At 49.0% G+C, this 111323-nt stretch overlaps 32 protein-coding genes across 32 annotated transcripts in view; 18 read left to right on the top strand and 14 right to left on the bottom strand.

Annotated features, from left to right (window-relative positions):
• Positions 1-3589: 3589 nt before the first annotated feature.
• Positions 3590-4877, bottom strand: N7506_005603 (uncharacterized protein; the record flags this gene model as incomplete). The annotated part of the gene is made up of 6 exons (XM_056954896.1): positions 3590-3762; positions 3844-3967; positions 4019-4321; positions 4369-4425; positions 4472-4706; positions 4756-4877. The coding sequence occupies 6 exons, from the start codon at positions 4875-4877 to the stop codon at positions 3590-3592; spliced, it is 1014 nt and encodes a 337-aa protein (XP_056811873.1).
• Positions 4878-7427: 2550 nt separating this feature from the next.
• Positions 7428-7876, top strand: N7506_005602 (uncharacterized protein; the record flags this gene model as incomplete). The annotated part of the gene is made up of 2 exons (XM_056954895.1): positions 7428-7444; positions 7489-7876. 2 exons carry the CDS (start codon positions 7428-7430, stop codon positions 7874-7876), a joined length of 405 nt encoding a protein of 134 aa, XP_056811872.1.
• A 637-nt stretch (positions 7877-8513) lies between these two features.
• N7506_005601 (uncharacterized protein) lies at positions 8514-10220 on the bottom strand (the record flags this gene model as incomplete). Its single annotated transcript, XM_056954894.1, has 1 exon — positions 8514-10220. The coding sequence occupies one exon, from the start codon at positions 10218-10220 to the stop codon at positions 8514-8516; it is 1707 nt and encodes a 568-aa protein (XP_056811871.1).
• Positions 10221-11745: 1525 nt separating this feature from the next.
• Positions 11746-14835, bottom strand: N7506_005600 (uncharacterized protein; the record flags this gene model as incomplete). The annotated part of the gene is made up of 3 exons (XM_056954893.1): positions 11746-14389; positions 14443-14593; positions 14661-14835. 3 exons carry the CDS (start codon positions 14833-14835, stop codon positions 11746-11748), a joined length of 2970 nt encoding a protein of 989 aa, XP_056811870.1.
• Positions 14836-17973: 3138 nt separating this feature from the next.
• Positions 17974-19902, bottom strand: N7506_005599 (caspase; the record flags this gene model as incomplete). The annotated part of the gene is made up of 1 exon (XM_056954892.1): positions 17974-19902. One exon carries the CDS (start codon positions 19900-19902, stop codon positions 17974-17976), a length of 1929 nt encoding a protein of 642 aa, XP_056811869.1.
• Positions 19903-20953: 1051 nt separating this feature from the next.
• Positions 20954-21709, top strand: N7506_005598 (uncharacterized protein; the record flags this gene model as incomplete). Its single annotated transcript, XM_056954891.1, has 3 exons — positions 20954-21356; positions 21394-21629; positions 21680-21709. 3 exons carry the CDS (start codon positions 20954-20956, stop codon positions 21707-21709), a joined length of 669 nt encoding a protein of 222 aa, XP_056811868.1.
• A 1345-nt stretch (positions 21710-23054) lies between these two features.
• Positions 23055-26555, top strand: N7506_005597 (TPR Domain containing protein; the record flags this gene model as incomplete). Its single annotated transcript, XM_056954890.1, has 1 exon — positions 23055-26555. One exon carries the CDS (start codon positions 23055-23057, stop codon positions 26553-26555), a length of 3501 nt encoding a protein of 1166 aa, XP_056811867.1.
• Positions 26556-27459: 904 nt separating this feature from the next.
• Positions 27460-28358, bottom strand: N7506_005596 (uncharacterized protein; the record flags this gene model as incomplete). The annotated part of the gene is made up of 2 exons (XM_056954889.1): positions 27460-27494; positions 27743-28358. The coding sequence occupies 2 exons, from the start codon at positions 28356-28358 to the stop codon at positions 27460-27462; spliced, it is 651 nt and encodes a 216-aa protein (XP_056811866.1).
• Positions 28359-31454: 3096 nt separating this feature from the next.
• On the top strand, positions 31455-32623 carry N7506_005595 (uncharacterized protein; the record flags this gene model as incomplete). Its single annotated transcript, XM_056954888.1, has 3 exons — positions 31455-31489; positions 31539-31819; positions 31875-32623. The coding sequence occupies 3 exons, from the start codon at positions 31455-31457 to the stop codon at positions 32621-32623; spliced, it is 1065 nt and encodes a 354-aa protein (XP_056811865.1).
• Positions 32624-33187: 564 nt separating this feature from the next.
• On the bottom strand, positions 33188-34973 carry N7506_005594 (Kelch repeat-containing protein; the record flags this gene model as incomplete). Its single annotated transcript, XM_056954887.1, has 6 exons — positions 33188-33368; positions 33419-33511; positions 33598-33816; positions 34403-34642; positions 34699-34864; positions 34922-34973. 6 exons carry the CDS (start codon positions 34971-34973, stop codon positions 33188-33190), a joined length of 951 nt encoding a protein of 316 aa, XP_056811864.1.
• A 659-nt stretch (positions 34974-35632) lies between these two features.
• On the bottom strand, positions 35633-38334 carry N7506_005593 (uncharacterized protein; the record flags this gene model as incomplete). Its single annotated transcript, XM_056954886.1, has 11 exons — positions 35633-35671; positions 35805-35893; positions 36080-36686; positions 36751-36919; positions 36982-37188; positions 37279-37336; positions 37393-37431; positions 37484-37544; positions 37597-37762; positions 37829-38121; positions 38308-38334. The coding sequence occupies 11 exons, from the start codon at positions 38332-38334 to the stop codon at positions 35633-35635; spliced, it is 1755 nt and encodes a 584-aa protein (XP_056811863.1).
• A 3919-nt stretch (positions 38335-42253) lies between these two features.
• Positions 42254-42755, top strand: N7506_005592 (uncharacterized protein; the record flags this gene model as incomplete). The annotated part of the gene is made up of 2 exons (XM_056954885.1): positions 42254-42568; positions 42621-42755. 2 exons carry the CDS (start codon positions 42254-42256, stop codon positions 42753-42755), a joined length of 450 nt encoding a protein of 149 aa, XP_056811862.1.
• A 2345-nt stretch (positions 42756-45100) lies between these two features.
• N7506_005591 (uncharacterized protein) lies at positions 45101-45304 on the top strand (the record flags this gene model as incomplete). Its single annotated transcript, XM_056954884.1, has 1 exon — positions 45101-45304. The coding sequence occupies one exon, from the start codon at positions 45101-45103 to the stop codon at positions 45302-45304; it is 204 nt and encodes a 67-aa protein (XP_056811861.1).
• Positions 45305-45325: 21 nt separating this feature from the next.
• Positions 45326-45973, top strand: N7506_005590 (ankyrin repeat domain-containing protein; the record flags this gene model as incomplete). Its single annotated transcript, XM_056954883.1, has 1 exon — positions 45326-45973. The coding sequence occupies one exon, from the start codon at positions 45326-45328 to the stop codon at positions 45971-45973; it is 648 nt and encodes a 215-aa protein (XP_056811860.1).
• A 921-nt stretch (positions 45974-46894) lies between these two features.
• N7506_005589 (uncharacterized protein) lies at positions 46895-49473 on the bottom strand (the record flags this gene model as incomplete). The annotated part of the gene is made up of 2 exons (XM_056954882.1): positions 46895-48535; positions 48592-49473. 2 exons carry the CDS (start codon positions 49471-49473, stop codon positions 46895-46897), a joined length of 2523 nt encoding a protein of 840 aa, XP_056811859.1.
• Positions 49474-51549: 2076 nt separating this feature from the next.
• Positions 51550-53403, bottom strand: N7506_005588 (uncharacterized protein; the record flags this gene model as incomplete). The annotated part of the gene is made up of 6 exons (XM_056954881.1): positions 51550-51959; positions 52016-52244; positions 52299-52589; positions 52642-52701; positions 52761-52986; positions 53048-53403. The coding sequence occupies 6 exons, from the start codon at positions 53401-53403 to the stop codon at positions 51550-51552; spliced, it is 1572 nt and encodes a 523-aa protein (XP_056811858.1).
• A 1356-nt stretch (positions 53404-54759) lies between these two features.
• On the top strand, positions 54760-56382 carry N7506_005587 (uncharacterized protein; the record flags this gene model as incomplete). The annotated part of the gene is made up of 1 exon (XM_056954880.1): positions 54760-56382. The coding sequence occupies one exon, from the start codon at positions 54760-54762 to the stop codon at positions 56380-56382; it is 1623 nt and encodes a 540-aa protein (XP_056811857.1).
• Positions 56383-56807: 425 nt separating this feature from the next.
• Positions 56808-57803, top strand: N7506_005586 (uncharacterized protein; the record flags this gene model as incomplete). Its single annotated transcript, XM_056954879.1, has 1 exon — positions 56808-57803. One exon carries the CDS (start codon positions 56808-56810, stop codon positions 57801-57803), a length of 996 nt encoding a protein of 331 aa, XP_056811856.1.
• A 1069-nt stretch (positions 57804-58872) lies between these two features.
• On the top strand, positions 58873-60880 carry N7506_005585 (uncharacterized protein; the record flags this gene model as incomplete). Its single annotated transcript, XM_056954878.1, is given in 8 exon segments — positions 58873-59225; positions 59287-59512; positions 59581-59631; positions 59684-59974; positions 60031-60259; positions 60336-60495; positions 60552-60845; positions 60859-60880. 8 exon segments carry the CDS (start codon positions 58873-58875, stop codon positions 60878-60880), a joined length of 1626 nt encoding a protein of 541 aa, XP_056811855.1.
• Positions 60881-64938: 4058 nt separating this feature from the next.
• N7506_005584 (uncharacterized protein) lies at positions 64939-65564 on the bottom strand (the record flags this gene model as incomplete). Its single annotated transcript, XM_056954877.1, has 2 exons — positions 64939-65235; positions 65301-65564. The coding sequence occupies 2 exons, from the start codon at positions 65562-65564 to the stop codon at positions 64939-64941; spliced, it is 561 nt and encodes a 186-aa protein (XP_056811854.1).
• Positions 65565-67395: 1831 nt separating this feature from the next.
• N7506_005583 (uncharacterized protein) lies at positions 67396-73186 on the bottom strand (the record flags this gene model as incomplete). Its single annotated transcript, XM_056954876.1, has 4 exons — positions 67396-69114; positions 69143-71797; positions 71867-72249; positions 72313-73186. The coding sequence occupies 4 exons, from the start codon at positions 73184-73186 to the stop codon at positions 67396-67398; spliced, it is 5631 nt and encodes a 1876-aa protein (XP_056811853.1).
• A 729-nt stretch (positions 73187-73915) lies between these two features.
• Positions 73916-77754, top strand: N7506_005582 (uncharacterized protein; the record flags this gene model as incomplete). Its single annotated transcript, XM_056954875.1, has 4 exons — positions 73916-74772; positions 74926-75203; positions 75330-76496; positions 76655-77754. The coding sequence occupies 4 exons, from the start codon at positions 73916-73918 to the stop codon at positions 77752-77754; spliced, it is 3402 nt and encodes a 1133-aa protein (XP_056811852.1).
• Positions 77755-78645: 891 nt separating this feature from the next.
• On the top strand, positions 78646-79583 carry N7506_005581 (uncharacterized protein; the record flags this gene model as incomplete). The annotated part of the gene is made up of 7 exons (XM_056954874.1): positions 78646-78781; positions 78831-78850; positions 78912-79042; positions 79116-79152; positions 79213-79306; positions 79364-79383; positions 79443-79583. The coding sequence occupies 7 exons, from the start codon at positions 78646-78648 to the stop codon at positions 79581-79583; spliced, it is 579 nt and encodes a 192-aa protein (XP_056811851.1).
• Positions 79584-80279: 696 nt separating this feature from the next.
• Positions 80280-80918, bottom strand: N7506_005580 (uncharacterized protein; the record flags this gene model as incomplete). Its single annotated transcript, XM_056954873.1, has 1 exon — positions 80280-80918. The coding sequence occupies one exon, from the start codon at positions 80916-80918 to the stop codon at positions 80280-80282; it is 639 nt and encodes a 212-aa protein (XP_056811850.1).
• Positions 80919-81679: 761 nt separating this feature from the next.
• Positions 81680-82684, bottom strand: N7506_005579 (uncharacterized protein; the record flags this gene model as incomplete). Its single annotated transcript, XM_056954872.1, has 5 exons — positions 81680-81833; positions 81879-82197; positions 82263-82418; positions 82466-82579; positions 82630-82684. 5 exons carry the CDS (start codon positions 82682-82684, stop codon positions 81680-81682), a joined length of 798 nt encoding a protein of 265 aa, XP_056811849.1.
• A 1092-nt stretch (positions 82685-83776) lies between these two features.
• N7506_005578 (uncharacterized protein) lies at positions 83777-84952 on the top strand (the record flags this gene model as incomplete). The annotated part of the gene is made up of 1 exon (XM_056954871.1): positions 83777-84952. One exon carries the CDS (start codon positions 83777-83779, stop codon positions 84950-84952), a length of 1176 nt encoding a protein of 391 aa, XP_056811848.1.
• A 3938-nt stretch (positions 84953-88890) lies between these two features.
• On the top strand, positions 88891-89352 carry N7506_005577 (uncharacterized protein; the record flags this gene model as incomplete). The annotated part of the gene is made up of 1 exon (XM_056954870.1): positions 88891-89352. One exon carries the CDS (start codon positions 88891-88893, stop codon positions 89350-89352), a length of 462 nt encoding a protein of 153 aa, XP_056811847.1.
• Positions 89353-92448: 3096 nt separating this feature from the next.
• On the top strand, positions 92449-93984 carry N7506_005576 (uncharacterized protein; the record flags this gene model as incomplete). The annotated part of the gene is made up of 1 exon (XM_056954869.1): positions 92449-93984. The coding sequence occupies one exon, from the start codon at positions 92449-92451 to the stop codon at positions 93982-93984; it is 1536 nt and encodes a 511-aa protein (XP_056811846.1).
• Positions 93985-96103: 2119 nt separating this feature from the next.
• Positions 96104-96646, top strand: N7506_005575 (uncharacterized protein; the record flags this gene model as incomplete). Its single annotated transcript, XM_056954868.1, has 1 exon — positions 96104-96646. One exon carries the CDS (start codon positions 96104-96106, stop codon positions 96644-96646), a length of 543 nt encoding a protein of 180 aa, XP_056811845.1.
• Positions 96647-97832: 1186 nt separating this feature from the next.
• On the top strand, positions 97833-98637 carry N7506_005574 (uncharacterized protein; the record flags this gene model as incomplete). Its single annotated transcript, XM_056954867.1, is given in 2 exon segments — positions 97833-98574; positions 98594-98637. The coding sequence occupies 2 exon segments, from the start codon at positions 97833-97835 to the stop codon at positions 98635-98637; spliced, it is 786 nt and encodes a 261-aa protein (XP_056811844.1).
• Positions 98638-99828: 1191 nt separating this feature from the next.
• N7506_005573 (uncharacterized protein) lies at positions 99829-106100 on the top strand (the record flags this gene model as incomplete). The annotated part of the gene is made up of 6 exons (XM_056954866.1): positions 99829-100204; positions 100265-100414; positions 100469-100557; positions 100612-101842; positions 102210-103238; positions 103303-106100. 6 exons carry the CDS (start codon positions 99829-99831, stop codon positions 106098-106100), a joined length of 5673 nt encoding a protein of 1890 aa, XP_056811843.1.
• A 3485-nt stretch (positions 106101-109585) lies between these two features.
• N7506_005572 (uncharacterized protein) overlaps positions 109586-111323 on the bottom strand; it is a gene marked incomplete at both ends in the record, with an annotated part of 5043 nt that continues 3305 nt past the window's right edge. Inside the window, one exon of the mRNA XM_056954865.1 lies at positions 109586-111323. This exon is cut by the window's right edge and continues 419 nt beyond it. Within this exon, the coding sequence (XP_056811842.1) occupies positions 109586-111323 (1738 nt within the window).

Raw genomic sequence — 111323 nt, 5'->3', positions numbered from 1 at the left:
CTCCAGTGGCTGGATATCCCATCATACTTGCAAGGGAGGATAGTTACGGCCCTGGTAATTGCCATTATCATTACAGTCAGCTTTCATGCTCGATCATGGGTGGAAGTGCAGAAGCGAGCTGGATGCTTGGCAGTCACACATCTTGTTCCCCTTGACTCCGGACTTAGCTTCAAAACCGAATCACGCCGCTACCTAGTCGCTTCAGTGAGTTAACCCATTGGTCAAACATTGCTTCAACTTCAGTGACGGCAGATTTATGCCTAAGCGCGTAACGGCATGATCTATTTAAAGCCAAAATAGCTAGCGCGGATGGTTTACGTCAATCGGCGACATAGGGGCGGGATTATTTTTCTCAAACAAAAATCGGGGAAAAGGGCGGTAAATGGCGCTCGATTAAATCGCTCATAATCCGTGCAAAGCGAACATTGTTGCCTGGTGCGTGCAAGGATATTGTCGCACCGATAAATGTGCAATAACTAGATGGCAGTTCTAGAAAGAGATAAACTCGAGGCAAAGATAACTCATGGAAGTCATAACACGTGCCCGCCCCAAATAACACACCGTGGTCCCACCGGACTGTCGATCAATTGGCCCACCACAATTCTGTGGTTGTCTCTGACTTGAATACATAGTGTCAGAACGTGGTCGTTACAGTACGGACTAGTACAGACATATCCAATGAAGTTCTTGAGAGTGTGATTTCTATATACCATGGAAGTATAGAATAAACTGGGGATGAGCTTAGTAAAGTCGTTGGGAGCCTTACGAGCGTCAGTGGGATACTGAATATTCCTCGGGCGCACCAGTAAAATGCCGACCCTCTTTTGTTGACGAGAGACTTTTTGAGCAACATCGCCTTGCTCTCTGCCTCCGGGCTCCTATCAAATTTCATTAGGCAATTAAACTTTTCAACTTATAGAGGGACCCGTGGTTTTCGCAAGCGGTCTTGATATGTATCAAGATGAGTCCAAAGCAACCCGTCTGCAAGCTCCTTGGTCTGCCTCTCGAGCTACTCCTATTGATATGCGAATATTTAAATGAGACTGAAATATATCGATTCTCTCGGGTTGATCGCCACATATACGAGAAACTTGATGGTGAATGGTTTTTTGATCGTTCTGCACCAAGACCAGCCAATTCTGCTCTGTTGTTCGCTGCAGAACACAACCATATAAGAGCAGTCAGAAAAGCCATTTTAGAGGGCGCGAACGTCAACACAACTGACTCTACCGGCAGCTATACTCCCTTGATTGTTGCTACCGGATGTGATCATATGGCCATCGTCAGGTGCCTCCTGGGCCAGCCGGGCATCAAAATCAACGCTTCAGACAGGAGCGGCCAAACAGCTCTTCATTGCGCCTCTCGGTGGGGGCATACGAAGATCTTCAGTTGCCTCCTAGAACAGCCCGGCATCGACGTCAATGCTTTGGAAAAAATCGGCGACCAAACAGCTCTCCAGTTGGCTCCTCTGTACGAACATGCAGAGATGATTGGGATCTTGAGGGCAGTCCCCGATTTTCCAGCCAACTGTAGGAAACTACTATGATGCAGCCGTCACCTCATGGCTTCGGCAATGAGAATAAACATTGTGCTGTCGCATCACCTTTCTTCTCTTCCCTGGAGTCTTGGAATTACACAGCTGAGGGCGCATGTTTTGAGCTATGACTCACGACAAATCTCAGAGGAGCATATCTGACAGAACTCTCTTCCCTTAGCTACATCGCAATTCAGAGTCTAACTTGCTATCGATCTTCTGAGCAGAATATACATATTATTAAGAGCCCGTAAAGGGAGTGTGAGAAATGCAGAGGTTGGAGATTGCATACACAGTAGAACGGAACATTCGCTATGCACCCACGCAAACACATGTGCAATACCTATACCCTGCCGACAGCGATGGCGAGAAATCATCTGAATCGTCTATTGAAGAGCGTTGAATAGGGTCAGGTTGAATCATTTCTTTGCACATAGAGCGAATTTTTTTGTCGTGCCAACCGAGACCATCAAGTTCCTGCTCAATCCATGAATGAACTTGGTGGATATTGTTCGCATAAGATAATATTCCATCGGAGGGGCATGGGCGCTTCAAGATAGATTTTAGGGTTTCAAACTTGTCGGAGTAGTCCAAAGCGACGATCATCTCCAAGAAGACAGCGCCTAAAGAGAACACATCTGTCTCTTTTGATATGCCTTTGTCCCTCAGTTCAGGAGCGCAATACTCGTACACTGGGTTCCACTGGCTGCGACCTTTAACCATCTCCCCAAGTCCTCTTTGCGACAAGCCAAAATCTGTCAACAAGACTTGTCCTCCTTTGATCAATATGTTCTCCGGTTTGATGGATCCGTGTAGAATATGCGAAGCATGGAGACAACAGACAGCGTCTGACAAACAGCCGAACCACCGTATATCGGGGCATGCCTTAGGCTGGAGGAAACGACGAAGGTTACTATCTGCGCGATCCATGACGATTGCGAATCTGATTTCATCCGCGCGTTGATTTTGATCATCAAAGTATACTTCGATCAGTTGGATGACATGATGATGCCGAGCTCGCTGGATCATAAATGCCTCTTGCACTAGCATTCGTTTCTCGTTGATTCGCCACAATTCTGCCCACTCGCCGAGTGGAGCACGTTTTAGGATTGTTTTTCGAGCAAGTTTGTGGAGGTGGTCGCTTGATCTTACTACCTTTTCGACTGAGCCGGTAACTGGCGATACTCCGTCTGGTACAAACGGTATTTGGCTATCAAAATTGTATTCGGCGGGCTCAAGATAGAACATAATGTAGACTCCGCGGTCAGCAGACACTTCATAATAGGACTTTTTATCGGGGTCATGGCAGAATATTTATATGTCCTCTGACGCGCTTGCCAGCCCGCTGATACACAAGAGATGTAAAGCAGCCATCTGCGCACTTGCTTACTAAAACAACATTGATCTGCAAGCTTTTAGCCTTTGCTCTGTTTAAAGAGATGTTGGCGATATCCGAAACAGACCCGGCGGTAAATACTGTATGCTTATTTGCTACCACTGCGGGTACTGGTATCCGAGCCCAGGTGATCAAAATCAAGATCATGAAATAATTACGGTATGAAAACAATGACTGACTTGGCCCTGTCTATCGGTTCCGAGACTTAGTATACAGTAGTACTAGAATAAATCAATGAGACAATTGCACAGTACTTGAGATGCATATTTTAAAATAATTCTGATAGCAGATTAAAAGGGCTCATTGGAGCTGATTCAGCAATTCCTGCCTTGGGAATCAGGAAGAAGTTGCTCAAGGTCTGCGTTGCCAATTCCTGTCTTACCGAGATTACACCTTTGGACATAATGTGGCCTGTTGGGATTACAAGGCTTGTTTTAATCATGGCCCACAGTCCGCCAAAGCGCTTGGATTCGAATTGCCCAGGTGGGTGGTCATCAGATTCTATATTCTCAATTCTTGATTGAGATGTCTGAAAAAAAAAAAAAAAAAAAAAAAAACTTTATCAAGAGCCAGTTGGCTGATAGAACACCGATCTCGGTACAGTCAGAAAGGGCAAGGAAGGCAGTAAGCAGGCTAAGCGAATACACCGGTCGGACTAATTATTTGTAAGGCGGGGGTTGCTGGTCTGGCGTGTCTTTCGAGGGCATTGACCAGGGGCTATCGAAATGCTGATGCCCCCTCGCCACGAAATATTGGCCTTCCACGATTTTCTGCGAGCCTCCGCCGATCAAATTATATTGACGACTGCTCTCGCCGTATTGGTTGGCAACGCCTAGATGCCCAGCCGATGGTCGATTCGTGTGGCATCTCTTGTCTGCATCCATATCTCTACTCCATCGACGCAGCTGCTTACAAATAGCCACAAATCCAGGGTCCTCGACGTTGGTGAACTTGGTCATATCAACATGGCCGTGAATTTCGATTAGGGTATGGTCCGGGGTGTGGTCAGCCGTGATGGCCGAGGGTTTGGTCGCGACCTAAGCGCGGTCGTTAGTATTTGGAACAAATCCAGGTTTTACCTGACATACTAAATTGGGTGATTCCTCGTATAAATAAAGAACCTCGACCTGTGGCTGTATTTCTGAGCTGTGCTCGTTGACCAGGTTAAAAAAGCGGTCTTGAATGTCGCTAATCACCTCGAAATCGCGTCTGAGGTTGTTGTCATGTTCGGAATTCGTCTGCTCGATAAGGCTCGTGGATAAAAACATCGCCTCGGCCCAACTCGCTCGTCCAACCTCATGGTTCGGCGTGTCAAGGAAGATAACACCGCGGGTGGAGCGGAAAACATTGTTAAAATAACGCTCCGGATGATGCCTCGAGGAGTTTAAGGCCTGCCATCGACATTAGCGCAGCCTACATAATCATGACGGCACCATACCATGTCGCAGACCAGTCCGCCGAAGCCAGAGCATACAAAAATGATCGGTCGCTCATCCTGCACGTGTCAACACACCACAACATCGCAGTATTGGCTACCATACCGTCTGGTCAACTCGATACGACGAAAGAGATTCTAGCAGACTCCTCGCATGATTGGCGATAAGCTCCTGCAACATTACATCTCGCCCGTGATCCCCATACGCGTCGTATCCAAATGTAAGTATGCAGATTGTCGGAAATATGAGTGGGTGGAGGGTTTTAGGCCAGGGATCGGTGGCATCTCTGGCAGTCCACGTTGCATCGCGATCTTCGTTCAAGCCGTGGACGAATACGATGCTGGAAGAGAAATCAGAGGTGTTATTTTGTAAATTAGGACGGTACATACTCGACTGTGCCGTCAACGGGACCGCAAAGCTGTTTGATGCCGGAAGGGAAGGCCTTCTTCACTGGGTGTTCAGGTGTATCACGCTGACCTTTCGCCAGAACCCGTCGCCCTAGGGATCGCATCCAGGAAAGGCACATGGTATAACCGTCCTTTTTTTCTTCTTTGCTATCAAAATCCCGTGCAATGTCTTTTTTACCAGTTTGAAGACTGGAACAGCATGTCAATACTGTCAGGTGAGGGATATGGCGTACGGCTGGGTTGTCCCTCGGCCGCCCAGAAGGCGGTCAAATTACCTATAAGACTAAGCGCCGGCCCCCACATGCTCAATTGTTGGCCCACCAGCGTATTGTTTCTCTTGAATCTTGTCACGAACCACAGCGCCTAAGAAGTGGGCCCTTCATATGAGATCCTCTCACGTCGTCCGTACCATGATTCGCTAATATCCACTCAACCTCTTACTTTTCATTGGTCATAATCGTGTTATAAACATCGGGGCCCCTAAGGTCTGGTCTTAGGTTCTTCGAAGGAGTTGCGTGACCCACTCACTCAATGTACCCCATATCACGGCGGCTGGATGCATCACATTATTGGTTCGAAAATACATTCTCATACCGACACTGCATCTATCCATAAAGGGCGTACGTATTATCAAACACTCTGATGATATCGCATTATGACAGCCAACCACTAAGCGCTCGGATCATCCTGGTCTTGGGGGCATATAAACCAGTTTATCTTACTCTATGTATAGCCTTCTATGCAGGAGCGCTATCAGGCCAGGCTGCATCAAGAAAAGAGCTACTAGCGTCCATCCTTTCATGTGTGCCTACTCCCAGAGATAGAATCGCATGACATTGTGAATAAAGCAAAACTGAGGGCATTTTTCCACACGGTTTTCTTTCTCTCAACTCTTTTCGATCCGCCGGATTTCCTTCACACTTGTCTTTCCCTACCACGTATCAGTCCAGCCATTTTGTCAATTGCGTCGGCCGCTTACGAACCCTCTGGATATCAAAGAGTACGATCAAACTCAAATTGGGGCACTTGATTCCAGCAAGCCTCTGTGGGTTTTGCTTGTATATTCACTTCCTCTCTGCCTTCCTTGCCTTATTTCACCACCTCTACCGCAACAATGGGCGGCTTTGGTTCTTCGCAAAATGCAGCAGCAACTTCTGACGTTGAAGTGCGGGGAAAGGTGGCATATTGGGACGACCGCATTGTTAAGAAATGCGAGTCTGAATTTCATGACATGTTGGCCAAGCGTTGTCATGGAGGTTACTCTGTCAAAGTTGGTAGAATATCACGCTCTCGTCGTTGGGAGTATTCGATTATTTTGTTGAATGCGCCGAGTGACGCTAAGGCGTTTGTCGTGAAATATTGTTGCAGTTTGTCGGGTCACGGGGTTTCTGTGACTTACCTGGGTAAGTTGAAGCAGTTCTGAGGCACTTATGGCTCCAGCGTCTGAAGATTTCTTCACCGAGCAACATAAACGGTTACTGATATCATTCAGGTTCTGTAAGGCTTGACGTTCTCCTTTTAACGAATTATTATTGAGCTTCCGATAGGACGCATGAACTGTTTCAGACAGAGACCTCGCAAGTGCCACAGGCCCTAGAGATTGAAACCCGTCGAAAAATTCTGTATTGGTGTCGAACGGTTCATTCCAATTTCTGAAAGCATTGGCACAGAAGGTGGCAAAACGAGACTTCAGCAACTTCAAGTTTTGCAGAATGACTCCAGTGGGCCCATTCTTTTGGAGAAAATGACCCAAGGAACACAAGGTTATATCGTATTCGCCATTCATATGACCGAGTACACGAAGTGTACTTTCCTAGTCTAGCACAGAGAATAATTTATGCTACGCCCTGTCTTCATCTGCATTGTAGAGCCATACATGGCTTCCTTATTGGAGATTGCAAGTATTCAGGATGGAAGAGAGTGACCACCGGGACGTGGTTGTGGTAAAACAATGTGGAAAGAGATAGCAGAAATGGTCTTCTGTCTTGTCTCTTGAAGTGGTGTCTGGAAGTTTCAAAGATGAATAGCAAGTCAATGGTAAATAGTATTAAGCAGAGAGTTGGAGATGTAGGCTTACAGTGCTAAGTTGAAGTGTAGATTGTGACTCTACCACAGAAAAGTAAATGTCAGTGGTATTTTACCACTAAGCCCATTTTGGACAGGACCCAAAATAGAAGCTTTTTAAGAAGCAAACCCATGTGGAAGCAAGCTCATGTATGTAACAGGCGGACTGAGGTATTTAGAGGAACAGCTGTTTAGTGATAATCCATTGTACGAGACCTTAACGATCCATCGATCGTCGACAGTAAAAACAAGGATCGATTTGGTAGTTGGTAAGACACATATCAATACCAGTTTGAATGACCTCAGTGGTTCATTCGGATACTATCGCATACTGTAGTCTTCCAACCGACACCTAATTTATTGCACGAGAAGTACGCATCACTGTGCCACTGGTTTCTGCCAGCGCTATTCCAATTTTAGAAGGGGATACCCTGGCGGTGTGGACCCACTCAAATAAGGGTCACGGCTCGAAAGTGAACTTAGTAAATAAATCAATTTCTTCCGCACTGCATCAAAATCTACCCTGAAAATAGAAGAACAGATCCAACAAATCCGTGAGCATATCAAGAGTCAAATTCCAGATACCATCAATGACTTCCTCCAAACGGTCGAGACAACAGCAATACGAATACTTGGCGACACGCCTAACAGCGCACTCGACGTTGGAGATAAGCTGGGTTCCATACGTCTATTTACGGCAAAGCTCGAGGAATCCGTTCGTGCAACCCGTCCCAACGCTGAAAATTGTTTCCTCGCCGTCAACATACACCCACAGAAGCACTCTTATTTCGTGCTTGATGTCCACAATGTCGACCATGTCTACGAGACTGCGCACACTGACATGACCACGATACCAGTCTATGTTCTTCGCTTGTCGAAGAGGAGAATCAGCATCTTCAGACAAGAAAGGCTAGACGCTACTCTTGCTGTGACCCTAGCAGAAATGCACGATGGACACGGTCAAGACCCTTTGCCTTTGGTTGACGATTACAACCACACCGTCCAATACAAAAACCCCCGCAGCCTTTCGTCTCGATGACTTGACCAAGACGCTCCTGTCTTAGACGGCATACAAATAGTATTTCAGCACTGTCTAAGTATAATGGGTCTTGTTGTCAATATATTTTCATGGGGGTATGGTGATGAGCAAGCAGGATAGTGGTGCCATCTCACCCGAGATCCCTCCATCTTGTCAGAGCTGTGGCGAATCAAATATTGAGGAAACATTTTGGAGACAGATATACATCATCATGTTTAGATTACATTTAGATGCACCAAAAAGGGTGGCGCAATCCCCGTCAACAACTTTCGTCATTTGTATTCCTTAATTAGACATTTGACTAAGGCAATTGAACAACCATACGATCAACTATGGAATCGAAGTATACGAGGATAAGTCGCTTTTCCGATGACTGTCTGTGCTCATCATCAGAATCAACTAGGCCAATCTGGTGGGTAAGCCCCTCTGCTGAATGCACTGCAAGCGCTTCGTCGGGTGTAGGAAGAGGCGTAGTGTAGTAGGTCCGATGGTTTTTGCTTCCACCGTTGAGCCGAAGCCTTCAATACAGTAACTCAGCTGTCTTTTTTGCGAATCAACTTTCACTCTCGCGATCATTCTAGGATGTAAAGTAGCGGATTGTTTATCGAAATCATTTAGTTATTTGTTCCATAATCTCTCAACCTGCCGCTCCCTCTACTGACAGAATGACGTTGAAATGTCTTTCAAGCCTTCCAGTCCACATTTCTTGTGCCGAATGATGCGGGAGCTTGTTATCGTTCGACCCGTGCAAATCGTGGTATACAATTGTATGGGATCCTCCCTCGGGGCTCCTGAATACGCATCGATACCCTGATCCTGCTTGGTGTGTGACGTCGAAGCCTATACGTTTAAGAAATTCCTTCCACTGCCCAAATCGCTTCTGTCCTTTTTCGTTCTGTATCCAATTCCAGAACTCTATATCCTTGGTGGCCGTGATGGCTACTGAGGGCCGAGGACGCGGTTCTCCTGTAGTGGATGAGATGCTGACTGTTCGCACCAATTCTAAGTTTTTCCGTCCGGGTTTCTGTCGGGTTTGCCTTCTTCGCGACTTTTTCGACTTTGTTTGAGTTGGCGTGGTGTTCGTATCTTGTGATCTCCACCCCGGTTCCAAGGCAGTTGGTGCGGACGTGGGTGCGGATGCACTCGGGACAGGGGCCTGGCTGAATATCATACTGACGATAGGGTCGGTCTTGTTCCAGTTGCTCATGCATTCATCAATTCTATTCCAGAACTTGCAGTGGCGGTCTTCCAAGGAAACATTTTCGTCCCTGGCCTCTTTGTTGAACTCATTGCCCTTGCGCTGAATTATTTTCAAAAAACCCTGGATTGGTAATACCCACGGTCGTTCGCGTTCCTGCCACTCCGATATGGCATCGTGGGCCAGAGTGGTATATTTTATATCCAGGTTAAGGATGAGACTCAAGTGTTTGGAAGTCTCCTGCATACAAGCAGCGATAATTGACATGTCGTGGAACGTTTGAGCGACTGGGAATGGGGGCGTTTCCTCAGGTTTGCTACCCGAAAGCTCCTGCTCAATTGTTCTCAAAACTGCATCAAAACCCATCAATCGTATTGTAGGGTCATTCTTCTCCATCAAGTCGTAAAGATAGCGTAATGTCTTATTTTTCGCCTTTCTGCCCAGCCACGCATTGCCCCGCAACGAACAAATAATCTCATTGAGAACAGAGCGAAGGGTAGCATGCATGGATATTGCGCCTGTGATCTGACCATTGTCGCAAGAAAGTTGAAATGTCGACAAATTACCAGAGGACCTCATCTGGCGATCATTCCGACAAACACGGAGTTTTTCACCAATAGTGAGGAACAGATCGATACGTCCAAAGACAGAACGCAAGAACCTCGAAGCGTTCCTGTCCATGTCCGTAAACCGCAGATTCCAATAATCTGCGTCAGTCCGAAGCTGCCAAAGATCGTCCATCGCTTCCTCAGCAGACGATGTCAAAACGTCTGTCAAGTAATCCCAGTCTATATAATCTGGTCTCTTGTATTGTAGCAGCGCAAAGCGACTCAGAAGCGAGTGAGGTTTTTCGCGTTTGTCCCTTCCGGTACTAGTAGTTTGGTCGACAGAAGGCCCTATCTGAGCCGAAAGACACGAGACGAGAAAACAGTAGGTTTTTTTTTGCGCTATGAGTTGATGTAAGCCGATAGCTGGATCGATAAGGTGTGGGTTCTTGAAGACGTCAGGTTCAAATTGTATCCCGTACCGATCCTCGTCGATACCGGCTTCGGAATAAAACGATATTCTTCCCTCAACTTGCATTTGCGTAATCGATTTGATCCAGTATCCAAGCTCAACAAGGCGGGTATCTGTAGATAGGAACATCTTCGGATGTATGGCTGACCGAGTTTGTAACAGATCTGGAAGAACATTTCCCTCAGCCAGGTCCTCCACGTTGAGTAGAGGCGTCAGAAACGGTTCTTTGTCTAAAGGCTCGTTCGGATACAGTAGATTTCGAAAACGGATTCCCCTGTGGACACCAACGCATTGTTTCTCGGCCCGTACCCGAAATTACCCTAATCCGTATTCGGCTAAAACGTAAATAATTATGTCCTAAAATTAGACCAGTTGTCAATTTTAGAACCACATTGTTACGTATTATACTGTATATTACATGAAACCCATATACACTGCTACCTTAATGCCCCTCTATGCCTGACATTCCATCCTTCTGCACCGCCTGTTAAGTAGAATCATTTGCACAATATGGCACCGAACCTACCTGTTTCAAAGTTATATTTTATTCGTGATATGATACAAATTAATTCACTAACAACGTCTCAAATGGCTGATGCAGCTGAGTGTAGCGAAAAGACGATCAAAAATACTCGCAGAAACCTGCGACTATTTGGACAAGTTCATGCCCCCTCAACTCGTATCGGTCGGAGACGAAGCATAACACCACCCATGTTATAAGCTCTCTGCGACCATCTGCTGGAAAACCAGGCCTATACCTCAAAGAGATAGCTATCTTTCTATGGGATGAATTCCGGATGCTAGTGTCAACCTCTAGCTTCCGGAGGGCCCTCGTATCCAAAGGCTGGTCTAAACAGACAGCCCGGCAGAGTGCTAGAGAGCAGAATGCCGAATTACGAGAAATATATCTTTATAACCTCTCCGACTTTGAGTTGTACCACATTGTTTATATTGATGAATCTGGATGCGATAAGCGAATTGGGTTCCGACGGACAGGCTGGTCACAACTCGGTGTAGCACCTCGGCAAGTGTCTCAGTTCCATCGTGACGAGCGCTATCAAAATTTGCCTGCGTATGCCCAAGATGGTATTTTAATTACTCGCGTCTTTCGCGGCTCGACGGATGCCGCTGTGTTCGAAGACTTCATCGAGGAGCTCCTTTGTCATTGTGGACGATGGCCGGAGCCGAAGTCTGTTCTGGTCATGAATAATGCATCGTTTCACCACTCTGAGCGGATTTCACACATGTGCGCTGATGCGGGAGTTAAATTGGTCTATTTGCCTCCGAGTTCGCCGGACCTAAATCCAATGGAAGAGTTTTTTGCTGAACTCAAAGGCTTGATAAAACACAATTGGAGCTACTACGCACAAGATCCAGACCGAGAGTTTGCCTCCTTTCTCGAGCGGTGTATTAATCAGGTTGGGGCAAGAGTGGCTGATGCTAGAGGCCATTTTCGGCATGCAGGTTTGACTAATGAAAAATCGGATGATTGAAATTATGCTTCTAGCAGAACCATTTCACCGAGCCTATAAAGCTGCTTGCTAACTCTGTATCCCGGGTTCACAGTTTTCTGTGCTACAAAAAATTCCATGCCAAATTCAGTAGGATATACCTCCTACGAGGTAAAAGGATCAAAAATACATTTGTCAATTGGTCATATATCGATATCCAAAACCCTACTTTCCCATTCTAGCAAGGTTTTGGCATTAGAAACGGTGCGAGGATGGGCTGAACCTATGACATGTCGCTGCTTCACTATGCAGACCCTCAACATATCAATCGCGTCGATATATCGGCCTGTAGATTCCCAGGTGAAAGCCAGATTGGCCATACTCGATAGCGTAGAGGGATGATCTTCGCCGAGCTTCGTCTTGCGAGTCTCCATCACCTGCACCTCGAGCATCTCAGCTTCCTCCCACCGGCCTTGCTTCCTATACGTCGACGCTAAGTTGGCCATACTCGTTAGCGAAGAGGGATGGTCCTCGCCTAGCTTCCTCTTACGAGCCTCCATCACCTGCACGTCGATCTTTTCCGCCTCCTCCAACCGGCCCTGTTTCCAGAACGTCGACGCCAGGTTGGCCATACTGGATAGCGTAGAGGGATGATTCACGCCGAGCTTACTCTTGCTCATCTCCATCACCTGAATCTGGAGCTGCTCGGCCTCCTCCAACCGGCCCTGGTTCCTATATGTCGACGCCAGGTTGGCCATACTGGATAGCGTAGAGGGATGTTGCGGTCCAAGTTTTGTCTTGCGAGTCTGCATCACCTGTGCCTGCATCTGCTCGGCCTTCTCCCACCGGCCCTGATTTCTATAAGTCGACGCTAAGTTGGCCATTATCGATAGGGACGACGGATGGTCCTCGCCAAGCTTCGTCTTGCGAGTTTTCATTACTTGCACCTCGAGCTGCTCGGCCTCTTTCCACCGGCCATGTTTCCTATACGTTAAGGCCAAGCGGGACATACTCGATAGCGTGTCGGGGTGGTCCTCGCCGAGCTTTAACTTGCGAGCCTCCATTACTTGCATCTGAAGCTGCTCGGCCTTCTCCCACCAGCCTTGGTTCCTATACGTCGACGCTAGGTTGGCCATACTCGACAGCGTGTCAGGATGGTCTTCGCCGAGCTTCATTTTACGACTCTCCATCACCTGTGCGTTGAGATGTCTAGCCTCCTCCCAACGACCCTGTTTGCTATAGGTCGACGCTAGGTTGGCCATACTCGACAGCGTGTCGAGGTGCTCCTCTCCGAGCTTTAACTTGCAAGTGTCCATTACTTGCACCTCTAGCTGCTCGGCCTTCTCCCACCTGCCTTGGTTCCTATACGTCGACGCTAGATTGGCCATACTCGACAACGTGTCCGGATGATCATGACCGAGCTTGGTCTTGCTGGTCTCCATCACCTGCACCTCAAGTTGCTCGGCTTCTTTCCACCGCCCCTCGAGCCGATATGCCGTCGCTAACATTGCAGTGCTTTCCGAGGTCTCGTCTCCTTCTGCGCCAAAAATCTTTGCTCTCTGCTTTCGTGAATTCGATGCCATTTCCCTTGATTCCGCAAACATACCGCTAGCTTGCGCATACCACGCCCCTTTGTAAAGTAGCGTGGCCCATTGCCGTAGAGAGTCTGTCGATTCTGGTCGTTGTGACAACGCTGATTTAACATGTGGAAAGAGCGAGCGGCACCGTACCCAATTTTCATATTCTCCGGTTGGGAATTCGTAACAGAGATTTTTGATGAATTTTTCCTTCCAATGTTCAAGTTGGCCGTGAGTTTCCAGCCAAGTGCGCACGGTCAATTGCACTAGTCGATGCATTGTGAACACTGTGCTGTATACCCCGACCGAAATCAATGAATAGTCTCTCAGCGTGGTAATATCATCTTCAAAAGTCTCATCCGCGTCAAGATCAGACACGCTGCGTTCATCCTCTTCTCCGGAACTATCCTCAATTGTCTCTGCACACAAGTATTTTCTCATTTCTCGGCGTTGCTGAGCTCGGAGGATGCTCTCTGGGATTCCCTGTCGGTCGAAAAAGCTCATCAAAGAGAGCAGATCTGCTGCAGATGACCTTACGCCTCGAATGTGGTCAAAAGATATTTGCCATGTGAGCAGAATAGAGTTCTTAGCCTCCCAGTCTCGGTAATGAAGACCTGCTTCTTTATTGAGCAACCGTACAGCTTCGCCGTCACTTTCCTGGAGTTTCTTCAGGTATTGCGATACTGAGCAACGGGGAGAACGATGCGCTATATAGCTGGCGGCCTGCACGATCGCGAGTGGCATGAATTCAAGCGCTTCAACCAGCTGCACCATGCCCTCGCGCATCCCAGGTATATCCAGCTTCTTCTGTAGCAGATTCAACCCTTCGGCCTTGCTCATTGGTTGCACTTCGATGATATTCTTGTGATCGGCGATATCAAATGCTACTGCTTTATTCCGACTTGTGACAATGAAGGAGCCAGTTGAGTTTTCGAGGAGGTAGTTTAGCAGTGGCTGTGTCGGTGCATTGCTCTGGCCAGTTGCCTGGCTCTCCTGACCAATCGCCGAAGGTTTGCGGAGTAGCACGTCATCGTCGATATTATCTATGATAAGAACCCATTTTCCGATGCTTTCATCACGTAGCCAGTTGCCAACGAGTTGAAATATATTGGCGTTGCGGTCTTGGCGCCCGGGAATTTTGGCTCGATCCGCAAGGTCACGGAAACTTTTCTCGTAGCGGGCCGCGTTACTCGCATGAATCCAGAAAACCCATGTTCCTGGCGAGTGTCGTCGAATCCGGTGACCGTATTCGACGGCGAGTTGTGTTTTCCTACGGATAGTCAGTATTGAAGGGACCGCCCCTGGAGCCCGTATTGCACTCACCCAACGCCCCCGAGACCGACGAGTACTATTCTAGACCCCGGGATCGAGGCTTTATCGTGAATTCGGTCAAGAAGTGCACCACGACTGACAAAATCTGGTTCGTGTGGAAATGGCACGGTCGACAGAGGGTCTGGGCGAGATTCCGGTCGCTCTAGAAACAGGAAGCCGCTTTTAGTCAAACTTACCGAGACCTGTTCCAAGGGCCATTGGAAACTTACCCGGTGGAGAATATATTGGCCCATTGTTGATCCCTATCTGGGTTCCCGAGTTTGCGTTGCCAAACGATATAGAGGTCATAGTCAACACACCATGCACACGATGTTCGGTGTTTCGGGCAAAGGAGTCGACAAATTGTGGGGTCTTATCCTCAGCCTCACTGTCAGGTGACTTCATGGGACCTTAGCGTTGAATGGGTTTAGCATCAAGTCAGCCAAGTATTTTCTTCTCTTCCCTACAAAGTGGGGTTTTCTTAGCAAAACATGGAACCGGTCCGATTGACCGGGCTATCCAAGCAAATGGCCAACGTGTCCGTCTCCTAGCTAGTTAACATCGGGATAACACTCTCCCCTCTCCCTGAACCATCATGGCCCTAGCTGTTGAATGGTCACTCTATCTAGGGCTGTGATAATCAGATCAATGTTATGTGAAACCAGTATGTACAGAGACATACGTCAAGCGAGATCTATCGGACAGCATATGGGGCTGAATCACGATTGTCCCTCCGCTTGGCCCCTGAAAGCACACTGCGGGCCAGGATTGCACTAGAGGCGAGCAGGTGTCAGATTTGCATGAAAGCAAAATTATGCTGGGAGGTGCTGTAGTTTTTTATACGGGCGGCTATGAGTGCCCAAAGCGGTGTGCTATATCCAATCACCAGGGTGCAAAGACATGGCTCCTTCATGTGACCCAAGCATTGATGCGATTCTTATCGTCTCGTCGCCTTACTGTAAAGGAGGCACTTTATTTGCTTAGTAACGCTCAAGATTAATGAATAAATTAAGCAAATAGATCATAGATCGCTCTCTCACTAACTACGGAGAGGCGTGACATCTAATACAACAATGCATACAAATCGAATCCAAACATGCCAATACCCAATGCCAACACATATTTCTATGCCATTTGAATAACGGGTATTCCCTTCTTCACATTCTCAACCCAGTCACGAATATTCTCTACGAAACTCCGGGCTATCCCGGGCTTGATACCCTTGCCGACAAAGAAATCTGGGTTTTGATCACTGTAGATGTGCTCAAGTTCAAAGCCATCTGACAGTGTTATATCACATGCTTGTCGATATCCAGCTTTTAGGCTATCATTGGATACATTTGATGCAAGCCACTCACCGTATTCTCTGACAGCTACGTCTTTGAACCCGGGAATCTTCAGTGAAACACCTTTTAGCTCAGCTGAATCAACGGTAGGAGCTGTTGTCGCCAAGCTAGCAGAGTGTGATGGGTGAACATTGATGTTGATGGGGGGATACGGTATTTCACCGCCATGAATATGACCGCCCTTGCGTTTTTCTTTCTCCTGCTTCTGCTGATCCTCCATATAGAGCTCGTCCCAGATTTCCTCCGGAATGTCTTTGTGCGTCTCTAGGAAACCACCTTTCTCCACATAGGTGACCAAGCGTCTGAGAGTTTGCGTGCGAAGTCGATAATGCTTTTTCCCCTTTGGATCTAGCCAATAGGAGGGGCCTAAGTGGTATGCAGCTGAGTCACATTTTATCAAGTTATAAACGCGATGCTAAATTGATTGCTGACCGGATGTATTTTCTTCAGCGTCTAGCTGGGCATCCCGATTATTAAGTATCCTCTGTGTGACAGAAGATTTACCTCTCTTCTCCCCTTTCTGTCCAGCGGATAGAGAAGTGCAATCCTCTACGTAATTGAAATAGATCCTCACCGTGAGTCTCTTTCCACGACAGAAATGTGTCGATACATCCGAAGCTGCTTCTCGATAGGAGCCTAAACAATTTCGGTTTTGTTGAACCGTTTGGTCAGATCACGTTGGGAACGATCATTGACTGATACAACGATCGCCGTGTTATCGACCCTGACCCTCTTGTTGCGGGAAACTTTCTCTCGAAGTACATTTTCTAGCTTATCTTCCAAGAATAACCGCCAGTAGTCGCTCGGGGCCAATACCAGGTCCTCTTCGGTGTCCTTTACCACAGCCTTGTTGTTAAGCGTGACTCGCTATTCTATGGAATAGTGGATACAGCTTGGTGGATCCTCGTCGTAGGTCTTGTCTTTCTCCCATTCAGATTCCTGGAGCAGAGGTATAATATTTGGTCGAGGCTGGCTTTCCGGGTTGGGCTCATCGTCGAGTAGGATAGTTGGAGAAGGACTGCAGTTGGACTGTGTAGCACAAGGGCTTCGGAAGTATCCCGGGGTAGGTGGGGAATACCGTGAATCATGTTCCCATTGTTCGAGCTCTTGGGGTTGAGAAATGTAAACGTAGTGGTACGGGCTTCCGTTCATATCTACACACGATCAAAGCCCAAAGGTGCATAAGTTGATGGTAAAATCTGTGGGTAGATGGGCCCAATAATGAATGAAAGCGACAATAGGGGAGCTAGAGCCATGGGAAGCAAAAAGAGAACGATATTAGACTACCGGTATCGGTCCTCTACAGCAGTAACACAGTCTTCGTCATGAAAAGAGCTGATGAAGACGAAGGCTGCGCAAGAGACGGAAGAACAGGAAGAAAGGGAGTGGGCTTGGCTCAAGCCAGATCGCCATGTCTCCCCGCCTATTGAGATTATCTTCCTCGAACATTCCATGGGGGTACAGTCGTTCTCGAAATCGGCTTGACCAAAACACAGTGAGGAACTCTTTTCTGGACCCACTGCTAAGGCCTTAGCGCAAATCTTTTATCTAGCCAGCTGGATTTAATTGAGGGGCACCGTAAAATATTTATTGTATAGTACTGTATCTTTCCACGTAACATTACAATTTTGTAGGGAATCTAGTGGAATCCCTTCGAACGAACCACATGGTCAATGGTCCAAATCATATGGGGAAGCTACTAAGCGCGAAGGGCTTAACTAATACTCGCACACATTAGCCTGTCGTTACGAAAGGGCTAGTGATATGAGGCCTTGTCATTTTATTCGACCAGATATTATATCTTATTTGTCAGCGCTACGTGGACACTCAGCGCGAGCTCAGGCAGTCCTGAACGGACCGACAATTACCTGAGCAAGATGACATCACAAAGATGGCAGCAAATGGTGCGAAATCAAATATAGGTCCTATCGGCCTGAGAAACGCTTATTCCGGCTAAATGGATTTGATGGAACTGGGATATCGACACCCTCTCGAATATTTGCGGAGTTAATAAGTCACCAAGAGCAAAACCCTTTCACTGGAAGGCTTACTCTACCGATTCTTGATCGTCTTTACAACAGGCAAACGAAGAACAGATAGATGATTGGTAGTAAACACAATAAGTACAACACTCATCTTCTGTGCAAGAATCACTGTATATTTAAAATAGGACTCCCTGGTCTTTAACAGCTCTTACTCAGGCTAATGTACGAATCGAGAAATTCACTGCCATCCAATCCCCCGATGCGGAGCTGGAATACTGGCTGCCCCTATTGCCCGAAAATATATCTGTTAGCCCACCAAGTTTGGGTAGCTCTAGCAAGTCAAACGATGTCGGCTGGGATGTTACGAAGACCTTGATGATATCCTCGCATGAACCATAGTCCTTCATTATGGGAGGCACTGTCATCCTGATCCTCCTTGACAACTTTCCTGGAAGTGACAAGCTGCCATTGTGGGGATCTTTCCGTGGAGGAATCGCCTCGTAGGTTGCTCGGATAATCCCTTTGACCCTCCAACACGGGCCGAGATTATAAACATGCGCATACAGAGTTGTGTCGCCTTTGTTGTTTATGGTTAATTCGAGAGGGGTGTTGTGTCGCACCTCTATCTGTTCCTCTGGACCGAACACTGCTCCATCGTTGACTATCTGAACGTCAAATGACGTTCGGAATGCAGCATTAGGCACCTGATTATTCAATTCCTTGGTCGCTTTGAACCTGGTCAAATGCTCTAGCACATCGCAGATGCGGCCAGTGTCCACTTGGTCTCGGGGCAAGGCTGGCAAATTGATCAAATTTTGACCAGAGCTGTCTAGGATCTCGTATTCATCGATGTTCTTCAACACGACGTGGAATACTGGGATCTGGGGAGTGTTGATGTTGGTACTAAGTGACCGTTCCTTCAGTGCTGCCAACCATTCATCACGATGTGGGAGGTCGGGCGCCAAGTGAATGGGGAATTGCGCGAGATACGCACAAGTGAGTGGCTCTGCGATCCATCCTGTCTGAACTTTTCGATGGGGATCCAGCAGCTCTAACTGAGACGTAAGACCGCCAACTTGGATTATCTTGGCGATCAATCTTTCCTCATTCCCATCACCGCTTGTCGATGTTGGAAAAAACACAGTAAACTGGTCGCCATCACGGACGCCGTGCGCTTGGCCGGCTAGTATTTGAATGATTCCCTCACGCTGGACGATGCGGGCTGACCTTACACCGCGGTGCGTTTGGACTGGACCGAAGAAGCCTTGGTCCGCGTTCCCGTACAGGACAGGATGTTGCGCGATACAGGATTCCCAGAAAATAGCACGTATATGATGATGTATGTCCCTGTGTCTCCACCCAAGCCCGTGAGCAGAAATTGTTCGAAGTAAGAAGTAGGACAAGACTCCGTATGTTAGCCCCTTTTCGGATGTTTCGGAGCCTCCTTTAGCGTTCTCGTCAGGCCCGCAAGCAGCGAGTATTGCATAGCGGTTAGGTTCCACTAGCCAGTTGTCGCGCATAGATCCATTGCGCTTCGCAGAACAAGGATTTCCACCTCTGAAGCTGATCTCAGGGTCTAGTAAAGTCGATGGGGCTGTCACGAGGTCGCATGGGAGGTATCGGACACTAGGTCCACCATTGCGGTATACTGTCGCAGAGAAACAGCAGTCCAGAACAAGAGTGACTTTCAAATTCTTGTCAACCATTTTTTTGAGAAAGCAGGCCAACCGTAGTCCCTTTAGATATTCCTCTGGGCTTTGATCTCCTTTGAGAAGAACCAGTGCCAAATCCCCGGTGGACTGGTTTGAGAAGTCAAAGCACGGATCAAGTCTAGTGCCGTGCCCTGAGTAATGGATGTAAACGGAATCTCCCGGCTCTGCCTGAGATGTAATGGCTTCAAAAGCCGAGGTCACATTGCGACATGTCGGCCAGCATGCTGGGTCTTCACGTGGAGTAACTATCTCCGGATCGGAGCTCTTGCTTGCTGTCAAAGTCCGGACATGCACCGAACTCAGTTTATCCTCGAGGCATTCCTTGATCCTTGTTACATCTCGTACGCAGCTGGTCAAGGATCCGCGGGGATAAGCATCAATGCCGATGAGGATCGCATAATGCCTTGTTACTGCATGCTGGTTGTCCATAATGGTAGAAGGGCACTAGCGCAAGTTATGAAAATCGAAAGCGGGGACCGTATACTGTATAATGGTCGGCTGGGGAGGGAGAAGAGCTCAAAGATCGTGTTTACTTTATCTTGAAAGTTCTTGGAATGAGGCTAATTTCTTGTATACCAGTGACAATATGATCAGATGCGGCTCAGACCAGGCACACCGGTGTAAGCATTGCTGTTGGGCAGAAAGCTGATGGGGGGCTGTGAAAACCATGTAGGCATCTTTTGCTATCGAGAGACTTGGGCCTTCTCTGGTTGCCTCCTATTGACGTGGAAAAATTCTATTGGGGGAGAGGTGAAAGCCCCACTTTTCTCATGCAGCCTCGAGTTTCGCCATCGGTATTACCTCGCCATTCCTAGCAGTCTGCCCGTTCTCAAGGCTAAGAGTACACTTCTCCGCAGAGATTACTGATGCCACAAAAAATGGGCCATCATCAGATCCGTCAGAGTTTAGCAGGTTGACCTTATCTCCCACTCGAAATCTTGGACCCTAGTTTTGAGTGAGCTTGATACATAACTACTAACCTGTCGGCTAGGGTGACTCACTTGAGAACTAGCGATATATGGGCGATCTTCCTCATCTGAAAAGATAAACTTATCTTGGGTTTCCCTAGTTCATGTCAAAATATTATATAGACCATGATAGGCTGGTATACATACGCTTTGGAAGACATTTCTCTTGAGGCTGAAGCGGTTGAAAGGAAGGGTTTGAAAGGGCAGCTGCGGCGGTTCTTTACGAATTTTGCTAGTGCAGATAATTAGCTCAACTATACCTAGAGGTAGGAGGAGCTATATATGGCAGTCAGCCTAGCCCCAAAATCTGCCTTGTAGTCGGCAAGGCAAACGCAGATCTCAAGGTGGTCAATGCGTCGTCATCGGGCACTCGTGCATTGCGCATGTGGCTGTGTAAACTCATGGACATGATTATACTTGGTCGCCCTAGACGAATACATCAATGCCTTCCAAACTCATAGAAACGCGACCTTATGCTCGCTCGTCAGTGCCAGCTCACGGATTCTTCAAACATGTCGCCCTCCCCCCCAATCCGATCTGCCTATATACGAATGCCCGAGACCCGCCGTTCTAGAGGGGACATCAAACAGAAAGAGTGTGCACTTCTCTACCCTCCCAAATGGACTAGCACTCTAATAAGCCCAGTCGAGGATTACAGGCCCGGATACCCCCGTTATGCCGCGCTTCTTTCAGCACACAATACGTACTTTTTGTGCCGAAGATTCGACTGGCTTCGAGCTCGACTACTGTTGCAGAAGCAAGATAAGCTGTCTATCCTCGAGGAGAAACTGGAGGAAGTAGATTATCTCGAGGCTGCGCCTCTTTATCTGGGGAAAAGCCGAAGTGATAGAAACACGGAACGGATATCTCTTCTATCGGAGATTGATACAGCTCTTGCTGATTACGGTAACGCAAGTGTCTCCAAAATATCACAATTGCTAAGAATAATCAGACCAGTTCATGGAGAGAACGAGCCGCGTCCTGAGTGTCGGTCCTTCCTGTCCAAGAGACGTTGAGAGTCTGCGTAACTGGGTGGAAAGCACTGGCTGTATGGCACGAGATGAAACTGCGTATCTCGCTCATCATCATGAATTGGTGTCACTAGCTCCCGCCGGTGACAATGCTATGGTGCAGCTCGAAACATGGATCGAAGATAAGGTTATTCGATATTGGCCGAGTTTCCAAAGAGTAAGACCACAGTTAAACACTAGGCCAAGCTGACTATTTATTATATAGAGCCATTCCCACAACGTTTCGAGGGATTCTAATGTTTATATACATCCTGGAACGCAGATTCGGGAAACCGCCAGAGCAATGTTATTACTTTTGATCATACTCCTACTACTGGGTCCAATGATCATATGCAATATTATTGACAACACTTCGGGGCGAATTGTCATTGTCATGGCATCTACGATATTTTTCCTCCTTATTTTCGCCTTGTTAACAAGATCCAAAACGATTGAATTAATCCTTATAAGCGTGACGTACGTTACCCTTTCATTCCAAATAACACACAATATCTGATCTAACTGATCGTTGTCCTAGCTATGCTACTGTTTACATAGGATTTGTCTCCGGAGGCAGTGCAACCTGAGGCTCATATTGCTACTGTAGTAGAGAGCACACAGGGGGTATGTCAAGAGACAATCTAACAATTGATGGGAATCGAGGCTGTTCGACAGTCAACCAAGAAAGTTTTATTGAGCATGCTATCAATGCTGAGGCTGGTGTGGACATATATAGGTGGAGTGATTTGTCGTTTCAGCACATACCCTTTAATGAATACAACAAGCGCCAACAAAGAACGTGCGTTGAATATAATTGACAGAGAATCTAAAGTTCCGCTAGTTGTTTGAGTTGGCGCCAAGGCACCTCAGGGCACCACGTCTCGGGGATGCGCATTGACGCATCATGTTTTCGCCCAGTTCCCAGTTACCACCCAAAAGAAAGCAGGTTCTTGTTAGCCCCACTTCTCAACCGCACCAGATAGCTGAGCGAATCAGCGCCTCTAACGGTATTAGATGGGAACTGTTTCTGTGGGTAAAGGAGAGGAGATTGTGTCGATCTGAGCAGTGGTACTTACCACTAGAAATTGGATGATTCAGCGGCCACCCATTTCCCCGCTTATTTTACATGGGTATACCAGATCAACTCGGGGAATATTCACATTTCAAAAAAACCTTCACTCCTGAGGTCTAGAGACACTTCGACAGTCGTCTCTGGGATAGTTAGTTCAATCAATCAAGGGACAATTGCTTCCCTCAGTACTAGTGCATACGGATATCCTACAAACCGACAGATGTTTCGAGCTGCATGTAGCTAGTAGCGCCACTTTACAACTAGGCGACCTCAACGGACCAATTTAAGAAAGTCCAGCGAGTTTCCCTCGGATGACGAGCCAAAGCAATCCAATGCGGATGGAACATCAGGGGGCGGAGTTTGATTAGGTCTGTCGCATAAGTACCAGCTCGACCCCGAGGCGGCCATAGAGGGTAACGGAGTACATTTCCTACCAGTTCTTATCAGTTCTCACAATAAGTGATTGACGACGATAGTTGATCAATCCCAAAAGTGAATAGTGACAGAATTGAAGTCAACATAACTGGAGGCATGAAGGACACAAAATATGCTATTCAACAAAACCAACAAGCTCTTGAGGCCACACCAGAAGATCATCCAGATCGGACCGGTCGGCTTCAATCTCTTGGAAATGGATACCGCGACAGATACCAGAGAACAGGTGCAGAGGCTGACCTTGAGCTCGCTATTCAACAATTCCAACAAGCTCTTGAGGCCACACCAGATGATCATCCAGATCGGGCCGGTCGGCTTCAATCTCTTGGAAATGGATACCGCGACAGATACCAGAGAACAGGTGCAGAGGCTGACCTTGAGTTCGCTATTCAACAATTCCGACAAGCTCTTGAGGCCACACCAGATGATCATCCAGATCGGGCCGATCGGCTTCAATCTCTTGGAACAGGATACCGCGACAGATACCAGAGAACAGGTGCAGAGGCTGACCTTGAGTTCGCTATTCAACAATTCCGACAAGCTCTTGAGGGCACACCAGAAGATCATCCAGATCGGGCCCGTCGGCTTCAATCTCTTGGAAATGGATACCGCGACAGATACCTAAGAACAGGTGCAGAGACCGACCTTGAGCTCGCTATTCAACAATTCCAACAAGCTCTTGAGGCCACACCAGAAGGTCATCCAGATCGGGCCGGTCGGCTTCAATCTCTTGGAAATGGATACCGCGACAGATACCAGAGAACAGGTGCAGAGACTGACCTTGAGTTCGCTATTCAACAATTCCAACAAGCTCTTGAGGCCACACCAGAGGATTATCCAGATCGGGCTGGTCGGCTTGAAAATCTTGGAATAGGATACAGTGACATATACCTAAGAACAGGTGCAGAGACCGACCTTGAGCTCGCTATTCAACAATTCCAACAAGCTCTTGAGGCCACACCAGAAGATCATCCAGATCGGACCGGTCGGCTTCAATCTCTTGGAACAGGATACCGCGAAAGATACCTAAGAACAGGTGCAGAGACCGACCTTGAGCTCGCTATTCAACAATTCCAACAAGCTCTTGAGACCACACCAGAAGATCATTCAGATCGGGCCCGTCGGCTTCAATCTCTTGGAATAGGATACCGCGACAGATACCAGAGAACAGGTGCAGAGACCGACCTTGAGCTCGCTATTCAACAATTCCAACAAGCTCTTGAGGCCACACCAGAAGATCATCCAGATCGGGCCGGTCGGCTTCAATCTCTTGGAAATGGATACCGCGAAAGATACCTAAGAACAGGTGCAGAGACCGACCTTGAGCTCGCTATTCAACAATTCCAACAAGCTCTTGAGACCACACCAGAAGATCATTCAGATCGGGCCCGTCGGCTTGAATCTCTTGGAACAGGATACAGTGACAGATACCAGAGAACAGGTGCAGAGACCGACCTTGAGCTCGCTATTCAACAATTCCAACAAGCTCTTGAGGGCACACCAGAAGATCATCCAGATCGGGCTGGTCGGCTTGAATCTCTTGGAATAGGATACCGCGACAGATACCAGAGAACAGGTGCAGAGACCGACCTTGAGCTCGCTATTCAACAATTCCAACAAGCTCTTGAGGCCACACCAGAAGATCATCCAGATCGGGCCCGTCGGCTTGAATCTCTTGGAATAGGATACCGCGACAGATACCTAAGAACAGGTGCAGAGACAGACCTTGAGCTCGCTATTCAACAATTCCAACAAGCTCTTGAGGCCACACCAGAAGATCATCCAGATCGGGCCCGTCGGCTTCAATCTCTTGGAAATGGATACCGCGACAGATACCTAAGAACAGGTGCAGAGACAGACCTTGAGCTCGCTATTCAACAATATCAGAATGCGGTATACCATCTTCCATCTCGTGTCCTGGATCGGCTATGGTCCGGCAAGCATCTACTCAATCTACACACTAAAGCAGGAAACTGGTTATCAGCACATCAAATCGCATCTATCATAATGTCTATGATTTCTCGCCTCACGCCCAACTCTTTAGATATCTCGGACAAACAATACTTGCTCACTGAGATTACTGGTCTGGCTTCAGATGCAGCCGGAATTGCTCTGATGGCAGGAGAAACGCCTTTTGAGGCATTACAACTCCTAGAGCTTGGCCGCGGTGTCATCATGGGTTCGATCAATGAAATGCGTGTCGATACTTCCGACCTTTTCCAGCAACATCGTCTCTTAGCAGAAGAATACATCGACCTCCAGAATCAACTCAATGCTCCAACCCGCGAACCTGATCCGCTCAGTATGCGAACGGTGATAGCGCATCGCGTTAATCAACGTCACAGCGCGAGCCAGAAATTGGAGAGAACAATCGAGGCGATAAGAACCTTGCCAGGCTTTGCTAGATTTCTTATGGCCCCATCCGAGGACGAATTTCATGCTGCTGCTGCCTCAGGGCCGATTGTCATTATTAATGTCGGCAATCTCCGATGTGATGCATTGATAGTGGAGAAACACGGGATAAAGTCCTTGCCGCTCTCTCGTCTACATAAGGCAGATATTCAAGACCGCGAAGCAGCTTTAGCGACACCAGAAGCACTAGATACGCAATTACTAGAGTGGCTATGGGACGCGATCGCGAATCCAGTACTCGACGCATTAGAACTCACACGAACGCCTGATGGCTGTTGGCCTCGGATCTGGTGGATTCTGACTGGACCTCTCGCCAAATTCCCTATTCACGCTGCAGGCTATCATTACTACCGGTCTGAGACTGTCCTCGACCGAGCGATTTCATCCTATAGCTCTTCTGTTAGGGCGCTCTTGCAAAGCCGCCAAAGATACTCTGTTTTAGCAGCAGAACCGGGCTTAGGGGATGCCGTTTTAGTTGGTATGGAGAAAACACCGCATGAGTCTGATCTTCCATATGTGCGGTCAGAGATGGAAAGGATAGAGAGCCTTTGTGGCCTTTTACAAGTCCAAGTCTGCAAGCCTCGGCCTTGCCGAGAAGATGTCCTATCTGCTTTGAATAACTGCGTTATCTTCCATTTTGCTGGTCACGGAAAAACTGACCAACAAGACCCATCGAAAAGCTCTTTAGTTCTGGCCGACGGGCCGCTAGCAGTGGCGGATCTCTTTGAAACTAAACTTCATGATCGGAATCCTTTTCTTGCCTACCTCTCAGCTTGCGGAACCGGACAAATCAAACATGATGCACTCATCGACGAGACACTTCACCTGATCGCTGCTTATCAGATTGCTGGATTCCGGCATGTTATTGGGACTCTATGGGAGGTGAAGGACGAAGCATGTGTCGATGTTGCAACTATATTTTATAGTTGTTTGAAAAAACGAAAGATGACCGACGCTTCCGTCAGTGAAGGCCTTCATCGTGCAAGCAGGAAGCTACGTGAAATGTGGATATCAGAGAACACAACTAGATCAGCCAAGCGGATGGCAGTCCTGCAAGACGGATATGCTTCAATGGCGACGAAACAAACAAGATCATATCAAGGGAAGGAGAGAAATCTGAGAGATGCAGATACGGAAACGGAGTCGTCATTAAATTGGGTTCCATACGTTCATTTCGGGATTTAAGCCTGTGGACGAAGGAAAAGTGAGATTGGGCATCAATTCACCTAATTGAGTTTCAAGGCACCGCGCATATTGTGTTTCATTGTCCAAAAAAACAAAACATAATAATTCATGAACCGCTGTAGTCATCCTGGCTAGTGAAAGGACATGGCCTCATATTAGCCCTTTCGTAAGAGGGTACAGCTCACGTCGCCAATGACATAATCATCCAGCGCCAGACGCTAGTTAACTAGTTAGTTAACGTAATTCACTACCGAGTGGTCCACACCAGCGAGTGGTCCAGCCCAAAACACCATAGTAAACGAGATATATTCTACACTTGTATCTCAACAACCACGTCTTTACTTTACTTCATTGTTTGTCGATAGCTGTTGATAAGACTTGTCAATACTATATATCAATTACAAGGAATTCGAACTACCGCATTGTCATGGTATCGAAAATTACGTTGTTATGAGCCAGAAATATATATATCTTAATCACAAAGCTATAAAAATTCTCTAAACTCCCTAAAGTGGCTAGTCATCATCTAAAAAGCATTAGACTATAAGGAAAAATGCCTTTAGACTATCGTTGTTGAGATATAATGCTGTAATTTATCGCATTTACTATGTGTTTTGGGCTGGACCACTCGCTGGTGTGGACCACTCGGTGGTGAATTACGTTAACTAATGTGAGCGAGTATTAGCTAAGCCCTTCATTGTCAGTAGCTTCCCCACGTGATTTGGACCATTGACCATGTGGTTCGTTCGAAGGGATTCCACTAGATTCCCTACAAAATTGTAATGTTACGTGGAAAGATACAGTACTATACAATAAATATTTTACGGTACCCCTCAATTAAATCCAGCTGGCTAGATAAAAGATTTGCGCTAAGGCCTTAGCAGTGGGTCCAGAAAAGAGTTCCTCACTGTGTTTTGGTCAAGCCGATTTCGAGAACGACTGTATACGGTAATTTACAATGACTCATTAGACACGAAAGCCTGATACGTTTTTTTACTGAGATACGGCGGAGCAGGGGTTGTTTACTAAAGTAACCTAATACGGATTAGGGTGGTTTCGGGTACAGGCCAAGAAACAACGCGAGAGTTTCCATGGGGGAATCCGTTTTCGAAATCTACTGTACCGCGCCAGCATGTGAATAGCCAAGCCTGGACATCGGTGGAGCTCGGTAAATCGTTGAAGCCAACTCTTTCGTGCCTCAGGTTGAAGTTTGTCCCACTGCTCTTTAAAGGATTCCATTCTGCTTCCACTTTCCCTTAGGGTTTTCCACAGATCAAGGACCTCATTCGCAATCTTGCTGACGCTCAGCTTGAAGGTCGCCAGAGGTATCTTTTTGTTCGACGAATCCCAATCGATTTCTGCTCGTCTGTAGATTGCATCGCTCTGAGATGCCCAGTTCACTCCAAAAAGACTTGGCATCATTTCCTGCATGAATTTAAATTGGGACTTGTCCACAGTCACCTTCTTCATCATCTCTTCCAAGTTTAACTTTGCAAAGTCCCGATCCGAAAGAGCGTTGAAATTGACCCCATGCTCAGAAAGATCCTTGAGATGTTCCTTATGCTTGGAGATCTTCTCTTTAATATTCTCCAGCCAGGACTCTACATTGTTGAAATCGAGAGCTGTTTTGTAATGGCTCTCGAAAAACCGAACCAACTTCCAGGTCTTAGGCATCAAGAGTTCGACAGATTTCCATGTATTGCTCGAGGTGCAACCACGAAGACCGAGTATGGTTTTGAGATTGGGCAAAACACTTTCAACTTCTTCCAGCAAAGCATCTTGCTCCTTGAGCAGTGATTCCATGATTGTAGTCCAAACTTAGAGTAACGAATGGACAAATTGACGAATTATGCGAGTGTACTGTTTTTAGAGCAGTATGATGGAAAATGGTGTATCCTGCGATGCGGGGTGGATGTTCTAGCTCTAGAATTCGGTGTAGGGAGGGTACGTTGAAATCGAAGTAATGGAGCGTAGACAATTCAATGACGACAAGAAAGCGTGAGGCACGAAATAGAGCAGGAGCAGCGATTGCAAAGTAGACGAATAAGTTAGGCTGGGTGGGTCGAGAAAGACTTGTTCGTACAGCGTCTGAGATTCCGCCGTCGATTACTTATGTGCAAATGGTATGGCAGAGCCCTTTGTAGGGAGAATGGAATTGGATCTCCTTTTCTCTTCCGCGATCTGCAGTCTCGTTTTCGACGTACGCGCTCCGTCACACCGCAGCGACCCATCTTTAGCCCACTTTAAGGATGTGGAAACATACCAGGAGACTGTCACCCAATTATTTAGCGCTGGAAAATCAATCGTTTTTAGGCGCCCATATTATATGGGGCTAGGTGGGAACTAATCATACGAATCTACCGCCGCATGTGGTTCCCAACCAAGCTGAACAGCCCAGAATTATGGAATCGCTTCAAATGCCAGAAAAACGGTCTCTTGTACCAATTACAGGGGGTGGATTAGGTGATACAGCATATCACCGTGGTACGGTTATACGATAAACAGCATTGACTGGCAGCAAATTGTGAACGAGGACTCGGCCGTGGGGTCTGTGCACGCGGGGCGCTCACCTTGGCGCTATGATTGGCTCCAGTTTCCAGTGCATCAAATGTAACCCTCAACCTCGCGCCCCCACCGGGTTCTTGGATAGCGCTAAAGTCCATCCCGTCAGCCGCTCAACAATCACAGAATTCTGTAGCTGTGCTATACAGCGCCATGTTCCTGATCACCGGCCGCCACCTTCAGGTCAATATAACCATCTTGCTCTGTCTGGTATCCAAATCGCGAACAAAAGATCCTAGCTCTCTCTACATTTCCGATCGCTCTTGCACTTCTCCGTTGGATAGTATCTAGCTTCACATCAGACCATTGTTTCTCTCGATCAGTGTAAGTCCACACCGCTATTATGTATTCACAAGCAGAGTATCTGACCGTGGAAAAATATGGACAAACACATATACGACCAGCTGCGGCAAAATGCCTTTCAAGTTCTTGAACCAGCAGCAAAAAAGCGGCAGTTATCCTGCTCGTGCTACTCTTCAAATGGTCGATAGCATAGGCCATTTGTTAAACAACGGCGCTTCGGTCCAAGAGACACAAGTGCTCATTCTCCAAACGATGCAAATTGTGGAATAAAAACATCACACGGTTGGAGCAATGCGCTAGGGAGTAGAAAGAGCGGATGGAACCAAATACGGTCACCGGCCTGGACGGAGAAGGGCCTTGACCGGATTGTGGACAATGACTTTGAAGATATCGAAATTGGATGGGAATCGGCTGACTGAAAGGCTGCCACGGGAGCTCCAATGGTGCCGATGTTGTCGAGTTGGCCTCGGGTGTATCCATTTCAGGGAAGAAAGAATCCAAGAAAGCCTACGCCTTGTCTTCGTTCTCGATAAGCTCCTGGTCGTCAACCTGAAGTGCCGGGACGCACCCCCAGGTCTTCCGTGGTTTCACGTAGGTGCCCGCTTTCCAGAGTTTTCCGTCTCCGGCTTCGTCTAGAAACTGTCTCCAATGTGATGTTTTGGCTTTCTCAATAGTCCGAGTCCACGCTCGTCGGCCTTGTTGCATCTTTTGGAAGGCAACGGTGGAATTGGGATGGTCTCGCCCGAGCACTCCGCAGTTCTCCTGCAATCTCCCACGTAGTTGGTAGACATTGGTTTTTTGAACTTTGAGGTCCGGCGTGAACCACCATTTGGAGTATGGCGTTGGGCGTGTGTCAGGTGTTAACTCATTTACTGTTGCTGTTGTTACCTTTGTGAGGGTTTGGACAGCCTCGTCCAATGCTGGTCGAGTTTTAATTTCTTTCCCGGGGCCGACTCGCTGTACCACCTCCTCGCCAATCTAGTTCCAGTCCGCACGTTCGTAGGCTTTCCTTATCTACGTGGCTTGTTTGCTATGGGTGTGGAGATTCCATTCGGGATACGTAGTGCGGTGGTCGGATCCGTAGTTTTCGTGGTAGAGATGACACTTGATCAGTAGCTCTGGCCGGTTCGTTATCATTAGGTCATGGTGGAATTTCTTCCTGAGTCGCTTAGCGACCAGTAGGTTGCCGTTCCCCGGGGTAGGCAGCTGTGGAAACCGTTCGCAATTACACCAGATCATTAAAAAAGTGCATCCACGATTTATACATGTTTTTGGGTATTTTGGGCAACCCGTGGGTACCCGCCAAGAACCCATGGGCGGGTTCATCAAGTCCAAAACCCGCGGTGGGTTGCCCATGGGCGGGTAAGGAAATTGAAAACCCAACCCAAACCCGCGTTTGGCGAGGTCTAATTCGGAGAAAGTAATTCCTACAGGCGCTAGGCCGGGTTGGTCCACCGCCTCATAATTCTGGCAAAACTGTTATCGTAATTATTGTATTGCTAGCAATGAGTCATTGTCACGGTACCGTAATATTACATGGAGCCACCTAGAATCCTTCTATAGATTTGGGCGATCTGGCCAAATCGACATCTTCCCCACCTAGCTTCGCTCGTTCCCCTCATGACCAGGGAAAAACCAGTTGACATCTCTGGGTCATCTGACTATGATCTCCCACTGCTCCACCACCCATGACTTAAATGATTCACAGGGCCGCCCCACCCTTGTGCAGCCAATCATTGTGCGGCGTGGTGGATTCCCTACTTTCTCGAGGCCAACACATTTTCCCCGCCATTATTTTCGACAGCACAATCTAATACGTTACCGTCACCCGGTTCAACTGCGTTCAATCACGGGGTTTCTAGGATTTAGCTATTCCACAGCGTGAACCGTAGGACCATCACACTCTAGGTCTACACCGCTCCTTAGAGTGGTCGCCAGCAAGACACACTGCTCGCTGGAGATGAAATTGTTCTGACCACATTACATTCTCTCGATACTTCGTATCAGTTTTGAATTTCCGGGATATGTTCAGCAATGGCATCGCGTACAAATTTTCACCAATTCCCTAGGTAGGTACGTCCCTATACTCTGTACTCTCTTGTGCTGACATTAATGAAGTACGTTCAAGGATTGCCCAGTCCAGATCATTGCTGGCCCTCAAAAAATCGTTTACTACGTTCATCCTGGAGTCCTTTCGTCGTGCGGCTCACCGGTGTTGAAAGCTCGTGTCAGCGACCAGTGGATTAAGAATGGTACGAGTGGGGCTATTGACTGGACGGAATTCGATGAGGAAACCGTTGAATGCGCCTTGAGCTATCTATACATTGAAGATTACGACGTGCGTGGTCGAACAGTTGTTAGTGAACAAACTGAAGAGAGAAAAGACGATGATCGGATGGGTACATTCCATAGTCCCTTTTAATTCTGTTCGCTGTTAACGACTAGACCTCTTAGCACAAGCAGCCTTCCTCTCTACCAAAGTGGGGTCGTCGATGCCTGACTCCAAAATCTTAAATGAAGGGCTTTCGGAACGACCGCTAACACCTTTGAGTCGGTGTTTGCAAGCTGGTTTGCCAGCAGAGACTATGCAAACAGCCGCAGCAGCGTTCATGAAGGAACCTAGTGCTTGTGATGAAGGCCTTGGTGACATCGCTCTTATGCATGCCAAGGTTTACTGCTTTGCACACCAGTTTTTGTTCTCCCGACTCGAGGATCTGGCTTTACAGCGCCTGACGCAGCTTCTTCTCAAATGCGGTACACCAACGGATCCATTCTTCCTGGGCCTTGCAGATGCTATCCGTCTGGTTTACGGCGCAACACCAAAGTCGAAACCGAATGATCCAGCTCGGGAACTACTTTCTCAATATGTGGCCCTTAAATACACCATACTATCAGACGAGAGTATGAGAGCTTTGATAGCAGAAGGGGGTGATTTTATGGTTGATGTCACCTGCAAACTCGCCCGGAGGGTATCGATAAGTGGAACATCGACTCAATCTTTGGAAGGTCTTATTGATGAGCTGCAAATGAATGTTTTCAGGCTAGAGCAGCATACTGAGAATCAAGCTTGCTTGCTCAAGCGGGCAAAGGAAGAAATCCTGGGATGGGAGAGCTGGAACCGAGGGATTTCAGCAAAGCACAAGAAAGCGAAAAGGATAGTGGCACCGTTTGAATTCAGTGCGACTCATGAAAATTCGGCTTGAGAATGGTTCTTACTGCCTGACAGAGACTGCAATACAGCTTGAAATTTTATATTTGCCTATCCACCATCAATAATAAAGTGATTCAATTGTTTTGTTTTTCAAATACGCTATGCTGTGTTTTCAGCGCGTGGGATGATATTGTGGACTTCTATTGTGAAACAGTGAGCCCGCTTGGACACCTCCCAATACAAGCCCTCAACGATAGCTGTGCACTTCACCAATACAACCACAATACAGTAACGTTTTCATCAACATATACTAGCTGATACCGCTGACACTCAGCGAAGTATGTAGGTAGTACTCATGTGCCGGCAGCTCGTTTAATTGGCTGCCCAGCACTCGGACAGAGCGTGCCGTAGGCCGCGACTCTACTGGGACCCCATCAGCCTCAATTGGCCCAGACGGACTGGGTCCAAGGCCCAGCGCATGTAGCAATTGGCGCCCCCGAGACCTACAGCAGCGAAGATCATGACGTGGGCGCTTACGTCTGATGACAAGCCATGTGATCACCATGCAAGCGGCTCCAAAAGTAGGGATCGCAACGCCAACAGCGACCGGAATTATCTAGCCGTCTCCTTGCGACGTGGACCCTTGAGAAGCCGTTGTTTTTGGGTGCAAAGGCTTTGCAGAAGTTGCATATGGGTACCAGGTGGTGATCGTCTTCGTGTACGGCGCCCCAAAAAGGGACTTGAGCCGGGGATCTCCCCTCGACGCGGGTGCGGCTCGATTGGCGTTCCCTTTTGCTCTGCTTCGGTTAGCGACAGAGCTAGATTCGTCAGAGGAGATGAGACCTACGTCCCACCAATCTGCCGAGCCACCATACTTGGCACAAGGTATTCCTCAATGGCGTTGGGCGCGTATGTCTTCTGAAACTCCAAGTCACTGAGACTGAACGTTTGTAGAATTCCACCATCCAGACAGAGAGATGGATCCTCGTACAGACCTCCGACCACTAACATGTGGCTCGGCAGGACACGACCATGGCGAGACCGCCCGGCGTAGGCTTTGATCCACACGAAAATGGCAAGGAGAGGATATACACATCGTCATAGAAATCAGCGGTAGGATCCTGCCCATTGTAACCCCCGTAGATGTAAATATTGTGGGAGCTTCCGTCTGATGCAGAAGCGAGGGTGGAGCAAAAGGAAGCCCGACCGCCCGAGGGAATGTCACCTGTGGTGTTTTGAAGATACCTGTTGATTGTCAGAGTAGTTGAGCTCCTGCTCAGCCCTCGCAGCTAGAGGCGTACATACCACTTGTCGTGTGCGATATCATATATTAGGATGGTGGACATGAATCCTGAGTCAACCAGTGACTGCACTCGGGTAGTTAATACGCCCCTCGAGTTAGATGTGTTGTGATATGAGGCTGGTGCAGATCAGGAACCAAGCCGCGCCGTCGGAATTAGATTCGAAGTATCTATACAGACGACCAAGTTGATTTTCAATCAACTTGGGTAATTGTTGTATATATAGGCTCATGTATCCCTCCGAGATAACAACTTAATTCATACCTCTGAACTACAACAAGATGAGGTGGTCTGGTCTCACATCCTGCTCTTTCTGCGCGGAAGACAGACCGGAGTGATAGAGACTCTCTGGGTATTGGACTCCGCCAATCACTGCAAGCACCCCTTTCTGAGAGACAGGAATCCAGACCAGTTGCGGATTCGCTCGGCTTCCAACATGCTTTGGCAGTGTCAGGTTCCGCCAAAGTTTGTGATCCCCGGCCACCGTCAGATTCGCCAAGATCAGTGTTCCCGCCGAGGTGTTCGCGGACCCGTCATCCGACGTGATGGGACCCCAGTCTCGGCCTCGCATGCCCCCAAAGTAAAACGCCAGATCTTCGCTTGGGGCAGAGGTTTTACCTCCATCTGTGACGTGGCGAGTGATAGTGCTTGGTAATGTAGAGTTGAAGAATGACTCCTCATCACGGTCCAAGCTTGTATGCCAATATCGATATCCCAACGCCTCGCTCGCGCGGGGAACACCCTCGCTGTCCGTTGGCCGGGTCAATCCTCTGTGGTGGGGCTGTTAGAGCACTCTTTCCGAACGGCGCGGGGTTGCACTGCTCACCCGTAAAGGATGATTTCTCGGTCGTTCCCAAACATTGCACCACCCTCGAAATTGGCGTAGCCGGCAGTGGGGTCAGGGACCTTTGTGAATAGACCGGATAAGTTGGATGTCCCAACATTGAAACCATTGGCGAGTGACAAGTTGTAGAACGTGCCCCCAGGGTTTCCTGGTGAGAACTATCAGTGTACGCTCGATGCGACCAGTTGTAAGCGCGGTCGGTTACTTGCCATCACTTGTTGGAACACCATAGGGTCCAATATCCGCTTCGGACACATCAGTGATGGTTCTATAAGGATCAGCGTAAATACGAGCCTCCGCCACCACAATCATCCGCCGTTCAACATGATAGTTTGCCATGCTTGGAAGCCTTGCTCTAATCATCACAATGCTCGGGTGGTCTCATACCCCGAATATGGTGACTTACCACGGAAACCGTTCCAATTGCACATCGTGGTGTTGATTGGAGCCGCCCATATGTTGTTGTTCAGAGGTATAAATTATCTTATTATCTCAGAGGGATACATGAGCCTATATATACAATAATTACCCAAGTTGATTTCCAATCAACTTGGTCGTCTGTATAGATACTTCGAATCTAATTCCGACGGCGCGGCTTGGTTCCTGATCTGCACCAGTTCCATATCACAACACCATGACTAGGCAGCAATCGCAGGGGAGGAAAGAAATACGCCAATGAGCCATTTTGACGTGAACTTAATTTGCAACATCTCCCGCCCTTCAGGTCGGTTTCCTCGGGCGGGGCGATGGCATTGATGGCAACAGCCAGAAATTTGCGTCGTAACGTGATGCCACTTTGTCTATGGAGGGGTTTGGTGATGATCACGTCAACTAGCCGATTTTGTCCTCCTCAAGGCAGCTGCCAATATCATTTCATTTAGAAAGGAAGTAATCTAGACTAGCCCCAGCAGTGCTTTCAGATATCCTCATAGTGTCTATCACTCTCGAGTTTGGGCTATACATGGAGCAGTCTTTGTAGCTACGCTAACCCCGATGCGCCTCCTTTATAGACGATGTCAAGAGTAATCAAGCACGGCGGCACAGCACCCATCTTGGTTCACAAAAGCCTCTCAGGATACTTGACTTACGGTGGCCTGCTGGTGTGCAAGGCGGCGATAGCCGGGTTCAGGTTGCCTGTCTAGCAGGTCATTGTTAACCTTATTTGGGGGGTTGTTGACTGAGATGTTGGTAAAGCTTGTCGCAGTCTCCACATGAGTGGAACTTGCTGAGGCCTCAAGAGGAACAAAGCTCGTCGCAGTCCTTACCCGGACGAAGCTTGTTGCAGTCTTGGCTTAGGTGATATTGTGTTCTGAAAATGGGATAATGGTCCTTTCAGAAGTAGTTGAGTTGAAATGAGACGCACCCGATGTGCTTATACCACGCGCAGCATGTTCATTTCGTGCCAGTGTGGATGGACCACGGCTTCCCGGGGACACCCAGAGAGAAGAACCAGATAAAGTAAGATTCTGCTGCTCATGGATTGACCGCGGTTCATCTCTGGCAGTTCCGTTGACCGGAATTTGATCGGAAAGAGCACCCCGATTCAGAAGTTCAGATCTGGGTGCCAATTGTAAAGGATAGTAACGCACGTCCTTTAATGGACATAGAATCCCGCTCGGAAGCTTGACAGCAAACTGAGCCTCCAACAGGTTGTTATAGGCCTGGAGGGTAATCTGGAGCTCGAATTCTGATTCGTGCATTTCAGTCGCGAGGGGAAACAGTTTTTCATGTGGAAAGATCCCGGAAATTGTGCCCAAGTGTGACAAAGTGGAAAGGATCGAGTCCGTGACCGGGTATGTGATCTCACAGTCCCAGTCAACAAGGTCGTTTTCCGGATGTGTTGGCCGAGTTCTCTCGAATCCACGTAGGTGGCGTACAGTCTCGATCAAGTGATCAGCTTCGTCATCGGTGCCCGGTTCGATGTCCTTAGTAAATATTAGTTGGCGTGGCAGGTCCGTGGCTGGTTGACCCTGTGAACTACAAGTCAGAATATCAATAATCTGCCAGCTCTCGGCGAACAAAGTCCCGACCCACCTCAGAGAGGAACCACCCTATACCGGTGCGCCACACTCGACACTTCAGGCGCCTCCCGCTTTTTGTATAGTCTCCGATGTAGCTCAGACCAAGGCGTTGCGCGATGACATGTGCTTCAACAATAGGACTGCGAGAGTACGCGAGTGCTCCATTTGCAATGATCTCAGACCTAGGAGGAGTGATGACACGTGTCAGCTGCTTTCTACCACGGAGTGATGATCGTGGACCTACTCTGGTACCTGGATGCATATGGCGATGCCGGTCTGAGAGAGCTGTCGCTGCTCGAATTCCTGGAAAAACCAGCGATTTCCCGTAACACCACCGCAGACCAGTATTGTATTGACAGGGTGCCCAACAAGCCTTGCCCGGTTGCACATGTTTTCAGCTAGCGCCACACCCCTCGAAATCAGAGGCTCGAAGAATGATTTCGTGGTATCGCTGAGAGAAGTATGCTCATAAGCTTTCGATCAGGCACCCCGTCTATGGCAAGAAACCTCTCACTTTGGCCCAAAGCGGCGAAAGACTTACGATGATATAGTGGCAGCCTTGCCATCTCCATAACGTATCACGATGTGTCCAGGGCCCACTGGATATCGTGGCCGAGTTCCGCCTAACCATGGTACTGGTACTGAAGCCACGAACGCGCCTCTTCGTTGATCTTTTGTCCACCTTCAGGAAACCCTACATTCAATCAGCAAGGCATCCGGATTTGACATCAGCCGGGGACGCAGACCGTCACTTGCGCAAGCCTGCATGATGCAGCCCATGCTGTCCTCATACCCAACTGAAGCATCCTGTAAAGAGGATCAGTCACGTGACTCGAAGGAATGACCCAAGATATCATACAACGGTGGCATCACCAGAATCAATGATCATTTTGGCGCCGGATTGGAGCTTGAGGCTTGTCTTGGATTTGATGTAGTAGGAAGTCGCCAATGGCTCCGACACGCCTCCCAGGACATTCAACCCGACCGCGGTAGCCTCGTGGTAAAGAAGAAGTTTCAGCGACTCACTGCAGCTGACCGGGTATGTGAGGTAGCATTCTATCCCATCGAATCTGCGACCGTGTCTTCAGTACATCCGTCCCTGGGCTGTGTCCACGATGTGCGAGAAGAGCTTGCGGTAGATTGTCGTCGGATTGATCTCTCCGAGCTGTGGCGCGGATTGTCGGAGCTCCCCACAGGCGGTGGCTAGCCGGCTGGCATACGGTTCCAAACCCATCGCACCGAATTTCCAATCCACGATCACATGACGGCCCGACAAAGACCCGCCATTGGAACCGAAGATGCAGTCTTGACCGTTTGCAGAGAAGACGATGGTAGTAACGAGTTCGGTGGTCGTTCTTCTTCTGTCGTCTTCGCTCGACGGGAACTCCAGGGATTAGTCGACCGAATCAAAGTCGGGATTCTCGGAGAGGAAGGCTTTAATATTGGAGCAACCGATATCAATCGTGATCGGGACTACCTCGCACGCTTGCTCGCTGCACGACTCCGCCATGACGACAAAAGAACTCCGTAATTGTTGGGTGAGGTCGGGGCGTTGTTTCACCCGACTCACACGTGTGATTGTCACGTGATCGACCATATATGCGCACCCCACTTAGTCTGTTTTCTGTTTCCGTTGCGCTGCGCCCGGGCCCTGATTAGTGGGCTAGCTCTCACCGTATTCCGTGTACAGTGGCCGTCTACCCTTGTGAGGAGCGCACACAATCGTCATTCTCGTCCTTTACAGGAAGTATAACCGAAGTTGGCGCCGTTCCTGTGCCGAGTTCCGGCCCAGTTCCCTGAAGGGTTGCGAGAATTAGACTGTAGTTACCAGACCCTGATACAAGAGGAATGAGTTTTTTACATGTCAAGACAGGGTAATACAACCTGAGAGGTCAAGAATACACAAAACGGACTCTTTTGGAAGCCGCCCGAGAATACCTGAGGGCGGGACCTGGCAGATTCCAAATCCACCCGTGGTGGACTCAAGGCTTGCTGAGTAATGATTGGCTCGGGGCCCGTGGATCAGACTCCCGCGTACTCCGTATCTTAGGTTAGTTTGGAGATCCTAACTAGTGCCCTTTACAGAGTAATTAGTCGTTGTTTATGGAGCCACTGTGTGACTACCACATAATTTGTTGATTTATGAACTATCGTTCCGCCACCGTTTAAATAACATCATATATATAGACTTAGCCTTAGGTGATTCATAATATATACAATGATAACCTTGGAAGCATCCGAAAATAGTCCTTGGCTATACCTAAGTACGCAAATTGTCAGGATTCCGTGATTGATATGGTGTATATTCTAGAATGGTGCTATCAACTCTCCTCAAGACTCAAGTGCTAAAATTGGAAAGACACGCTGACAAGGAGGCATCTGCCTTTTCATGTGGGGTAGTATCCCTTACTGTAATTCACAACGTGATCTGGTAGACTTAGATATGACTTCCCAAGTAGAAGGTTCATGAGTCTACATTTGATATGGAATTTGTTGAGTATCAGGATCCCGGCTTCGCTATCGGAAGGGACAAATGCATACGGCGTCGCAGAAGAACATCAAGAGTAGAATCTTCGTGATCCATCAACCAATTAGAGATAGAGATAGACCGGCTCTCATCTTTCGCAAAACGCAGGAGAGGTGTTTGTATACAGCCTTGGAGGAGATCCAAAAAATTCGGGCACTTGAAGAATCACGGGCTTGAGCTAGTAAGAGATCTCACCAGTGTACCTAGTCTCACACGGCAAGATGAGCTCCATACACGGGGCATTCCTGGATTTCGCTACCGCCGAGCGGCTCGTTCTCGGGACAAAGAGGGATAGATTTGTTGGACAGTCAATTTTAGACTGCTCCACAAGACAGAAAAGTCCCAACGGGGAGCCTAGACACAGTTATAAAGCAACAAACTCTGTCTTTTTCATCGGTTTGCTTCACAATGACAGGAAAGCTGTTACTGCGAGCGTCGAACGGCCAGTGGCGAGTGAGAAAAGAAAGCCTATTGAGGGTTTATCACGCCGTGTCCACGGTGTGGTTTCCCATTTCGACGTAGCCGTCAGTACAGAAGACGGGCATTTCCTCATTCGCCAGGAGGGAGGAAAAGGGAAAGGGAGGGAGGCGAATAGCGGGGTGATACCTACTGCTTCTCTTCTCGGCATTCTGTTGCAACAGATTGCTTCAAGCGGACTCTGTAGAATCCTTGGGATCATCCCGCGGGAAGCTGAAAAGGCGCTGACAAGCAGTAGGTTTAGTTTGCCAATCGGAATGATATGCTCTGATGGAAACTCTAAACGTTCTCTCAGATGTGCCCCTGGTCGATTATTTCACCCGTTATCTCTCCGGCGACAATCCAATAACGGCTCTACCAAACCTGTAAGGCCGTGGGAAATCATTTTTAGTAAGCTCGTGTCAGGGGCAGGCACCACATGCTGGGTTCCCAGGCGTAGAAGTGATCGGCTTCCCATTGACATGACGTAACTCATCTTCGGAATGCCAAGACGACTGGCCGGCCCCTCCGCCGGTTGGTGTTGGTAAATCAAGCGTATGCTTCCCCTGTGATGGCGCTAGATCGATTTGCTAGGTTGCCCCTCTTATTGCAATCTCTTGGACCTGTAGGCACATACTCATCCACACCTGCATCAGATCTGTATGTAGCCGTTCGCTTGTGAATCACCAAAGATCCACGGATGAGACCATGCTACTTGTGGCTTTATTTGGTATGCGGCGACACAAGGAGATAGGAAAACTCGCTGGTTGGGGGTCCCATCGTTTCATGCAAGTAGGTTAAAGCTGGCTGCACGAAATGAAATCCGGCTACGTTATTCCGTAGAACACACGCCACTTGAGCTATGTATGTACTATGTGAAAGCCATCGATCGACCATTCCATCTCCAAATATTACGTTTACAAGATTGCACAGTGACCCTCAGCTCTCGATGGGCTCCGTCCACCAATGCAACCTCGATCGACGAAGATGAAATTAAACGGACAGGAGACACGAAGGCCGGGATCCAATGACAGGTGCCTGCCTTGTGCTTAACGAATAGCCATTCACCGCAGCCGAAACGATTGGCCGAAAAACGGTGAGGGGCGAGCCCCGCACCGGATATAACCTTGGAACGACCTAGCAAGCCACCTAGCCCCTGAATTCCTGAAATACAACCTCTACAGTACGAACAGTCGGTACCTTATTAAAGCCGCCTGCATTACATCAACGCGCTAAGGCTGACCGTGGCCCAAATGAAGATGGTACGTAGGTTGAGCCGCTATCTGCTACCCTCGTCCATCCTTGACCAACCCTCTCGACTGAATCTCGGAAAGGGACAATGATGTCAGCCACTTGCGTTCAATACGATTGCACTGCTGGGCAGCGTTATGTCTCCATGAATGGGAAAGTACCTGCCGAAAGGTCGCTTCTGTAGGATCTGGGAAAGCCGCTAGTCTGGAATGGTGACATTGCATTCGGCTGAGTCCGCTAAAGCACGGTAATTCATGCCTGGCCCGTTGTGAACAGACAAACGATAAGATCGCATACCAAGAACTCCTTTTTTGCGGCCCACATTCTGACTAGGCCGGCCTGCGAATGAGGATCGTAGCCCTTCCAAGCGAACAAGGTTGTGTATCCACTAAACGACTACATCCATTGTCCAATCAGACCCTCGGAGAAAAGCTCGCTTCCCCACCACCCAGCAAACCTCCTGCACGTTGACTGCGCAACATGGCTGGACTCTGGTGCGAATCTCGAGTCTAGTCAAGCTCCACCAACGGCCGATCCTTCGCCTGCGGCGAGTCAGGGGTAAATCCGATTCCACTTCAATCCAGTCGTCTCTTTTCTCGTTCGGCATATCAATGACAGGAAGAAAAGCGCTGGTGGAACTAACGGGCGACACGAAAATGGGTCGCTGGTCAACCCCACCCACCCGACTGAACTGCGGATCCCACGAGATCACCACCAGCCGTTCACGATCAGAGAGATGCGTCTAGGCGCGGCTAAACAGGTCCGTGGCAAAAGTACTGTACATTTGACACACCCCCAGCAGCGAATGATATGGACATCTGGCCGAGACCTCAAGTTGCCGGATTTTGACCAGCTTCGTACTTGGAAGTGATTCAGATGTGTGTTGCTTCAGTTGATCTCCAAAGGAAATTCGTGGTAGGATGAAAACTTACACTTCCATGTTTATCAAGGCAACCATGTTGCCACAGTGAGTTGGGGGGGTGCTGATATACCCAAGTCGACTTTTCTTTGATCACGCCAACGAGTACCGAAGAGCGAGATGCCAGGATGTCCAATTCCGATATCCATGTCTTTCTAGCCTGAATCAAGTACCCCGGCCATGAAGCTAATGCATGCCCACACGCCAAACTGCCCCCGAGGACCAATTCGTTCCCACCTGTTACAGCCATTCAGGTGATGCGGTTCATGTTGGGACGGGATCTCGGAGGGTTCAAAAAGTACTATAAAACGCTCGCCTGAACCACATCTCCGTAGTGGCCCTCTCATCACATTCAATACCACAATGGCTGGATCGTCTGGAAGGACAAGAAGAGACCGACAGTCACCGGAGAATAATGATGTGACACAGCCACAATTCCAAGAACCAGGACCATCACCACGATACTCCACGCGGGGCTCTACCCAGCAGGTCCCACTGCACGGTCAAGACGTTCCCATGCCTGACACCGTCTTCGGCGGCTTCTTGCCTATCGATTCTATGTTCCATGATAATCCTCCTCCGACATACGGCCCCACAAGCGTCCCGGCCGGACTTACCCCCCAGATGGCTGATATTCTGTATCGGGGATTCCTCGAAAACCTCGCCAATTGGGCATACGTGAGTATCGTTAGTTCTCGACGAGGCATTTCAGTCAATAACATTCAGTCAGGATCATATGAAACAAAGGATAGCTACGGACGCAGCGGCGATACCTATACTGAAAGACATAATGGCAGCACACATGCAGGCTGACATGGACGATGTTCTTCACAATGGTAATGAGCATGGCGACTCACAGCCATGAAGATTAAAGGGGCATCATTTGAAGAGGGGTGGGGGGCATGAGAATCGAGAAATCACCCGGGACTGATTTCACACCTTTGTCACATTAGCTGGAAAATCGCGTGGGTAGAACCTTTATTCACAGCCAGCGACATCCTTGGGGTCTACCTCGCCTGTCTCCACTTGAAAAATGAGCAACGTGTAATTCGATCAAAAGGAGGCTGCCGCTCCCGTTTTATATTAGCAATAGGGATCATCGGCTGGATATCATGGAAACCTGGGTGGTGCGAAAGGACCAACGGCAGAAGCGAAGGAATGCGCGAAGTGTCCGCGCTTGCAAGGCCGAGCGGTCAAGGCTTGATGACCAATAACCGGCCTGATGCTGGCATTGATGCATTATTCACGAGGTCTGACATCCACACCTTACCATTGAAGATGGGAGTATAGGTGCACGGGTCCATCCAGCCGCTTAGAAGCAAGAGATTCCACAGCCGGGCAGGGGATGGGAGAGGATTTGGCGAAGCCCAGTGCGAAAAGAGGGAAGGAATTTCATTTTCTCAACTAGGGGCAATCACATAGTCGATAACAAGACAGGAGCTGATGGCATAATAATTGCATCAATGATGAGGCACCGAAGCAGCAAGCTCGAGTGCCCTTGTACTGCGGTCTTCAATATATAGCAAGGGCGATACACCAGTTTAGACATCTCAGGGTTTGAGGATCGTTTCTGCGTCTTTCGTGGGTGAATCGCGCTGGCTTCCTCTACTGGGTGAAAGCATGTTCTCAATCGGTCGTTGTGGTGAGAGTTTGAGGTCAAAGTACTCCTTTTCTAAAATGACTTTCACCGGATCAATACATAGCCGGCTATTTACTCTACCACTTAACACTTCCATAGAAGCGACGACAAAATTTATCATATGAGACGGATGCCACTCACCATTATTTGAAGGCTGTAAAAATTTGGGACGGCGGGTGGTTGGTCTCACCCTACGACGGCGAATCCTACGTAAGAGGGACTTGCGCCGTAATAGTCGGGTTTTACTTCTACTCATGACAGCACAGAAATTGAATTCACAGGATACAGCGCAAAACAGGTAGGCTTTGCAAGAGAGCTTCGTATTAATATGCTTGTGCCAACACGACCTTCAAAGTTGAGACTATAAATTGGCATTGGCGGTCCAAAATAAAATATCAGGGAAGGCTTAAAATAGAAGCCGAAAAGAGGCCGTCAAAGAAGCACCCAAAAGCATGACCAACAGTTCAGTCTAACGGCTTTCTCAAACACAGACCAATTTGGAATCCGTAGCAGAGTCTTGATGAGACAATGTGCGTTTAATCCATTTGAGTACTGCAGATCCGATCGAGTTGCCAAGCCATACCTTTATGACATGATTCTTCTGTAATATTCGTAGAAAATTTGCATCGACAGTGGATCGAGGATATTCGTCACTGACTCGCAAATTCCTTTTCGAGCCCTTGTTCAACACTTGTATTAGTGTAACGGTGCTAGAATTGATTGGAACTATTCTTGAAATGGATCCAAGGTGCTGCGCGAGTCAACCAATCACTGACGTATTTCACATACTTCTTTCTCTCTGAGTTCGTCCCACCTCCTCAGTACTCAGCTCCCCAGCTCAACTAAAATAGCCATCGGGTCATTGGGACGGATCATCTGGATGAATGGCTTACGCACAAATGAACACGGGAACCGAATTATCTTCGTGCTCAATAAAGTGTCACCGAACTCTGACCTTCTGGATTCCTCGAACTCGGTCCTTGGCACACCCTATGACTTCCATAGTCCCTCTGGTTCCATCGAAGTGCGGCTGCAATTATCGAGTGATATGTCGTCTTTTTCAATCTGCGATGAGCGCCATTTGATTTAAAAAACAGAGTGGGAGAATCTCCATCAAGTCGTAGATAAAGTAGGATAAACACCATATATTGCGTTATATGATGATGATGAGATACGTGGAACAGGGTCGGCCGGCTTACCTATCATGTAATCTCCGACTCATTATCCATCTATGGTATAAAGAAGCAAGCAGGCTGGTGAGCTGTGAGCGACTCTGGTGTCCCCGAGCGCAAAGGTCGAGCCGCGCTATCTGATGAATCGAGTACCGGTCGAAATCTACATTCTCATACTGAGAAAGCTCTCGGTGGGAGGCTTGGTCACTATGGGTGCCATAGACAGGTGCACGAGAACCATTGTGACGCCCCTGATCCATGGATGCAGACTGCTCCGGCTACTCACCCTTCGAGGCGAGCATTCGGCGGTGGCCTTTCTTATGGAAACCAAACACATCGATATCCGGGTCCATGACGCTCATGATATGACGGCCCTTCACTCTGCGGCAATGAAGGGGTATGGCAATTCGTTCGGCTCCTGGAAGTGATCCCCACCACAAAGCGTTGCTGGATGTTCCGGAGAATAGACAAAACGATACCCCGCTGATTCTGGCAGCTCAATACCAGAAAGAGGCCATATTCCAACTGCTGCTGGATACAGGAGCAGATGTCATTGCTCGCAATGCGCTCGCTGAAAATGTTCTGTTCTGGGCCACCAAGTGACGAGATATCAAGTCAGCGCGGATGCTATTGACACGAGGGGCAGATCCAAATCAAGTCGCTCGCCACGGGTTCACCCCTCTGATTCAGGCTATCATCAATGGATACCTCGATCTGGCTGCAGTATTGCTGGGGGAAGGTTGCAACGTGGAGCAACCCGATATCCAGGGCGACCGACCCCTTGTCTGGGCTGTCGTATTGAATGATCTCGCAATGGTCAATTTTCTTTTCTCTTACCATGCAAAGATCAATCCATCAGCAAAGAAAGAGGCGGAGCGCTCACCGCTCGTCTGGGCTGTCATGAGAAGGGCTGTGGAGATGGTGCAGCTCCTGCTATGCCATGGCGCCAGTATTGGTCAAACAACACAGGGCCGTCAAGCGCCTCTGATGTGGGCCGTCATACACCGCAACACATCAGTGGCTGAACTTCTTCTCCAATACGGCGCACCCCCGAACGAGCCTGGTTTCAGCGGCGAGACAGCCCTGGTGTGGGCCCTGTTGAACAACGATAGGGAAATGGTGCAGCTGCTACTGAAGTATAAGGCTTGTCCGGAAGTTATGAAGCGAGACGAATGGTTCGCGTTACCGCTTCCCGCCATGCCTGACAGAATATCTCTAACTGGTCGGTCGATCAAAGTGTCTGGAAATCTGTACGATGGCATCCTGTCCTAATTGACAAACCGCAAAATGGAGCCTGATGTCATTGGATTCTACGTTGTATCATTGAGAGTAATCTACAAAAGAGGTGTCTAGATCTCACGACCTTGGTTTTCCTCTGGTCGCCTATCAATCTCATGAAGACCTATATGATGGGTAGCTTTGTGGAGTCCCTTGAGGAAAAATGACCCCACCTCAGCAGGAAAGGTGGAGGGGTTGAGACAGGCTGGGATCAGTTCTGCCTGAGAATTCCCAGACTTCCTTCCATATGGGGTTGGTCAGGGGCTTAGGTTCGAATATAATTTTATAGCCAATTGATTCCCCCGTGTCAGGTAACCTCCAAGACTGAAAACAGTTAAAGATTTTACTGGAAATAATTTACAATATCAGGATTAAACAAATTTTCAGTCATGCATGGGCACCATGCTATCAGGTACAGCGCAACAGCATGTATCGTTCATAAGCCTTCATTTCTCTATTATTTGCGCATTTAATCTCATCATCAAAAGCACTCAAAAGTTTAGACCAAATCATCTATGAATAGTAAGTTTACAAATTCAAGAGACAGAATTTGGGCTAATTTGTAGTGGTGGGCGCCGTTACGGACAGAACACATGTAGGAGATGAGACTCGAGACCGAAATCCCCAGAATGAACGGTGACTAGTAAGCCAGTTGACTATGAGTACCAGCCAATTCAAATGACAGCACTTGGTAAATAGAAACACAAAATGAGTTCTAGTCTCAATGCCCAAATTCCGTTATCTGCCCACTGAAGATCATTCCATATTGTATGACCCGAAGTCTTATTGAATACTTAAACGATATGTACCTAAATCAAGCCAGACAGACTCTCTGGCTCTCAAAACTTCTTCAGGGGCCACTCATGGATCACTGGACTACAAATAGACCAGATGTAAAATCCGCTTTCTAAAGGCTCAATCATGCTGGTATGATGGTAGCACAACATCTCCCACCATAATCGACCTTCTGCCGGGCCTCCCTGGCTCAGATTCCGTGGCTCCCATTGTGGAAATAGCCGCATATCTACCCAACACGTCTTTTCCATCGATCTGTTGCTTTTTGGGAAGAGCAGCAAGTATTTCCATGCGTCGCATTCCCGTAGCCTGATCGACAGATATCATCTGGCAGCGCTGGCACGGGTCAAAAGTATCGAAGCGAAGCTCGTCGTGTCCGATATAAATGGACGACCACTTCTCAACAAAAGGCAGTTCCGCGCGCCCTAGCTGGGAGGTCCGCTCCGCGATCACAATGTTGCCCTGCAATACATCTGCAGTGAAATTTCCGCCGATTCTAGATGTAAATTTGGTGTTGACCTTGATATTCTCGTTCAAAAAATTGAGTGAAGACCTGGAAATAATCAAAATGGCCGTTTCTCTGGACACGGCCAGATATTTTTGGCCAAGCTCTCCGGGGAATTGATCAGTGGAGGAGAGGAGTCCGAGCCTGGTGAATCTCCGTAAGCGATCTTTCCAAGTGTCGCCAAGGTGTGGTCGTTGCATAGCTTGGCCTGCGTCCTGTGAGGAAAACCGTGCGAGTGTACAAGATACCCCCAAGTAATTGGAAAAGAAAGCCGAAACCACGGGGGAGGCGTAGGCGCGAAGACACGACTGATCTCCGTGGGCACTGACCGGCCGTTTTTGGCAACTCGAACGAACTGGAGTAGTCATCGTACCCATGCATGTGCGGCTCCATGTAAGAGGTATTTCAAGGCTTAGTTCGTCATTTGCAGCCTTGGCGGCACAGGTGATGCGAAGTATGTTGCGGTCAACATCAACAGAGGGACATATGAGAGCCATCCGAGGGTGCTCCCACTGATTCATAGGCACACCAGACCCAGCATGGATGAGATGCCATTCCTGATCCCATGCGATTCCCTCTTTTTTGATTTCCCAACTTTGACCTTCAGGGACTTTAAATGCGCCACAACCTTTGATGGGGAATATGGTGACACTTTCAACATAAAAGTGAGGAGCGAACAGGGTGTCTTTACCCAGGGGAGGAGTCAGTGAGACCAATGGAGGCACCTTTTCAACATAGAACTTCTCGATGAAATCAATCAGCGAGTCAATATCCTCCAGGTTGGTCATTGCCCCCAGGCTGACACGGACAATACCAGTCGGCCGGCCATCTAACAAGTCGTGATCATCGCCACATCGCAACCCAGCGGCATAATGACGGCGCAGCTCTTGGCTGGTCCATCCAAGAGAGAAGGCCGTTCCTCCAGGATTGCACACTGATCCAGAACGTAGTTGGATATTCTGCATTGTGGCTAGACTTTCTACCTCGGTCTTTGGAACCCATTCCCCTCGACTATTTCTCAGGTTGAAAGCGATGATCGGGCCCTGCAAAGCTGGGTTTGCATAGTCTGATTGGTAGATCTGACAGACCTTGGAGTCATTGAAATGTGCCATTGCAGAGAGTCGATCATAGACTCGCTTAGCGAGGAACCCAGTGTGGGCAGAAATATTTGCCATGGACCCGTACAGACGTTTATGAGTGTCAATGGCGGCACCCAGCGCGATAATGCTGTGAAAAGGAAGAGTTCCGTCCTCAAGCTGCGCATGAATCGAGCTTTCTTTTTTGCATGCCACTGAGTTCCGGTTGCTATCACCATATCTACTGTGCCCCCGCCAAAGAACTTTCGTCGTTCGAGAATGTGGGCCGCGCTTTTTCGGACAATCAACGCTCCGAGATCAGGGAACCCAAAGATCTTGTAAAAGCTCAATGCCGTAAAGTCAGGAGCATCGGTTGCTTTACCTAGGTCGAGAGGAGCGGTCGACACAAACGAGGAAGCATCAAGAAGAGTGAATACGTTCCCTGTTTCATTCGCAGCGGAGCGAATCTGCTCACACCAACGGATTGGGAGACGTCGACCGTTCATGTTAGACTGAGCTGGGAATGCGAACAGTCTGGGTGCTTTTAGCTGAGCTGTGCCTAACTCGGCGACCCAAGCATCCACATCGACATCTTGGAAGCATTGATAACCCATCTCGGCAACTTCCCTGACACCAACGACACTGGTATGGGAGTCAACATGATACCCATACCAGAAACCCCGAGAATCACAATCCCGAAACGAGTCGGCTACCAATTTGATAGCAGCTGTCGCGTTTGCCACAAAAACCACATCGAACTCCTCGGGGCTAGCATTAAAGAAGTGAAGGACCCGTGTTCGCACCTCTTCTGTCCGCCGTGTGGACAATTGCGAAGAAAGAGACATTGAATGGGGATTTCCAAACAGACTGGAATTCATCTCACGCGAGAACGCCGTGATCAATGACTTGGCATAAATCGTTGTACCGGCATGATCAAGATAAATTGTCTCTGTGCCCCGTAAAGGATGATAATCAGTATAGGTGGATCGGAATGGTATCAAGGAAGGGGGCATACTATTCAGATTAGGGTACTCTTGCTCTCGGATGACTTCCGTAGAGGCAGTATAGCCCTCGCCATATTTTCCATAATTGAATCCCTCGCGGTCACTTTCCGCCATAGTTGACAGCTCGGATGGAATCAAATGTTTCAGCGGTACATGAGATTAAAGACTCAAATGGCAATTATAAGTGACTTTTATATCTTTGCCATAAGGCCTAGATTCAGGCATTCATAAAATATGAGAATAGCCTGTCGTGGTCATAAAAATCAGGTCAACATTACCCAATGTTTGGGCTAAATGTGGAGACCAATAACTGTGCAATAACAACAGGATTGTTTAATCTACCACCTACGAGCATTCTGCGGTGAAAGATACATTCCAGTCGCATCGATTGTCGGATTCCCTGTTCATTTCCTTCATAATATTCTCCTTGAAGTGAAATCACTAAGGATTTATACTACTCTTGCGAATCTCTCTAGAAACGAAATGGCTGTCGGATAATGAGGGATACTTTAATACATACTTGAACATTTGCATTAAAGAAGTGGCACTATCCTATCTTCATAATCGGAATGTTCATTTTTCAAATAGCAATCATTTTCTCATAAAATGGAGAGTACAACGTTCAGCCATCAAATTCTGAAAATGAAAGTCTCCACTGCCGAATCGATCACTCTCATGTGGTTTAAATCATTGAATCTATTGAAAACTCTGTCGAATTATGTCCTCATTACAGCAAGACAGGTGAGAAAAGCCTCTAACCGCAAGCTCTTCAATTCCTGGAGCCTGTAACCCCCATCCCGGTGACATGAAATGCCCTGTGTGATGAAACGCCCACCAGGTACCTCCACATTCGAGCGCCGTCATTCTCAATCCATAAATTGAAGATTGCCCGAGAGCAGTAGAAACAATGATTATGTGATTTCTTATTCGATCTTTTTTCTTTCAACAAAGATTACAAACTGTTAAAGTGGCGGATTACAGGACGGCGCGCGCTACTAGAAAATGTACTGTTTACTACTATGACGCCAAGATCATCCACAAAAGCGTCTGAAATGAATAGGAAAGGCGACGTTGGATTGATTCGCCTACCTAGCGACCTATATTGACTTTTTATATCATCAAAATTATGTTACCTGAGAATATACCAGTTTTGGTGGAACTCTTGGCAGTAGAAAGGTACATAAGACAAGATTACCGACATAGCGAATACACGGAAAGGAAACAATCATGTAACTTGATGTATGAGAAATACTAGCGCCGCTGAACGGAACAGCCGCCCCACAACCCTGCCCGCACGTAAGAGATGGCCTGCTTGAAGGAAAGATAATGCTAGAAGTACTTCCAGACCGCAGCCCGCTGCAAACTATGTGTTATTACAGTGCTTCATGGGATATTACCAGTATAAATTTATGTCTCCATGTGAGCTTCTGAAGCCTCTTGACGATTTACGTGTTGATCTAGGAAGTCTAAAGAATGTTGAGACTAGCCAATGTTTCGGAATGCTCTCGTCCAAGCACCTTCTCTCGTATATATTGATTTTTCCTATTACCATAATCATTTTATGTGAGGATATACCAATCTTGGTGGAATTCTTGGCAGCAGCAAGGTACATAGAATAAAAGGAAAATACACGAAAGGAACCATCATGTAAACTTCATGTATAAAAAATACCGCCGCGGCGAAGCGGAATAGATGAAAAGATGCCCTATAACCCTTTCCTCGAGGAGATGGCCAGCTTTGAGGAAGATAAGTCCAGATGTATTTTAAGACCGCATCATACTATTAGGGTATAAAGAGCTGTAGAAATGAAAAGCAGCTGCGAGAGGAGAATGCGCTGATATCCCCATGCACTCTAACTAGGAAATCTTTCTGCGCCCCAACTATCAGGCAATTTATTCCACAAAATGTCACGATTTCACTCGATTTGAGGATAGCATGGTTGAGAATCAGTATGCGAATAAATAAGCCGTCTACTGATTTTTGGTATATATGCTCGTACCAGGAACGTGAAAGAAATGTACACCGTTGTGGGAAGCTCGTGACATGTCTTGATGATTTATACAATGTCTGCGTCTCGCTAATTAGACTAAGCTTTAGGTGGGCTGGAAATTATTTCTGTTCTGTTTATGACTACTCTTTTCATTCTTGTTGTTGTGGAAATGCCTTGGGGGATATCAATCCATAGCGAGACTAACATCCTGAGCTAATGCTTTCCTCCGACGAAGACAACTCGTCTGGTTCCAGAATGTCAGATTCATCAGCGAGTCCATTTTCAGAGAATGAACCTTCCCACGAAGGGGATCCATAACGAAAAGATGAGCCAATTTCACTTGTTGCATCCCTAGCTATAAGACGTTCTGAGAAACCATTATGGCTCTCTTCTGAAGGTTCATTGATATTATAGACTTTCTCTTGGCTGATATCATCGAAAATGTTGTCGTCTTCGTAGTGGGTCGTGTCACTTTCTTCAGAGTTTGAAGAACTTGCAGAGTCATGAAGACGAGCCCTTTTCGCCGTAGGGGTCTCTGAATCATCGTCCATAATGTTCCGTTTCCTCACTGCTGATCCATGCAGGAGCGCGGTTGGGGCGTTTGAGGCGTCTGCGCTGTAACAGTTCCCATTAGTTCGCACAAAGACCCTGGAGCAAGTCACTCACTAAACCGAGCCGCCACCACCGATGGCGCCTCTTTTGAGAACTGCCGTAGGTTATCGAGCGCCGTTCGATATCCGGCCGCGTTGCGCGTGTCGAATTTGACGATCATTGAGTGATCTGCATGCAGCGGCACCTTGTCTTCTACGTGGTCCGGAAGCTGAAGAAGAGCCGAGTCTGCGTCAACCGTCGTCATAAAGTCTCCAGTGCGTTTCCAACGTCTGCTGTCCGAGTCCTACAATCGTCAGTGTATATCGTAGTCTGTTTTAAGATGAAGGCGAACACATACTAATACCAACCGCTTCGTCTGCTCTGTCTCATAGAAGCTGACCACCTTACGGTCTCGGATCAGGTTCTTAAAGTCGGCCAGTTGATGAATCAAGACATCCGATTGGCTGGAAATCTGGCGTAGGAGTGTCTCTCGCGGATGGTGTCCATCGCCGCCCAACATTTGCTGGATATCGTCCATCACTAGCCCTTTATGTGGGATAGCGAAGAGGATTATGCCGTATGTGGCTCGATGCAGCGACGTGATCGCCGGGTGGTCTTCTTCCAGTGTTTGGATGGCCCTCACCAGGCACTAGAAGTTGTTGTCAGCATTTATCAGTAACCCTAACTGACTATCATCTTACATGAGCCAGGATGATACCCCCAAAACTGTGTGCAATGAAAATTAGAGGTCTCTGCTGGAGCTAGTCACAGAATCAGCCTACACCTGCTACCAATAGAAAAGTAACACAGTGTTTCCTACCTGCTTCGTGGTCCGGACTTTCTTGATCTCCTCCATCAGCTCCCGCCCGTAATCGAGGATCGTATCGACTCCGTGGCTCGATAGCTTGGAGTTGTACCCGTAGATCATGGTGCGGCACTGCGGAAGATCTTTTGACAGAAAGTCCCGGAGCCACATGCGACCGAGATTTCCTCTTCCTTGCCATGATCCATACGCATGTCCATCCAGTCCGGTGATCGCAATGATACTATGTGGCATGATCAGTTAGTGTTATTCTTCTAGGAGTAGATAACGGCACAGGTCCTTACTCGGCAATCACAGGCTTATTTTCGTCTGGCGCGTAGAGCTGGGTAAATCCAAAGAAGTGGCAGTCAAAGTTGATATCGTCGTCTCCCATCTCGATCTGCCAGTCTCCAAGCGGGTTGACTCTCAGCCCACGGAGGAACTGAGGCACCCCACCGCGGAACTGCACCAGCGCCGCCCTCTCTGTGTCACTTTCATAGCATGAAGGGACGATCGTGATTTCAGCTTTGATATGCGATCTCTCGTCGTCCGCGAAGTTGTCGTCGATTGTCTCTTGCAATGTGGTCTCGAGACCCCCATCGGGCCGTTCTCGCGACAGGCCCGTTACACGAAAAACGTGCGACTTTCTCCGACTAGCCATCGTGATTTGTTTTTATGGCTGGTCATATACTTGTGAATTAAATATGAGCTGACTGGATGTCCCCTGCTGGAAAGATGTCCACCTCAGTCTGCCGGTGAGGCTGAATCAACCAACACGTGCGGGGTTTACGCATCCACCTACAATCGTCACTTCGTAGATACTGCTGCATACCAAATGCAATCATTTCTTGCTGTTGAGAATAGTTAAGCTATACAAATTATTAGTGTGTCGCTATCAAAAACCTATTACTCCTACTTAAGTTAGATTAATTACCATAACCTTCACTTCACTTAACAGTTTGTGACATCCTCCGGACCCCTTGCCCTGACATCACGTGCAGCAACCTGAAACTAAGCCAGACTTGTTTTAGCCCCTACCTGGCCGTTTTAGACTTAGCGCCTCATGGGACGACTGTGGTACGTCAGACAACATCCAGGGCGAACCGAAAGCAGATCTCCCGTTCCTCGGGGGATCGCTTTGACCCGGATTCCCACGTGACCAGTGACTCACAACAGGACAGGATGCGGGGTTCCACTAAAATAACCGTTCGACTTAGGTCTGGTCAAACGCTCCTGGTGAAAAATGCCAAGTGGTGGAATTTGCCCGCTCTATTCTGTAGTTTGAGCACGGTGAACGGTCCAAAATTATTTTTCTTTTTTATCATACTCGGACCATCAATCTTGCTTTCATGTGTCACTGTTTAATCTTGTTCAACAATCAATATTCAAATTCTTTCGATGTTCAACGGTTAAAGCACGCGCTATCTGACCGAATCCAAATGTTGTAGCTTCTTTGCCTATGCTCTTGTTGAAAGTCTGTTGATTTAAGAGTTATACATGTTTTGGTTTTCATAATTGCTGTAAACACGAAAACTATGTTCAAATGACAGTGTTCAAATCCTTTCTTGCTGTTCAACGGTCAAAACGAGGGCTTTGGGGCATATCATAAATATATCATCACCATTGCCGACCGGATTGTACGGATCAAATACGGATGTTCAATTCGCAGCAATTATTTGAGTCAGGGAAATAAACCTAAGGTCATCAATATTCCACGGGTCGGTCGTTGATTCAGCGGTGAAGCGTCGTATGTAGATTCAATGCAGTTTGGTATCCTCAACATTGTGATGCGATCGTTGGCTCTGGCTGGTGAAATTTGACCCCAAGAACCTCAAATAAAGCCGGTCAGGAATACTCACATACATCCAATTGAGCATCCATAACGTGATCTGCAATTCACTCGGTGCTATTTACGTATTTCACTGTATTCATACTCCGTTGCCCTTTCTCGGCCCAGATGGTTCCATTTTAAATAGGAAATGCCTGCTAGGATACCAGACCAAAAAAAATAACCACAATGTCTCCAGCCCATCAACGTCTTGTGCGCACATCTTACGCAATTCAGTCGAGATCAACCGGGATTCCCGCGTCCACCTTGTGGCGGCGAGCCAATAACAGGCCATCGGTCGCTGATAAAGCCGCCAATCAGCAGTATCTCACCCCGCAAGAAGAGCAAGCCCTGGTTGAATATGTGTTGCGGTTGGCAGACAACGGCTATCCTCTTCCAGTTAAGTTTCTACGATCGCTCGCTCTGATTATCGTGCGCCAACGGTCGTCGAATTTCCAGATTACCGACCCTAGCCTCAAGGTCCGACTTCCGGGAAAGAATTGGCCGCAGGGCTTCTATCGACGACACCCGCAGTTGAAAGCGCGACGGCTTCGAGCGATCGATTGGAAGCGAGATGGCCGGCACATCGAAGACAAAGTCCGACACTGGTTTGACATCATTGGCCGAGAGCTGGCCGATCCGGCCATTCTCCTGGAGAACGTGTATAACATGGACGAGACGGGAGTTCTTCTCAGTGCTCTCAACTCCCTCAAGGTGCTCGTCGGCAGAGACGATTTGAGAAAGCATCGAGGGACCACGGTGAAGCGGACGCTGGTCACGGCGATTGAATGCATTTCCGCCGATGGTCGGTTCCTGCATCCTCTCATTATCTGGCCAGCCGCTACCCATCGCAGTTCGTGGACAACCCACCCCACCCCCGGATGGCATTTTGCCTGCACCAAAACAGGCTATACGAACACAGAAATCAGTCTGTACTGGGTGGAACATGTGTTCGACCCGCAGACTCGAGACCGAGCGGGCGGTCGGCCGCGACTCTTAATCTGCGACGGTTTCGGCACCCATGAGTCCCTGGAAGTCATGAAATTCTGCTTTGCGAACCGCATTATCCTGTGTCGTCTCCCTTCTCATACGTCTCACAAACTGCAGCCGTGCGATGTGGGTGTTTTTAGTCCTCTGAAAACAGCATACCGGGCACAGGTTGAGCAGGCATGTCGAGGTGGAGTGAGTACTATTGGCAAGCCACACTTCACGTATCTTTATGATCGTGCCCGAAAAGTGGCATTTACACCCCGCAATATACGGTCGGCCTGGTCCAGAAGTGGCCTCTTTCCATTCGATCCGTCTCGCGTCCTTCGAGAGTGCCAAGCGTCCCGGTCGGAGATACAGACCACGATCCCAGTGGAGCCTCCGACCGTGTCCTCTAATATCTGTCACACTCCGAACACCTCTGATCATTTGGCCTTGCTTCGCAGCGAGGTCGAGCAGGACACGCAGAATCTAGACGGTGTGCGCAAACGTCGTCTGCAGACCATGAGCCGCGCGACCGAAAAGGTCTTTGCAGAGCGCGCCTTGTTGCTGGAGGAGAACCGGATCCTATTTGAGCAGAACAATGAAAAGACCTGTCGACAATCCAGCGGCTTGACGGTCGTAGGACATGCAAAAGTCATGAGCTATGAGGATATCGTTGAGGCGCAGAAGAAACGCGACATGACGGTGACAGAACAATCCACGCGGAAAAAGAGGTCGACAGCTGGGGGCAAGCTGCTTTCGAAATCGGAGGAGAAGCGCAAGGGGGAGCATGAAATTCAAGCATGGGATATGAGTGATTATTGCTTAGTGCTAGATTTATAGACTCGTTCAGCACGTTAGAAGTTTCTGTGTCTCTATCAATCCATCGCCCAGAAGTGGCTTATCGTTTCAATAGGCCGGCTTTGGGATATTATATATTTCTCCTATTCGCACATCATTGTCAGCTAGGGATACATCAAATTGAATTTCCGCCTGCTATCTACATTTACCTAGATCACCACTGAAGGCAAATATTGTAGAATCACACCAAGAATTCTCGTTGCCTAGTCTATTTGCACATGTGTCTTGTAGGGGTTAGGCAGTGTTGTGTTCCCACGAGGCTGAGCTCCCGCAGACTCTCACAAGGCTAACGTAAACCCCACTTTTTAGCGACAAGTTTGGTGGGGGAAAACAATCTTCGCAATTGATTCCTCAGCATTCAGCATCGTCTTGAGCTTTAGCGTATTCTCAATCTGGCACTTCAGAAAATGTCAGCTCAGATAGAAACCTCTTCGGTGCCATGCCCCTTCCACAAAGATGATCAGCTCAACGGTGATTTGGATACATCGCTTGATTACCTGCCAGGTCATCCCCGGATCAAACTTGGCGATGAAAAAGGGTTGTTTGATTTCATTCGCCGCGAAGTCTGGTCAGAGGACCTCGAGTCGATATCGGGTAGACTGTGGTGGATGTCAAAGCAGGATAGCAGCAATATCTCTCCGTTGCATCGACAACGAGTGAAGGGCCGACAGATCATCGTCACCGAGGATCCTCAGCTACATCTCGTCTGGATCGACAACCAAATCTTCCTTAAACCCCTTCCCCAATACATCACGTCCTTCGTATTCTGGGATACGTTCATGAGCGATCCGTCTAAACATGGTGCGGCGGTGAAGCTGAGAAAGGCCGCGCTCGGGTATCTGCGAACGTATTTCTACCTGATTCAGTATGAATCAGATCTACGAATTGCACAAGATCCGGCTCTCTGCCTGGTTCCTAAAGAGGTGACGTGGCATCGATTTTGCCAGTTCACCGCCCGTTTGAAGGACATCACGGAAAACGAAGTTTCGGGACGATATCATTACGGAGAGATCCGATTGACCCGGCTGAACTATTACGCGCCCATGCTCCTGGGCAAAAGCCACTACCAACGTGAGAATTATCAGTATCGAGCGTATTTTGCTCGAATTCAAGGTCCCTTGATATCTGCATTTGCGTTTTTCTCGATCGCCCTGAATTGTATGCAGGTCAGCCTCGCAGCCTCTACATCCGATGAGAGATATTCGAGTGCTTTGTTATTTGCAGCTTGCTACTGGCTCAGCACTTTGATCGGATTTGTGACTGGTGTCCTCATGCTGATGTTAGTACTCCTTTTCCTTTTCAAAGTGATCAAAGAGTGGAGATTTGCGATAGCTCATCGGTTACGGTGGAGAAAAAATCACAGCAAAGATCAGAGGGCCATGTGTAACGAGGAACTTGAGTAGGGTTCAAGATATGTTATAAGATATTATGCCAGATTGGTACTTAAATTATTTTTAGCTGGTGACTTAAATGAGGTATTTTCTAATATAGATTCTTCGGTCACGGACTTCGTGAATCCCACAAAATGTTGAGACGTACTGAACCTCCATGTGAAGCTTCAGCACCTTGCTCATAACGATATCTGGAGAATATAAATCTTCCTAACCCGTGAGTTTCTAATCTCTGTTGATTTCTGGATCTAGACTCGGACAGTCGCGGAGTGTTTGATATCTATTGCTAAATTCCACGGGTCGGTCGAGTATGGGAAGCGGATTGTGAATTGATGCCAAATAGGGCGTGCTTTAACCTTTGAATGAACAGCAGAGAGATTGAACATTATCGGTTGGGCAAGTGTTAACTTGAACGGTCTCGAGCAGAAGCTGAGGGGGCAGTCAGGTTGAAATTAAGCAAACGTGATAAGGTTACTTGGCCGTCAACGAGCGAGCAAATCCAGGTGGGTTGTCAGGGCAAATTTCACCAGAAGTATTTAATGAGATCTAAGTTAACTTAAATGCTCCTTTTTGAGGGATTGGTGGAAACCTAGGTCACGTGGAGTTCAGGGTCAACGGGATCCCCCGAGGGACAGGAAACTCTTCGGTTTGCCCTGAAGTGAGCCTCCTTCTTAGAAGGCGCTAGGTCCAACCTCGCTAGCCTGGGGCTAAAGAAGCCTGATTGGTTTCAACTTACGGCACGTGATGTCAGGGCCAGACTTGTACGAGCTTGCCAAGACATAAATTTAAGTTAATATTATTGTGTTCAGCTTCGGTAGGATATATCATTTAGGTGGTAATTAGCGGCAGACTGATACAATATGTGGCGGTGAACTATTTCACCATGAATCAATGATGGGAGGAAGTTCCATTTGGTTCACAGTGGTATCTGCGAAGTGATAGTAGCAATGATTGGAGGTGGATGCGTGGTACCCCGCACGTGTTCATTGATTCAGCCTCAGCGGTTAAGGTGATCATCCATCAACAAGCGACGCAAAGTCCACTCTCGTCTGATGTACCCCTCTGACGAAGATAAATCACGATGGCTAGTAAAAGGTCGCACGTCTTCCGGGTGACCGGCCTGTCTAGGAAACTACTCGATGAAGAACTCAAGACCGCATTACACGAGGCGCTCAACGAATACTTCGCGGACGACGAAAGATCGCATATCAAAGCTGAGATCACGATCGTGCCTTCATGCTATGAAAGTGACACACAGAGGGTGGCGCTGGTGCAGTTCCGCGGTGGGGTGCCTCAGTTTCTCGCTGAGCTGAGAGTCAACCCGCTCGGAGACTGGCAGATCGAGATGGGAGATGATGACATCAGCTTTGACTGCCACTTCTTTGGATTTACCCAGCTCTACGCGCCAGACGAAAATAAGCCAGTGATTGCCGAGTAAGGACCTGTGCCGTTATCTACACCTAGAGGACTAACACTAACTGACCATACCACATAGTATCATTGCCATTGCCGGACTGGATGGACACGCGTATGGATCATGGCAAGGAAGAGGAAATCTCGGTCGGATGTGGCTCCGGGACTTTCTGTCAAAAGATCTTCCGCAGTGCCGCACTATGATCTACGGGTACAATTCCAAGCTGTCGAGCCCCGGAGTCAGTACGATTCTCGACTACGGGCGGGAGCTGATGGAGGAGATCAAGAAAGTCCGGACCACGAAGCAGGTAGGAAACACTGTGTTACTTTTCTATTGGTAGCAAGTGTAGGCTGATTCTGTGACAAGCTTCAGCAGAGACCTCTAATTTTCATTGCACACAGTTTTGGGGGTATCATCCTGGCTCATGTAAGATGATAGTCAGTCAGAGCTACTGATAAATGCTGACAACAACTTCTAGTGCCTGGTGAGGGCCATCCAAACACTAGAAGAAGACCACCCAGCGATCACATCGCTGCATCGAGCCACATACGGCATAATCCTCTTCGCTATCCCACATAAAGGGCTAGTGATGGACGATATCCAGCAAATGTTGGGCGGCGATGGACACCATCCGCGAGAGACACTCCTACGCCAGATTTCCAGCCAATCGGATGTCTTGATTCATCAACTGGCCGACTTTAAGAACCTGATCCGAGACCGTAAGGTGGTCAGCTTCTATGAGACAAAGCAGACGAAGCAGTTGGTCTTGGTATGTATTGGTCTTTGTCTGAAACAAGCTATGGTATGTATTGACGATCGCAATAGGATTCGGAAAGCGGACGGTGGAAACGCACCGGGGATTTCATGACGACGGTTGGCGCAGACTCGGCTCTTCTCCAGCTTCCCGACCATGTCGAGGACAAGGTGCCGCTGGACGCAGACCACTCAATGGTGGTCAAATTCGACACGCGCAACGCGGCCGGATATCGAACGGTGCTCGATAAGCTACGGCAGTTCTCAAAAGAGGCGCCATCGGTGGTGGCAGCTCGGTTCAGTGAGTGACTTGCTTCGGTGTCTGTTTGCGAGCTCTTGCTCTGGTCTTTATGCGAGCTAATGCGAATTGTTTTCAGCGCAGATGCGCCAAAAGCCCCAGCCGTGCTCCACAGTACCTTTTAAGAAAGACCCGATGTTTGTGGGCCGTGAGGCTGTCATCAGCGCCATCAAGGAAAGACACAGGACAATCGGTCAGCGACATGAGCGGGTGGCATTGGTGGGCTTGGCCGGCGTTGGGTGAGCTCTCTCATAAGGAAGCCTCTTCGATAATAACTGATAGAAATGCCATTCAGGAAAACCCAGACAGCTATCGAGTATTCCTATCGCGTGCGAGAACTCGCACCAGACGCGTGGGTGTTTTGGATCCACGCCAGCAATGCGGCGCGGTTGGAAGAGAGCTACCAGCATTTTGCCGCTGTTGCAGAGATTCCAGGACGGGATGACCCGAAGATGAACATCCTCCAGCTCGTGTATCAGTGGTTGTGTGATGCACGCAATGGGTGCTGGCTGATGGTGTTAGACAATGCGGATGACGATGGTATCTTTTTCCGTGAAAATATATCCGATGAACGAGGGCCACTGGGGAGGTTCCTGCCCCAGGCTGCCCACGGGTCGATCTTGATCACATCGCGAAATGAACTTGCGGCACGGAATCTGGTGGGGATGGATGGTCATGTGATCACGGTTCGGCCAATGAATAGACCTCGCCAAACGCGGGTTTGGGTTGGGTTTTCAATTTCCTTACCCGCCCATGGGCAACCCACCGCGGGTTTTGGCCTTGATGAACCCGCCCATGGGTTCTTGGCGGGTACCCGCGGGTTGCCCAAAATACCCAAAAACATGCATAAATCGTGGATAACCCTGATTAGTCATCTAGTGTAATTTTGGTCATTTATTTCTGTCACGCTTTTGAGTGGATATTACATTGAAACAATGAACGCCATCGACCTGGAAATATATATTCTCTACATGTAGAACACTGCTCCCATCGCCCTGCTTTACACAACTGAAGGGATTACAGGCCACATTGATGATTTTATGTAAATTTATCAATTGAGAATCTTTCGAGTGAGCTCAAAAATATCATCTTTAGTTCGATCATTTAAAATCAGTGATTTGGACCTTCTCAGTGTCCTCCCAAAGTCGTATTCATCTCCGGGCGGGTTGGGTTGGGTTGGGTTGGGTTTTGGGTACCCGCGGCTTTTACGCAACTCAGGAATAGATAGATCCAAACGCACGACGCGACTGAAACAAAATCCACAATCAAGTACTCAAGATGAAAAAAATCTCCCCTTCTTCCAATATCAGTGGCCTTTTACTTCAGTATGGCGTCTTCTTCCTCATCATCGCGATCAATACATCGGCCTTTCAGTCCACTGCTCTCTATTGAGCCGTCATCTGACGGCTTCTTGGATTCTGAAATTCAATCCTCCGTAAGAAAATGGTCCCTTCCACTAGCCTCTGAGTGTTGCGGCGTTATCTACATGTATACTAAGATGGACCGCAGCCTTTGACAGGACCCCGCAAAACCTACGACATAACTACTCGAAGACCTCCAGCGACACTCCGACGTGTGGGACCTCAGCACAGAAAGAAATGGATTGCGTACGAGTCGCATCTAGAGACAGAGTTTCTTGAATGGTGGAAGGAAACAGAGTACGGCCAAAAGCTGAATGGAGAAGGCCAATCCCAGATCAAATGGTCCACCGGATCGCGTCACGCTGATGTGTGGAAACACTTTGACCAGGTTGCTGATATTGATTCTGGGCGTCCTCGAGTCATCTGCCAGGCTTGTCTCACTGTGCTTGATCATCCACAGTATAAAGGGAATGGGACAAGCGCCATGAGTAGACACAAAAAGTCTAACACTTGTCGTAAAGGGAAGAAAAAGGGATTTAATCAGTCATTGATTTCGGATTCTTTGCAGAACCATTCCATGAGAGACTCACCCAGTGTCCACAGAGTGACAACATTTCAAATCGAGGAGCAGATATTGAAGACAATTACGTGTCTTCGTTTGCCTTTCCAGACGGTGGAGAACCCGGTGTTTCAGAGGCTACTCAGCCTTTTATATTCTGGTCCCAAAGAATTGGAACTCCCGTCAGCGAAGACCCTGCGAAGACGGCTCCGGGATGCAGTCAATTGCCAGCAAGAGTTACAGTTACAAGATCTGCCTGAAGATGCCAAGGTTTCCCTCGCTTTAGATTGTTGGACCAGTCCATTTCAGCAGGCATTCATGGCAATCACGGTTTATTTCATCGACAAAGATTGGAACTATAGGGAAATGCTCCTCGGCTTTGAGCCGTTGCACGGTCCTCATACAGGAAACAACCTTAGTGATGTTTTGCACCGGTTACTGGAGGAACGAAAACTTCTCGATCGTATTTTTAGCGTTACTACAGATAACGCTACCAACAACGACACCATGATACGCGCCTTGCAAGAGAGACTGCTCTCTATTGGAGCTATTAGCTCCAGGGAATCAATAGTCCGGGTTCCCTGCATGGCTCATGTGATCCAGCTTTGCCTGAAACAGCTACTGGGACATATCAGGGCAGCACCTAAGAATAAAGAAGTCAGAGCCTTTTGGTCCGACACCCAAGCGCACGGGTTGAAGGATTCGATCAATTATGGAGACGTGGCTCATACACTGACAAAGGTGAGCCAAGATATTCACCTTTTCAATATACTCAGAGCACTGACAGCATTAGATTCGATCCTTTGCGATCTTTGTCAACGCAAGCCCACAACGGCGTGATGCTTTTTTATGCCTCCAATCAGGTGGTACTCGGCTTTTTCCGTTACATGACGTTCAGACACGCTGGAATTCAACTTTTTTGATGCTTCGCCGAGCACGCCGGCTGAGAAATGTAATCGACAAATACTGCTGCGATCATGAATACTCGCAGCTCAAGGTTACCGACGTTGAATGGAGGCAAATTGACTACCTCGTTCATTTGACCAAACCGTTTTTTCAGTTCACCATGGCTCTGATGAAGACCAGAGACGTCACAATCCATAGTGTGTTCCTTGTGTATAGGAAACTACTGGAGCATATCGAACGGTCGAATCGAAGATTGAAGAGAAAGACAACACCCTGGAAGAAAGACATGTATGGCGCGTTGCTTGTGGCGAGGCAGAAGCTGAAAGAGTACTACGAAAAAACCTACCGCGACCACGGTTTTCTCTATGGCACTGGAACATTACTTGCCCCTCAGTATAAACTGAGTGCTTTTGATGATCGAGAGTACTCAACTTGCCATGAAGATACGTCAAAAAGGTACTGTGAATATTTGAGAGCATCTTTCACACAGTATCAGCAGCAGAACCCCGAGTTGCTATTCCGTACAGTCCAGCGATCTTCCAATTCGCATAGCACAGAGCTTGATCGGCTACTCGAGCCACCTGGTGCATCGATTTTCCATGAAGGAGTAGAGTATGACGAAGTGGACCAGTATCTTCGCGAAGGCACGAGCAATCAGTACAACACACTGGAACAACTGACTGACCTTGAATAGCCAATGTCCCTGTGTCGCCGCGACTTTATTGGAAAGAACACGAGCGCGAATTCCCAGTGCTGTCTCGGCTCGCACGAGACTTGCTTTCGGTCCCTGCCACCGGCGCGGGTGTAGAAAGGCTCTTCAATAGCGCACGAGACATTTGTCATTATCGCCGAGGGTCTCTTCACGAAGGGACCATTCAAGACTTGATGATGTACATGTGCTCAGAAAAGCTCACACTAGAGGGACAGCAATTGATTCGTCTGGAGAAACCGTTGGAGAGCGAGAGCCAAGAGGCACTTGAAGAGGATGAAGCGTTGAAGGCAATCGAAGAGGATGCAGAGCCGATCAGCGACAATGAGGAGATTGAAGAGAGCGAGAATCTCGAGGGTAACTCTGAGCCAGAGGAGACATACCAAGTGGAGTGTACGGTGGTAGAGACCGGCCGGAGCTCTATACACAGACATATTCACGAACCTGAACAAGAAGAAGAGAGTATGGAGGAAGACGTGGTTGATTACGACGAAGCAGATTTACTTCCGCCTCCAATCATGCAATTGAGTGATAGAAGCCAGAAGAGATCTTCTGGTCGGGTAACAATGCCCTCCAGCAGACTGCGAGGTTACGAGGTATACTAGTCTTTATAATTAGCCAATTTGATTTTTTCAAGCCCTTCATGTTCCTTTCCAAATATTCACAGCCAGAAGCTAGTAGTTACGCCATCGAAACAATTAGATAATCGAAAATTACTGCATAACTTAGTGTAAAATGATCAGTCAGCTTTGTTTGCTTTTTTGGGTAATCGCGGGTACCCATTTGGGTCTTGGGTTGGGTTTCCCGGATGACAACCCGCCCACGGGTTTGCTGACTAAGACCCAACCCGGCCCATGGGCTGGGTTTTCGCGGGCGGGTTTGGGCGGTGGGCGGGTTTTGGCGAGGCCTACCAGCAGCTATATTATAGCCAGGGAGACTCGGATGAGTGCGACAGGGATGAGACATTTGCGAATATCAATCTTACGTGTTCTTCTACCCAGGCCATGAAAGTCTTCTGAGTTCCCTCCCCTAGGGTATCGACCAAGAAGTAGAGTTGCTAACTATAGACAAAGCCTGCCAATGGCCCCGCGAGGCTCAAACGATGCTAACCCCGCGAGAAGGCAAACTGCGTCTTTGCCAGAGGCTATTATAGCTTCACCGTTGGAGTGTCGAAAATAGTTTCCAAGAAGTACACGAGGGATGAATGAAAGCGCGGGAACTCTTTGAATTGTGGAATATAGTGGATTCCCGTGAATTCGAACAGCCTGGCATCCTGGAATCGATCGGCCAAGCTCCGAGTCTGGGCAGGTAGCACCACTGGGTCGTCGCTTCCGATAGCGAGCAGAGCGGGCGTCACGATATATGGGGTGTAGATCTGCTGGTACAGAGGTCCCAGTGTGAACCCGCTCAGACAGACGGAAAATTTGAAACTGGGATGTTGTGCCTACAGAGCATGGATGGTTAATGAGTTCAGTTGTTCTCTGGCAAATGAAGTCAAGAGTCGTTCACCTTCCAAGAGGGGTCATGGAGAGTCTGCCTTTTCTCCAGTATAGATGTAATAACTGCTGCCATAGCAGCGCCTGACGAAAATCCAACGATCCCCGCGAATGGACCATCTCGATCGAGTGTTTTGAGGATGTGTTCAATTGACAAGTCTATCCCGTTAATCCGACCCTCACTAGGATCTCCATATCCCCAGACCCATCGGTCGTTTGCTTCGTCCCGATCGGGGTCGGCCGGCAGTATGCCCGACAGGTATTGGAATTCAAACATGATGTCTCTGTCACTGGCAAACTTGTGGAATGCCTTTCGAATATACCTGGTTTTGGGCTGGAAAATCTGTGCCGATTGCTCATGTCCTGGAAAATCTTCTCAATAGAACATCGTGGGAGAAGGCGCCATGTACTGACCATGTAGCATGAGTACTTTCAGAATCGTGTCAGGCATGCTATCCACTGGTACTTGTGACTATAGCGCAGGTATAGTGGATGAGGACGGCTGCGTAGAAGTGACCAGACAAAGGCTTCTTATAGCTCTACTCCTGAAAGGCCCTCACCGCATGATACGGATTCATGAGGCCAACTCCACATGGGCATGGAAGCCACCCGGCGCCTAGGCGTGTCAGTATAACTAGAGATCCCCCAACGGACAAACAATCACGTAAAGTGTAGATTTGTTGTGTCCATGGCTGCCAGGTTGGTCAGGCTGCCCGCAGAGAAATCAATCTTTCTATCTCGTTTTCTTCTCAGGTCTGCAACAGTATCTAAATTACATGATTATATGTTCCTTTTATCGTGTTCTGGAGATGGAAAGGAAGAGAAGAAGACGAGAGAGAGGTCAAACAAAGCAAGGAATTGGGGTTACCTGGCGAGGTTTTCAACGTATTGGTTCATGGGTCTCAAGAATCACTAAAGTACTTCTCCCATAGGGACCAACAGAAAACCGCAGAATCCCATTCAAAATTTTCTATGCGTATTTGTACAGTCGTAGGCGAAATCAGCTTCCACCCTAATCGTTGCGTTTCTTATTTCGGGCGCCACTAGCAAGGCGCTAGTGCGATATTTTTAGTCGACTAACTACATTATAACAATTGCCGCTAGAGGCATGGTCTAATAATGAATTAAAAGACAATTACCATCTGGAATTGTCGAAGCCAAATGAAAGTATCCTCCCCCGTGCTCTGGGCGCTGTTAAGTAATTGAATGCTGCTTGTGACTTTCACTAGTGCTGTTTTATGTTCAGTATCTACTGTCGTCAACTTTTTGCGTGCAGGAACCGTCGAAAGCACCACCAAAGAATGGAATACAATCTATCATGGAACAAACCAGTTTTTCAGATTACTATATACGGGATTTCCACTTCTTTTTCAGGGTTGTGTCTGTGGGAATTCGCTATCGGCCTTGTCTCGATGGCTGGCTAAGTCGCGGATTTACGAGACTCTCAAGATTGAAGGTAATGGCGCTAACACTCAGTGTAGGAATGGTGGTCGATCATCTCCCTAGAAAAATATGGAGTTTTGAAGACAGACAGCATCGAGCAGCTTCATCGATCTGAGAGCGTGTGGCTCAACGTCTTGAATTATGTCATGAATTAGCTGATGCTGTCACGGTTCAAGGGCTAGGCGCCACACTAAACTGCCATACGCATGCAATCGCCGTGCCACTCCTTCCATGTCTAATCTTGAGCGTCACCTAATGTTGAACATTGCATTGTGGCCCCAAGACTTGGCGCCTCAAAGGTGCATCTCATCCTTAGAATAGTAGACAGCCAACCGATGTTCAGACAGTTGGGGGCCTATAGCCTGGACCTAGGGAAAGTATTCTATTTGATGGCTGGCTTGCTCGTCGTTCGAGATCTGGCTAGAAAAACATAGAACGCATTTCAATTGAAAAGATTGGACCTATGTGGGAGTTGAAAGAAGTAATACGGAGCGGGGGCGAGGAGCCTTCATGCACCAGCAGACATATCTATCGCAATCATGTCAGACCGTAAAGCATCGAGTAGAACAGATACAAGCAGTGAGATAAATGGTAGGGAGTTTGAGGGAGCAGTAACAGGAGGCTGAGACGATGGAATGGAGAGAAGTGAGCAAGGGAAGGATTATTTACTGACTTGTCCACTCCAGCCCATCTTGGGGACCTTGGTTCATCGGAAGCCTCGCTACCGCCTCGTGGTCATTCGCCGAGGACCATTGAAGCGGTGTTTGTCCATCCTTGTCGCTGGCGTTGATGTCGGCTCCCTTGTAAATGAGAAGCCTCGCTACCGACTCGTGGCCATTCGCTGAGGACCGTTGAAGCGGTGTCCAACCAAAAGCGTCGGTGGCGTTGACGTCGGCTCCCTTCTCGATGAGAAGCCTTGATACTGCCTCGTGGCCATTCGCTGAGGACCGTTGAAGCGGTGTCCAACCAAAAGCGTCGGTGGCGTTGACGTCGGCTCCCTTCTCGATGAGAAGCCTTGATACTGCCTCGTGGCCATTCGCTGAAGACCATTGAAGCGGTGTTTGTCTATCCTTGTCGCTGGCGCTGACGTCAGCTCCCTTATCAACGAGAAGCGCTGCTACTGCCTCGTGGCCATTCCCCGAGGACCATTGAAGCGGTGTTTGTCCATCTTTGTCGCTGGTTTTGATGTCAGCTCCCTTGTCAATGAGAAGCCTCACTACCGACTCGTGGCCATTCGCTGAGGACCGTTGAAGCGGTGTCCAACCAAAAGCGTCGGTGGCGTTGACGTCGGCTCCCTTCTCGATGAGAAGCCTTGCTACTGCCTTGTTGCCATTTGCTGAAGACCATTGAAGCGGTGTTTGTCTATCCTTGTCGCTGGCGTTGACGTCAGCTCCCTTATCAACGAGAAGTGCCGCTACTGCCTTGTGGCCATTCGCCAAGGAGCATTGAAGCGGTGTCCAACCAAAATCGTCGGTGCCGTTGACTTCGGCTCCCTTATCGATAAGAAGGCTTGCTACCGCTTCGTGGCCATTCATTGAGGACCGTTGAAGTGATGTCCGTCCATCCTTGTCGCTGGCGTTGATTTCGGCTCCCTTGTCAACAAGAAGCCCCGCTATTGCCTCGTAGCCATTCGCCGAGGCCCATTGAAGTGGTGTTTGTCCAAATTTGTCGCTGGTGTTGACGTCGGCTTCCTTGTGAATAAGACGCATCGCTATTGCCTCGCGGCCATTCGATAAGGACCGTTGAAGTGGTGTCCATCCATCCTTGTCGTTAGCGTCGACGTCAGCTCCCTTTTCAATAAGAAGCCTCGCTACTGCCTCGTGGCCATTCGCTGAGGCCCGTAGAAGCGGTGTCCGTCCATCCTTGTCGCTGGCGTTGATGTCGGCTCCCTTGTTAATAAGAAGCCTTGCTACTGCCTCATGGCCACTCGCCGAAGACCGTTGAAGTGGTGTCCGTCCATCCTTGTCGCTGGCGTTGATGTCGGCTCCCTTGTTAATAAGAAGCCTTGCTACCGCCTCATGGCCATTCGCTGAGGCCCGTAGAAGCGGTGTCCAACCAAAATCGTCGGTGCCGTTGACGTCAGCTCCCTTGTCAATGAGAAGCCCCGCTACTACCTCGTGGCCATTTGCCAAGGAGCATCGAAGCGGTGTCCAACCAAAATCGTCGGTGCCGTTGACGTCGGCTCCCTTATCGATGAGAACCGCCGCTACCGACTCGTGGCCATTCGCTGAGGACCGTTGAAGCGGTGTCCATCCATCCTTGTCGCTGGCGTTGATGTCGGCTCCCTTATCGATGAGAAGCGCCGCCATTGCCTTATAGCCATTCATTGAGGCCCGCTGAAGCGGTGTTCGTCCATCCTTGTCGCTGGCGTTGATGTCGGCTCCCTTTATCGATGAGAAGCGCCGCCATTGCCTTATAGCCATTCATTGAGGCCCGCTGAAGCGGTGTTTGTCCATCCTTGTCGCTGGCGTTGATGTCGGCTCCCTTGTCAATAAGAAGCCTCGCTACCGCCTCGCGGCCATTCATTGAGGCCCATTGAAGCGGTGTTTGTCCATCCTTGTCGCTGGCGTTGATGTCGGCTCCCTTGTCAATAAGAAGCCTCGCTACCGCCTCCTGGCCATTCGCTGAGGCCCGTAGAAGCGGTGTCCATCCATAATTGTCGCCAGTGTTAACATCGGCTCCCTTGTCAATGAGAAGCCTTGCTACTGCCTCATGGCCACTCGCCGAAGACCATTCAAGCGGTGTTTGTCTATCCTTGTCGCTGGCGTTGACGTCAGCTCCCTTTTCAATAAGAAGCCTCGCTACCGCCTCCTGGCCATTCGCTGAGGCCCGTAGAAGCGGTGTCCATCCATGTTTATCGCCAGTGTTAACATCGGCTCCCTTGTCAATGAGAAGCGCCGCTACCGCCTCGTGGCCATTCGCTGAGGACCGTTGAAGTGGTGTCCGTCCATCCTTGTCGCTGGCGTTAATGTCGGCTCCCTTGTCAACAAGAAACCTTGCTACTGCCTCGTGGCCAATCGCCGAAGACCATTGAAGCGGTGTTTGTCTATCCTTGTCGCTGGCATTAACGTCAGCTCCCTTATCAACGAGAAGCGCCGCTACTGCCTCGTGGCCATTCGATAAGGACCGTTGAAGTGGTGTTTGTCCATCCTTGTCGCTGGCGTTGACGTCAGCTCCCTTGTCAATAAGAAGCCTCGCTACCGCCTCCTGGCCATTCGCTGAGGCCCGTAGAAGCGGTGTCCATCCATGTTTATCGCCAGTGTTAACATCGGCTCCCTTGTCAATGAGAAGCGCCGCTACCGCCTCGTGGCCATTCGCTGAAGACCATTGAAGCGGTGTTTGTCTATCCTTGTCGCTGGCGTTGACGTCAGCTCCCTTATAAACGAGAAGCGCTGCTACTGCCTCGTGGCCATTCGATAAGGACCGTTGAAGCGGTGTCCGTCCATCCTTGTCGCTGGCGTTGATGTCGGCTCCCTTGTCAATAAGAAGCGCCGCTATTGCCTTGAAGCCATTCATTGAGCCCCGTTGAAGTGGTGTTTGTCCATCCTTGTCGCTGGCGTTGACGTCAGCTCCCTTTTCAATAAGAAGCCTCGCTACCGCCTCGTGACCATTCGCCGAGGCCCGTAGAAGTGGTGTTTGCCCCCCGCTATCCATGTCATGAACAGACGATCCACTCTGTAGGAGTAGCTTGACAATTTCTGCCCGACCATCCTGGGCGGCCCAAGATAGCGGTGTTCGACTTTTGTACCCCTTGAAGTCTTTTTTGTGATTCAAGCCCTCCGTAATGTCGGCTCCATTTTGAATGTATGAAACTGAGTTCAGAAGAGCAGCCACGGTGTTTTTGCTCCCATTAGCCAACGCGGCAAATATTGGGTACTTGTATCTCTCCCCAATGACCTGGAGTTGCGGATCTTCTTTGGGTCTTAAGCGAATAAGCTCAGAACACCCTCTATCTGCCAGGACGTAAGATAGACTTGCATGCTTGCTGTATTTGTGGGACTTGAACTTTTCAAAAACATTGTTTGTCTGAACCCAGTTAGAGATGGGAAAAGAGGAAAGAAACTCGTCTTGAGGGAGAACATGCGCCGCAGCATTCGCATGGTAAAGAACATGCTGAATCGCATACCCCAAAAACGGGTAGTTCTTTGAGATTTCCCTCCGTCCGTCGGAGTGAGTCTCCGGCAACAGCTTGGTGACAGATTCACATATCAATTTGTGATTAGTATAGACGCTGCAGCATTGTTTCAGTTTCTCATGGCCTACGCCCTCGCAGTTGAATCCAAGCTCAGGCCACAATTCATATAGACCTTTGTCCTTGATAAGAAAGTCTCGAACAGATTCATGGATGAATTGAACCGTCGGCTGGCTAGATTTTGTGGTCTCGGCAAGTCCCTTTGAGGAACTAATCACATATCTGTTGACACTGTCAAGGCCAACACCAGTACCGAAGACGGTGATATCTGGGATTTGGCTATCGACTAATCTGTTCAGAGACAACCCGGACCAGAGAGCATGATAAAATTCCTGCGGTCGCAGAGGTTCCTTTGCGAACAGAATCCAGAGGATGCAAAGCAGGAGAGCCTCCATATTTTCATTGTCACGCCTCAAGATATCCTTGAACAGGTCGCTCAGATCACTAGGTATTTCCGCGAGTCTCTTTCTCAGAGCCATTCCTCCCCGTCGGTACTCCTTGTTCAGAATACCGACAACCAAAACGATCCACATAAAAACACCAGCAGCTTTACCGAGAAGTTGTGGTTGCAGCTCTTCAACAAGCGTTGGTTCTTTGATCAGGAGGCGGTCTGTGACGTAGGTTGCCAAGTCTTCCGCATGACCTGACTGATCCTCCAGTGTAAGTCGGAGACCCCGTTGTATGAAGATGTATGGATAGTGTCGACTCGAAAAGCAGGTTCGGAATTGGACGCCTTTGCCTGTTGATTTTTCAGCCAGGTCTTCAAAGTACTGCACCATGTCCACAACTTGTTGTTCATCACACTCATCAAGAGCGTCAACGAAGCAGGTAAACGAGCGTTGTCCGAGCGTGCAAACTGCATTGGAAAATAGGTCCTTCAAAACATTCAAGGAAGGGCAATCATTTTGGCCTCGGGGAACCAGGTCGGAATCGTCTCAAACAACCTGGAGGACAGGGTAGCCTTCTAGTAGTTGAAGTAGCAATGATCGGTACATCCCTGTGATAGATTTTTCCAAGTAATCCCCTCGAGCGTTGAAGAAAAAGGAAGCTGTGATGGCATGCTTTGGACGGGCCTTGCCCTTCATGTTGGAGTATGCAAATTTCATGATTGTCGACTTTCCAGCCCCGGGCTTACCACTGATCCACAGAAAGCCATGATGTTGCGTCAATCTGGCAGGATCAAGCCATGCTTCGTAATACGGATGATTGAGAAACCAGCGACACGTCTTTTTCTGTTCTTCTTTGATGGTCGTTCTCCGGGAATCCATTTGCTCGAACTTGAAAGAATTTAACAAGCGCTGCCGGTCTTCGTGCGATAAACACTGATCTATAAGTGTGGTGTGAACAGTGGTGAGTCAAGAATGTTCCTAAGGCTGGGATGCATTCTTACAAGAATCGGTCGTGGAGACAATACTTTTAGGTGATTCGGTCACGGGTAACTCCTCAAGCAATTGTCTTGCGTATGCGGCCGCGGTTGCTGCTGCATATCTCTGCCATTGTTTGCTTTTGTGAGAGTCTGAATAGTCGCAAATTCCCCGAATTGGAAGACACGGGAGGACATCCATCAGACCAGCACTTTCCATCTCAAAACATATGACATCTAGCTGTCGAGCAATGCCGTCCCGTGTTGTGCCGTCCCTCATGACTTGGTTCCCCGAGGCAATTGCGCCATAATGGATTCTTACGTCGTCCAACATCCGTCTGCTTCTTGGGACTAGCTTTGAGTGGTCGCACCCGTCACAGCTACCGGTTAGAGATTCATGATCATAGGTCGCATGGAACAGAAGATCCGGTGAATTCGGGCGAGAGTACGAGGGTTGTTCTTCTAGTTTCTGTTGTAAGATAGATATGACCCGGTTGGGGCCGAGTTCGTGTTTCGAACGGAGTGTAGACACAGCCGTACCAAGCAACTGATGAGGAATTCTAGGAATTGCCGTTCGCTGGAGCTGTCCGTCTGCAAGGATTTTCCCAAGATCACACTGCATAACCCTTGTTCCGACGACAATATCACCCAAACGCACATCAGCCTTGCTTGGCACCCCACCGCCAATCCCAACCATTAAACATGCGCGAATCGCTGGAAAAGTCCGCTTCATGTTCGTCATGACGATCGCGGCGTTGTTTGTTCCATACTGCCCTTCTGGTAAACACGCAATGACGACATTGTGTCGATTGATGGTTCCTAGTACATAGGTATTCCTGTCGTCCGCATGGGTAGGAAGAGCTTCATGAAACTCATCCAGCATGGCCTGTGCTGCTGCCATCTCTATGTACAGCGCGCAGATCCATGCGACAGTGTACTGATTGTGTCGTGGGGTAGGCAAACCCTCATGGTGGAAAGTCTTTGGTCGCTTAGACAGATGGTGTTCTATCGTGATTGTGCCATGGTTATTACCTATTTGAAACCCATCATTGACTCCATAATAAGATGTGGATGCCATAGTTAGGATAGCATATATTGTCCGTCGCTTTGGCGGAGTGTGTTTTCTGACTCTCAGCTGAACGAGGGGCTAGGTGCTCTGATTCATCATCAGGTGACTTCATGGCGCTTACTTAAACACGCAGTCAGAACGTGCGAGCATTTCCTTGGCCTTGGACCGTAAGCTTTCCAGGCCCAGATAATTTTTCTTTGAGACGCTCTCTGAGTGCCATGTCACAATGCGTCTAGTCTAGTCCTGCAAAATGAGGCTAGTTGGTAAAATCGTGTGATCAGGGGGTTAAAGCGAGTTAAGTGGACGAAGATTCTTGCCAGATTAGGATTCACCGTTAACTTAATCTAGGGAGGAGTTTTATTGGGGTTGCCTCACGTGATGCCCGCACAGAGCCCACAGGCCTACGGAGGGGTTCTCCCCTCCTGCAACTGCCTCACGGGAGTCAATTGCTCGCCTCTGCTGGTAGCTCGTCATCTCTCACGCAGTCAAGACTCGTTTTGTTTTCACGTCCTTTCTCTGCGGCAATAACACCGATAAGCCTTGACCATATCGCTCTCCACCATGACGTTCAGCCAGTCTAGCAGTGTCACGCCTGCCCCACTTGACTCCGCTTGGCCCCCGGCCCACATTTGGGAAACCATGGGCGCGGCGGACCGCGCCAGTTGGCTAGGACAGATACAGAGAGACAGGGCCAGGCGCCTCGAAATGGATGTAGCGGAGACAGACCTCCGCCACAGAAGGCCTCGTGTGGACCTGCAAGGTGACGAGAATTTCGAGGAAAACCGTGAGCCACCCCCTGAAGTCAAACCACTCATCGACATATTTCCGGGTGTCTCCGCCGCCCTTCTTACTCGCGTTTTCGAGAGGAAGTTGAAGGCGACTGAACTCATACGCTTCAAAGAGAAGTCAGTCACCGAGCAAGATCATGAGGACAGGGTCTTCAAGATGACCGAGTCCGGAGGCACAGTAGGCTTCAGGAAAGCAGCGGCATCGCTTAAGGATTGGGGCCCCAACCCTCAAACATGGACGAGCTGCTTCCTTACATACCTAGCCGTCATAGGACATCTCTTCGGCGAGAAACATCCAAAGGCAGTTCCCAACCTACTTATGTTCATGAGGCAGATCCTAGATCTCGCTCAAACATATCAGTGGTCAGAGGCAGTACTGCCGCTCGCCCTTAACTTCCACCAATACATTCTGGATAAAGGAGAGCTATCGACGGAGAACAACCTCGTCACAGCCCCATTTCGCGAAAAGTATCTCCGTCACAATCTTACTTTGCCTGCGAACTCACCGGCAAAACCTTCAGCCAGACCTCACCAAACAAGGTCTACTAGGTCTTCAAATAATGAAACCGAGGTGTGCGATAAGTTCAACACCACAGGATGTCTCTGGGAAGGCTCCAAGAGACGTCATGAGTGCACAGCATGCGGTCTAAGCCAGCATGGCGCATCCTCTTGCCGTAAGAAGACATAGCAAGTGGACCCTACCGTTAGGGAACACCCTGCAGAGACCGATAAAAGCTCCAACCCCTTATCACCAAGCCTAATACCGCAGGGCCAACCGCCCAGGCCGAATACTGCTATCCAATACCCCGTTTTCAACCCGGAGCTCCCAAAGCTACAGTTCTCTTCGTCACCACTATATGCAAAAGGCTGGAGCAACCTCCCACGCTACTATCCAGGCGATCTCAGGTCTACTATCACTGGCATCCTGACCTACGGCGTCCAGATCGGATATAGGGGCAAGATGCAGTTTTATCACTCCTCCAACCATCACATACACGAACCCGAAATGATCTCGGCCAAACTAGCAGAGGACCTCAACCTCGGTCGCATTAGATTGGCCTGTACGCCCTCCTTCGTTTCGCCGCTGGGGTTAGTCCCTAAGCACGATGGAGGATGGCGCCGCATCCATGACCTATCCTGGCCCCCTGGACAAGGCCTTAACTAGGGCATACCGGACTCCTGGTCAGCTATCGAATACATAACAATCGATGATATCTACGAGCAGGTCACACAAGCTGGCCCAGGTTGCATAATCATCAAGAGGGATATCAAGGACGCCTTCCGAATAGTCCCTGTTGCTGAGGATAACCAGCATCTCCTTGCCTTCCAGTGGAACGATTCTACTTATGTCGAATGCTGCCTCCCCTTTGGCCTCGCTACGGCCCCATTTCTCTTCAATCTCTTCGCCGAGGCTCTCCATTGGATACTCCAATGCCTCCTTCCTATATTCTATATCAATCATTACCTAGACGACTTCATCGCAATTATTCGGTCCTCCTCACTGTCCGACCCTATGGGTCCCTTTAATGAGGTTTACAACGGGGTCACCGACTACCTGCGTATCCCCCGCAATACCAAAAAGGACCAGCAAGGGACATGTGTGACAGTCTTAGGTATCCAGATCGACTCTATTGCAATGGAAGCTCGCCTGCCACCAGACAAGTTGTGCCGCGCCACATTGGACGCCGCAGCTGCCCTGAGCGCAGCGAGTCTCTCCCTCAAGCAAACAGAGCGTCTCACAGGCTCATTAGCCTTCTGTTCAAGAGTTGTCCGGCTTGGGAGGACAAGGCTACAGTCTCTATACACCTTCCAAGCCGCCTTCCCACATGGGAGGAGCGCGCGCCGCCGTATCTCCCACGAGGTACGTGATGATTTGGAATGGTGGAGGGACTCCTTGTCTCTTTTCAACGGCGTACTCTTAATTGACCCCTGCCGCCGCTCTATCACACATCTCTACACAGATGCCTCCAACACAGGCCAGGGACTCTTCTTCTTCTCATCCAAGTCTATATCAGACTGCTGGCTGGCCCATTGTCACCAGCTTCATCCAAGCAATGCTGCCTCACTGGCCCTTGCTCAAAACGCATACGCGCACCAAGACGCACACGCGCACCAAGTCGCACACGCGCACCAAGTCGCACACGCGCACCAAGTCGCACACGCGCACCAAGTCGCACACGCGCACCAAGTCGCACACGCGCACCAAGTCGCACACGCGCACATCAATACCACCGAAGTAGACGCCATTCTACAAGGCTTCCTACTCTTCAGCCACCATTGGCTTCATCATACTCTAGTTATCCACACGGATAGCTCCACAGCCTACACAGGACTGAGTAAAGGCTTCCTGCATGGTCCGCCTAACGTACCTCTGAAAAGCCTCCTTATCCTAGCGGCGGCGAGAGATATCCAAATCGTGCCACATTGGCTCCCTTCCGGGGAAAACACATTAGCAGATGCCCTCTCCCGTAATAACTGTCAAGAGGTTGCTAACATTTGTCCCCACTGGCAGGACCTCTCGGTATTGAACCGCCCGCGTGGTTCTCTTCGCGAGCTCCTCAGCTCAATGCAGGCCACCTAAAACTGCTCTGGAGCGGCCTCAGCGCTAACACACGTTCCGTCTACCACTCTGTTCAACGCAATTACGAAAAGCACTGTGCGCTACAAAATCTCTCGGCTTGGCCAGCCTCAACACAGTCGTTAACCTCCTGGCTAACTTCACGACTCCTTGGGAATTCAAACCAAAAGGCCGTCAAGCCCGATACTGCACTCGCCGACCTAGCCGCCCTCCGGGCTTACCATATTGACAACTTCCTTGAGGATAAACTCTTCGATAACAAGCACTTTCGACGCCTTATAGACGGCGCAAGAAGACTCAACCCAATCACCAAAGTTCGCGTCAGAAAACCAATTTCGCGTGACACCATTACGAAACTCTCCGCAGGCCTAGCCACACTCCCGTCACAGTCCTTGGAGATGACCGCAAACCTTCTAGACGACTTAAACTTCGCAACCGCTTGCCGGGTAGCATTTGCTGGGTTCCTTCGCCTCGGAGAATTTACCTACAAAACAGAAGATCTCAGCACACGTCCTACCTTCTTAGCCACAAAGCTAACGCGCTCCGACGTCAGATTCTCGTCCTCGTTAGACCACGTACAACTCACACTCAAGCGGAGCAAAACGGACCGACGCCACGAAGGAGCACAGATCATCCTTGCGAAAACAGGAGACGGAGCTTGTCCAGTTGATGCGCTTCAGAGGCTACTACTTCTCGACCCCAAAGCGCCCGACGCCCCGTTATTCTCCTTTCACAGAAGACCATTCAATCGCAACAACTTCCTCTCTACCCTATCTACTAAGCTGAAAGCACTTGGGATACACGCGAACGGCTACTCAGGCCACAGCTTTCGGAAAGGTGCGGCTCAACATGCGCATGATAGTGGGATCCTCGACGATCAGATCCAATTACTCGGGAGATGGACCTCGGATGCATTCAGGGTGTATTTTACGACGAACACGTCTGTCTTGTACAAGCTCAATCACCAGTTCCAAACAGGCTCGCCGGCTCCACTGTCTCTACTGCTTCCTCCACCGTCCCCTCCACCATCCTAGTTTGGCCCGGATCATTTGGGCTCTATCTGACGCTACGGTCTAAGACCGCAGCGACAGGTGACCCGTCACGGCCAAACTATATATACGTTCTTGATCTCTCTTGACTGGGTGAGGTCACCAATAAATTTACATAAAATACACCATTTTCCACCAGCCAATGAGGAATTACGATACTATAACAATGAACATATTTATCATTACCTTCGAATGCAATACATATATCCAGGAATTAGTAATAGAAAAGTTAAGATTAGATAACCATGTTTCTAATGAGGGTTATAAGTTAAAGACAGTTTAGAGGTACTGTAAAGCTGAGTTCCATGGGAGGTTTGTTCTTCGCCTTGATGTGATGTCCTGAATTGGGAAACGATGCAGTTTTTTGAGGGAGCTATTTTTATATTGGTATGCCAAATATTCTATCAGACTAGCGTCTTGGTAATGGGGCCTAAAATTAAAAAAGCAATGCTTGGGGCGGAAGCTGATTTCGCTGCCGACTGTACCTCAGACCAAACAAGTTGTACACAAAGGTTCAGCCCTGGTCTTAAAGTATGTCTTGTCGGTCTTTACTATTACTGTCACGAGGTGTTACCGTTACCTAAGAATACCAGGCGAGATGCACGAATTTCTCTTCAATGATAGTACCATTTGTCATATTCAGAGGTCTAGGTCTTCTTTCGTTATGCAGCTGACTATATTGCGATATCATAAGCGAGAAAGGCAGAACAGACAATCATGTCTAGTTCACGGGTGCGTCATGATACCTTGGGTCGTTAGGATAATCAGAGCCCCACAGAGCTGTATAAAGCCCTCGACCAACCCCGCTCTCAATGCTGTATCAATTGCTCATACATTATTTCCTCCCACTCACAAGGCGAGAGCAGCACTACCAAGATGAACTGGGGTCTTCGTCTCCGCCGCGCCTTCACACTTCAGGTTGGTCACATTCATTATGCACCGCCTGAGCGGAGAACATATATTGACAAAGGCACCACGTATATCAAGATTGAGATAGGCGCTCCTCGCATCGGTGAGTGATACCGCGACTGTAAAAGCCCCCAAATTGACTGGAGATATAGATGGCATGCATCTCACATTTGTATGTCTTGATCCTTGATGCTGGAATGTCTTGTCGCTGAATTTTCTGGGGCACTGGGCAGCCAATCCTTGCGGGTTCACTTGAGACGGAACCTGCATTCACCCCACCACTAAAGGTCAACTCCATATCCGGCTTTGATGAAGCAATCCTTGTCGGAAACAATCTACGCCTCAACGTCTCCGTCGATTTAAAGTAAGCTTCTATTGCCCAGGGGGCGCTGATTTTAGCACCACAAGGAGAGCGTACGAGCTGACCTTCAACCCAGGCTACAGGGCGAGCCAGGCGCAGAGTCTGAGAGAAAGGTTTGACCTGAAAGCCGGCTGTGGAAGGCGCCGAAGATAGCTTTGCTGACAATTCACAAGATGAAACTGCGGTGGAATGGTACTGTCGTTATCGGAGAGCTCGAGCAAATTATGCAGGGCGATCTCGAAGGGAAAGCTGATTTTGGCAACCCTCGTAAGTTCCAAGGCTGTCGTCGCTCAACCGCCCGTGTACACTGCTGATTGTTCGTAGTTGCCAGCTTTCGATTTGACGTAAGGGACATCTGCATCCAAGCTATATGGTTGGTGAGAGCCGACTAATGCCTCAATAGGTCAGTGAGAAAGAACACGTCGGGCTCGGGGATCGAATCTTTGTTGGGCAGGGTCGATTTGTGAAAAAGGAAAAGTCGGGACCCCTCAACTTGATATATCAGGTGAGCGAAGTTTGTACCAGCGTGTTTCCTATCAGCTAGGGCTTAGAACGCCGGTAATACCAGAGCTAGTAGATTGAAGCCTCGCTGGTGAAAAATATATCTATTGGAGCCTGTAGCTGCCTGGTTGTCCGGACTAGCGGGGATGGAGAGAGATCCTCCTCTCCTCCCTCTCCCTCCCATCTTTCTCTCCTTGTTCATACCTAGGTATTTGGATTTTGATGCACTGCTTGGTAATGGTAGGTATCTCCCAAAGCTCGCACTGCCGCTTTGATTCTAATATCTGCTTACGGGGGATGGCTTCCGGGCGCCACATATTGCCCCATAGAGCCCATTCTACTAACCCCTGGGCTTAGTTGACATATGTGAGGGCAAAGGGCTTTTCTTGGTCGCAAGTTGCTATCCGGATTGCTTTTGTGCAAATAGTGCCATGTCCACTCCACGGCCTGAGAGGCTTGGATTATCTACTAGTATGCCCCCTGGTCCCACGGGTTTGTCAATCATTCTAAAGCCATACCTTGTATCAGTTCTGTGATTGAAATAAATGTCCGTCACAGACTAGCTCTCCTCTCTGTACTGGCCGGAGTAAATCAGAATCTTGATCGAACCGGTCTACCTGTCATCAATTATCCTTGCCTATCTTCCTATGGCATGTGGCTCATGGGATGCTGCGTTTTATTTGAGAAGGGAAATGGCTCTTGACAGGAAGTTCAAGCTCCACAGTAGGGTGGCTTTTGGCTAACTGTGGAGGCCTTCAAAGAGACCGAGAACGTGTCCATCTCTAATAACCATCTCCTCAACCTCGACTCGGTAAAACCTGGAGTCTGGAGTTGACCCCAGCCTCACTTCCGACGCAACCCTGGAGCTTTCATCTTCTGGACAGATAGGCCCATATGCCGAAACAATAAACCCAACGTTGAAAACAGAATCACACCAGACCAGTTTGGTAAAGAGCTTACCGGATGGCGTATTGCTCTCATACGTGCCATAGCTCTTGCTTCCCGTGAACCACCGGCTCCAGAGTCGGATGGATTTTATTCTTCCGCCACAGAGACTGCTGACGGAAATCGACGAACTTGACTTGCATTCATAGATTGCAAACTGCATCTGGTAGAGAAAATCAAAATCGTCCAGGTGGATGATTTTACTATAGCTTGCGCGTGGGGCCATGTCTGTGGTCACCTCGACTGTATCTGAGGAAAGCGTATCCAGGCCCTTTGCGGGACACACTCTCCAGCTGATGAAACGATGGGGAGGGGCAATATTCTTTGGCGGATGCGTCTTTTCTTCAAAGAACTCCCATTTTACTGAACTCAGAGAGCAAGTCAATTCCAGGGCCTCACATCGTTGCATCGTGTTCGGGTCTGACAGCATCATCGTCAGTCTCGACGGAGTTCGTGCGGAGAGATAATATAAGATACGGCGATGAAGCTGGGACTGAACCAGGTGAAAACAGCAAGATGAGGCAAGTGAAAATCCCGATAAGCATCCATACGGTACATGATACAGTATCATATCCCACAACTAGCCAATATATTAATACGTCTCTCGTGTTCCACGAACAGGCAAAACGCACCTCGGGGGGAAAGACCAAGTTTGAGTGCATTTCAGATCAACGGACTGGTCAGCGCATCCAGGACCAAGTGATCTAGTTCGCCCTTTATAAAGCAAGACCGTCTGTGTGATGTGGGCCATTCGTCTCGGTAACAACATGGGAAGCCTCATCTGGTAGAAAAATCACGTAATACTCCCGAGGCCCTGTTCGAAGGTAGTACGCGAGACCAGCGGGTCCCAAGCCTTTGCCACTCTTTCTTGCTCGTTCCTCCCTCTCAGCCTATCCTAGTGATGGGCTCGAGCTCTAAATTGCCTCGCAAATTCGGTCAGTGCTAGGTGTGGTGCCCCGCCTTTTGGTCGCCCCGAATGTCGCAATCCCGTAGATAGCAAATGTGACTGAGATATACGGTGACATTACCAAGCGATTGAGTCAAATAAGCAGAAACAATATACGCGGAAGCAGAGATTCAGAGACGATCATTCCTGGAAGAAAGGATATCTGGTCTACATATGGCCCAAAAGCGGCAGGCGAAGCCATTACGAGACGCTAAAAAAGCTGCCATTGCTTACCCAGCTCTTTCCAATCACATCATCCTGTCGTCTCGATGCGTATTATGAGGACTCTCCATGGCAACGACTCTTCGAGTCTGCTGCTCTAGGACAGCAGACAGGGGCCTGGGGGTGTTTTGCCGACAGCCGACATCGGTTGGGCCAGCTTCTGATTTCTGGAAGCACGGTCTGTGATAAGATATTGATACTCATACGCAGGGATATGTGGCATACCTTCCTGAAGTCCATTGGCCAAGCCCACCGCACAGGGTAAATACTCCCAGATAGAGACAGACCGCCCAAGGATGGCCACAGTGACTGACGGAAATGCACCCGGCACAGATCACGGCTTCGGCGTAGGAAACCTGTGCGCTCCTGTTGTCTTTGGGTGAGGCAGATTTCTCGATGAGGCCGAAGAGGAACAGCAGTGATCGCGTGTAGACAAAGCCATGTATCGGCATGATTGCGTCGTGGTAGTCCATTGGGGCCTTTGTGAGGTAGGCCTGGACAATCCAAACTAGCCGTAGGGTCGAGCCGGCCTGATAGGCAGGACCTATCGTGGGTGAGAAATGCCGGGGGAACCCATGAAGAAAAAGTGCAATGGCCGGATAAACTCACGAGTGTGCGGAGGGTAGCCATTGGGCAGCCTGTGGACCAATACCAAGGATGTGAGGGAGTGGACAAAACAGGCGACTACCGCCAGGGCGGAGCATTCCAAGTCACTATAGTACAAAACAAGCTCGAGAAAGCCCGACACGATGTGTGCTGGGAGCGCTACAATCGATGAGCCGTAGGCACAAGAAGGTTGGGAGTGGAGTTACCTCTGTGGAATGATCGATAGAGTTTTCCCTTTTCAAAGCAGCGGTGGACAGCAAGTGATGCATAAAGGGTGAGGAGAATTGCATCCGAGTCGTTTGTGTGCGGCCGTGTGATGACTTGAATTGGTGAGTTTCTTATAGATGTTCACCGTGGGCCCTTGACTCACATTTCAGATTGTCTTTGACTTGTTCGATCATGGGGAATATGTTCTGGGCGTCCATGGTTGAAATTCTGAGTCTTCCCGTCGACGGGAACTCTGTCCTACCGGATTCTGTCTACTTATAATAGGTCAATATCCACATGGTTGCATAATTTCTTGATTCTTTCCCATGGCCCTAGAGGGCTGTTCTAGAGACCATGGTGGAGATCATCGCCGCATGGAGTCGCAATGGTGACGTGACCTTACACAAAGCGCACAAGCCCGAGGTGACCTGTCCATGCCCGCTGAATCCCCGAAATCCTGTTGAAAGGGACCAATGACCTCGAGAACAGCTTAGATTTGCGTTGAGTACCAACCGGGCTTCCCGAGCGTGCCTCACCAAGCTCCCAATAAACCAGCACCAGGGCAGTTTCGCAACTTGAGAGATCAAGTTGAAAAGCACTGAGACATCCAGAATTGGGCATGATAGTGGGACACCTAGGTAGGACCGAGGAGCCCTGGAGTGCCCCGGAGTCTTTTACCCCCACTGGGTAAAGTTGAGTGCCATCCCATGGATTATGATGTCGGAAATATAGTTGTTCAACTCGAAAGTTTTGGTATAGGTATAGGACCACACATGGGAGTAGATTTGATGTAGCTTTGGTTTTTCAAACGAACCGCTTCTGAGGTTGATAGCATCAGATGAATATTTGAAGCACTCACCCTAATTCATGTCATCTCTTTGCAGTAAAGTCGAACTCGCCTGTCCACGCCCTCTGTCATGTATTGATCCGCACTCGAAGAGCTCGCCCGACCTATCTTCACGAGGATGAACTAGAGTCAAGCGTTCTCCAGGGCTGCAGTCTCATGTCAGGCTCTGTACCATGGAAGAGGATCCCATCTCGCAAGTACGAACAACGTGCGCGTCTGCCAGGCTTCGCAGCAAATGTTAGCTAGGTGTACCCATCAACCAGAGTTTTGGGTAAGTGCGATAGGATTGAGTAAACCTTGCGAGACTCTTGGTTGTGTATAGTGATATATCAACACACAAAGAGCTTTCTATAAAAGCTTGACTCGCACCCTATAATGGTGAGGTAGGACTCTAATCTTGTGTCATCTGTTCGGAAAATCTGACACTACAGCCAGCGTGTTCCGAGCGTCGGATAATCCGAACATGCAACGTTTGACCATTGAGTGTTTGCCTTGCGAGATCCTGGAGCATATTTTTCTAGAAGCGCGAGAGGTGAATTTGGCCCGTGCCTCGAGGACCATCGCTGCGGCAGTGTCGCAAGAGAGTATTTATGATGTGTTTATGATAAACGCATTCTGGAATGATCCGCAGGACTGTATGCGAAGGCGCCACTTTGATAGAGAATATACCTACGCGAATCTGAGGTTCAGCAAAACCGACTACCACGAAGGCTGGCTGTTCCAACGGAAGCTACGCCCTGGCCGATACCAGCCTTTGAGGATTGAGGACCAAAGTGCACTTCAGAAGAGTGTTATCTCCTGTCAATGGTTCAACATACATCGCTTTCAGCGAATTTTTCCAACCCTCCTCGCCTTGACACTCGAGGCACTGAGGCTGCAAGAGAGATTCCGCATTCCTATGGTCGGAGACCAACCTCGTCAGCCTACTGCGAGCACAAAACTAGCTCCGTATCACGTCGTTGATCATGCCACAACGGATGGCTACCCAAAACGACTACGAATCGTTGACAATTTTGCGATTCAAGCCACTTATCACACCATTGCACACGGGAAGTCCCATATCATTCGCACCACGCGGATATTGGTTTTGCCCGATAGGATTCTACGGGGCCCGTGGGATGCTGACCGAATAAGCCTGCTAGTCAATTTGCGTCGCGCTTTTGGAAAACGATTAGGACCATTTGTTTCTAATGTGGAACGCTCGGTTCAATCAACGATAGCTCCCGTGTTTTGCGACCACGCCTGTTTGCAGGGCATAGATGTCGCTATACGCCAGAACTCTCGAGTTGCGCTTATGTATCTGATGGAGATCAGAGAGGGCTTCCCGTCCAGTTGTACCCATGGGACACAGAAAGTGCCACTCCCAAACCATCTCGTCACAACGGCGATCGAGAATGACACGATTGATCCTGAAATACTTTTCTCCCTCATCCGGGCTCAGATATCTGCCGTTCGGTCGAGGTCTGAGGTGGTAGAGCGGGCAAAATTGGCGAGTCTTCAGAGCAGTCTAGGAGCACGATGGCTGTGGAGCTACCTTCGAGGACAGGCTTCCTGCCTCAGCGGAATCAAAATGTGGAACGCAATTTGCAGATCTCACGTCTCGGCAGATCCTCTACTAGCCAGCGAAACTTGGGTTTGATATCAACGTCTCACCGAGAGGAACGCGACCGTGATCCCAGGTCTTTCCCAGGCCTGTCGTATCGGACCTCCCGATGTATGGCGGCTTCATCTTTCGGCATTAGAGCACAGTCACCAGCCAGCTTATTTGACGATGTCATGTTATTGCCACAGTGCGCATCTGCTCTCTCGCAGACCGCGGTCAGGACAGTGGGGACAATCCCACTGTCTGGTGAAGATATCTAATCTGCGCCCGCCTTTTCGCCAGCATGAGGTCACGGAACATCCAATTGACCTCGCTGGAACAGCGCAGCAGTCGGGATTACTCTGATATGTCCTGCATTGACGTCAAAGGGTTGAGTCATAGGCTTTGTGCGTTATGCCGCTCTCATTCAATCGCTAGGCCCAACACCCCGGCGTGTCTCGGCAAATAGTTCAAATAATCCCTCCTCTGCCGAGTCCACGGGACTGGCGCATTACAAGAACCCTATACACAGCTCCAATGGCCGCCACCAATCGGCCACATGATGGCCTATCTGATGGACCTGGACTTGAGACGAGACATGCTTGATATGAGTTCAATTTCCTATTCCTATGGCCTATATATTTGCAAAGTAAAATTGTCAAAACGCATTCTGTGGTCGTGAGTAGACTGATACGTAGGCACTCTCCCGTGGAACGTTGTTGGCATCTGAGGAGTGCAACCTCTGCGCGGACAGCGGTCTATCCGGTGACTGGACCATTGATTGCTTCCTCTGACGTGCCCATAGGAATATCATCAAGAATAGGATGGCTCCGCCGGCTACCCCCCCTGTTATAGCCCCGATACTAGCATGACTAACGGACCTGGAAGACGCCGAGCCATCTGAGCTCGAATTTGGACCTGCATCCTTTGCCGTGGAAGGGGTATTGACGGTGCATGCAGAATAGATCTGAGGCTTTGTCGAGAAAGTGGTTTCTACCCCGCTTGTGGGTGGTAGCGTCGTCGGTGTCAAACTTATCGAAACGTCTACCGAGGATGATTCAATGCTATGGATGTCATTTAGTAAATTAATCAATCGAGAAAACTTGCCCGGACCTTTATGCTCATCCCGCGAGGGGTGAGGGTGCTGGTGTGACGCACTTCTGGAAATCCCCGGCCAGGGTGTGGGAAAAGAGGAGTCTTGTACTCGTTGACGACAGCCGTTCGACGGAGGTTGGGAGATGCTTTTCGGTGGTCACACCTCCAAGCTGTGTAGAAACACTGTCTATGACTGGGATTGGAGGCGAGGAGGGTGCGGAGATGATTGCCCTGGTGTAGGTATCCGTCGGTAGACAACTTGTCCTGTCGCAGGTCGCTGATGGAAGAGTCTTTGTTTCCATTCCGATGTATCCGTCGTCCAGCCGTGGAGTACCCTTTTGGATCGATCTATATTTGTCAAAGTGTTCAGGGCGGGTTGATGCGCTCGACGCAACTTCGCTGGATCCGACTGTAAGCCTAGAATCGGCATGAGATAAGGAGTCTGTGCTGGCTCTGACGGTGTCGAGCCCTAAATTCCCAGTCAACGAAGGCTCTTGTAAAATGGACGTGGGAGTTGCCACTGTCCAGAACGGAGTTGTGGATGATTTTAGCCTACTAGGAGCAGCGCCCACGTTTGGGACTGCTGATGTAGTGTGATCGGGGCACTCCTCTGTAGAACGTGAGATGGATCTCATGGCACTGGAAGTCATATCTTTGGCATTTCCTTCTAGCAAGTGAGAATCAGTAAGAAGTCGGGATGTCCAGACGGTTTGGTCTTTTTTCGGATAGTTATCTTGCGACGTATTGAGAGTGTTTCTCAAGAAACAGCATATCGAGAGGTTTTGAACTCGATCAGAAAATAGGAGACTCCCACCCTTGATTCCTGGCACTGGGGTAATAGTGAGATCCTGAGGTATAGGGGGTAGCCGCGACTGAGTAGGCCTCATGTCACATAGACCAGAGCTCTGACTGTTTGAAGTCGACACCTCACTGTTCCCTAATGAGTGCATGGAAATTTGAGGCGTTTGTAGTGGCTTTCCAGTATACATTATAGTGTACTCAAGAGATGTGTTCTTCGCCGTTTGTGTCGACACGGAACCTCGAGGGGATAACATACTGTGCTCCTTATTCTGGGAACACCGTGGATAATCTACAGCAACTTGAGCCACTCGTCCCCATTTCTGCCTACACCCTAGCCATTTTCAGATCTGACAGGGGCAAGACAAGCATACCTTACGTCAGCCAATACAGTACCCGTGGACCCGTGGATAGACCAGTTGACGGGACAGTCTCGCTACATGCACGAGCACTTCTCATCCATGCCTACCTTATCAATGGGAACGAAAAGCGACTTTAGATACTGGAAGCCCTGCTACTGGAGCCCGTTCATAGGATGGTCTACCGTAAGATCAGTAATAACTGTGTAGAGATAGAGAGTTATCCGACCGTGATTCTTTGCTAAATCACCGCCTATTCGGGGAAATCAGCAAAAGTTATCGGGAAATAAACAGGAGTCACCTGCCACAAAAATCTTCCTTTTGAAGTAGGACATACCTCGCGAGCTCTATGTTGTAGGAGCTAGAAGTCAAAGGACCTCATCATCCATCGCAGTTGCCTTTGGCCATGCAATATGTCGAGCATCCTTGAAATTGCCCGCCGTATGGTCAGCTAATCAACTGCGACAATGCTCGTTTTCGTGCGCTCATTTGAAGTATAGATCGCAGCAGTCCTATATAGAGACTAGTGAGCCTTGATTCGTCGTATCTAAGTTTGAAGCCATTGTTTATCACAGAAGACTGCTATTATGTGGTTCCAAATTGCGAGTCCACTGAACGTCGCATCATACACTTACGTGATCCCTTGAGGCTTAGGGTCTCATCTGAATTTGAAACCCCGTCGGGCAGGGTTCTTCCTTTGGCGCATTATGGTGCCCTAAGATATCCCAGTCCTCAGTCGGTATTGGCTCGGCCAGACTTCCTGCTGTTGGGAGGTCGGACGACCCGTTGACTAGACAGTGCTCTCTCTCTCTCATTTTTCTTTTCTCTGATGGGTCCTTTTGCTTTGACGGAGAGAATTCACTATCTTTATTCTCCCCTTCTCTCTTAGTTTCCATGAAGCATGACGTTTGTTCTACGTTGTTGTGCTCGCCCTATTATCAGTATCCGTGGCTGGAGCTTGTTCCTCTACGGAACTAGGGAACACGCAAGAGCCTCTGGAATGAAGAGCAGCTCAGGCGGATCTTGTGGCATAACACGACCATCACTCACAATAATCAACTCACATTTTCACACTGAGATGCCATCGGTTCATTATTGAGACGCTGTCAGTCATATAATTGTGTTATCACTTCCTCTCTCTATTTCGTAGACTTGGGAATCGATCAATAACGGTAGAAAGCCATCATCGAGCATTTCTGATTGGCCCACAAAACTCCTGGCTAAGCCATGGCAGAAGAAATAAAGATTGTAGATGCAGGGAGTAATCGATGATAGCTTAGCTGAAGTTGTCTCATTGACTCATCAGTTTCAACCACTGCACATTGTTAACCTGTTGACACCCATCACAGCTGGGCGACTTTGCGAATATTAACAACAAGCTGATCTACAAAGAAGCATAAATCGGTTCGACCCAGTAGACTCTGGCGGGTGGATCAGACCGACCGGGGAAAAGAAAGAAGAGAGTGAGGGAGAATGTAGCCAGGAAAATTATCAGACCTGTCAATCAATACCTAGGTATCAGCCCGAAATGTCTCATCGTCTCGTGATATACACATCATCAGATCACATCTGCAGCTTGGGCGAGTTGAGCATGGTGAGAACATTCGACTAACTTTGCCGAGATATAAAGCAGGTCTCCTGACGTTTCGGTCTTGGTCAGCTACTCGACTTTGGTACAGGAGCTTCGCTTGGTCGACCACTTCCACCATTTCTTGACTTGGGGAGTGACGGTATATCGCCACTATGGTCCACTCAACCGTTGTGCTGCTTGGCCTTCTCAGGGACGAAATCCAGCGCGAAACAGTTCCCTCGTTGGTGGAGCAGTCAGCCGCGTTTGATGGATTGAGAGGCAAGCGCTCCTTTCGTGTAGTAGGCGGCTTTTTTCATCTCCTGCAATGGTGGTGTATAATGGTTTCCTATGAAGGATATCTCATCGGAGATCCTGTTATGACGCCATTGCATGATTACTTGGCCGCGTATTGTTTGGATGGCAGAATTTATGGACATGTCGAGCCGGTCGCCGAAGTCTTCTTTTCCGAGGACGGGAGAGGTTATACCTGGGGATCGTGGACGTGGGAAACCCGAATCTGTTTTCTCAATCCCTCCAGATATCGTCTCAAGTGGGACGATGCTGTCCACGCCGAGAATACCGCAGAATACGCTGGCGCCATTGAACGGCTTTTTGCAAGAGCGGAAACGGATTGAGATACATATGGAGGCGTCTCATCAGCACACCAGCATGTGTCAAAAGGCGCAGTGAGAACTGTTGAGTGGACCGCTGGCTGGGAAAGCTGGTCTGGCGAACTGATCTCGCCATCCCTCTCTTCCCCTCTCTTCCCGTTCGATTTTACCTTTACGGCCTAAACAAACAGTTCTGCGGCAATTTCTTACTTTTTGGGGGATCAGGTCGTCAAATGACCGCCCAAGCGAGATAACTGTCCCCTCTCTCTCCCTCCCTGTGTCGCCATCTTCCCCGCGCGATGAACATGTTGAGTGATAATTGGTATAATGTGGCCATAATTCAGAACACTCTGTGCATGGTGATCTGTTAGAGATCGTGGGGTCAGTCATGTGATGGTGGGCTTCTAGTAGATAGATCTCTCTTTCTATTTTTCTCTCTCTTTCTCTTTCTCTCTCTCTCTCTCTCTCTCTCTCTCCTCTCCACGCATCATACTATCTCTGTTCACGTGCATATTGCTCTATCTAGACCGTATTCCCCATTTGATCAAACTTTATATGACGATGACAATATGAGCTCTATCTAATAAGCCCTGGCTTGATTCACTCAAAGTATTCATCATCAATTGATCAATCGTCTCTAAATATGTCAACAATTGTTGAGCAAATAAGGTATTGCTTTAGCAGTGGTCGGAGGATCCGACAGAGGATACCATTGTTGAAGTGGCCCGTGGTGTAGTTCCATTGGTGAAGAAGCTGTCAGAGCTTGGACCGCTACCTACATCCTGCAAAACCAGAGATATCAATTTCTACGAGGGGGCCGGCTCTAAGCTTCACAGATATGGAAGTACTCATATAGGCATGTGCTTTGGGAGCTCCACCAAGACTACTGGAGATAGGCAGCATGGATGTTGTACAGCTATACAGAACACCTTGTGCCTGAGCAAAGCCTACAGCTTCGGGCTATTGGAGGACCTTGTCAACAATACGTAAAATACATATGATCGGACCAGGACCGGGGACCCGTCGAGAATGAGCCACAGGCATAATTTGAGTACGTCTGACTAAGATGTCCGTGATAGTCAAATATCAAGAACTCTGTTGTTTTCAGATTATATGACTCATTACAGGTCTTCTTACAATGTATCATTACGTTCTTTCTTTTTTTTTAGTAGACTTTAGAATAGATACGTGACGGAAGAAAGTCATCATTGATTGGTTATGATCCGTCAAGTAAAAAGCGTGTTGTCTAAGCCGTGAACCGAGAATTAGGAGTGGGGATACATCCGCTGATAACAACGCAATGGTGAAAAGGCAGCACAAGCAGCACAAGTGAGGGCGTCAGTCCAAACGCATAGTAAAGGCGATAAATTACAACCTGGTATCTCAACGACAGACTTCACGAACCTTTCTTTGCATCCCCACATTGGAATCCGTTGCCGTTGAGATCTAGCCCTTTCGATAGTTCTAGGAGGTTCCAAATGTCAATACTCATGATCCGTATAAATTTAGCTTGTGTCCGAGATTTCTGAACCGACCCTGATATGACTTTTGGGGTCTTTGAGAACAATCCGGAGTAACAATCCTTATCAAGGGCTATAGGCAAGAAACAGGATAGCACGAAACCGTTGCTGTTGAGTTATAAACATGTCACATCGCTTTACCTACATCTTTTGAATTGCTTCAAACTTGTGTGACTGGCACACTAGCGACGAAACGGGGTAATTATGTTCGGAGGCGGACGAAATTGCAGCGGGTGATGATCCATGTCTACCCAACCTGTAGACCAACCCCAATTTGACACACACCGAGTTCGTATGTCAACAAAAGAATTGAAAGATAAATAGCATGCCAGATTTGTCAACCTCAGCCCCCCATACGATTGAACAGCCATTTTCAGCCATGCTTCGATCGGAGCGATATAAAGCCCCGGGCGGGTCCAGGGAAATGGCGATTTGTGCGGATGGATACCGACTTGCAAAGAAGGGTTCGAACGCACAGCAAGAGATTCATTCTCAATCCATTCAGAGCCTTCGCATTGTACCGGAACTCCGCGGGTCGACCTTTCGGTGTGTTTCCAAAGGATGTACATCGACAGGTTGAGCTAGACATTGAGGCATATTGTGATGGAGTGAAGCGGAGAGATCTTCTGCTACTGACCCATGCACGACGCCACCTCATCAAGATTTCGTACAGATTTTGGCACATCTTATCATCGCAAGTGATACGCATGGTATTCTATGATCCCAGGTGTGTCTTTATGAGTGAGTTGAAGGAGTTGACTGTTAGAGTGGCGCGAGACCATATCTGCCGAGAAGAACCCCCTCCCCGGTGTCCCAACACAAGGCGAAGATTGATGAAGTGTTGGAAGCGCTGTGAGTTTGGATCAATGCTGGATGAAGAGCTCCGCCATAGCTGGGCCGTTGGCCAGATGTGGGAATATCCGCCTCCCAACACATGGTATAGTTACGAGCAGCAGTATCGTAGCGACCTAGCTAGTATGCCGAAATGTAACTGTAGACTATGAAGAGTAAGATGTCGTAGGGCATTCCCGATGTCTAAATATCGGCATTTCTATCCCGTCAGGTGATATATCGGTTCAAGTCTTGTTGAAGCCCGGGCATGGCTGCCAAATCACTCGGGGGCCCGGGGCCGATAGAACTGAGATAGTATGTAAGAAGCAGTATATATAGGTGGGAAAAGATTTGGGGACGTATCTAAATAGGACCAATCTAGATTAGGTTCTGCCTTGACCCTCTACCCTCAGCTCTGTCACTATATATATTGACCAAGAACCTCGGGACTATAAGTGTGCCCAGTGCTGAGATCACATCAAGAGATTTAAAAGTCCATGTGGTGCTCTGCGGTTTTTCCACAAGACGGGAATGGCAAACCCGCAAGCACAGCAGTCACGATTTTGTTGAATGTTTTTTTAAAAATCAGAAGCATAGTGTCCGAGGTTGCTTGATATATCACATTGCCCGATACAAATCGCTCCAGATTTGCTCCAACCAACTTAATCCCCTCTTATACTCTCACCTGTCAATCTCGTTCGCTCGCTGAAAGTTAGGCTTTCCAAGGTTGCTGTTGATCATCCTGTTCATAACATTATCGACACGCATCATGAAGCAGATTGTGCTGCACGCGCTGCACTGGTTGAGCCGTATAAGTTGGCTTTTCTCTCCAAAGCCCGAGGAACGAAGAGATGGGTCTACAAAGACGGCTAGAGGGAAGTCTCCAGCTCGACCAAGACCCCTCAGCCGCCCAGCCCCTTTGCCAACCAATGCATCTATCTGCACGCCGGGGCAAGAGACCAGAAGTGTTCAATGCGAGGCTTCTGGTTCCTTTCCGATACCTGAACACATTGCACGTGCCAAGTTAACATTCCCATCCGACGTCGCCAGCGAAACAAGACCCAAGGTCATCACTGACCAGACTCCCCTGCTACCCACGAAGGCCATCAGGTCCTCACAGCGTGACGCTGTTGCACCGTGTCCCATCTTACAAGCGATTGGTGGCCGACAGGTCCCGCAGTTGGCATTGGGTGGCTGCGGCGCATTTGGCGGGCGGTTCGCCCCTGAGGCTATTATAGGATTCCTGGACGAACTGACATCATGCTTCGAGGCGACAGTCTCTGACCCCGCATTCTGGTCCGAACATGACAGGTTCCACCATGTCCCGACCTCACTTCAAATAGCTCGAAACCTAACAACCCTGGCCGGCGGTGCTACCATCTGGCTGAAGCGCGAGGACGAAAACGAATTTGGCTCCCATAAAGCCCGCAACATCACCGGCCAGGTCCTTCTCGCCAAACGCATGGGCCGCCAGGAAGTCGTCACTGATTGTGCCTCCGCAAAGCACGGCGCTTTCACGGCGGTCATGTGCGCCCGCCTTGGCTTGCGCTGCGTCGTGGTCATGGGGACGGATGACGCCGATGCCCAGCATGCGGACGTGGTCAAAATCCAATTACTCGGAGCTAAAGTCTTGACCACTCGCACGCCCTCGGGTATGGGTAGTCTGCGCGCGGCCATCGCCGAGGCCCTGCGTTATGCCATTTGTAACCATGACTCAACCTACTACCTCATGGGTAGTCCGGTGGGACCAAGCCCCCTGCCCACCATCACCCGCACCTTCCAATCCCTCTTGGGGATGGAAGTCGGGGCCCAGCTCCAGGACGTTGGTGTTCATCCGGACGCGCTTGTTATCGCCATCGGCAGCGGCAGCGGTGCTGTGGGGCTGTTCCAACCATTCTTACAGGACGACTCGGTGCGTCTGGTGGGGGTGGAAGCTGCCGGGGCTGCGGCCCTGACCAACGGTGAGCTGGGAGTGCTCCATGGTGCACGCACCTTGTTACTTCAGAGCCAGGAGGGTCAGATTCTTGACTCGCATTCTATTTCACCCGATATGAATATGTCGACTGTAGGCCCAGAGGTGGCCAACTGGAAACATGCTGGCCGGATAGAAGTTTCCACGGCTACTGATGAGGACGCCATCAAGGGACTCGAGATATTAAGTCTCGAGAACATCTCCGCCGGGCTGGATTGTAGCCATGCAGTGAACCAGACCATTGGTCTCGCGAAAGCACTTGGACCGGGTAAAAACGTGGTTTTGGTGGTCACTGGTCGCGACAACATTGCCATACGCGGAGTACATGCTTAGTGGTGGGTGACCTGTGAGTTGCGAGTATTCGATACCTTAGTATATCTTTCCTCTGTTTCTCCTCTCTTCAATCGCCTAGTCTGTTATCCGTGGGATTGTTGAGGTTCTTGTCCTTTGTTTTGGATTGACCCAGAAGTTGCTAGCTTCTTCACGCCATAATTTATAAGCATAGGGATGGGGTTTTATATCAATATTCTAGAAATACGGGTGTGGCTGCTGTTAATTCGATGTTACAAAGAACCGTATACCCAGGCAGTGAGTCCTGTATATATATCGGTATCAAAGACTCGCAATCTACATTCATTGCTCAAAGCAGAGCCCAGGGAGAGATATGTTCTATCATATCAGATGAGGCTCTAGATAGGACAGCTGTCTGGTGACTATCCGCCGGTCTCTCAATGGATGTGCTGCGTGGATCTCGACAGAGATCCCTGACTGTCGAGATCCCTGAATGGTCTGCACCTACTATTCGGTCCATATTGAATGACCAGCGTTACCTCAGGCCGGCGAACGGGAAGAGAGGCCGCCGTTTTAGCTTCCCTGCTAGATTTGCCGTGATTGACTCGGAGGAGAGGGAGTATCTCGAGGTACATAGTGTGCCATAAGTCCTTACCCACTTGCTTTTGTACACCAAAAATCACCATTTTTGAGCATTGTATGTTTTGTAACCTATTAGGTAATGACCTATGTTATACCTAGGTAGCATTTAATAAAACATAAACATTAGATAAACGGAATACTTATTTCCGAATGATCCAGTATGTGTGGTTGTTAAAAGGTGGTGGTGGATGGTTGAAGTATCGAAATTGGTTGAGATGTTGATTATATATATAGGCGCCCATAGTAAACTCGCTGTCTAGGTCTTTTCCCTTGGGTTTAAAAATCCACAAGTCTTCAATAAAAGTGTTTTTGACATAATTTGTGTAGAACATATAATTATTTGGCAATTATGTTCTACTTTAAAATTTTTAAAAAATATGTTGTCATATAATTTCAAGAAGATTAGAGGGTTTAAAGTTGGTCAGTTTTGGTGGGAAAATGGCCGGTGGGTAAGGAATTGTAGATTTTGGGGATATCAGATCAAGGGTGAGCCAAAGCGCCGTTGTACCGTAGAATCTCTCTTTATAATATATAGATAGCATAATGTGCAGATTAAGATGTGGCCAGTAGTAAATTCGATAGGTATAGAATTCTTGATCATAGCCCCATTGTAGAATTAGAAAGCTCCGGGTAGCCTCCCCTCCGTAGCCTGCAGTTGGTTATGACCCGCGGACATGTTTTCTACCAACTCAATCCTTCCCATCGCAAATCCAGGATCCTTGAAAGGAAGCCCGAGGCTCTGCTGGCGAGAGGGCCTTGGAGAAAATCAGCGCAGTTCAGAACCTGTTAAGCCCTTAGCACCCAGGTGTGCTCACCACTAGGCCCAAAGGCATAACATGATGAAACATCCTGTTCCGTCATCCCTGGATCGCTATATACCACAACATACTACACCGTAACAGAACCACCGGAGCATTACCGAGGAGTCAAAGACTAGGTGTACAACGCTACTCCAACCACTCCGCTAGTCTTCGATGGCTTGAGGTATCCGGCTGCTCTTTACGCGGATGAGGGGCGCGTCTCGCCGCACTCCTCCAATTTTCGTCACATAAGGGGATATAGAATCGATCATTTGTATCTATGGAGTCGATTCAAAACCCGGCCTTTCCACATGTATCGATTTCGATAAAAGAAGAGAAGAAGATTTAAGAGAGCAGGAAAGTAGGGCCGCTTGGGTTGAACTGTCCACACAGAGCCTTTGGTCGAACGAAATGATCGGTAATCAGATTGCCTACGATACCCCGTTTCAGTGGATATTTGCTTATCGAGCTCCCCCCCATGGGTACGATCAAAAGCCAATTCCTGGCGCCTTGCGTATACCAAACCAAGTGAACTCGCAGGTATTGTGAGGTTTCCATTTTGCAGCAGGCGAGCGAAGGTATGGATCTCATGTTGGTTGCGCTGGATGGCCACCTTCCTCTCGGCTAAGAGTGTGGGGCAGAAGTTTTTGAGATATATAAAGGGTCGGCAGCGACAACGCTGTCCCTGTATCATGTCTTCTTTTCATTGTGTTCCAAATATGTCCCATCCTGCCATTTTTCCCTCGCAGATCCAGGTGGCGATCGGGGTCCCGCCACCCAAGATCGAAACGCGAGCCATTGCAACCGCCAAGCTGAAAGCCCCAACAAGGCATCCGAATTGGTATCCGGCCAAAGTCTACCAGTTCAGCTCGCGGCGCTCGACGCGCGAGACGGAGGCCCCAGCAATTGCAAGCAGTCCCTCAATGCCAGAACGAATCTGTTCCTGTGGAATCATCAAAACACCTGGCTGCCGCTCGATCGCCTTCAAATCAGTATCTTGCGGCCCGACCCTTCCTCCCAACTGCTATTCCCGAGACATTCCCGTTTCAAACAACACCATACTCCATTCACAGACGAGGAAGACGACTGCATGTGGAACCCCAGATATGTTCCAAATGGATGAGCTCGACATACCGGCGTCTCGCGACTCTCAGTTTCGCTCACCTATAATTATTGATACGGGGTTGGAGCCAGGGAGCCAAGCACGAGAGCCAAGCATGAGCATCCGGAAAGCCATCAAGGTGCGGCGAATGGCAATATAGGCCCCGCGCCAGTCCCTCCCCTCGAAGGATACGCTTGAGGTCTCCCGTTGATATACCCTCCTTTGCTCGATCCGGCGAGCATGAATTTCTAATTCTCTCAAAAAAGTAGATTTCAAACAATTGAAAATATCGCAGGGGAACGAAAACATCGCATATGCTCTCATAATCAGAGACTAATAGTATGGAAGTCTGCCGACTGGTCTAATGTCGGGGCGCTGCTTATACGAAATAGTTACGGAATCAGAAACATAAACATTACGAGAGTCAGATAGGCCACTTTGAGACAGAGAGACGTCTCTGCATCGCGAATGATCCATAGAATAGCAGCAATGGAGTGGAGAGTGTTCATATAAAACAGACCCGACATTGAGTGAGTTGAGATTATGTTCGTACGACGCGAAGGATTACAGTATGAATTCCCGGGAGAGACTGCCAATTTATCCTTGCCTGCTGGAAGCTGCGATAGGAATGATTCTCTCCTGGCGAACAATCTCTAGGAACTTTCAGTACACTATTATGAACTGCATAGCAAGTATAATTTGGTCCAAGATCTACTTCCGAGGTTCTCCGTCTCAATATGAACGAGGAACGGCAGATGGTCGCTGATTGAAGAGCAAGCAAGCTTGGATCTCTATGCTACTGAACAAGCCAAAGATATGAGGGTGCTGAAAAAGCGGTCATGAGCCAGTCTCAAAAACTTAAATATAGAATTTGGACACGATTTGGTCTCCCGGACTGTATGGAAAAGAACGAGGGATCAGCAACAACTAGACTTTGTTTTCGTCCGACGGTTTTACTTTTGGACGAGGACAGAAATGGCAAGGCTCACGTGCGGTCAGTTCGGCGTGCATCATGTCCGTAGGATGCCCAAGCCCTTCGTTGGTACCTGCATTCTGACCAGACTTGGTAATAGCTCTCATCCACCCAGAGCGGGCCATACGTTGCAGATAATGAAGGCGAACAAATCCGTGACCCTTACTATATATTGTTCCGAAAGCACATGTGGAGGCAATCCCATTTCACCTAAAGCAGACCCGCCGCGTCATTCCAAGAAATGCTCCAGGGCCGTGCTATAAATACATCCTCCTGTATTTGGACCCACCCGACTGCATAGTAAAAGAGGGCCATTGTGCTGATGTAGAGAGACCACCGATGAGCCCCGCGGGAAGGTCGCAGAGCCCAATCTATGGATGTCGTAGACCTGTCTACGCAATTTGGACCATTACTGCGATCAGTTGATGTGTGGGAGTCTGGTGATTCAGAAGTCTGTATGCACCAAGTAGCCGACGAAGGAGGGGCCGTAGTGGACTCCGGAGACTGGCAGACAACGCTCGATACATATGCCTGGAAGCCGCTTCCTCCAGTGCCTCTCAATCTCAAGGACAATGTGCCCCGGACCCCCAGAGCCCTGGAGACGCCTCCGGTGAATTTCCTCCCGCAACACTCATCGTCGCTGTGGGACAGAACCGGAGGATCTGATATGGATTCTCTATGCCCGGTGCGGGCCGACCACGCCATAGAACTAGACCCTAACCTTGACCCTAAAAACAAACCACTACCGCTAGAGCCATCCGACAGTAGCATGCAACATCAGCCCCCATCGGGACCAGAAAACGAGAAAAGTGGCGATGAAGAGCCCAGAGCTCTGCGTCTCTCACCCTTTCCTACCGGCGGCACAGATCTCAGTTGCTTGATAGTTGGCTTGACAGCTGAACAAGGACAACTCCCTGTCTGCTTGCCAGACAGAGTGGAAAGTGTGAAGCCTGAGCGTAGATTGCAGATGAAGCAGAAGGTGCGTCGTGGTGCGTCCCACGTTGATCCTTCAACGGAAATGTCTCCCCCACGTATATCAAATGGCAATCTCAACCGAGGTCTGCTAATGAGGGCCGGAGTCTGTCTCCTCTGTTCAAAAATCGAAGGGCTCCAAAGTACGTGGATCCAGACCAGGGGTCACTGCTCCAGTCCCCGGCAAGGAAAGCCTCATGTATTGACCAGAGTCGTGCGGTTGAAAATCCCCGGGTCTGCTATCCACAGAGCCCGTTCGAACCTGAGCAGCGGTACGGGGACACTCTCTTGGCAACCTTCTTCGGGTTTGACCTAATGGGCCAAATCCAGCCCCTGAGCGGCGATAGGCTACATCGGGTACGACACCTGCTGACTACCCAGCTCCATCCGGACCTAATGGTCGCCGATGTGAGATATCCAATTCTTTCATGCGTTTGGTTAAGAAACTTTATTGTTGAATCCCCCCATAGGCTAGAGTTTGATCGAGGGCGACTTCGTGGACTGAGATTAGAGGACCAGTCCAGCCAAAACATCCACCGTGGGTTCGGCCGTCTGTGGGACTTTTTTGAATGCCTGCGGCCCAACTCCCGACCATGAGCCAGGCAGAGCACGCCAGGGGAAGGCAAAGAGCAAGAAGAATCAGATCCTGTGGTTCCAGGTAAGCAGATAATATCCTTTCAGTTCACCCCAGGCGTTTCTTTACAACCTGAACTTCTACCGCTTGAGGAGGTCTTTGGCTGAATTAGATGACGTGGTGAAGTACCGGGACATCCGAGCCGCCGAAACAGAAGATATGCTCCAAATTTGGACCACGTTAAAATCGCTACTCTTACGACACTCTGGCGATAGACAGGCCCAAAGCCGGCGACAGGGACATTTACCCGGTATAGTCTTTCCATTCACGATCCTGTCACAACCATATCCTAATAGTACGCAGGCAGGAACGTTGTCGAATTTATGAAATCTGGACTAGGTAACATGCAGAGATATTTGACTGGGGCCGATGGTGCGTGGGACCGGCTTTGGGACGGGTCGAACATGGACGGGTTTTTTGAATCAGCTTGCATAGAATGGCAGGATCGGTGAAGATTGACGCGGCGTATTTGTAGCCAACCCGGTTGTATGTTGCATGACTATGCTCTGATGCCTCTCGCGCTGTCGATTTCCAATAGTGATATCACATGTAGGGAACACGAGTGCTTGCCTGGTACATGTGACGAGCGAGGGCAACCGTAGGATTGACGAGCAGTTCTGAGCGTTATGTTACTACAAGAGCGGGTTGAGGACCCCGGAAGTATGAGGTCCAAAAATGAACTGCTTATCCAATTGCGACCAACCCCTAGGCGGAGTAGATATAATGACACCATCCCGCATCGGATACCACCAAGGTGGGTAGCATGGGTCTCGAGATTGCCGCTTGGAAAGAATACCAGGGGCGCGCCCTCGTCAAATATGACCGCATTCAGATCGATTCCGCGAAACAGAAGTTCTGCCTTGAAAGGGACGTAGATAGGTGGAAGAGGATTTTCAAAAGCGACCCAAGCTGTATCGACAAGTGGGATAACGCGCCAATCGTCGCAGTCTCGCAGGAGGAACTCGAAGATGCAAGGAGAAGAAACAGCACTTCCAGTGATGAGGGACGTGCGCCGTCGCTTACATTTCAGAAACGCCAACTGCTATGTCTGGATGGTCAGTCACGCATTAGAGCCGCCTTGAGCTCAATCCTTGGGCCAGGCACCAGTGGATTCGGCCCTGTACACATCGTTCTCAACAGTGAGTACGGGCAAAGCATAGACTACAAGGAAGAAAGATACTGATAAGGAGCCACGCAAGATATCACCAATTCTCAGAAAAGCCACATCCAAAACAAGATCCCTCTGCACATCACACCGAGCGGTGGTCAAATCTACTCGAAGATTCTCGATTCGGAGAACTGGGAGGGTCGACCGCTCAATAAATTACTCAAATCTACACTGGGGCCTGGTATACAGGATGGTCTCACGACGATACAGAACTGCAATCGATTAAATGACGCAGTCAACAGAGTGAGGAGGGATCTACCGACCATAATGTATGATTACCCTTCTGGTAATGGAAAGGCTTACCATGCAACACTCTGCGAAATTGTATGTGAGTGTCGTGCAAGCAAGCCAATCGTATGAGTTCTAACGGTGACCAAGTCAATCGAAAAGTATCTGATAGGCTACATCCTGGGCTTTTGGAATGATGTCGTCAGCGAAAGCCAATCTCGAGTGGATGGCCTCAACGAGATGAAACCCGAAGACTTCCCATCAGAAGTATTCGAAAGACTACAGGGTTGTATCCCTGTGGTTTCAGAAGATGATCGCATGCAAGTCCGCGAGGTGTTTGCGAGGGCGGGGCCTTTCTGCAGATTGAGCAGCAAGCACAGAAATGCCCTTAGGCGTTCTATCCAAAGGAAGAGCGGTCTAGTTCCGTCAATGAAACTGTTTACAGTGCACATGCGGGTCCTAGAAGGCATCTCAGTTTGTATGAAAGACTTGCTTGATATCAAGACCGGGAAACGCAGGCGGGGTTGTGCAACGCCGCTCGAGAGCGTGCTCAGAGTGCTGTACACCACCGAAAGAAACGCCTGTGATAGGTACCGCATTCAAACGCTCAACGGCTGGAGGACAATCGATGCACCTTTTCAAGATCGTCGAGAACTGAGTTGCCGTCAGCTCTGGCTTTTCGTGATGCGGCATGACGACCCGAGAGATATAGATCCAAACCACCTGGCTTATGTGGCAAAGCAGCTAGGTTTCTACTCACCCCGAATAGACGAGCTTGCTATGCGGTACGAGGTGCCTGCTCGGGAAACAACTGTGGGCCTCGAGAGCTCCCCATGGAGAAATGATATCCCGGTTGAACGGAAGGAGCGTCTCGGGCCAAAGGCCACCACGTGGCTTGAGAAGTCAAGAAAGGCAAGGAAATACATGTACTTTGACTTTGCAGAGAACTTCGGGACTCGCGCAGCACAGAAGCATCTGAAGCTCGAAAATGTTACCCCGCTGGTAGAACTAGCATGTATCTACCGTGCATTTTTCGCGCATCCATTCTCGCCCTCACCGTATGCTGAGATCCCAAGTCTACACGAAACTTCCTGTTCCCAGTCTCAGACAGTTATTCATACCGACAGTGAGCGTTTGCCAGCCCCTCAGGAAAGGGTTCGTAGCAGAGATAGCTGTGAATACGAATCCGCTGCTGACGAGACAATGGAGATTGAAACCGTACCTGAACCTGACAACAGAGCTTCGTCACCCCTAGAGTATCCATTAGACAGTGAAGGAGAAAGTGAATACGAATCAGCTATTGAGAATGTGATACCTGTTCGACGGGAAGATCACACCGCGACGAGAAAGTCTGAAGGACCTCTGGGAGGGCAAACCTTAGGTGAGACAAGCGACCATGGCAGCCCTATAGGGATGTTTGAAGCCGACGAGATGGATAGTCTCCAACGGGGGAATCAAGGCATACCACCACCAAGGGAGCATGATATACAAGAGCCATTTTTATCAACCAAAAGTGGTTCTTACAGGCCTGAGCCGGATCAGCACCAACCGGCGGGACTGAGTTCGAATACCTCTAAAGTTCTCCAGTCGACTGCACAGGTTGGCCGGTCACATCTAAATTGTACATTCGCCGAGGGACAGCATCCGGAGACAATCGATCACCCAAGCCGTTCGACGGGGGAGACAAACTCCGGATGGGAGCAGTCCAGTTGAACCTGACGTTGGTATTGGAATTTCCTCGAGTCCAGGACCTGCGACCGCTGGCCCGGAGGTGAGGGATCAAGAGATGAATGCCCGTCGCGCCAGCAAACAGAATGTTTCAAGCACTGTATCGTACCCGCCTAGTCTGGTGACGCCCGATTTACGGATCGCAGCGTCAGCGGGGATGGCTCCTTCGATTTGGAGTGACGGTTACTCTGTGGACCCTACGCCGGATAGAAGATGGGATTTGGAGCCGTCTCATGAAACCCTCACAAGGTCGTCGTATCCGACTAAACACGTCGGTGATGCTTTGGAGTGGCTAGATCTGGACTACTCGCAGCATCCCTCCAAGAAACTCATCAAACCACAGGGTAATGTGAACTTACTACCAGGCCAAGGCAAGGGACTCAAAGCCTCGCAACACAGAAATTGGCATAAACTCGGAGCGAACGCCACTGGAGGGAATTTTGCGGAGACATTGCCTGTACGGGCCGACCCATCAGAGAGTGTTTTTGTAGATAGCCAACTGATGCCGGATGAGGACACGAGAAAGACCGCAAGTCCCCCAGCGGGAAGCGGACTCAATTCGGTGGAAATGGAACGGGGGAGGCAGGACGGTTCCCAGGGCCATGACCCGCCCGGGTACATTGAACCTGCGTGGTGTCAACCGGTTGAGACGGATCAATACCGGCGACCATTTTCTCACAGCGAAAGGCCCATACCCTCGGGGATAGTGCTGGAACCAGTCCAACCCGGAGTGCCGAGCGGGTATGTTGATACCACATACTCTGATCCTCTGGACGATGGTCGCCTTGACAAGAGCCAGGATGGCCCTCAAGGCTCCTCTCTGGGGGACGTCCGACATTACAATGATTGTATGAGCATGTTTGACGCGACCAGCTTTAGTGATGAAGGGAGTCCCCTGCAAAATGAGGTATTAAGCAATGCGGGTTCTCCAACGAGAGTTAGTACGGCGCAGAGCATCCCTTCGGCCGACTCCATCCCTTTCAGTGCGCTGGGCGAGGACCACGCTGCCACCAACTCGGGCAGTTGCTTGCTTCAAAGTCGCAATGAAGGTAAGTCACACCTTATTCTCCCATGATCGACCGCTTGAAACTCACGTTGCTCTCTCCTGGCAAGATAATCGATACAAAGGGTCGGTGTCTTCGTGCCAAGATGAACCCAGAACACCCGATAGAATGTTGGTGGACATTGATAGTTTGACTTCGTCGCACGCTGATAAGACATCGACACCGCCAGTGGCGTTTCCGTCTGCCCACATGGAACTCGACGACACAAGACAGGAGCAGACACCATCGGAGGGCTACGAGCAGACCATTCCGTTTTACCTACAGACGACCCCAACCTCGCCTGGCATAGAAAGCCCCTCCTCAACGCCGAGTCGGGAGGATCGCGCGGGTATCTTGCCAGTCAGTCAAGGCGACGTCGACAATCATGATTCCACCGCCACGACCCAGACCTGCCGTAGTTTGTCCACATCCCCACATTCTAGACACGAAGCAGTCCGGCCTTTCCATAAGGTGACTCGGCACCAATCCTCCCCGAACGAGGGCAAAGCCGCCAGCTGGTCCAACTGGCAGCCCCCAACGGTGGAGGATGTGAGTGGAACACAGCGAGAGGGAGAAGACTCCATGGAGGGACTTGTCTTCCACGTACCCAACTGTGTTTCCCCAGACCCACCTGATGAGCGGCCCGTGGGATCTGCATTATCCCCTCTCATGTTACAACCCCAGTATCGGGGGTCGCGAGGAGATGACATGACCCCTGCAAGCAATCAAGCGAGTTCCAGGGATGACAGGATCGCTGCAGAACAAGTAATGCCGTCTATGGATGGGCACCCACAATACATACCCTCCCCGAATGAGAACGACGCAGCGAGCAGGTCCAACTGGCAACCCCCAACGGTGGAGAATGCGAGTGAAACACAGGGAGAGGGAGAGGACTCCATGGAGGGACTTGTCTTCCACGTACCCACCATTATTCCCCCGGACCCAATTTACGAGCGGCCCGTGGAATCTGCATTATCCGCTCTCATGGTACAACCTCAATATCAGGGATGGGGAGGACCTAACGTGACCTCTGCAAGCAATCAAGCGAGTCCTAACAATGGCAGGGTCGCTGGATTCGGAGCGTCCTATCTTCCAATGCTGGCTACAGTAGAGCCGAGTCCCGAGAGGAGTGGTATTGGGGAAGGATTACATCGAAAAAGAAAGGGGGAAAGGCTCGAAGTCAAAAACTTGGTTGTCAAACGCGCCTGCATAGAATCCCCCGTGAAAGAGCGGCTAGACGCAGCATCTGGCTGGGGTATGCTACGCCAGCACCCATTACCTATGGGACAACATAACGGACAAGTAGACGGACCGAGATCGATCGCGGCCACTCAAGAGGCATTTGCATTTGTACATGGATCAGCAACAGACAGGGATACGCACACGAAGTCGGGGCCGCTTCCGCAGCAAGGCCGTGATCAACCTGAGCCGCCTGAGACCTCACAAATGCAAAGCTGCTGCTCTGTGCCACGCACAAGACCCTCTCGCAACCACGCTCGTTCAGAAAATATACCTCCTATCTGCCTGGATTTTGCGAACAAACCGGCTACCTTCGAGTCCACTCCTACAGAACCCCCGATGCAGCGCGCTAGAGCAGCACCGGCTACAATGCCAACAAGTCCGCCTCCGACTCGACCGATCATAAAAGACTGGCCAAAGTTCAGCCCAATGTTTGGTCGTGTTTCTAGCAAAGTACGTGATTCCCGGAATCAAGGTGTAATGAACAAGAAGCAGACTACAGATTGTCCCCAATCCACTACTCTCAGCCACTCGCTAGCGACAATCCCAGCATCAGTCACAGCACCAAGCTCCTTCACCCAGAGGCCTCCTCAAGATGTGCATCTAGATCGGGCAGTGCAAGAACCGGTTCCCACCCCAGGGGAAATGGGTCCTGATATACAAGACAACATGACGTTCCAAACCAAGGTGTCACCGGCCGATCCTATTTACACTGCGTTCACATATCCCAGTAGCATAGTTGATATTCTACCAACGAGGCCTAACCCTCTACCTTGTGGTTCAGGCATCTCTCTACCGGGTCAAGGGACTCTAAAGACCCATTTTGAAAGTCTATCAAAAATGACAGAAATCGGGGCTCGCAATTTATTTCCCGAATCAGACGGAAAACACAGAAAGCGAAGACGCGATACACCTGATCATCCTCACTCTTGTAACAACGAGGTGGATGTCAGGTCACCAAAGGCAGTGTTACATTGCGGAGAAGAGAAGTCGGAAAACACAAGAGCGGCCCAGGTGGAGATGATCGGCCATAGCCAACATGAAATCAGCTTGACCGATGGCCACAAACCCCACAATAAGGATGATCTTCAATCTCAAAGACAGGAGGATAATGTTAATCCCGGGTTCAACGAAGTTCCCAACAAACGTATCTGTCTGGGTTTGGACTTCCCCAAATCGCTTCAGTTTGCACTAAAGCCCCGGCAACCTAGGGGCTTTATTCTCATCGTGGAGCTTAGTGGCGTTAGCGTGATAAAGGTCCATCGTCAAACTCGAAAGACGGTTAAGGCGTGGTTTAAAAAGTATTTTCGTGGCAAGCATGGGCGATTCTTCAACAGGCATTTACAAATCGTTGAACTCAATTGTGGGAAGGCCGGAGCCATCCAGATCTCCCGGTTTTTCCAACAAGAAGATGTATTGGTCTTTGAACATCTCAGACATGATCCAATCAATGCAAAATCTCCGGCCAAGAAAATCAATGGGGAATCGCCGACCAGGAAAGCCAACGCAAAATCGCCGGCCAAGAAAATCAAAAAAGTAATCGAGAGGGTAGTCACCAGGAACATAGATACAGGCTCCCCATCCACCAATTTGCACAAATACAACCTTAGACCTCGAACTCGTCGATAAGACATGAGTTCTTTTGGTCGTTGAGTTCCTCTTTGGATCGGATCATTGGATTGATGCTCCAAGATCCTCTTCTACGCCCAGAATTTCCTAGTCTGGATTTGGCATAAAAGGCCCAATGTCAATATTGCAATTATAGTGTCCAGACTACTACCTAGGTATCTATAGGAAGGAAGACTATCATTACCATAAGAAAGCCACCCGTCTAATGGGATAATTCATTCGACCTGTTGCAGTGATGCTCCAAAAATTCAGCTCTTTTTTGATCATTTTCCCAACGGTCTGCAGACCTGAAAGGTATACGGGATTTTATTGACCTTGCAATCCCTACGATGTTGTATACAAGACCTGTCGGTTGTTCTGGACAACCGACAAAGGACCCCACATCTGCTTCGTTGTTTTTTTCTAGGTTGAAGGAAGCTTGGAACTATGCCATGTAAAAAGCACTTTGTCCAGCAATGTTGACTATATGGAAGCGCAGTGTGCTTGACTAAGTTCCATAATCCAAGTTGAGGACGGAGAGTAATTACCACGGTTGATATTTGTTGGGAGGTCAGATGACCCCCCTTGCTTAGATAGCTCTCTCTCCCTCTCTCTCCCTCTCTCTCTCTTCCTTCTTTTCCCCAGTCGGTCCTTTTGCTTCACAGCCAAAATCTACTGTTTTGAAGCGATTCGTGCTTCTCCGTAGATCCGCCTGTCCTCAATATTGTTGTCGTAGAAGCAGACTACAACGGAATGCAGTTTAGAAATGATCATCTCTAGTATTAAGTAGAACGGTGTGTGGAGTATAGAATTTCTTGAGCTGGACACGCAAACGGTTGCAAGAAGCGGCTTTGCACAAAACAACAGGGATTCCTTGCTCAGGATTCTTGACTCTTTGTGAGGAAATCGTTTCTGTAAAGGATCATCCAAATACACAAAGGGAAAGTGCTAAAGGCAACTCCGCGCAGACTAGGTCTTGTTGAAGCGAAAGCCTTATTGGTAAGTTTCCGTAGATTCACCATTGTAATCGCAATTTTCATGACACTAGCCATCCCCGAGAACAGGAACTATGTTGAAGATCTTTATCTGCCACTTCTTGAAGAAGTTCCATCGAGATCCGCCTATACAGGCGGAGCAAGGCTTGCGCTGTTTGTCTGTTCAAGGGCCACGAGAGATGGCGTTGGCTTGCAAGTTTGCACTTGGAGTCCCTGAGAGAAGGACGCCAAGCCATCTGCTTGTAGCGTGTCTAGGGTCGATAGCGGAAGGGTTCCAACTACACCGCAAGAGTTACAGTCATTAGCGAAATCAGCTTCCGCCCCAAGCATAGCTTTTTTATTTTCGAGCCCCGCTGCCAAGGCGTTAGTGTAGGAAATTATTTGACAGGCCCCAATATACTGCCAACAGCTTCAAGTACTGTATAGTATTTACGGTATCGTTACAGTTGTGATTTTACTCAAGATATCGTACAGTTCACAATGATTACTAAATAAAATGCATACGTCAAACCATCCAAGTGGCACTATTGAGAAATCATCATATTCTATTGATCATGATAGACTAGTACTGTGCACAGTTCAGCCTACAAAGTGCTGAGCATTTTTCTCCCGCATTATATTTTCCAAAATGGTAAATTGACACCTGACTTGATGTTTAAACCAGTTAAACCGATAAATTAGGGATGCCCTCAAGATTAAGGTACTCTGCCCTATCCTAATTGGGAATCATTGTCGATCTTGAATGGAATACCATGGAGCCTTGAAGATCATAGTGCAAACAAAACAAACATGATGCATGTACCTGGTGAAGGAGACGACCCCTGACACCGCAACTTACTGATTGGCAGCCGAGACCCAACCAAGCCTGGCCCTGTCACGTGCAATTCCGTATACCCCAATGCCCCCGGGTCTACAACCAGCAAAACACTTCGACACGATCATGCTCACTGAGCATTGGGGTGAGTGAGTGGGCCCGCGGCAACAATGTCTGATGTTGGCACAATGGTCTCCCACTACCTGTCAACTCACAACGCAAGTCCCTTGTTTCTTTGTCGTGCTCAACACCACCGCTCTCTCCAGGTACGCTTCGCAGAAATGATACTTTCAAGAATCCAGGCTCCGCGGTATCTCTCAATGAAGATTTCTGACGAAGCTACACATTAGTTCCGGAAGCATGGCCTGCAGTCTTTATGATACTCAAAACGACCTACGATTTGACACCTTTGATCAAACGGACCAATCCTCGCTATTCGCACCAACCCCAGGATACCATATACCCAGAACACCATCCGTTATTGGCTCTATCGATTATAACAACGTTTTGGGTGATGAATCACCTGCCTTGCCAGATAGGCAGTCGGAGCCGAGTCAGATACCACTACTTCAACTATCCGAGTGGGAGGAGGGAAAGTCGTATGACGAATCTCCACCTACTTATCTGCACTACTGGATTGTGTGGAAAGTGACTCTCAACAACAAGGTTGTCAGAAAGAATACAGAGCAAGACCTGGTTTTGGCTCCTCGGTTCTATTGGCGTCTGTTCCTGCAGCCAAAGTTGAAGGAACTTGTGGGCAAGAAATTTCCGCAAAGGAGGGTTGAACTAGATGACACAGCTATCGTGGTATCTGTGAATCACCGCACCTAGCAAGATCTCATTCTCTGTTTTGACCAAACTGATGTACAGTCGATAGCGAAATCAGCTTCCGCCCCAAGAACTGCTTTTCTATTTTGTGGCCCCACTTTCGAGACATTAGTGCGCAATTTTTAGTCAACTGTTTATCATGTGTTGCTGAATATGACAATATCGGAAAACACTGATACACTGTGCTGTCAGTATAGCAAATTGCCTTTGGTACCTATCACATGACATGATGTCAGAAATGAGGCTGAGAATCATGTTTGTTCTGTTTGATATGTTTTGTTTGCTTATCATATTGCTTATAAAACATCCATCAATTGCCAGAACCAAGGGGTATGTATAACTGTCGGCGAATATGAAGGCTACGCAGGAAAGATGTTAACCCAGAAGGTAATAATATTGACTCTGGAGAGAAAAAGGAAGAGAGAGAATGCTAGCTACAGTAATACTAATGAAGTCCTGGGAAGTGTGATCGCGTGCATCTTCACATGCAAGTCACGTGATCGCCAACAATAACAATTCAGAAAGCTTCATGTTTATCTAAGAATCCTACAAGACCGCCTGATTTGATGCGTGTCACATGGACCCAAAAGGTAAGTAGGATAGGGTAACAGACAGCCGGCCCAGGTAATGAGAGAAAATCTCTTTAGTTGAGTAAGTCACATTAGATTGACTGAAAAAGCCAAGCAGGTTCATTTGGGTTCTGTGCTTCCCATTTCATTATTTTTTGAAATGGCTGGATCAAGGATTATGGATCATAGACAAATTGTTTCAGTACTGAGAGTAAGGACTAGAGGACAACTACCTAGGGAGAGAACGAAAACGACGATAGGAGGTATTAAGAAGTTTGAGTTGAACATGGTAATGTACGATCATGATGAAACCTTCAGCCTTTTGGAAGGGGAAGATTGGGAGGTCGACTGATCAGCATATTGATGTTCCTGGAGAAGTTTCACTATGTGGTGATAACCTCCCCGATGAGCTGCTTGGAGGGCATTTCCGTGGTCTCCACCCTGGGCATTGATATCGGCTCCTCGCTCTAGCAGCATGTGTGCGATCTTGTGGTGTCCTCCAGAACAAGCAGCATGGAGGGCATTTCCGTACCCTCCACCCTGGGCGTTTATATCGGCTCCTCGCTCTAGCAGTATCTGTGCGATCTTGTCGTGTCCTCTAAGACAAGCACCCTGGAGGGCATTTCCGTAGTCTCCACCTTGGGCGTTGATATCGGCTCCTTGCTCTAGCAGCATCTGTGCTATCTTGTCGTGTCCTCCGGAACAAGCACCCTGGAGGGCATTTCCGTGGTGTCCACCCTGGGCGTTGATATCGGCTCCTCGCTCTAGCAGTATCTGTGCGATCTTGTCGTGTCCTCCGGAACAAGCACCCTGGAGGGCATTTCCGTGGTGTCCACCCTGGGCGTTGATATTGGCTCCTTGCTCTAGCAGCATCTGTGCGATCTTGTCGTGTCCTCCGGAACAAGCAGCCTGGAGGGCATTTCCGTAGTATCCACCCTGGGCGTTGATATCGGCTCCTTGCTCTAGTAGCATCTGTGCGATCTTATCGTATCCTCCGGAATAAGCAGCCTGGAGGGCATTTCTGTAGTCTCTACCCTGGGCGTTGACATCGGCTCCTCGCTCTAGCAGTATCTGTACAATCTTATCGTGTCCTCCAGAACAAGCAGCCTGGAGGGCATTTCCGTAGTATCCACCCTGGGCGTTGATATCGGCTCCTTGCTCTAGCAGCATCTGTGCGATCTTATCGTGTCCTCCGGAATAAGTAGCCTGGAGAGCATTTCCGTAGTCTCTACCCCGGGCGTTGATATTGGCTCCTTGCTCTAGCAGTGTCCGTACGATCTTATCGTGTCCTCCGGAATAAGCAGCCTGGAGGGCATTTCCGTAGTCTCCACCTTGGGCGTTGACATCGGCTCCTTGCTCTAGCAGCATCTGTGCGATCTTATTGTGTCCTCCGGAACAAGCAGCATGGAGGGCATTTCCGTACCCTCCACCTTGGGCGTTGATATTGGCTCCTCGCTCTAGCAGCATCTGTGCGATCTTGTCGTGTCCTCTAAGACAAGCACCCTGGAGGGCATTTCCGTAGTCTCCACCTTGGGCGTTGACATCGGCTCCTTGCTCTAGCAGCATCTGTGCGATCTTATTGTGTCCTCCGGAACAAGCAGCATGGAGGGCATTTCCGTACCCTCCACCTTGGGCGTTGATATTGGCTCCTCGCTCTAGCAGTATCTGTGCGATCTTGTCGTGTCCTCTAAGACAAGCACCCTGGAGGGCATTTCCGTAGTCTCCACCTTGGGCGTTGACATCGGCTCCTTGCTCTAGCAGCATCTGTGCGATCTTATTGTGTCCTCCGGAACAAGCAGCATGGAGGGCATTTCCGTACCCTCCACCTTGGGCGTTGATATTGGCTCCTCGCTCTAGCAGCATCTGTGCGATCGTGTGGTGTCCTCCGGAACAAGCCGCGTAGAGGGCATTTCCGTAGTCTATACCCTGAGCGTTGACATCGGCTCCTCGCTCTAGCAGTATCTGTACAATCTTATCGTGTCCTCCAGAACAAGCAGCCTGGAGGGCATTTCCGTAGTCACCACCTTGGGCGTTGATA

The sequence above is a fragment of the Penicillium brevicompactum genome, assembly GCF_028827555.1.
Source record: "Penicillium brevicompactum strain IBT 35665 chromosome Unknown utg000004l_segment0_segment0, whole genome shotgun sequence".
Lineage (NCBI taxonomy): Eukaryota > Fungi > Ascomycota > Eurotiomycetes > Eurotiales > Aspergillaceae > Penicillium > Penicillium brevicompactum.
This window is presented reverse-complemented; position numbering and strand designations above follow the sequence as displayed.